A 144,179-nucleotide genomic window follows, 5' to 3' on the forward strand; every position below is an offset into this window, starting at 1 on the left:
CTTTGTCATTACGGACGGAAATCTCACTACTAGCAGAGAATTCCATGTTCTGAATGGATACAGCAAGGGACAGTGACTGCGCCTACACTTTTTGCGGTATTTGCCGGCGAATTGCTCAATTCTTTCGATTTTAATAAATTTTCTAAAAGGTCGTTGGTTGCCTTTGCTGACCATCTGATAGCCTACACGGCGCACAAGAAGGTAACTGAGGTGCAAGTTGAACTTCAGAAGATGTTCAATGATATTAAGTTCTTCACGAACAGTTGGCGGATGAAAATCAATGCGCAAAAGTGTGAAACGATTCTGTTTCGGAACTCCTTGGCGTATGCCAGTAGGAACTTGAAAAGGAATTGGAGAGATTTCCACATTGTCGCGAACGAGGATAGTTCTGAGCGCATTCTCATAAGAAGTGCGTTAGATACCTGGGTGTGCGTCTTGACGAGCGTCCAATTTAACGAGCACGTTAAAGTCGCGCTAGAAAGCGCTCGCAAGGCATTCATGTCTCTTCGAAGACTCTTTTATGCTCCACATCTTAGCCGGAAGGTTAAGATTATTTGCTATCTTACTTTGGTTAGACCGGTGCTCACCTACGGGTGTGCTATCTGGTTTAATTTGAGTGCTAGCCAAATGGAGAAAATAAGGATCTTTGAAAGGAAATGTCTGCGTGCTTGCACGGGGCTTAATAGGACTGCTTCGTCAAACTATGACCACTATATAACTAATGAAGTGATGTATGCAGCTGCTGCTGTGCCAAGAATCGACAGTTATCGTCAGATTGATTCGGAATCATATAGTACGATCTGCTTCGCATGGTGAGAACCCTTGGGTTTCGCAGCCGTTCTACCCAAATGATGGGTATTTCGAGAAAACTCTCACGGCAGGCTTCATTCATCCCGAAGCGTTCGTGTATCTTGACAGGAATGGTCTAATTCTTGATTCTGCCGGTGATCCGGTTATGTATCATATACATAGACGGGCCACGGACAAAAGGATAGAATACCCCCCGAATTTGACAGTGGGGCTGCGGGATTCGACTGGAGATACTCCAGAGCGAGAGCAATTGACATTAAGCGGGATGAAAAAGAGAAATCTTGGTACTGGTGGCTGCGGGATGCCGGTTAGCGGTGGCCGTGCTCAGTTCTGCCATTTGTTTCTTGGTGGGGCTTTGTAAATATGTACATATTGAACGGGTGCTGATTTTGTCTCCAGTTGTAACTTATAAATACATACGTTATTATTCTTTGTTTTTTTTTGTATGGATGTTATTGTAAAAAAGGAAAAAATGTATAATTTATTTTATATATAATTATGATAGTTTTAAGAACAATAATTTAAGTTAAAAGTATCTTTTGAAGCGATCAAATATTTGTTACTACTTTTATATTTCTTTATTTGCCACTAAGGCCAAGTGAATTCTGTCGGGTTTTTGACCATTTCCCGACAACTTATTGTAAAATTAGATTTTCATTTCTTACTGTTTCTCTTCTCTGTCTGTAAATCGTTATTCAAAAATTTTGAGAGCCCACAGTGGCCATTAGATTTAAGTTATTTTTGTTATTTTAAAAGATTGCTTTTTATTGTTCATTTTTCCAATCTATATACTATTGTTACCTATTTCTTAAAAATAAAAATGATTTTAAAAAACAAAAAACCTTATGAAAACTAGAAATTTAACCAATTTCACTGTGCACTGCTGTTTTAAATTACATCTACATTGACAGAGTACCGTCATAAATAAAAGCTTGAAACATATCCATTCAAATTGATCAACAAGTAAAAAAATATAGAAAACTTACGACCATCCTTAAACACAATCATAGAATGAAGGGAGCTGGAGATATCGTACCAAATGAGATCTCGAAAGGGTTGATCTCCTTTTAAGGGTGCTCATTTAAAAAGCTCAATTACATATTTCGATTCCATTCACATTACCTTCTGAAATTTTGTAAAGAAATTACCACTAGAAAAAAAGTTATAATTATATTAGTTACGACGCACAACCGCTTTCAATTCATGCGTTGAACGCGACGCTTCAGTTGCCCCTTTTCCTTTAGTATACATCTTGGGTATGTATGAGCGATATATTCGTGGGTGGTATACTGCTCGGTTGTTACTATTCTCAGAGCAAAAACCCGCTTTGTAAAAAATTGTAAAAAATGCTCAAATTGGTCATTTCACAGGTAGCCTAAGTAATCTCTGTTTTAAAAGAAAAAACAAGTTGGAATACCGGAAGCTGGACATTTCAGGTATAAAGGCCTTGTGTTCATCTTGTGTAGGAGTGTATTTCCAACCTTCAACTCCGCCGCTAATACGAGTTCACCTTAAATGCTGATGACATCATACACGTCTTAGAGTGCGATAAATTCACGTGAAATGTACAACTTTGACCTTCAATAACTTTGTTAATAGTAATAATCGTCGGCGCAACAATCCAATTGGATCCTTGGGCCTTGAAGTGTGGTAGAGCATTTCATTTAAGACCGTAACGGTACCCTACAGGACTGCAATACCCTCTAGCAGGCAACGTGGTTAGCATTGCGCTCGCCCAAGATTATTATTCTGATTTGACTCAGGTACTCATTCACAGCTGAGTGTCAAAGCACGGTACAAATTCCACAGCCACCAGTGAAATTTGAACCGCGGCCTTCTGGACGACAGCCTTGTGCTCTAATCACTCAGTTATCCGGACTATCCGTTGATAATAATTGAGTTTTTGTCAAACTTTCCAAGATTACGCATTATGTTATTACTTAAAACCATACCATTTTGTACTTCTAGCCTGAAATTGAGGAAGGTTTCGGGTAAATTTGTAAAATATAGTAAAATACTATTATTAACTTTATCTAAGCAACTTTATCTAATGAGATGTATTTTGAGACGTAAATTTCGTACAGATGCACCATTGTAATTTTTTTCAGATTTTTCGGCTGGATAGGTTCCGAGAACGAGACTTGTTACACTTTTTGGGGCACATGTTGAGCCTCCACTACCCTATGTTTCATCCATACTTCGTTTCGAAAAGTAGGAATCGAGTCTTTTCGATTGGTGCTCCACACGACCATATTCTGTGAAAAGAATTACACCCCGCTACCACATGTTAAAGTCAATAGAAAGTGGCTCTACTTGCTGTATGTAAACACTTGCTGTATGTGCCATATTTTCTCAGCAAGCGGGCTCCCGGCGGTCGATATACCCCGACGCAGTTCGTCGGTGGTGACCAACTTGTCATCTAATGATAGAAATGTTTAGATTTGGAGAAGGAGGTGTGCAAACGACTCTATCAAAAACATCAGTTAGAAAGGCAAAAAATGATGGGTTAGAAGACATAGCTGGCTTAAAAATGGGATTTCGACGATTGATCAAGAGGTACTTCAGCAGCAGAAAATAGATCCATTAATAAGAAGCTCATTAATTTTACTATCTCCTCCAATACCAAAGACGGCAAAAGAGAAAGCTCATGGGAGCTTAGCAATTGAAAAAGGTGAAGGAGTCTGTAAAAGTAATTCGGCCGAGACTCACCGAGAAGAGAGTCTTGACCCAGAAGAACTACCTTTCATGCGGCTTGGTTGTTTTCCCAGTAAGGGCAGGTGCTGACATCTTTCAGGCCTCTGAATATGACGCCAATTGTACCAGTCACCAGAGACAAGTTTCTAAAGATCGGCAGTCGAATAGGCCAAAGCAAAGTCCCGGGTCTGGACCCGAAATAATGCCCTCAAGCTTGCCGTCAAATATAAACCAGATATGTTTGCGGAGTTGTCCGAAGCGTGCATGTCCAAGGCTGCTATTCCGGCACCATGGAAGCGGCATTATCTGCTGCGCCTAAAACTGGCAAACATCCAGGGAAACCGTCTATTCTATAGATCCATATGTCTTTTAGACACTATGGGGAAAAGGTTGGAGTGGGTAATTTATAACAGATTACTCTCGGTTGTCGAGAACCACGGAGGCCTTTCAGATCGGCAGCATGGATTCGTAAAGCCAGATCAATCATTGATGCCATCAAAATGGTTACTGGCTTGGCTGAAAGTGCAATTCATGGAAAGGATTGTACCAGCAAATAATGCGTGGTGTTGACTATAGACGGCCAATTGGAACCTTATACGAAAGTCTCTGGCGACGATTGCTATTCCCACCGACCTCACCGCTATTAAAGATAGCGGACACTCTGGTATAATACCCATGATGGACCCAAAGAGTAGCTTGTCTCCGCGGATGCCCCACAGGGTTCTGTACTGGGGCCTAAACTATGAAACATCATGTATAATGGTACGCTTAACCTTCCAGTTTCGAAGGAGACCACGGTGGTGGGTAAGTGGGAAAAAATCCTACACTCTGCGTGTCCAGGCCAGAGTTTTTTGAAGTTTTCCGCCTCCTTACAAAAAACAAAAGCAAAAAAAGACGCCCAGACAGGCATCGAATCCATCCTAATAAGGTAGATGTACAGATAATCAGTTTACTGCTGAAAGTAATCCCGACTTACCAAGTTCCTCTTCGAAAAAGTTAAAATAGCCCATTCAACACTAAAAAAGTTATCAACGTTTTAATCAATAAAATTATAGCAAAATACTTTTAAACGAGTTTTTCTCGAAATTACCATTTTCAAACTGGTAGGACATTTTTCTCAGAGTCTAATTGCACGATTATAACAAACCAAGTTTTTTTTATTAGAAAAATTAGCCAATAAGCCTCTCAAACTTAAACAAAAATACCCCTCTTTTTTACATAAGGGCGAATCGTCTTAAAAAAGGGAGATTTTATGATTTTTTCTAGAAATATTCATATAAAAGCATCAAAATATAATATAAAAGAAATATTGTTAATAATTTTAATAGTTTCTTTTGAAAGAAATCTTAAGAAAGTGTCTTTTCTCAAAAAATTGTGACAGACTCCGCTTAAAAGAGCTTCATCAATATGCATATGAATGTGAGGTGAAAACAATTCAAAAATCGAAAACTGACCGTTTCAAGTATGAATGTTTTTGTATCTTTCTAATATTAGGGACTTTAGCTGTAGCACGGCTCCATTTATATGTATTCTATTGTATTTTTCTTGCCTCTTTCCCTGCCTCTCTCACTGTTTCCTATTATTAGAGACTAGGCTGGTTTCCCTACTGAATCCTACAGAAAACATCAGTATCATTCAGATTCAGATTATAAAGCAGCAGTTTGCGGACTTTAGAACTCAATATCTGCTCCTTAACGACTTCTAAAGACTTTCGATAGCGTAAACCGGGATATACTATTTGGATGTATGGATATTTCTATGTTGAATTCCAAAGAAACTAGTCGCCGTTAGCAGAAATACATATGTATAATGGCTCAAAATGTCGTGTGCTAGGATGAAGTACATTTTCGCAGGAAAAGCTTAAAACAAAACGCGGACTGCATTATATCTTCTTGTTGTTAGTGATGTTCTGCTCGTACTCGTACGCAGGAAACTTCAATATACCATATCTCTGCTCAAACTCATGGAATCTGCTGAAGACATTTGTTACTTTCTCCGGAAAATGTGGGAAGGAGATTCAAGTTGGTGAAAAATACCAACAAAGGGTTTTTATCCTAATTGGCTATCGCTCCATTCCTACTTGAATTAAAAGGTAGAATGGTGAGGAGATCCGTTAATTTAGGCACATGTGGCGAGGGACAAACCGTCTCAACGTGATTAAAAAGTGAGATCTGTCCAAGTCAACTTCCACTCTATACGGGAGTAGTGCATGGGAAGTAACTACCACTGTTACTTGCAAATTCTAGGTCGTCGTTAGGGTGTCCTGGTCTGACATATTTTCGAAGAAGAACTATGTCGGCGGACGGGCCAAATACTCGTTGGTTTGCTGACAAGAGGCAGAAAGTAGCAGCGTATAGATTACATTGCAAGAAATGGCTATGATATCCAATGGAATCCAATAACTGAGACGGGCCAATGAATAGTGGCCCTGGAACTACTGGTGCATATATATGGAGAAAGAACGACTTCTCGAACTTAAACAGAACTTTTGTCGCCAGTTCTGTTTCTGTTCGAGAAGCCATTCTTTCTCCATATTTAAACGCGTAAATGTGATGGAAATCATACAGGGTGCGGCAGCATAACTTCCTTTTTTAAAGTGCGCGCCACTCAGGTAGTTGATGTCATAGCGGGGCGCTAGTGGCCTCGTTCAAGAGGGGATACTGTAAAGTTTTGTCCCGACACGGTTCAGTCGTCATCATGCGTTGGATTAGTGAGGAGCGTGCCTTTGCGCTACTGCGCTGGGGGTTGACACCAACCCTCGAGAAGTGCATCAAAAGCCTTTGCATTCACCCAAAGTGACAGTGTGGTGTGCAATTTCCTCAGCTGGAATTATTGGTCTCTGGTTTTTTGAGGAAAATGAGGTTACAGTGACAGTGAATTCGGACCGGTATGTAAACATGCTACAGAATTTTTTTTCCCACGGCTAGAAAATTTGGATTTGGGGGACACTTGGTTCCAACAAGACGGTGCAACAGCACACACTTCAAGAGCATCGATGGCTGTTTTGAGGGAGCACTTTCCAGAGCGCCTTATCTCAATTAGAGGCAATTTGGAATGGCCGGCACACTCTCCCGATCTGTCCCCTTGTGATTTTTTTTCTATGGGTTTTTTTGAAATCCCGTGTTTATGTGAACCGTCCAAGAACCCTACAAGATTTGAAGACCAACATCTAAGAAGAAATTGCCAACATAACACCTGCTATGCTAACAAGAGTCATGACAAACGCCAGAAATCGGTTTACGCAATGTATGGAGAATGGGGGACGTCACCTAACAGATTTGATCTTCAAAACAATGTAAATAAAAACTTTAGACATGTACCTACATTACCGCAACCGCGGTAACTTCTCCCGGAAAAACAAGGAATACGTAAATTTTGTTGGAAAATGTTAATTTCGCAAATATTTCAAAAATTTATTACTATCTTAGAAAAATTGCAGAAATGACCAAATTTCACGAGAACCTCATCCAATGCGCTGCCAACACACGCCCAAGTTTCTGTAGATAACGTAGCTGTGCTAGTTGTTAATGGAGAGCTCAGAATGGCGTGTAGAAATAAACAACGAGAATATCTGGGCCTCGAAGGAAGTCAGGGGACATCATTGTCATGCTGGGTAAACAGAACTCGGGCACTGATTTCGGACACTAGGAGGCAACGATCACGAACGCCGGGAATTACAAATCCACAAACATGGAAGGTTTCAGGTACAGTCGACATATGATGCTCCACTTTTTTCTGGAAAAATTTAAATTTAATTATATTAGGAAACTGTAGAGAATCTTCGTTTTAAGGGGAGAAGAATGATTGTCCCAGACTCATACAAAAGAGATCAATCCGCAAGACTACGATCTTTTACGAGGAAAGATCCATAATACATCTGGTCGTCATATGGTACTCCGTGGTAATTCTGTGTGATGTCAGGAACTGAGAAATTTCCATTTCCTAAGTCACACCACTCTCTCTGTTGCAACTGAGTCGAATATTCGAAACTCCATCGCTCCATTGCCTTGCATTGTCTTCTATATGTACGTCTGGTAATTCAAAAAGGTGCTCCCCGGTTCAAAAATGTCCTAGAGTCAATGCGTTGAAATCGCGTGCCGCCTCATGCTCTTCACTGCTGCCTCCCAGATTTCTCCAAAATGAGGACTTCCTGGGGGAATGAACTTCCAATTGATGTTAATGGCAGCAATGGTTTCTTAAGCTTCTTCGATCATTTTCTTTGCAGCCATAATTTATCAGCCCTTCCAAAATTGGTGCCATTGTCACTTACGAACGTATAACACATAGCCCTCCTCGCTATGAACCGTCGGATTGCAGCAACACAAGTTTTGGCTGTTAGATTGCTAGCAAGTTCAAGATGTATCGCCTTTATCGATAAACTTTCATGGATTTTGCTCCTCTAACATTGCTCCATTTGATTGTAATAGGCCCGGCGTAATCAGTGCCGGTCCGAGCAAAGGGTTTTCCTGTCCGTACTCGCTCCTGAGGTAGTATTCTCATCAGTTGTTGACTCGATTTGGCGTTTATTCTGAAACAATGGATACTTTTCCTCTCAAATTGTTTCACGGCCGTGAGCCGGCCAATGATCCAGTACTTTGTACGAATTGTCAAGTGTACTAGCTGGGCAGGACCATAGAGCATCAGATGGTGGTAATGTCTTATCAGCAGATTAGCCATATATTCTCGGGGTGGTAGTATAGAGTGCTTTGTGTCGAAACCTGAATGAATGAATACGGCTCTATTGGCGATAAATACTTCCCATGTAGCGGCTGGACTTTGGAGCCATTGTCGAACGATCATCAAGTCTGTCCAATGATAAAGATTGACATCCTTCCAACTGTGGAATCGACTGGACCTTTAACGGTGCGAGTTTGGACTTCAACGTTATGAATTGAACAGTTCTGGAGCCGTCATATTCCTCAATGCGTACGTACATAACTGTCGCATATGCTGTTTCTGACGCATTACAAAATCCATGGATTTGAATATCTGCTGTATCACTACAATGTAGCTACCTCGGAATTTCCTGGAGAACTGACAACTGTGAGCGAAAATTTCGCATCAAGTTCTTCCGTGATTGGTTCATTCAGTTTATGTGTTGCAGCCACAATTGCTGCATCATTATTTTCCCTACGACTATATACGGCTGCAACCATCCCATTGGATCGAATAACTTTGCTACCTCAGAACGCAATTATCGTTTAGTCTCCTCTAGTGTAACCCTGAAGAAGAAGGAATCCCTTGCTGGATGCAAACACAGTCCTAGCGTCTTGACGTGATCTTCTTCGTTGATGCTCAACGGTGAGTTCGCGTCTCTATCGGGAACAGAAATGGACTCCAACAGACTATTGTGATTTGCTGCCCATTTCCATAATTTAAACCCTCCCTTTTGCAAATCTAGCATTCACTGCACAAGGGGATTCTTTTTTGAACCCTGTTAACCAATCTCATTGTAGGTGTTCGATCCTAGCAAAATGGCAATTGGGCATGGGGTTTCATATTGGGGTTCAGCTAATTTTTTGGTTGGTAATCCTGCTTGCAGCTTGACTGGGTTTCGATTGACGGGTGCAAGTTCGTTATGTTCGGTAGCATTAAAGTTGATACGTTGGTTGTGAAGTATCCATACTTTGCTGCGATCACTAACTCCACACCGCCTTTACTCTGCATTCTTTGACCCGCTCCCACTCGGTTTATATGAATTTTTGAGAATTGCCTCCATAAACCAAGTAATTGAGCCGCTAATTCCGTCATGAAACTCCTTTGCGGCCTAGTATGTATCAGAGCTCTCAAAGTCACAAATTCGCCCGAAATGCTCTGCACGCCAGAGTAGTACTGTTTGATCCTGAGTTCCATCCCCAGCCAGCTTGGGTAGTTGGGATAAACTGTTTAGCATCGATTGTCATTTTTTTCAACTACTTGTCATTCTACTGTTATATAGTAAAGAATATATCCAGTACCTGCCACTCGAGGGGCACTAGTTGACGCCATGTCCTTTCCTGAAACAGTTAAAACACAAGTTTTGTTTCTTTCCTTCATTTTTCGTTATTGTTTGTCCATCTTCGCGAACTTGTCACATTGATTCACGTGGTGGTCCCTGTCACAAATACTGCACGACTTTGTGGTTGCAGTCGTCAGTGTGCTTCGAGTGTTCCCAACCTACTCCATAATCGTCGAAATTGTTGATCCAATTTCTGAGTTGTTTCGAAAATGAACAACAAGTCCCAATGTTCAGCGTTGACACCGATACTGTTCATATTAGCGATGAACTCCCTTTGATAGAGGAATTGGAATCTTCCTTTACCATTGGCAAGTTTGTTGCCATACCGTTTTCGCTGCCATGTAACTTTTATTGTTCACATCGAGATGTTGAGTGACTCTAGCAGCATCACCTTGAACATGCGTTTTCAAGTACTGCATCTTTACCACTGCAGACAGCGTCTCGTTACAATGAATCAATGAATTGAACATGTCATTGAACATACGCCACTGACTGTACTTCCCATCAAATTCCTGAATAGCCAATCTTTTCAACTGCACCCGGTTCTTCGCTGCTGAACCTCTGCTGTTCACTTGAAACGAGTAAACAAATCCAAATACGTTTTTTCGAAGCTCTCGTACTCCTCCAAGTAGAACTTTTATTTACTGGAATTTCTTGAAAGCTCATCCAGGACTACTCCATGTCGTTCCTGGCAAGTCTCCAGTCGTTGGATTCTGGCTTGGAAATAGCCAAGGGAATACCTCTTCCTGCTGTCCTTCAGATGATTTCGGCTCAGTCTGTTCAGACTGCCGGAATCATCCCACTCTACTAAGATCACCTCCTTGGTCATCCGTGAAAAACTCACGGATTTGCAAAGATACTGACAAATAGATACTTTAAGCGCTCTAGCACCAGAGTCTTGCCACTCTTGCACCAAATTGATTTACACGGTGGAAAATATTGATCGCAAAGATTGCGATAAAGAACAATTTCTCCAACTCGTTCAGTATCCGGCTCGTTGGACCAAAAATGTTTGAGTTTAATATGCTAAACTCAGAACTGGCACAAAGGACCAATGAATGAAAATCAAGTGTTATGGCAGACTCACCGCTAGCTTCAAAATCAAAGTTTGAAGACATCTTTATTTTAAAGCTAGCGAAGTAAAAAATTAACGTTCGCTTTATTTCTCGTTCAAATTTACTTAAATATAGAAATTCTGCTTACGCAGTAAATTACTTATTTACCTAAGTAAATGTCCCACGCACAGTCAATTTCCCACGTAATGCATTATTTTTTATACATGTCAATTCTCATTTACTAGAAAATCGTTTGAATGCATATTTGTCATTTTTAGATTCATTAAATATCAGTTTGAGTATACCTTGCATGCAAAATATTATGAGTGTTAAGTTTTGAACATTCATAAGAGATTTCAAGTTTACAATATTAAATTTATCATTCCTCAATTATACACATTACATTAACCTCAATAGAATTATCGTAATTCTGTACAAACGCCTTCTCTCGACCTACAAATGCAATGTAAAGGGAGCAGTGCTTCTCATAGTATTTCTCCATGAGTAACTGCGCAATGTGTATTGCGTCAGTAGTTCCGCCAAATGTCGGCAGTGCTTGTAGAAGCGGAGGATTGACAAATTCTTGTCCTTAACCTAACAGAAGTTTTCGATATCCTGTGCGCGTTGGTGTCGGCTTTTGACAGGCCGATACAGATCTCTGTCACAGTCCAGAGTGTCCAGTTTATCGTAAAGACGCTTTTAATGGACCGCTTGAGTAACAGCGCTTTCTTTGTTTCCCGGTTGCTTTTTGTAAATTTGCCAATTCGCCAGGGTTTTATCGCCGAGAAACGTATAGTAGAGCCGTTTTTTTCACAGCCCTTCATTTGAACATCGTCATTCCAAAGCCAGATGTTTGGGACGATGAACCGCGTACCTGGCTTGGTGACACCAAAGGTTGACATAGACCGCTTTATGGGTCGTGTTTTTAAAGATTACACGATTTTTTGACATTCGTAATGGTTGGTAATCGCGTAAGTGAGATAATTTCTTCTTTCTTCGCAGCAAATCACCCGCAGTTAATACAGGTATGTTTTGATGCCGTCCATACATTAAGAAACCTTATCCTCCCCTCCCCGTCGCGACGGCTGAGGTGAAAGCCCTAGCTCCGAGGAATGGCATCTCTTAACACAGTCATTTTCTCATTTTGTCAAATGTCACAAAATCAGTTGAAAATACGGGGAAATCACAAGTACTTTTTAATCAATATTATATCTATTGGACCTGCACAGCCATTTCAAGGAAATTATTCAAAAAGTTCTCAGGAAGTTCAATTTTAAAAATATCGGAAGAAACCCTACTTGGTTATTCTCCCTCCAAAAGAATGAAAGAGATAGTAATTTATGTTGTACTTTTGTTCTCTTTCGGAAAAGTCAACTCGAATCATCCGACAAAATAGAAAGACCGCTGTTAGCAATAAAACTTTTCGATAGGTCTGTCGTCAAAATATCAATCGTATGTCTTTTTGGGATCAACAACATCTTGTCTACTACTGCGGCCACTTATTCAGCAGGCGAAGAGTTCTATTTCTAAAACGTTCAATTTAGAAATGAAAAACGCCGAGGCAAATTCGTCGGCATACCTCAGATTCTTTCGATAAAATACACCAAACATTTGTCCCTATAAATCATTCGTTCGTTGTACACGCCGTGGGGACGCGCCTCGTCCAAACATAGCCTCCCCAAAGACGAAAAAAATATTGTCAAACACTGACAACATGCAAAGGAACACGGTAAAGTGGAGCAAAACCACCTGTCGGCCAAATTATCATCAATTAGGCCTCCATTGGCTGTACATATTGTCCAAGCATCGCGTCGGTAAGTAGACAACTTAGTTCCCTGCTCCCAATCCTAGATACAACTATGCAAATTTTCATCTTGAGCAAACATAAACTTCCGTTTTTCATTTCATTTCTCTGATAGATGGCAACAATTTACAATTGCACACCAGATGAGGCCAGATCGATTTTTCATGAGATTCGCAGCCACACTCTCGAAGGATTCCTCCCCGACGTTGGATCGGAACATGCGTTTCTGCGAAAATGTTTCGAATGCGGATATTAATAGATCAACACCAGCTGCATTTAATTTATTCACTAGCACACACTGTATCAATCCGTCATGTGGATGGCCCGGTGATCGGAGCTGCCGGCTTTTTAGTCAGAGGTAGACAGCGAAATAATACTTGAAGGCATACCCGCTAACTAGCGATCCTCAGTGCCAAATATAAAGTATTGTAATATAATTCATAGCTACTAACTATTCTTCAAGATTGCCAGAATATATCCTAGGATGATCGGTGCACATACATATGTATGTAGCTAAACTGTGCTCCAACTGTTTGGGGTTTAAATCACCACTTTCTATGCATTTTCATCCCAAGTATTCCCCTGTGGGAGGCATTTTCTGAATTTTAATAACTCTCTTAAAGACTTTCTACTCAAACTGCTAATAGATAACTTCATTACCTCAAGGAGAATCTCAGTATAATTACGCGGTGTTTCTAGCAGTCGCTAGTGTTGACTTTTATTTTGCAAATACCGATATTTCGGAACTACTTGTTCCCTTCATCAGTGCTAGCAAGTCTACTCATCAGTGGGTTTATTAGCTATATTTATACTAATCTAAATCTATAATACTATTCTAATTATGGTTAAATTAGTTTTTAAAAACGTATATCTAAATCCTGAAAAAGAAGAATATTTAATTACATTTTAAGGACTTATCTGTCTATGCTGAAAGAAGGAGAGGTTTTTTTTTTAAAAGTTTTTGAAATAATGGTGAATAGCAATTGCCTAGATCGGAATTCAATCTATAAGCTTTCGTAGGCGTCCAGCTGGTTAATTTTCCTTACCTGTTTTAACACTTTCAAATCGTCGGCGCTTATTTTATGGCCGCATTCCACCCTAGGTTTCCGGGAGTACTTGATAGCCAACTCTGCCTCCTTCGTATGCTCCCTAAATCTAGTAGTTACCAGGTTTTTCGTTTGTCTGATATACACCTTCGGACAATCTGAGTAAGCGATTTCATATATACCGCTCATCTCTTCTATCATTTTTCGGTCCTCTTTTCTAGCCAGCTGAGATTTTAGCTGGTAGATACGACTTGATCCTACCAGTTGAATATCGAACCTTTTCCGTTTTATATGCTTGGACAGGTTTGAGAAACCGACACTTGATTTTTTAATGCGGTAGAAGTCGATTGTTGGGTGTATAATGTAGTGAAGTTACTACGTGTTATCCTTCGTGCGTGTCTCCTGATCATCGTGTCTATGGTGGCGCTGGTGTACCCATTCTTCCTTGCAATATCCTTAATGTAGAGTTTTTCGCTCTGGTAGTCTTCCTCTTTGAGTGGGGTTGTTAGAAGAGGGTGGATCATCATGCCATAAGCTGCCATTTTATTGCCCATCGCTACACCCGAGGTTGTCTTGAAGTATTTCCCCCTTAATGTGAACTGATTTTCACTCATGCAGAGGGAAGCCAACCTCACATATTGTTTTGTCTTTCTCCTCCATTCTGGTGTCGAACCAAACCGAAGTAGCCACTCCTCAAATTTTCTTATTGCCTCTTTTACAGTTGTACTGGGAAATAAAGCTTTGACATCAAATGACACTAGGCGTTCATTATCTCCCAAAGCCTCCACTACTACTCAGTCTTTCAATCAATTCTTTCGAATTTTTGACAGATTGTTCCCATTGGTAAACCCCGATTCCTCAGCCAACCACTTCGCAATGTTGTAAGTAGGGGAGTTAGAATCTCAAATAATCTCCGTCATCTCATTGCCTGATTTATGTACTTTTGGTGGGCATCGGATTCTGTGTAAAGAGGGGTTTGGCATCCGGAGCCGGGCTGGGTTATCAACCACTAGAGAGCATTCCGTTATGGCTTTCTCTACTCGTTTTATGGATCCTGGTAGCGGGTCATTCCTCAATTCAAAGCAGTTTCCTCCAGTCAACTTTTCCATTACTAGGTTGTCGTAATGTTGCTTATCCATAATTACAATCACATTACCTTTGTGTGCTTTTAGTTAGTATACCGGCTTCTTCTGCAGTTCTCGTACGATATCGGTCTCCCGCTGGTTAACAGACTTATGAATCTTAGTTTGGTAAGCGATGGCTTTAGATAGTGTTTGCCGGATTTCCTCCTTTGCTTCATTGCCCATGAATATTATGGCTTCTTCCACATTTACAACAACGTGTTCAAATGGTAGGTCGGTCTTTACGGCGTAAACCCACTGATAAGCAGACTTGTTACCACTGATGAAAGGAACAAGTAATTCCCGAAATATCGGTATTTGTAAAATAAAAGTTAACACTAGCCAATAAGAACGAACAATTATTAATTATTAATAATTGCCTTCCCCGAAGAATCTAAACTTTTACAGTACCGACCGAATGCTAGTGATGGTGAACGGAGTTTGATCCAATGCAATTGACTGTACACGGATACATACATATATCCCTTAATAATTTATAATTTATATTCAAAAAAAAAACTGTACACGGCCATGAGAGAATTCGTTATCCCGACGAAATTAATAAGACTGACTAGGCTGACCCTGACAATGTGCGAGGCCAGATAAAAGTAGCAGGATCACTCCCAAAACCATTCGACATCAACAACGGTCTACGATAAGGGGATGCCCTATCATGCGTCCTCTTTAACCTAGCCCTCGAGAAAGTGATCCGTGATGCTGAGGTAAATGCAAGAGGTACGATCCTCTTCAATTCCACCCAACTACTGGCCTATGCTGACGATATCGACACCATGGGAAGAACAACCCGAGACGTGCAAACTGCCTTCATCTAGATAGAACAGGCGGCGCGAGATCTTGGGCTGCACATCAATGAAGGCAAGACAAAATATATGGTGGCAACGTCAGCACCGAAGACGAATCAACCAACAACATCAAACTGCACTGGTCAAACACGAAGAAGAATAATGGTAGGAGAATACAACTTTGAGACCGTTGACAATTTCTCCTATCTAGGGTCGAAAATCACAACCGATAACAACTACGATGATGAAATCCGGGCACGGTTGTTGTCAGCCAACAGAGCCTATTTCAGCTTACAAAGACTGTTCCACTCGAAACGTCTCACCATAGGATCAAAGCTCTTACTGTACAAGACTATGATCTTGCCAGTCCTCATGTATTCCTCGGAAACTTGGGTTCTTAGCAAGAAAAATTGCGAACTCTTGGCCGCGTTCGAGAGAAGAATCCTCCGAAGAATTTTTGGTCCCCTACATGACGATGGACGATTCCGTAGCCTACTCAATGATGAAATCTATGAGCGATACCATGACCGTCCGGTTGTGGATAAAATCCGGCTCAATAGGTTAGGTGGGCGCGTCACTTAATCCGTATGGATGAGAATAATCCCACCCGGTAAGTCTATAAGGGCAATATCTATGGTAGAAAAAGAAGACGAGGCAGACCCTGCCTAAGATGGAACGATGGCGTGGGTCAGGTCGCCAGACAGCTTTTAGGGATGTCGAATTGGTAGACCTCGGCGCAAAACCGGGATGTCTGGAGTTCCTTATTAAGGCAGGCCTAGACCGGATACCGGTTGTTGCGCCGTTGATGATGATGATGATGAATTTATTTTCAAAGGAGTATGCATAGGTTACAAAATATCCAAATGTAAAGAGCAAAGGAAGGAACAAAAATCAATAATTGTGTTACTTTTACATTTTATCAATTTACTGCTTTGTAGTGAAATCGCTTTAAATCACTCTAATCTGTAGGAATGGGACCCGTTAGCTAATAAATGTATCTCCAAATGATTACTAGTCAACTCAGATGTTCATTCCAGACACTTCTACCGATCAGAGTCACTACGAAAAGGTTACCCGAAAGTGAAACTGTAGAAAGTAATACGAACCAAACTTCTTTTTTCGTCTGCTCGATAGAGACGACATCAGCCTTACAGCTTTACTTCCAACTAGGTTTCGTGAAACAATTACAATTTCAAGAGTGGCATATTCCTGTCCTATACCTATACCTTTTGTAAATGTTACTTCAAGTTCAAACTAGCATCTATCATCTCCCCAAGGTATTAGATTGTTGGTTTTGAATAGGTGATGAGGTTCACCGTTTATACGAATGACCCTTTCTTTACAACGCCTGCAGTTTTCAGCTACTGTTTCATACGAATACAACTCAATATTCATCAAATGTTTTTGTAATTACAATCACCGTTATATCGTTGGCGTAACTTACTGTCGCAGCCTTCCTAGCAAATGGAACGATAAGCATTTCATTTAGCATGATTTTTCACAATGGTAATCCCAGCACAGACACCAATGAAGCAGTTGTCTGGAAAAGCGAGTTGCTCCAGCCATGGTTCTACAAATGTCAATTGCTTTTGCAGACTAACCCGACAAGTTCCTCATGCTTGGATATACAGGTTTACAACCACTTAGCTTTCTCTCCAAGTCGGAGACGTTTGTCTGGCGGTCGCTATGGTGGTAGTGTTCACTAGCGTTCCAGGATATATTGTCGGCTAGTGTAGATCTCACAAAAATTTATCTTGTCTAGGTCCTAGCAGAATGCAGATTTTTTGAGTGTGAGCGCATACCTCGCCAATACCCTGAAATATAATATTTTATTTGCTCTGTTTTGGAAGCCTGAAGTTTTGACCTTCCAAAGCCATTTTAGCTCCAATACAGAATCATCTATTGTGATCCTCTGTACCCCGCTGACATTCCCCTTTTGTGCTAATGCGTCTGTTCGTAGCAAAGTATCGACTGCTCAAATTCAATACGAACCATCTCTGCAATCCAGCTGTCACGTGGTAATGGGAAAACTGTCTGCCTGCGTAAACAACAAAAACTTTAAACAGCCCGCCAGTGAAAATTGCTCAATATTTATACCGAAAGTGCCTTCAGTTCTTGTGCGTGTGAAAACGTGGGGGCAGAATGATGAACACAAGGAGCTGACACTAAACCGTTGCACCGACGGACAAAACAGAAGCTGCTGCAAATAGTAAGGTATTTAGCGAACATTTACCATATAACATCTTATAGGTTAAGTCCTTGGGGTTTTAACGTAGGGACCTGTCGTAGAGACTAATCCTACAGTCTTCTTAAGACACGGATTGATTTTGGGACCACAATTATAGCCCCGCTGTGACAAGCAACAACGGTACCAGTCTATACCAAGTGCATGGCTTGGCATCCATACTGGTGGATGCAAGACCTACCTAAATCTCTACCGAACTAAGGAGTACGGCACCCGTGTTGAAACGCAATACCACGCCGAGACCCGAAGATCTCTTCTCGCTTGAGCATCACCAACAACCCCCATGAAGCTCCCACTAGGGGGCCAACCGCAAACAACCGAACTGTACTCATATACGACAGGAATTCTCCCGAAGTATATGAGTCCAGGGGCTACCCCGGTTCCCATGGTACCAATATACCCCTGGTAAGGTTTCGTGGCCGAAGCCACTTCAGATGAGTCCCCGTGCAGACTCGGGTCTGATCACCCTAATTAAGCCTTGGAGCATTTGCCTACTGCATCACGGCCGGCAAGCCAATGCGATACAGCGTTTCCCGGTGACACCACGTGGAGGTTCTCCTCGGCCACTTGGTTTTGGTTCAGCTGACAGGGTTGCCGCCCCGCCTTTCTCCCCGCCACCTCAGAGCACCAACATCTTACAGGTGGTAAAATTTCGATAAACTTATGGAGGATAAGTTTCTCATCTAGGGTGATGAATAGTTAAAAGGGTACAAGGATCTGGATCATGTGCCACACTACTCATAACATGCGGAACAGAAGCGAAAGTTAGATACTTTTTTTTCCACGCAGAGCAGGCATTTAGGGTTCTCTTTAGAATCTGTAATAAATTGACCACGTTCTTCATGCGCCAAAACTCCTACATGTAAAGCACCATCACCATCATCCATCGGGCAACAATCGGTATCCGGTCTAGGCCTGCCTTAGTAAGGAAATCCGCCTGATATCTCTAATAACTGTCTAATGCCCTAGCCTACGCCATCGCTCGATATAAGCAGGGTCTGCCACACCTTCTTGCTCTAGATATTGCCCTTATAGAATCACTTATAGAATCCGCCTGCCGTGACACATTGTGCCGGATTTTATCCACAACCAGACGGTCGTTACATCGGTTATAAATTGCATCGTTATATAAGCACCCATTCATCCCCATGTGGGAGCCAAAAATTCTTTGGAGGACTCTTTAATCGAACGTCACATAGAGCTCGCAATTTTTCTTGCTAAGAACCCATCATCATCAACAACGACGCAACAACCGGTATCCGGTCTGGGCCTGCCTTAATAAGGAACTCCAGATATCACAGATTTTGCGCCGAGGTCCACCAATTCGATATCTCTACAAGCTGTCTGGCGTCCTGACCTATGCCATTGCTCCATCTTAGGCAGGGTCTGCCTCGTCTTCTTTTTATATTATACATGTAAATGTATTATGTAGATATCGCCCTGATAGACTTAATCCATACGGATTGGGTGACCCGCCCACCGTAACCTATTGAGCCGGATTTTATCCACAACCTGACGATCATGGTATCGCTCATAAATTTCGTCGTTATGTAAGCTATGGAATCGTTCATGCTCATGTAGGGGGCCAAAAATTCTTCGGAGGATTCTTCTCTCGAACGCGGCCAAGAGTTCGCAATTCTTCTTGTTCCCGAGTAATGCTAAGAACCGAGGTCTCCAAAAAATATATGAAGACTTGTACTTGTACAGTAGGAGCCATGACTATAGTTTCTGTAAACTGAAATAGGCCCTTTTAGCTGACAATTACCATGGGCGCACTTTCTCGTCATAGCTGTTATCGGTTGTGATTTTCGAACCCCAAGATCTTACGCCATCTGCTCGATCTGGATGGGTTGTTTTTTCGATAAGTCAATATATTCGGTATAGTCCAGTAGTTGGGTGGACTTGAAGAGGATAGTTCCTCCCGCATTTACAATAGTACGATGGATCGCTTTTCCCAGGTCAAAGACAATGTCCTACCTGGTATCCACTTGTCTTAGACCGCTGTTTATGTTGAATGGTCCCGAAAGTGATCCTGCGGAAAATGATAGTGCAACTGATGGCCATATTTAAACAGTTTTTATCATACATCCATCCAGGAAATCTGATCCGTTGATGAACAGTCCGGAGTGAGGCCTCTTTGATGAGGGTCTATGATATTCTGGGTATAGGGGACTATCCAGATTAGCAAAATCGGGGAGAATATCTTAAAGATGACACTCAGCAAAGTTAAACCTCTATAATTGCCACACTGTGTGCCTCGTTATCAATCATCTTTGATTCGCTGTTCCAAACCTTGACCATAAGTTGATGAAACGCTTCGTGTCGTTGGTCGCCTCCACATTATACCAGTTCGGCTGAAATTCGATCGGCTCCTGGTGACTTATGATTCTTAAGCCAGTGAACTGCGCGCCTGATGGAATTTGGTTGAAATTGGTCCGTCTGAAGAGACGAGAGATCACTTTCTGTGCAAACCAAGTATTTAGATCAATTTCGCGTGACACTGCTAGTTGGATAATTTATAGTTTATTGTCATTGGGACATTTGTGTAAGCTATGGAAGCTGACGTACGGCCTGGATACGGACCCCTTACATTAGAACAGGAATTCGGCTAGCTGCTAGGCAGCATTCGATTTGTACAGGGAGCGCGCATTCCATGGGAAAGTGCCATTAGTCAATTTTCGTTACCGGGTTCGTCATTGTGTAGCCAACCCAGTCCGAGTGTACTTTTTCGTCTCCCTAAATTTGGTTTCCCGTGTTAGGTTGTCAACCCTACCCAACCCCCGACCTGGAGGACCAGTTGTTACAATGTATGTCAGTTTTAGGCGCGGGAGCTTCACCTTTATCTTTCTCTGTCTGTAGTTTTTGATTAAGAAAGAACCACGTAGCGGTGGAGATAAGGTTTTGTAGTAGAGGTGTTGACATTCACTAGGCATTTCCCAGGTTTTATGTTCCATCGTGGGTACCAATCCACGTTTCGACCTAAGACACATACTATGCTTTGACCAACCGATAGCGACTACGGCGAAATCCACGCGGGATTGTTTACAGCCAATTGAGCCTATCTCACTTTACAAAAACTGTGTCGCTCGAAATGTGTTACCATAGGACCAAAGCATGTTCTGTGCAAGAACTTGAGCTCTTAACAAAAAACATAACAAACTCGCACCTAATTTCGAGAGGAGAATCCTCCTAAGAATTTTTGACCCCCACATGAGGATATATGATTCCGTAGCTTATATAACTAATATAGAATTTATAAGTCATATCACGACGGAACGATCGTTGGTAAAATTCGTCTTAATAGTTTGAAATGTGGTAGGTTTATCAAAACTGTTTCGTTCCTTTATCGGTGTTCATTAAGGAACTGATTTCTCACCACTTCTCTTTGTTCTTGTTCACAAATCCATCTTCCTACACTCTGCTCTATCTAGATAATATTTTCCTAGCGTATCAAAACGAGGAATTTGTCAAAAAGTGGAACGTTAAAACAGATTTTTCGACAATGTCTCAATGTCTCAATGTCTGAGTGTTGACCGCCAATAGAAGATAATGAATGGCGCCTCGTGATAATGGAGAAAAAAATGAAACGTTGAACCACTAGCGTAGCTCACTATGATAACATCCGAAACAAGAGCATCGACGATCAGTATCGCATTGAGAAACAACCAATTAGCCAACCGAAACAACCTTAGTTTGTTACGGCAGATGATGGTTTGAGCGGAACCAATCGAGGCGAGTCCACCTCCCTTCCGAAATGAACAAAGGATGAATAAAAAGGAAAACAAAGCTATAGTGGACGGGTCCCTTAATCTGCATTAGTAAGGATGAACCAACCCAGAAAGTCTATATGAGCAATATCTATCGAAAGCACAAAGATATTAAAAAACAATTAGTCAGAAAAACTAACTCAACCTTCAATTATCAATAAGGACAGGCTGATTGCTCACTACATCCACTGACTTTTCGCTGTTAAGATACTAAAGCTAAATAAGCCAATACGATTCGCCATTTGGATGAGGAAACGACAGCTGTTCAAGAATTGATACCAAAAAATGCTAAATATCTGTGAAAGGTATTTATGCTAGATGAAGGTAAGAGTTCAAGAAGTAGCCGTGGTTAAGAAGAACAAGTCGGGAAACCGGAAGCTGCGCGCTTCGGGTATGAAAGGTTTTGTTTGCTTCTCCTGTGAGTATATTTGAGTATATAACTATCCCATTTATAAGTAGCCCGTTCAGAATATGCATTTAGCATATCAGATTTAGTACTTCGGGTTGTAAATGTACACAGTAAAGACAAATTTGAGCTACTGTAACTTTGTTACTAATAGTATGGTCTTGATCAAATTTGGAGATAATATGCTTCATATTATATTTTATACTACTACTAACTTTTATAACTCTGAGATAAACTTAATGGGGCTTTTACTCAATTTTCCCAAAAATATGGTAATATACTAGTATTAACTTAATTTGAACAGCTATCGATATGGAGAGTATTTTGAGGCCTGGCCACCGTATAGAAGCAGCGTCATGATTTTTCGGTTGAGTAGTTTCTGAGAATGGCTCCGTTAAAGAAATCATCACTTTGCACCCCTCCCACTCCCCGCCTTTTTAACAAATCTCAAAACTAAGATCGGCTTCGAAAAGTATTAACCGAGACCTTTCATTTGACACCCCACATGACTATATTTGGTGAAAAAAAATTTTACACCCCCCTTTTACATGTATGGGGACCCCCCTAAATCTCAACGTAGGAGGATATCACTCACTGCCTGTCTGGGGGTCCACAGGTACCACATTCTCACCAAATTTCGTGTCAATGGGTATAGCCGTTTCTGAGAAAAGTGCCTGTGACAGACAGACAGACAGAAAAAAAACAAGTCGGGGAACCGGAAGCTGGACGCTTCAGGTACGAAAGGTTTTGTGTATTTCTTAGTATGTAGCACGTAATATATCCATATATTATGTGAGAGTATCCACTTTCGGGTGATGTTGACATTCATAGTCTTCAATTTGGAAAGAAGCAACAACTTTGACGTATTATAACATTGTTATTAATAGTGCGATTTCTACCAAACTTGGTAAGATCATGTTCTATATTGTAGCCTACATCGCTGCAAAATTCCGTGGTGCTATCATGAACTTAAGGGGGGTTTTGCAGCGAATTACTAAAAATTATAGTTATATACTTTATTTGAACAGATATCGGTATGGAAGGTATTTCGGAACCAAGGCACCATACAGTGGCAGCCTCCCGATTTTTTTCAGATTTTTCGGGTTGGTAGTTTCTGAGAATCGCAACCTTAAAGAAATGATCACTTTCAAGCCCCCGCGCTCCCCACCTTTCCAACAAATGTCAAAACTAGGACCGGCTTTGAAAAGTACCAATCAAGACATTTAATTTGATATCCCACGTTGCTATGTTCGATGAAAAAAAATTTTACACCCCCCTTTTGCATGTATGGGGACCCCCCTTTAAATTCGACGTAACAGGATGTAACTCACTGTATGCATGAGCCTTCACTGTTCCCACCTTTATACCAAATTTGGTGTCAATCGCTACAGCCATCTCCGAGAAAAATGCGTGTGACGGACAGACAGACAGACCTGTGAGGAGTTGCCAGATCTCCCATCAGGCGCGACCCCAGGTGGCGCATAGGGGCATACCTATTGATGTGTAAATATGTGTTCATGCACTTTTCTTTTCTGACTGTGTATGGGCTAGTGTTTGCTCATCTCTGGTGCGTGGACCAAAATGGCTATGGGAAGGATACCCAGAACATAAAACCACCATGCTCGGAACCCCAGTACCGGCGGCTTTTGGGAGTGAGCAAGCGGGCTCCCGGTCGTCGATATCCCTCGACCGCAATGCCTCGGTGGTGGACAACTTGGCCACCTTGGCATATAATGTTACAAGTGATTTGGATCTGGAGAAGGAAGTGTTTAAGCGACGTACGACCTTACCGAGAACACCAATAGCAAGAACAACCAAGGATGAACTGAAGATGGATCGTTGGACGACAAAAACTGTAACAACACCCTCAGCATATGTTCAAGATGCGCGACAGCAAGAGGTGCTCCAGGAACAAGATAAGGATCCATTCAAAAGAAGCTCATCAACTTTGAGATCTCCACCAATGCTAAAGGCGATGAAGGATAAAGTACAGGCAAGATCAAGGCGAAATAAAGGAGTACGGCGAAAAGAGGGGGATCCTTCAAATAATCAGCAGGCACCTAAGAGAAAAAAAGGCGAACAGGAAACTCTCAAAACCAGCACTAATAGCTCTGAAGGAGGAAAGCGTACAGCGAATGTAGGAAAGTCGACCAGCGTTGCGAAGCCCAAGACGAACGGAAACGATGGATGGACTAAGGTTACGAACAAAAAAGCGAAACGAAAAGCAAAATTGCGAACCCGTCCAGATGCGATTGTTATCTCCAGTAAGGGCAATCTGTCCTACGCGGAGATACTCAGAAAGGTCAAAGCGGATCCCGACCTAAAAGATCTGAGCGGAAATGTGAATCGAATCCGAAGAATCCAGAAAGGGGATCTCATGTTCGAGCTGAAAAGATCCAGCGTTGGCAAGGCTGATGACTTTCGCACTCGGGTGAAGGACTCACTTGGGGAGAATGCTGCAGTGCGTGCCCAAAAACATGAAATCTACATACAATGTAAGGATCTCGATGAAATAACATCAAAAGCAGAAATTTGTACTGCTCTGAAGGAGCAATTCAAATTGGAACAACTTACAGAGGAGTCTGTTATAAGTTTACGAAAAGCCTATGGTGGTACTCAAGCGGCCACAATACGAGTACCAGCGGAGGCAGCGCAGATGTTGTTGGCTGCCGGAAAAGTTCGGATTGGATGGGTTGTCTGCCGTTTAAGAGAACAAGGTATGCACCAGCAGCATTGATCGATCCGTTCGATGCAGAAGGTGTGGGGAGAAGGACCATATTACCAGGGAGTGCAATAGGGACCCCAAATGCCTATTGTGCGAGGTGAAAGAGGGGCAAGATAACCGGCATATATGCGTAAATATCCTGAATTTAGGAAGGCGCTTACTGCAATAAGAAAATATGGTTTATTCAGATAAACCTCAATCATTGCAGGGTCGCTTAGGATTTACTTGAGCAGACCACGTTCGAATCTGAGATGGAAATCACCATCATAAGTGAGCCGCACGGAAGCCGTCACGGTGGCATATGGGTCACAGATTCGACTGGTGGAGCGGCGATATGGGCTTGCGGTCGTCGGGCCATACAATGTGCTGCAGGTCGGGCAGCCAGTGGCTTTGTGTGGGCGAAAATAAGTGGTGTATATGTATACAGCTGCTACTCCGCACAAAGTTTGGCACTGTCTGAATTCGAGCAAATGCTTGATAATCTTGTTCTCGACGCAAGGGGACGAAGTCCAAAGGTGATTGCTGGTGATTTCAATGCTTGGGCCCTAGATTGGGGTGGCAGAGAATCAAATGCTAGGGGGCGCAGTTTAATAGAAGCTTTCGCGCAGATGAACACGGTTTTGGCTAACGAAGGTGCTGTAAACACCTTCCAGAAAGGGTGGTGGCTCAGTTGTAGACCTGACCTTTGTCAGTCCTTCGCTGGCGCGTGGTATGTCCTGGTGCGTCAGCGAACGCTACACCCACAGCGATCACCAGGCAGTTTTCTTTGAGACATGTGTTGAACCTCAGGGCAAAGAGCTATCATCCCCGAAACCGAAAAAGATTTCAGGCTGGTCTGCAAAATCTTTGGATGAGCAGAGCTTCTTAGAGGTGTGGTTAGATCAACCTGATAAAGCAGGCGCCTCTACGGAAAGAGCTGTCCATCTGGCTCAATGCATCGCCAAAGCATGTGACGCGTTCATGCCTAGGAGGTGTGCTTTCCCCCGTAGAAGACCAAACTGGTGGAATGATGAGCTGACCGGTCTTCGATCAGCCTGCCACCGAGCCAGAAGAGCCCTAGCGAAGATTGGTATTCCCGCCTATCTCGCCGCAATTGTCGATAGTTATTTAACTGAAAGGAGGCTCCGGTACGACACTGATGACGGACCGCAGGAGTACGTCGTTTTCGCGGGTGTCCCGAGTTCACCCGCAGGGCTCCGTATTGGGCCCACTACTGTGGAACATCATGTACAACGATGTACTTAATCTTCCCCTACCGGAGGAAGCCACAGTGGTGGGTTATGCTGACGACATAGCACTGGTTGTTGTCGCAAAGCATCTCGAAGATGCTGAGTTTATACTCAAGCGAGGCAATCAGTGCTGTCAAATTCTGGTTAGAGAGCTCTGGTCTGACGACTGCGGACGAAAAACGGAAGCGGTCCTCATCACGAAGCGCCGGAAGAGAAACTATGCCTGTGTTAGAGTCGGGAATCATATCATCACTTCCAAGCCGGCCATCAAATACTTGGGGGTGGTGATAGACAGGAAACTCAGCTATAAGCAACACGTACAGTATGTTTGTGATAAATCATCCAAAGCTAGTATGGCCCTGGCCAGGATGATGCCGAACGTGGGAAGGCCACGGCATACCTCTAGGTTGCTTATAGCCAGGGTGGTGACCTCAATCATGCTCTTTGCGACCCCAGTTGGGAGCGAGGCATTGCGGATGTCAGTTAACACTAGCAAACTGAATGCAGTCTACAGGAGGACAGCTCTGAGGGTATGCTCTGCCTTCAGGACTCAGATGATGCAGCATTCGTCATCTCTGGAATGATGCCGATTGACATCTTGGCAGATGAGATGGCGAATATATACCATGCGAAGCCAATCTCTCCCTTATTTCAGACGAAGAAGGCTGAGAGGGAGAGATCCATAAATAGATGGCAAGAGCGGTGGGAACGCTCGGGAAAGGGTCGGTGGACTCACAGGCTCATTCCTGCCATCAAGGAGTGGTTGGAGAAGCGACACGGTGAGATTAATTATAATCTCACCCAGTTTCTCACGGGACATGGAGGATATCTCCAATACCTTCACAGGTTTAAATTGGAGACCTCACCCGACTGTCCAAATTACGATGGAGTCCCAGAGGACCCAGAGCATGTATTCTTCCGCTGTCCGAGATTCGTGGAAGAAAGGAGGAACCTGTTTTTTTTTTGTGCGTACACGGAGGTGGAAAATCTTAGAAAGACACGTCCGCCGCCCTACACCAACTACAGCGGGCGCGTGTGGGATTCATACCCACTAAAAACCATCCCGGTTTCTCCAGCCCCAGCCCCGCGGGACCACCATTGAGGTATTACTTCGCGGGGTAGGTTTGCTCTTAGGCACTCATCCTTCTCCTATTTGCAGCTTTCCTCCTTTTTTGTTCCTTCAGCAACTCCTTCTGCATTTGGATGATTGCGGAGCCAACCACAAGCCACTTCTCCTCGGACTCCAGCATCTTAGTAACCAAGCTCTCCGGGGTCCCGCTCCTGCCCAGTATCTGGTTTAAGCTCCTTCTTTCCATCGCAAATCGTGGGCAGTGAAACATCACATGCTCTGGATCCTCCGGTACGCCATCGCATCTGGGACAGTTCGGAGAATCATCCAACCCAAAGCGGTGCAGATACTGCCCGTAGCAACCACCGTGCGCCGTGAGGAACTGGGTAATGTGGTATTGGCATCCCCATGTTTTCGCTCAACCCACACCCCAATGTTGGGAATGAGCCTGTGCGTCCACCGACCTTTCGCAGACTCGTCCCATCTGCGTTGCCAGAGATCAAGCGACTCTGACCTTGCCGCATTTCTACGCTGTGCATGCCCCTCCATACGTCTTGCATTGTACAGGACACTCATTTCTTTGGCCAGAATGTTAACCGGGATCATGCCTGCCACCACCAATACTGCCTCATCTGATGTGGTTCTAAAAGCACTGCAAACCCTCAAAGCCATCCGCCGGTAAACCGAGTTCACCTGCTTCCGTCTCTGAGTGCTTGCAAGCGCCTCTGCCCACACAGGCGACGAGTAGAGCAGGATGGAGCGCACCACTCCGGCTAGCACCAACCTCCGGCAATGTTTCGGCCCACCAATATTTGGCAACATTTTTGCAAGTGCCGTGGTGGCACTGGCTGCCTTTTGGCATGCATACTCTAGGTGTTCCCTAAAACTCAATTTGGCTTTGATACGACCGTATGTCCACCGACCTCCACTTTTACAGTGTTATTTTTCCTGCGTTTCGTTATTAAGACCGCTTCCGTTTTCGCGTCCGCCAAGGTCAGCCCGGCCTTTTCTAGCCAGGACTTTACCGCTTTCATTGTTTCTGTGGCGTAAACCTCCACATCTTCTGGGTGTTTTGCTGCAACAACCACAGCAACCACAGCAAAGCCGACAATCGTAGTCCCCTCTGGGACGGGAAGAGCAAGCACCCCATTATACATGATATTCCACAACAGGGGACCAAGTACCGATCCCTGTGGTACCCCGGCTGTGACAATGTACTCTTTTGGGCCCTCATCCGTCCCGTACCAGAGAGTCCTCTCTGAGAGGTAGTTTTCCACCAAATTCGCTAAGTATCCGGGGACACCTATGTCAGCCAACGCCCGTTTAATTCTATTCCAGTTGGCCGAGTTGAATGCGTTTTTGACATCCAACACCACCACGGCACAGCAGCCGCCAGAAATCAGTGCACCTTTTGCCAGGTTTACTACTATGCCAATTGCGTCCACCGTAGAGTGGGCGCGTCGGAAACCAAACTGGCGTTCCGACAAACCATTGCTGGCTTCGACGATGGGCAGGAGTCTGTTGTAGATGACTCTCTCCATCATCTTCCCCATTGTATCCAACAGGCAGATAGGACGATAAGACGCTGGGTTCCCAGGTGGCTTGCCAGGCTTCGGAATCAAAGCCAACTTTTGCTTTTTCCCTGGGCAGGGAATATTCCTTCTTTTAGGCACGCCTCGAAGGTGTTGGCGAAAAGTTCGGGCCTAGTCTTCACTGCCAGTTTCAAAGCTCGGTTGGGGATGCCATCCAAACCTGGGGCTTTGTTGTCACCGAACCTACCACATATTTCCCGCAGCTCCTCCACAGTTACGGGCGGTATTATGCCGTCATTTAGCTGGACAAAAATTTGCATTCCCCTATTTTCGTGGTGAGGGAACAGAGTGGTAACAATGTGTTTCAGGAGGCGCGGACAGGTCACCTGGGGTGATTTCCGCAGCCTATTCATCACCACTCTGTAAGCCTCGCCCCAAGGGTTTATGTCGGCATGGTCGCACAGCTGTTTGAAGCAGTTCTTTTTGCTCCTCCGAATGGCTTCCTTTAGGCGGCCACGCAATTGCTTGTGTGCCTCCTCTCGACCGTCGCCACCGGGTTTTCCCCTGAGCCTCTGGCAAAGCCTCCTTGCCCGAAAACATGCGGCTCGCAAACTTGCGATTTCGTTGTTCCACCAGTAGTTGGGTTGCCTACTGGGGAGCAATCGCCTTCTGGGCATAGTAGCATCGCATGCTTCCGTCCCCCTCGAGTGATTTGGGTGGCTTTCTCTCCAGCCGTATTTCTCCCTTATTGCAGACGAAGAAGGCTGAGAGGGAGAGATCCATAAATAGATGGCAAGAGCGGTGGGAACGCTCGGGAAAGGGTCGGTGGACTCACTGGTGAGATTAATTATAATCTCACCCAGTTTCTCACGGGACATGAAGGATATCTCCAATACCTTCACAGGTGCAAATTGGAGACCTCACCCGACTGTCCAAATTGCGATGGAGTCCCAGAGGACCCAGAGCATGTATTCTTCCACTGTCCGAGATTTATGGAAGAAAGGAGGAACCTAGAGGAGACTCTAGGGGAGGTGCTGGTACCAGAAAATCTGGTGCCGAAAATGCTAGCACATCAAGAGAATTGGGATGCGGTCAAATCCATGATCGCATCAATTGAAGATAAATTGCGAAAGGCAGAGGAAAGGAGAAAAACGCGGTCACGTGCGCCGCGTATAGAAGAAATGGGATTAAGCTAGAGTGAGCTGACTCCGCCCCGTGATGTAATACCTTATGGTGGTTCCGCGGGACAGGGAGGGAGTCGGGGGTGGTTTTAGTGGCTAAAAATCCCACACGCTGCTGTGTCCAGACCAGTGTCTTTTGAACATTTCCACCTCCTCAAAAAAAAAAAAGACAGACAGACAGACAGACGGTAAACCAATTTTAATAAGGTTTTGTGTTTACACAAAACCTTAAAAAGAGCGCGCCTATAAGGAAGCCCGCAAAACCCTCAAGCTCGCCATCCAACGGAGCAAGAGGGAATGCTCTGTTTAGAAGCGGACGTAAACCCGTGGGGGAGCGCCTATAGAATCGTGATGGGGCGATTCAGAGTCCGATCATCTCCGCAGATTACGTGCCCTTCACTCTTGTTAAAAATTATCCAGGGGTTTTTCCCTCAGCAAGAGGAGGGCGTAGACAGCTTCCAGCGACCCCTGAACGACACGGCAATACCGCCAGTCACCAGTGACGAGCTCCTGGAGATCTGCGCTGGGATAGGAGATAACAAAGCTCCGGGTCTAGATGGCTTGCCGAATAAGGCCCTTAAGCTTGCCGTGAAATCCAGACCGGATATGTTCGCTGAGTTGTTCGAAGCGTGCATGTCCGAGGGGATATTTCCTGCATCATGGAAACGACAGAAGTTGGTGCTACTGCCTAAGACTGGCAAACCTCCAGGTGAGTCAACCTCCTACAGACCTATTTGTCTTTTGGACACTGTGGGCGAAATGCTAGAACGAGTTACCTATAATAGATTACTCCCGGTTGTCAAGAGCCAGGGAGGTCTCTCAGATCGGCAGTATGGGTTCCGTAAAGCCAGATCAACCATTGATGCCATCAAAATGGTTACTGGCTTGACCGAAGATGCAATCCACGGAAAGGGCAGTACTAACGAATATTGCATAGTAGTGACCCTGGATGTGAGAAATGCGTTCAATTCGGCCAATTGGAACCTAATACGGGAATCTCTGGCGAAGATTGGTATTCCCGCTTATCTTGCAGCTATTGTCAAATTGGGAATCATATCATCACTTCCAAGCCTGCGATCAAATACTTGGGAGTAATGATAGATGGGAAGCTTAGCTATAAACCACACGTGCAGTATGTCTATGACAAAGCATCCACTGCGAGTGTGGCCCTGGCAAGAATGATGCCGAAAGTGGGAGGGCCACGGCATGCTTCCAGGTTGCTTATAGTTGGGGTAGTGAGTTCGATCCTACTTTATGCAGCTCCAGTTTGGGGAAAGGCATTGCAGGCTACATCTAACGCTAACAAACTGAGTTCAGTCTACAGAAGAACAGCCCTAAGGGTGTGCTCGGCATTGAGGACTGTCTCAGATGATGCAGCATTCGTCGTCTCAGGAATGATGCCCATTGACATCCTGGCAGATGAGATGACGAATATATATAGTGCGAAGTTTATCTCTCCTTCATCGCAGATGAAGAACGCCGAAAGGGAGAGATCTCTAAATAGATGGCAAGAGCGTTAGGAACGCTCGGGAAAGGGTCGGTGGACACACAGGCTCATCCCTGCCATCAAGGAGTGGTCGGGGAGACGGCACGGTGAGATTAACTATAACCTTACTCAGTTTCTCACGGGGCATGGAGGATATCACCAGTACCTGTTCAGTTTTAAACTAGATACCTCACCCGATTGTCCAAACTGGGATGGTGTCCCAGAGGACCCTGAGCATGTATTCTTCCACTACCCAAGGTTTGTGGAGGAAAGGAAGAACCTAGAGGAGACTCTAGGAGAGGTGCTCGTACCAGAGAATCTGGTGCGAAAAATGCTAGCATGTCAGGAAGACTGGGATGCGATCAACTCCATGGTCGTATCTATCCATAGCGAACTGCGAAAGGCAGAGGAGACCAGAAAAGCGCTGTTACGTACGCTGCGTAGAGACGAAAGGGGACCAAGCTAAAAAGACCTGATTCCGCCGCGTGATGTAATACCGTACGGTGGTTTTTGTGGGTAAGAATCCCATACGCTGGCGTGTCCAGGCCAGTGTCTTTTGGAGATTTCTACGTCCTCAAAAAAAAAAAAGACAGACAGACAGATAGACAGACATTGAACCGATTTTAATAAGGTTTTGATTTACAAACAAAACCTTAAAAAGGATACCAAATAGTGGGAAGGGTCAGACTCAAGTTGAATCCTTTAGGTTCGTAAATTTCTCTCTCTCAAAAATGTGATTTTATTTATAATGGAAAGCAAAGTGCAATCGAACAAGTTCATAGGACTGTCACCAATAAAAAAAGTGCACTGGAGAGTAGAAAGTAGTATTCATCTTTTTCTTACTGAAAGAAATTAACTTCCCACCCTAACCACTTAGACAAGGAGCTGCTTGAATAGTCTAGTATAAAAAAAACTGAACTTCCTGGAAAGTAGATAAAAGCCTAAAACCAAACATTATGTAGGCACACTATAATTTCAATTTACTTTACTATATTTCGTTTCAAGAAAGTACTCCAGAAAGATACAATGAAATAAATATGCCAAAAAATATACGGGAATCATCAGACGCTGAAGAAGTAGTTGCAAGGTGACTATGGGTTCCATTCAACACAAAAACCTCCTAGTTAATTCAGGCGTAAGCCAGTCGAAGCAGAACTAATTTTTTTGGGAGGTTAGTTTAGGTGAAGCAGCACATGATGGGTTGCTTCTGCACTGATTGAAACCGCAAGTCGTCTATTTTTGGGCGGCGGGAGCGTCTTTGCTTTCTAATTAATGCGGTCCTCCACCAAGTGGATCAGGCACTCAGTTCATTCTCAATCCTTAACCAAAAAATAAATATAGTATGTCAACTGCATGGACCAGAAGGCCAATCAATTCCAAATACGGAGGCAACGAGTTTTAATGCTGCTGGGCGGCATAGTAATTACACGTATGTATATACTTATTTAACGGAGAAACTCTATTAGATTCATGAAGGGATAATATTTTAACTGCCCAATCATTTAAAATCTATTAAAAAGTAGGCAATATTGTGAATATTATATTTAAGAGGGCAAATTGCTCTAAGCGCCTCGTGATAATTAGTTGTACAAAAATCAAGGGCGAATGAGACCAAAGAAATTAATTGATTATGACCATTTGGAATATATTGTGTGTGAAAAGAAGAAATACTCATGGCAGGAAGAGAGGTATATCCGGGTTATGAAACACCCGTAAAGATGGCAAGCCTAAAAAGCCAGAAAACTGGTATTTTTTTAGAAACGGAATCACAGTGCCAGGAGAATTATTTTCACAATTTAACAAATAATTAATATATATTTTGACAACAATTTTCCATAATAAGAGAAGATACTGTGAAAGCAATGCACCTGAAGTCTAAGACATCTAACGAGGCTGGCGGGCGAACAGACGCTCTTACCGCAATTTCTCACGTCGTGTAAACAACTTCAATATGTGCCTCCCAGAATAACTTGTTGAAAATGCTATAAAAGGCTGCATGATTAATGGGCCCATATGCAAGAGTGCGTGTGAAAAATTAATAATATTGACACGATCTCGATTTATTTGTGTGAAAATAAATGAGGTGATTTCATTTCTTGCTGATTAGAATTCCCTACATCGATTTCTTGTCGTCCAGTTTGAATGAAAACCATGAAATTTACATACGCTCTTTTCTTCTTTTTCAGATTGTTCAATAAAATATGTAGGAGCAATTATCTATGTAGTGATTTACACCTTGGTTACACAAGTGTTGACATCATCGCATGACTAGGAGTTGGCGGCCATAAATTAGAGGAATATGATTGGAGTAGCATTATGAATTTATAAAACGTGTCAAACGCCCCTGTCGACTACGCCTCAAGCATCGGGTTAAGGAAACACTGTCAATGCCTCCAGTTCGTGCCTAGTTTACAGCTGGATTAGTTGCAATTCCAGTGTCTTTCAAAACCGCCTATGATGAATAAAAAATGCTATCTTTGCTATGGTACATTTAAGGCCACTCTTGTGAGGTATGTCATGCTTCGTATTCTCAATAGATTCGATGTTTATATCCACATAATATTGAACATAAAATCTGTTTCAATGTTGTAGCTAGAATAAAATACCTATATTGCCAACTATTGCTTCTAGGTAAAAGGAAAGGCCTAAATATGACACTGATCTAACCCTTCCGCAAAAGATTTGCCTTATTTCTCTATTGATCAGGGATATGTTGACACTTTTTCATATACAGCCTAACCGCTACAATTTTTTTACCTATTAATCAATTTGTTTAAATATATTCAGAAAGCAAACCAGATTTTTTCATTATTCAAAACACGTTGGCGCTCGATAACTCCTTGGCCCTGTGTGACAAAATAATAGGAATGGAAACGTTTCAATATTTGATATCACTAGTTTACACGCGTTTCATACTTTCGCCAAAATGTGTATTTTTTATAGATTCTTGTCCACTGAATGCATAAAAAATATTTTAAAAAATCCATTACGTCCGGTTTAAAAAACATAACAAAAAGTAAAAAATCATCAAAAATCACAGAAAATACAGAAAAGAAAATAATAAAATTATTGTTTTTATCCACCTTCTTAGGATTTTTGTTGATCTGATTCTTTTAAAATACAATAGTCCCCTCAGTTACTTCCTTCCCAAAAGATTTTGAAAACGCACGCCCTGTTTGTAATTGCCGCCGCCCAAATTTTCAGGGAATAATATCAAGCGTGACTAGAAAAAATAGATTTTGATTGATTTTATTTTGTTGTTATTTTTTAATAAATCAACAATATTTTTTTCAAAATTTTTCCCGTAGTAGTTAAAAGTGTTTATGGACCTTCAATAATTGCCTTTTAAACAGAAACTTATTAAAATCGGCTTACTGTCTGCCTGTCCTACCGGCCTTTTTTCCAGCATGTGGGATTTTTACCTACTAAAATGACTCCCGACTCCCCTCATGCCTCGCGTAACCACCATAAGGTATTACATCACGGGGCAGAGTCAGTCAGTCACTCTAGCTTCGCCACCTTTCGTCTCTACGCGGTGTACGTAGCCGCCTCCGCGCAGCATACGTGACATGGCACCATTTTTTCCACCAGATTTTCTGAAACCAACACCTGTCCTAGAGTCTATTCTAGGTTCCACAAATTTTGAACAGTGGAAGAATACGTGCTCTGGGTCCTCTAGTTTGGACAATCGGGTGAGGTATCCAGTTTAATCCTGCACAGGTTCTGGCGGTATCCTCCACGCCCCGTGAGAAACTGTGTAAAATCGCAATTAATCTCACCGTGCGCTATATTTACAGATCTCTCCCTTTCAGCGTTCTTCGTCTGCGATAGTCCTGAAGACAGAGTACATCCTTAATGCTGTTCTTGCACAAATTGCACTCAGTTTCTTACCGTTAAGAGTGACGTCGTGATGTCTTCCCCAAACGGGAACTGCATATAATAGGGTCGAGCTCACCACTCAAGCTATAAGCATAACGTGGCTCTCCCAGGGCCATACTTACAGTGAATGCTTTGTCGCGAGCATACTGCGCGGGTTGCTTATAACTGAGCTTTGCGTCTATCATAACTCGCAAAATATTTGATGGCAGGCTTGGAAGTGATGATATAATTCCCAATTTGAATGCTTTACAACTACAACCAGCGCTATATAGTCGGTGTAACCCTTCCTTCGGAAGATTAGAAACATTGTATATGATGTTCCACAGTAATGGACCCACAAAGCCCTGTGGAACATTCGGAGAGGTAATTTTATCCTTCAGTCCATACCAATCTCCGCCAGAGATTACCGTATTTGGTTTCAATTGATTGAATCAAATGCATTTCTTTTAACTGAGTGTAATTACGCGGTTTCCAGCGATTAATTATTTGAAATAATAAACAAGTCGGAATACCGGAAGCTCACGCTTCGGGTATAAAGGTTTTGTGTTATGTAAGAGACGCACATTTCTCTGTCCGTATATAGCTACAAATCCAACATAATCCTTCATATTTTTCCAAACTACGAGACATACGTACATATTAGAGCCATAGATATCATGCTCACCCTAAACAAACAAACTGCCTATTACCTGCTGTACACATATATGCACATATCTAAATTTATCGTACCCATATTTCCGATTTACGTCTTATATCTATCTGAATTAGGCACTAGCCGCAAAGTTTATTAGCACGCATATATTATATACCTACATATACACATGTCTGGTTGACAAATAACTAAAAAACTAAAACAAAATAATTGTCTGCGACCCAATTCATAAAAATTCATTTCGTTGTGGTATTGACGAATTGATATGTGATGATGACGTCATGCGGGTTGTAGAGTGCACGAAATTCACAAGAAATTGTAAAGTTTCACCCCCAATAACTTTGTTAATAATAGTTGGATTTTCTTCAAACTTGACCAAACTGTGCATTATATTCTTCGTTACACTCATGCCAAATTTTGTATTTCTGGGATGAACATAAGGGGGGGTGCCGGGTAAATTTCTAAAATGTGGAAATATACTATTATTAACTTTATTTGTGCAGATATCGGAACCGGATATATTTTGAGGCCTAGATTTCGTAGAGATGCACCACTGTGATTTTTTCCAGATTTTTCGGTTGGATAGGTTCTGAGAACGAGACCTGTTACACTTTTTGTGGGTCATATTTTCAACCCTGACTCCCCTATGTTTCATCTAATATCAAATATTGAACCAGATTCGAAAAGTACTAATTGAGACCTTTCATTTGATACCCTACTTGGCTACATTCTGTGAAAAAAAAATTTGCACCCTCCATTCACATGTACGGAGAGCCCCCCCTTAAACTTAACGCAAGATGGCGCCACTTACTGCATGTAAAGGGATCACCAGATTACATACTCTCACCAATTTTCGTGACAATCGGTCTAGCCGTTTCCGAATAAATCGGGTGTGACAGACAGACAGACAGACAGACAGACAGACAGACAGACAGACGGACAGACGGACAGACAGACACCGTCACCATTCTAATAAGGTTTTGTTTCACACAAAACCTTAAAAAGACTTGTTTTTTCTTTTTCGCTGCTGTAGATATTTATTCTTGCAAAAACCGATATTTCGGGAACCACTTCCTCAGTACTAACAAGTTAGCACTGATGAAGGGAACACGTGGTTCCCGAAATATCGGTATTTGCAAGAAAAAATATCCACATCAGCGAAAAAGAAAAAACAAGCATTTCTCTTGTCCAAGGTCACCACTCCGCAATATTTTCCGGTGCTACCTTTTCCCTGAATTGTATCTTCGGCCAAGCCAGTTACCAGTGATGGCATCGATGGTTGATCCGGCTTTACGGAATCCGCACTGTCAATCTCAGCGGTGTCCTTAGCTTTCAACAAACAGGAGTAATCTATTCTAGATTTCTCGTTCTAGCATTTTCCCCACAGTGTCCAACAGACATATATAGGTATAGGGTTAGCTCACCTGGAAATTTACCAGCCTTAGGCAGTAGTACGCTTCTAAGAAATGAACGAAGATATCCGGTCTGGATTTTACGGCAAACTTAAACGCCCTATTCGATGTGCAATCCAGACCCGAATCTTTGCTGCCTCCTATTCTACCAAAGATTTCCAGCAGCTAGTCTCTGGTGATTGACGGAATCGCCGTGATATTTAGAGGTCGCGTGAAGCTGTCTGTTAGGCGAATAACTCTTGGATGATTTTTAACCAGAGGGGAGAGCATATGTAAATGAACCCCCATCACGATCCCATAGGCGCTGCCCCACGGGATTACATTAAGCATTTTGCGGGCTTCGTCGTACTCTTTTTTATCCTGATCGATTCTATTCGATTCTGAGCCGTTCGTCTGGGTCATTGACAAGCTGATCGAATGCTGGCTAGTTGAGTATTCCATCGGCAGTTAGGTCTTCTACAGGGGAATGTCTATCTCCTAGACATGAACGCGTCACATACATTGGGTCGCATGGATAGCTCCTTCTACAGAGGCACCTGCTTTATTAGGTTGGTCTAACTACACCTCTATGAAGGTCTGCTCATCGAAAGCTTTTGCACACCAGCCTGACGTCTTTCTTGGTTTCGAGCATGATGATTGTGATCGCTGTGGGTGTAGCATTCACTGACGAACCAAGACATACCACGCACCAGTGCAGGGCTGACAAAGGATAGGAACCTACGATTGAAGCAGAGCCCTTTTTCCGAAAGGTGTATTCATCACCTTGTACGACCATACATGTTTCTCTGCACACAGAAAGCCGCTGGCTATCTGACTCACAGCAGGCTTGTAAACTGCATGCCCGTATACCGCTCCACTATCTGTAACGCTAATCCTAGCTAGTTCCACTTCAGGTTCGTAGGTGGTTTCCTCTAGTAAATCTTGAGCGACCCTGCAAGGTTTATTTAAGTTTATTTGAATTAACATCATTTTCTCATTGAATTCAGCGTCTTCCTAAATTGCAGGCATTTAGCACTTCCGGCAATACGTCGATTATCCCGTCCTTCCTTTTCTTCGCCCAATAATCATTTGGGGTCCCTATTCCACTCTTTGCTAATAAGAACTTTCTCCCCACTTCTTCTACATCGATTAGACCAATCAATACCAATACCAATAATAATTCGCACATTTGCTTTCTTCATCGCATTTTTGTTAGCTATCTCGGTCCAACCACCATTTTCGTTCCCTTTGGGTTTTACCGATTCGATTGCCAGAGCTCATACTCATTGAAAGAACCAGCAACAACGAATCGTACTCTTCATTCGAGAACAATAAATACAGGAGACTACTACACTCGCAAATCACAACCGATAACAGCTATGACGATAAAACCCGCGCACGGTTGTTGGTTATCAACAGAGCCTATTTCAGCTTACAAAAAATGTTTCACTCGCAACGTCTTACCATAGGGTTAAAGCTCTTGCAATATAAGGCACTGATCTTGCCAGTCCTTATTTATTCCTCGAAGACCTGGGTTCTTCTCAAGAAAAATTGCGAACTCTTGGCCACATTCGCGAGAAAAACCCTCCGAAGAAATTTTGGTCGCCTACATTAGCATGGATGATTCCTCAGTCTCTACAACGATGAAATATAACTCGACCATCTGATTGTGGATAAAATCCGGCTCAACGAATTGCGGTAGGCGGGTCACTTAACCCGGAAAGTCTATGGTAAAAAAAGAAGGCAAGACAGACCCTACTTGAGATGGAGCAATGGCGTAAGTCAGAAAGCCACATAGCTATTAGGGATATGGAACTGGCGAATCTGGGCACAAAACAGGGATGTCTGGGGTTCCTTATTAAGGTAGGCCTAGACCGGATACCGATTGTTGCACCGTTGATGTTTATAATGCTTGGGAAACCTGCTTTCTCCCTTCCGCACTTTTAGTTCTGTTTTTCGGAATACTAGTATTCCTTTTACTTCGTAGGCGCCAGTTGATTTCCCAAAGGATCCATATCTTTTACCGCGCACTTGGATCACCTGTGACACTGTCGAGGCACGGGTTTCGCCTTATCCTTGGAATTTCATTCTTCTTGCTACGATTTGTTGCGGGGCACTCTAATAGCACTTACAGCATTTACAATCATTGGCATTGGCGAAGATCTCGGAGCTGACGAGTTTCTCTTAAATGGGTCTTCCTCACGGCCCTTCAGTACCTCCTGCTGTCGCTCCTCTTGACCATATACGGTAGGTGTTGTTACTGTTTTTTCGTGATCTTCTCGCTTTTGTTACCGGTGTTCTCGGAAAAGTGGCTTGAACATCTCTTTTTCCAAATACAAAACGGTTGTGTCCGGATAGCTGAGTGGTTAGAGCGCAAGGCTGTCGTACGGAAGGTCGCGGTTCAAATCTCGCTGGTGGCAGTGGTATTTGTATCGTGATTTGACGTCGGACACCAGTCGACTCAGCTGCGAATGAGTACCTGAGTCAAATCAGGGTAATAATCTCGGGCGAGCGCAATGCTGACCACATTGCCTCCTAGTGTACCGTTACGGTCTTGAATGAAGTGCTCTAACACACTTCAAGGCCCTGATCCAACATGGATTGTTGCGCCAACGATTATTATTATTATATTATTAAAACGGTTGTAATATTAGATGCGGTGGTGGCCAAGTTGTCCACTACCAAGTCACTGCGTTCCACAGATAGTGACGACCGGGAGCCCACTTGCTCACTCCCACAAGCCGCCGCGCTGCGTGTTCTTTCCAACAGGTTCATCTGTCTGTCTCAAGCATTTTTCTCAGAAATAGTTGTACCAATCGACACCAAATCTGGTGTGAAAGTTGGAAATGTGGACGGATACAATGAGTTACATTGTTCTGCATGGAATTTAAGAAAGATGCACAAGAGGGGTGCAACATTTTTCTTCTGAATGAAAAACCTCGATTAGTATTAAGCGCAAAGCTGGCCTCAGTTCTGACATTTAATACACAGTGGAGAGCTGCCATCATGCGATGCCTATTCTCCGAAATATCCTCCATACCGATATTTGTTCTAATAAAGTTAATAATACTATTCTACTATAAGTCATTGACTGCAAAACCCACTGGTGTCCCGACTTGTTTAATTTTGTGTCTGAAATATTTGGAATAATGTCCTCAAAATATGGTATCCGGATGGCTTAACTCAGTAAGCTGTTACTCCGGAGGTCGCGGTTCAAATCTCACTAGTGGCAGAGTAATTTATACCATGACTGGACATCGAGTACCAGTCGATTCAGCTGTGATTGTTTAGCTGAGTCAAATCAGGGCAGCGCAAAGTTAAACACTGGTGGTAAAATTATATTTTGCGGATCCACTAAAAATACATGTTTTACATTCACTTTTTCTGAAATAAATTGATTTCGGACAGGCAACTGGTGCTGCCAAGAGCAGAGTCCCGCCAGTTCTATGACCGGAAACCCAGAAGACGGTGGCTTTGAGCATGCAGCCCAGAATGTTCAGCGCGTCGCAGCACTGCCTCATCAGCCTGTAGTATGTCGTCACTGAGTATCAACAGCCACTTGGCTGTTGCTCAGCCATCGAGAGGCTTTCATTATTGTCAGTTTTTCCTATGCGAGAGTGCCACGCTGTCTTCGTCGATCTTCCACTCCGCTCCAGTTGGCAAGCCCACGACAAGATTTCTCATGAAACTTGGCTTGCTTACGACATAGCCCTTTGGGAACGCCAAAGATTCCTGAAGATGTTACTATGCTGTGGAACTTCGTTGTCCAATATCCAGTCTGAAAACACAACACGCTACAGTGTATTTAATGTAGTGGTTCAAGGCGAGGAGGTGCAGAAGTACATTGAGGGCATCTGGCGGGCAGGACTGCAGGGCCGCGGTAGGTAAAATTAGGGTACCCTTGCCTCGGTGCTGAATAGCATCAGTTTCGTTTTGGTGGGATTTATTCCGAGTCCGCATCTTTCTGTTCTCATGCGCATTTTTTGCAACGCGGCCGCTATGATATCATTCATAACGGAAGGGAATCGCCTGATACCAATATCGCTAAGTCATCGGCAAATGTCACTCCTTTCCTTTGTGTCCAATATGTGTAGAATTTCATCAATTACTATCAACCAAAGCACCGGAGAGATGGCGCCACTCTGGGGTGTACTTCTGCTCATAGCTCTGGTCGAGTCGCTACCTCCCACATCACACTGAATTATCCTAGGACTTTGTATAGACACTATCGAATGGGTAAAATAACCCTCCAATCCTATTGCGATTAGAGCTTTGTCGGTGGCTCTGGTATCTTGGGTAGGGGTGCCGTATCTTGGAGAAGTGCGTTGGCTTCATAATTGTTCTTAAATAGAAGTCCATGAGTCGCTCAAAGGTCTTCACCAAGAGAGAGGTGAGGCCCTTCGCGGAATCGCGTGGCCTTTCCTAAGAGTGAAAGAAAAGCTGCTCCGGGTAATCCCTACCAACGATGTACAATCCTTTCTTTCTGTTGGCATTCAATAATGAACGTTACGTCGCAACAGTACGCATGGTGCTGCAGTGATTTGAGAACAGAAGGGCAATGGCATCGGATTACCTACGCTACTTCGAAAAACTACCAGTTGCTAAGAAAGAATGCGATTCCTCCGTCAAGCAGCATCAAGCAACACAGAATTAATTGCTGAATAGCATCATCATTAATACAGATCACTAGGACTGACTGAGCGTCTATTAGACAAGCCAGAAGATCAAAAGTTGCGACGATTGTGGGAAACCTTGTTGGAGGCAAGCGCATACTTGTTCAATCCGAAAGCGTTTATACAGTCCATGACAAGTCAGTTCAATACGTTTGAGACATTACACAACCTGTTAAAATCAAAACGTTAACAGCGACGACAAAGACAACGTGCAACATTTGCGGAAGAAAAGACCACGATTTGGCTTACTGCGATAAATTCAAGGAAATTGATTCGTAGCAACGGAGAAACATAGCGACAAAGTAGAACTAATGCTATAACTGTTTAAATAAAGGACACGACATCAATCAGTAGCCATTGAGGCTATTAAGCGAATGAACCACGAGCCACTCAAAGAATTTTTGTTTGGAATATCTATTCAAAGGATTTGGCGACTGACGTCAAGCCATTCGTCCTAAAACTCAATTATTGCTGGCGGAGTGTAGAAGCAAGCCTCAGACGCAAGTAAAATGTAAAGAACATTTTGAGTGATTTTATCAGAATTAGGGCTCCATAATCAACAAATCAGCGTTAGTGCTACCTAATATTATCAACTTAAGTCCACCAGCCGCGACACTAATTAAACTTCCAGTGACACAGTCCAACGACTTAGCTGACCCTGCGGCAGAAACCCAGGACGAATTGATATTTTCCTAGGAGCTTGCCACTTACAATGACATCATATTGCCAGGAGGGGACCTTCTTGTGCGTGAACACCAAACTAGGATGGGGTTTGCTTGGCCAACCTTCTTCACACAACCGGAGATGTAACCATTGGTATCCACGGAAGACATTTTTGACCAAGTGGTTAAAAATATTAGGGGACTAGCGAAGCACTAAATGAACAGCCTCTAACTACCGACAAACAAACGGCCATGGCTAGTACTTATGTAGCAAATCGGACCCAACTGATAGATGACGGAAACCTGTGCTATTTTAAATCTTGTTGAGGGCTGGAATATTTTACGTAAATGATATCTTGACAGGTATAATTTCAAGGAAAGTTAGGCACTCTATCAGCTCCTCTTCAAAGTGCTACAGAAAGGAGGTTTTAACATAAGGAAATGAGTTGCGATTCACGATGACCTGCTGGGATCTATTTCTGCTTCTGACCGAGAAAAAAAGGTGCCATTTAACCGCTTTGAGGACAGGCACGTCAGGACATTAGAATTACGATGCTTCCAGCAAAGGATTCTTTCCTATTCAAAGTGTTGCCGAAACGACAGCTTCTTTCTAAAATCGCGAAATTGTTCGCTTCGATGGGATGGTTGCCATCATGCATCGTCGTAAGCAAAATACTTATCCAGCAGCTCTCGCTACAAGCGACAAATTAGATCGAACCAATAAGGAAGGAACTAGATGCGAAATGGTGAACATTCCGGGCAACAACGGCAATTCTGAAAGAAATAGCGATTCATAGGTACCAATTTAGACTACATGCATGCATGTTCGCGAGTTTCGTGATGCTTCGGAACCAGCGTAAGCAGCAGTCATCTAAGTGCGTATTGAAGAACCTGGTGATTCCACGACCATTAAACTGACATCAAGGGCAACGTGTGTGACTCGACTTGACTTAAATTAAAAGAAGTGCCTTATAAGAATTGGAGTGTCATCAAAAGCAATAAACTGTTTTCGTAAAAGGCCCTCCTATTATTTAAGCATTGGTTTACTGGCAGTCAGCCTCTCCGTCTGTCACACGCACTTTTCTCCACCCATTGAAACGAAATTTGATGCGCAAATGGAAATAATGAACTCCCATGCATACAGTGAGTGACATTAATGTTAATGTGGTGCAAAAGGTGGAGGTAAAATTTGTTTGTCCCAATATAGCCATGTGGGGTATCGAATGGAAGATCCCATTTAATACTTTCGAACAGATCTTAATTTTGACATCTTGGGAAATAGTGGAGGAAGGCATTAAAAAGGACAAACTTAAAGTGAGGCAGAACACATCCGAGACTATCTAGCCGAAAAATTAACGGTGACCCATCTATCTGAAGTGTAAACCTGAAAATACATCACATTCATATTTCGGCTCAAATAAACTTAATAATAGTATATTTCTAAATTTTTCAAAATTAACCAGAAAACCACCTTCAAATTCATCACAGAAGTGTCAATAGGACTAGCATCAAGAATACTATCACATAGATTACTAGAAGGTTTGACAAAATCCTGGTAGCAAAGTTTAAATTTCACGGGAATTTAATCCTCCACTTAAAGCCATGGAAATGTGATACCGATGCCATAATTAATGAGAATAATTGGAATTTCATACTAAATATATAAAGTAGCTGCTTTTGCCCCTTCCTTCTTAAAACTTTGTGTGAAACAAAACTTTATCAGAATCAATTCGATGTATGACTGTCCGTCTGTCTGTCTGGACCAATTCTCATGAAATTTGGTGAGAACATATGGTCTGTGAATCCCTTTACCTAGTGGCGCCATTTTGTATTGAGTTTAAAGCCGTTATGAATTGCTGCCACACCACCCGTATCCACCAAATCTGGTTTGTTGCCTAACATGAACACGAGGAAGTCATCGCAGAAACAGCGTTGTATTTTGGAAAGTTCGATCAATCCTATTTTTTGGAGAGGTTAAAAAAATGGCAGGAACGTTGGGAGAAGTGCATCTTTCAAAAGGGACTATGTTGAAAATTAAAAAAAAATTGAAAAAATAGTCTCTTTATTTCTACGCGGGTTCTTATGGAACCGCCCTCGTCTTCTTCTTCTTTTTCTTCAGCCTTTGTCCCGTTCACAAGCGGGGTCGGCTCGTCGTGATCGGCTTCGCCATTTGGCTCTATCGAATGCCTGATCTGGGTGCAATCTCGAGGCTTTCAAATCCCCATCCAGCGTATCAAGCCACCGTTGCTTAGGTCTGCCTTTTGGTCGTTTACCATCGACTTCGATGTTCAGACCAATCTTTGCAAGTGAATTCTCGTTTGCACGAATTGCGTGACCATACCATCGAAGACGCCTCTCTCGCAACTTTTCCACGATCGGTGCAACCCCATAACGATCGCGGATATCCTCATTTCGGATGTGATCTAAACGTGTGACGCCACTATTCCAACGCAGCATCTTCGTCTCCATTACCGCGAGACGCCGTTCATTGTCTTTTATGGTCGGCCAACACTCAGAACCATAGAGAGCGACTGGACGGACAACATTGCGGTAAATTTTAGATTTGAGACGTTCGTTGATTAATTTATATAGGTGCATGTATGTACATATATGTGCAGTATTCGGGAATATGCAATGTCTGTGGTGAGCATAATATCTACTTATGTCTGCAATGTGTAGTTTGAAGAAAAATATGAAGAAATATTTTGAGTTTTTAGCCTTATCTGAGTGGAAAAATGTGCAGAAAGCTTCTCACATAAGATAAACACAAAACCTTTATACCCAAAGCATCAGCTTCCGGTATTCCGACTTGTTTGTATTTGTTTCAAATCTATAATACTTCTGCAAAATAATGTTCAATTCTTACTGTCAAGCTAGATACTAACGAAAGTGAACTATTTTCGATATAGTGCTTTCCACAACAAATGAGTTATGTAAATGGTTCTTGAAAGATAATGAAGAATTGAATTTTATACTATGTAAATACAAAACCCTTCATACTTGAAGCGTCCAGTTTTCGGTTTTTCAAATTGTTCATACAAATTTTGTCTTAGTCTTTTAATTTTCATTCATCAAAATGTCCATTCTTTCCTTTTGTCCATTGTTTTTTTTTCGGGAGTTAAACAAGCTTTTCGTCTTTTGAGAGCGTATTACTCCTAGAGGTTGGCATAGTCATAAGAATGAAGCCTTAGCTGCGATTTAGCGTTTATTTTAATGGTTCACCTGTAATAGTTTTGAGTTATTACAATTTTAATTATAATAACAACAAAGAACGAACAATAGCGAATCGCATTGATCAAATGCGAACAATAAAGATAGGACAACACTGAAACCGTTGAAAATTTTTCCTATCTAGAGTCGAAAATTACAACCGATAACAGCTATGACGATGAAATTCGCGCACGGTTCTTGGCAGCCAACAGAGCCTATTTCGGCTTACAAAAACTATTCCGCTCGAAACGTTTCACCATAACGTCAAAGCTCTTGCTGCACAAGACAATGATCTTGCCAGTCCTCGTGTATTCCTCGGAGAATTGGGTTCTTAGGGAGAAAATTTGTGAACCCTTGGCCGCGTTTGAGGAACATCCTCCGAAAAATGTTTGGTCCCCTACATGAGGATGGCTGATTACGTAGCCTACATAACGATGAAATCTATGAGCGATACCACGACCGTCTGGTTGTGGATCAAATTCAGCTCAATATGTTGCTATGGGCAGACCACCTTATTCGTATGGGTGAGGATGATCCAGCCAAGAAAGTCTATAAGGACAATATCTGTGGTGGAAAAATAAGAGGAGGCAGACCCTGCCTTAGATGGAGCGAAGGCGTAGTTTAGGACGCCAGACACCTCGGTGTAAAACCGGGATGTCTCGAGTTCCTAACTAAAGCAGGCCTAGACTGGATAACAGTTGTTGCGTCGTTGATGATGATGATGAAGACAATCTTTTATTTATAAATTTATTATAATAAAAGCAAGGAAATATAAATATCTGGAGATCAAAATATTAATTTCGTCATCTCTTTTGCAGGCTTAATGTAGTTTGTGGAATTTTTCGCAAGGCAAGCAAATAAATGACAATAAAGTCATCATACTGCTGCAAAGACAAATTATTATTGCAAAGGAATTCGACGTTTTTATTAGGTTTGATACCTTAAACAGTACCTAGTCGCATATCCTTCCATTTTATCATACTTCACGTAATCGATTCGGCAAGGACTGTACGAATTTTGCTGTATAACCAGGGAAAACTTTACTCCACTCTGCCAGAAGACGACTTTTCATTTGTTCGTTGCCATTAATTACAGTGAAGCGCAATTTTTTTCTTCAGATGGTCCTAGAAATGTTTCATAGGGATAAAAACTGGGCTTTTTGGTGTTTTTCCCAACTGGTGTGGGGTGTTTTGCAATAAAAACGATTACGAATTAGTAGCAGTGTGTTTGGGGTCGTGATCTTGTTAGAAATAAGATTGGCCCCTAATACCAAACTTTTCCAAATTAGGCCTCAAATTTTGATTTAAAATATTAACATATCCATACTGATTTAATGTATCAGTTAAAATCTGCAAGTTGCCCACTCCATTGGCGTCCATGCACCTCCAGACCCATAGCACCACCTCCATTGCGTTTAATCATCTTAACGGTATATTTGGGATTGATGCGTTTCCCCCGTCTTGGCACCAGTTTTATATGTCCATCGTTTTCGAATATATTGTACTTACTCTAGTAAGGTAGACTTTATATCCGAATCATGTTTCCGCAAGTGCTGATGCGACTTCTCGAGCACTTATCGGCGGATTCGCCTTCACAATCCGCTTTCTAGTTCGCCGCATTCGAATTGTGGTCGAAACTTTTCGTCCTGCTCGCGATAAATTCTCCACTTGGACTTCATTTTTCCACCGTTAGATAAGACTCGCCACAGGATTCACTCCAAGCTGGTGAGCAATGTCAAAATAAGATTTGCCCCAGTACCGTGCCTCTTGATAATATACTCCATTTCTCAACAGATAATTCGCGCCTGATTATGTTTCATGGAACAATTTCCCGATATTTGCAAGGATGCAATAATAATTGCAAATATTGTCTATATGCATATGACTCAACTTTTCTGCGAAAAACAACACACACATAACACATATTCTCTTTACGGTGTGATGTCTTTTCTGCCATATATTTGCCTCAGTAGCTGAGAATTCCAGGAATTATGCCAAGCTGGCAAAAATCATGAGGAATTTCTCTTAATATTTGGAAACGGCTATATTGGAATAATCATATTTCCTTCTTTTCATTACATTAAATTCATAAATAAAATACTGAGAATCCATTTAATTGTTGGGGTCATCCCGTGTGGAAGCCGTTTCACTGGATAAAGATACAAATGCGAATTTTTTACCATAGATTTATTAATATCTTCAGCGTGCACAGTAATTCTTGCAGCCCCATCGCTTAGTTCGTCATTGAAATACAGAGCAATTTATACGTCGATCTCCAAAAAAGGGTGTTTTTCTGTTGCCACGCTAGAGGACGCTGTGATTATCTTAAGGAAAAAGAGTAAACGGCATCATAATGTGCAGACTTAACTACAGTCCGAAAACTAATTTATTAAAAAATATTAAAAGCTAAATTTTGTGTGCCCGTTAAACTTTTTTTTGTGAATTTTGGTGTTTTGTTCACAGATTTTTCAATGAATAAAAAAAAACTATCGCAATTATCCTAGCTTGCGGACCGTAGAAATATGTTCTGAATAAGTCGTGACAATTTCAAAGAATTTCGTTTGATAAATTTTGGGCTGTAGTGGCGCCGATTTTCAACATGCGGTTTCGATAAAAACGCATTTAAAAAGTAGAATGCGATTTTTAGCCATCAAACCTTAACTGACCATTAATCTGCTATCTTGTCCTCTTTGCGAAGTCATTCGAACGTCATTCGGACCGTTAAATCGTCATCATCATAACGGCGCAACAACCGGTATTCTGTCTAGGCCTGCCTTAATAAGAAACTCCAGACATCCCGGTTTTGCACCGAGGTCCACCAATTCGATATCCCTAAAAGCTGTCTGGCGTCCTGACCTGCAATCGCTCCATCTTAGGCAGGGTCTGCCTCGTCTTCCTTTTCTACCATAGATATTGCCCTTATAGACTTTCCGGGTTGGACCATCCTCATTCATACGGATTTAGTGGCCCGCCTACAGTAACCTATTCAGCCGGATTTTATCCACAACCGGATGGTCATGGTATCGCTAATAGATTTCGTCGTTATGTAGGCTACGGAATCGTCCATCCTCATGTAGGGGGCCAAAAATTCTTCGGAGGATTCGTCTCTCGAACGCGGCTAAGAGTTCGTAATTTTTCTTGCAAAGAACCCAAGTTTCCGAGGAATACATGAGGACTGGCAAGATCATAGTCTTGTACAGTAAGAGCTTTGACCCTGTGGTGAGACGTTTCGAGCGGAACAGTTTTTGTAAGCTGGAATAGGCTCTGGTGGCTGACAATAACCGTGCGCGGATTTCATCATCGTAGCTGTTATCGGTTGTGATTTTCGACCCGAGTTAGGAGAAATTGTGAACGGTTTCAAAGTTGTATTCTCCTATCCTTATTCTTCCTGTTTGACCAGTGCGGTTTGATGTTGTTGGTTGATTCGTCCTCGGTGCTGACATTGCCACCATATATTTTGTCTTGCCTTCATTGATGTGCAGCCCAAGATTTCGCGCCGCCTGCTCGATCTGGATGAAGGCAGTTTGTACGTCTCGGGTGGTTCTTCCCATGATATCGATATCGTCAGCATAGGCCAGTAGTTGGGTGGAATTGAAGAGGATCACACCTCTTGCATTTACATCAGCATCACGGATCACTTTCTCGAGGGCCAGGTTACAGAGGACGCATGATAGGTTAGCCTAGTCAGTCTTATTAATTTCGTCGGGATAACGAATTCTCTCATGGCCGTGTACAGTTTTACCCTGGCTATGCTATCATAGGCGGCTTTAAAGTTGATGAATAGATGGTGCAACTGTTATCCATATTCTAACAGTTTTTCCATCGCTTGCCGCAGAGAGAAAATCTGATCTGTTGCCGATTTGTCTGGAGTGAAGCGTCTCTGGTATGGGCGAATGATGTTCTGGGCGTATGGGGCTATCCGGCTTAGCAAGATAACGGAGGATATCTTATAGATGTTACTCAGCAACGTGATACCTCTATAATTGCTGCACTGTGTGATATCTCCCTTTTTATGTATGAGACAAACAATGCCTCGTTGCCAATCGTTAGGCATTGATTCGCTGTCCCATACCTTGAGCACAAGTTGATGAACCACTTGGTGTAACTGGTCGCCTCCATACTTCACCAGTTCGGCTGTAATTCCATCGGCTCCTGGCGACTTACGATTTTTTAGCCGATGAATTGCACGAACTGTTTCTCCTAAACTTGGTGGTGAACCGTTAAATACGAGCTTTATTACGGCGATCGACATAAACCCCGCATATGACTTATCATGTGTTTAACAATATAAATTCGGAACGACTCTGAATATTAAAAAATCACTTTACCCATATATTTTACACTATATATAGATACAATTGATGCAAAAAAAAATTCGATTCCGCTGATCCGACACACGGGATGACCCCTTTAATTGTTTTGTTTTTGTCTCTGCATAATGATTTAATTGGCTTAGTATAGTTTGTCCAATAATTTTTAAAATACCGTGTAACCGTTAAAAAGCGTCACATGATCGAAACTATATGTTCGGTCATAATTCAGTTCGTGCTAGAACACAACAGAATGACGTCTTGGGAGGTATTATTCAATAGACTTCGATATCGGTTGAGTGGTCAAAAGCTTTTCCCTCCACTGTATTTACGCTAACAATGATTTCATACCCAACGCCCTCAACATTCGATACCGACTTGACGTTATTCAGATACTATTATGCTTAAAAGTAAGCAAAAACCTCCAATTTGTAATACCAAAATATACTGTCTGCCTAAAAATAAAATAATTTTTGATGAATATATGTAAGTATATGTATCTGCATGCATTAATATTTACTGCAAACAAGTCACACCTTTTATTGTATCAGTACGTGCGTAAGCTGTTGCAGTCGTTCTGGGGCTCAAAAGATTTATGGCATGTAGCAACAAACCAATAGAATCATTTTGAGATTACTTATTGCTCTGGCAAATGGAACATGAACGATAGATTAAACAATTTACCCTATCATTGTTTTCAAACTATAGTCATCAGCGCTCTGCTTAGCGCTTATTGGTTTATGGGAAGTTTTATGAGCTCAACTTGTCACAATGTCACGAATCGTTCATGAAATATGAGTTTGCACTCAGAATGTTAAGACAAAATGGCTTATTTCAAACGACATTAAAAAGATATGAAAATAATTGGTAATATAAAAAAAGTAAGTTGTCTGCATATATATCTGGAAATAAACCTTGCTTAAATTAGTGTGAATCCATCTGGATTTGACGGAAATAGTTGATAGACATCAAACCGAATCGCATGTTTTTGGGGTTGCGACAGAGACTTTGAATAAGTACTTCCTTATGAGATGGTTAGTAGCTAGTATATATTCTTATATTTAGCTACAGTGATGACACACATATGGCTTACACCTACTAGGCTTAGCGAGTCCTGGTAACAATGGCAAAATGAAGTGAAATCCATATGACACAGTAACATTATGTACTAGTCAGTCAAGTCCAAATCCTAAAGCTGACCTTACGCGATCAGTATTTCATCAGTATCCCCATAAGTCAATCCATCAAAAATGGACATGACAAGCCGACAAAAAACCCACTTTTGTTGCATGCATTTAACGATCCGAAACCCTCGGAAGTCCTGTTTCGTTTAAAAACACAATGATAACTACGCTACACTCAACTTAGCATGAGTCCAGCCAATCTGACAGATTTTATTTAAAAGTTTAAATTTTCATCAGTCCATCACCCATTGCCTTAAAAATACACTAGATGATCAGCTTACCATAATTTTGTCATTCAGGCTGACGACAGGCTGATGAAATACTGTTTGTCTAAGGTCAGCCTAACAGTAACATCAGCCACCACGACAATTAATTACTCTTAGAAACTCCCCAAACGATAGTGATATTATTATTGGGAACGAATTTGTAGCCGGCGGAGCAGATTCTCTGACGATCTCCCTTTTTGTATCTGTGAGTTTCATTGGATGTAAATTTGAATTGATCGAAAAAATCTGGATCGCCCAGCTTTATATGCAAACCACCATTTTGCTGCATACTTCAAGTGGTTCTTTTAAAAACCGCAATACTTCTCCTTCTAAATTTTAAAAACGCCTCCCCAACACCTCACCTTTTAGGATGAAATGCATAACTAGAGACCGACATAAAATCAACTACAACATATAATAAAAAATCCGTTTTTCGTTTTGGATCTAATTTGAATTTTATTCGTCTACGATTCCAAACTGGTCATCATACAGTTAACGTTGGAGCCTTAGGCTCTAAAATTATATCCGGTACCAATCGGGCGATCATGTTCTGGGTTAGCTTCAGTAGAATCGAAAATGCAGGGATGACGGCTCTTAATATTTGGTCTTAATTCGATGATTGATTTTTTTTGACAAATTAGCTCGGGTGATAAAGGACATTGCTTAGCTTCTGGATAATAACACTTTCAGGTCCATAATCGGGTTTTCTGAGAACACCCTTGAGCCTGATCTGCCCTCGATAAATGACCGTCTATGAAGATTATCCAGTCGGTCATTTGTCGCTTTCACATTTGCTGCTTTCTGTAATTAGACAGAGTATGTCTTCTCACTGACAAATACAACAAGTCGGAATATCGGAAGCTCGCGCTTCGGGTGTAAAGGTTTTGTGTTCATTTTATGTAAGAAATTTCAACGCACATTTTTCTATCCGTATGTAGCTACAAATCAAACATATTCCTTCATATTTTTCCAAACTACGAGACATACGTATATATTACAGCCATAGATATTACGCGCACCCTAAACAAACAAACTGCCTATTTCCAAATACTGTACACATATATGCACGTATATCCCATGCCATTTTGTACTGTTTGGATGAACATAAGGGGGGTGCCGGGTAAATTTATAAAATGTGGAAATATACTATTATTAACCTTATTTATGCAGATATCGGAACCGGATATATTTTGAGGCCTAGATTTTGTAGAGATGCACTACCGTGATTTTTTTTCAGATTTTTCGGTTGGATAGGTTCTGAGAATGAAACCTGTTACACTTTTTGTGGGTCATATTTTGAGCCCTCACTCCCGCATGTTACACCCAATATCAAATATGGAACCAGTTTCAAAAAGTACTAATTCAGACCTTTCATTTGATACCCCACATGGCTACATTCTGCGAAAAAAAAAATTTGCACCCTTCATTCACATGTATGGGGAGCCCCCTTAAACTGAACATAAAATGGCGCCACTTACTGCATGTAAAGGGAACACCAGATTACATACTCTCATCAATTTTCATGATAATCGGTCTAGCCGTTTCCGAATAAATTGGGTGTGACAGACAGACAGACAGACAGAGTGGAGCTGCGTATCGCATAAGTGTACTCCGAACATGTTGCGCTTACAGAACTATTTCTAATGAAGCAGCTTGCGTGATAGCAGGAATGATCCCGATTGAGATTCTGGCGAAAGAAATACAACGACTTTACGATCGAACGTACCTCACCGAAGAATCTCCTGCCCGTCGGCAACAGTTCGCACGAGCTGAAACTGTCGCGGAATGGCAAGAGAAGTGGGACGAGTCAGAAAAAGGCCGTTGGACTCACAAAATCATATGGGATATCCGGAAATGGATCGAGCGACCTCACGGCGAAGTAGGCTTCGACCTAACTCAATTCTTAAGCGGACACGGAGGCTATCGAGCATATCTGTATCGATTTGGGCGTGATGATTCGCCATATTGCCCACAGTGTGCAAACATTCCAGAGGACGCAGAACACGTCTTTTTTCACTGCCCCAGATTCGAAACCCAAAGGGCTACATTAGAAGCTACAACCGAGGAGCACTTTACACCCGAAAATATCATGGAGCTTATGGTGAAAGCCAAGGGGATATGGACCGAAGTTGAAAAAGTGATTACAGCCATCGGAAAGAAGCTTAGGCAGGAGGAAGTCATCCGAAAGAATGAACGCGAGAGGAACACGAATGTTAACATGAGCGCAGAATAAATTCTGATCCAGCCCCGCGACGTAATACCAAATGGGAGTCCCGCGGGGAGAGTGGAAGGAGAAGGAGGTGGTTTTAGTGGGTAAGAGTCCAACATAACCGTGTGGCAGGAGCCTGCAGTAGCTTTTGAAGCTTTCGACCTTCCATCGGAACAAAACAAAAAAAACAAAAAAGACAGACAGACAGACAGACAGACATACAGACAGACGGACAGACGGACAGACGGACAGACGGACAGACGGACAGACGGACAGACGGACAGACGGACAGACGGACAGACGGACAGACGGACAGACGGACAGACGGACAGACGGACAGACAGACACCGTCTCGATCCTAATAAGGTTTTGTTTCACACAAAACCTTAAAAATTACATGATCGGTAGACATTGAAATCGCCTGATATTTACCAAGGGATTTTTAAATCAGCGCATGGCCATACGACCAGTAGTATGAAGCTTATATGTATCGTCAGCTGTATTCTCTTTAATTTCCAAATGAACAGGAGTTAGATTTTCAATAACTTCGAGTACTTCGGATGCCGTATCTCATATCACTCCAGTAATTCTGCTGTTAGAAAATTTCAGCCTTGGCTACCAAGCGAAGCATGCATACACCGAATGGGCGTCATGCAGTGAACCCGTTGTTATGATAGTCCCCATGTCCTACAACTTGGAATCGAGATACACTCCTCATACTTAACTGTTTGTTTCAGCTGCAATTTCAACAGTCATAAAGTAGATAGGATACTTAACGTCTATAGTGAACATAACCGGTCAGGTCTCTGACACCGTCTGTGGATCGCCTGTATAGTTGTACGCAAGCGTTCATTTACTGTGTCCCAGAATTGTCGATAATAAATACGGCTGCAGGATAATGGGCGAATGTTCGCACAAAGATTTTTGTGTCATCTAGGAGTCACAGCGAGGTCTCAACCTACCAGGATCCATTAGAAGGGAGGACATATGACCCTTCTGCGGGCAGTTACTAAGACATCTTGCCTCAATAGGCTCTTACCCGATTACAATATAATAAACTTTTATCTAATATTTCAGCAAATGAAGAATTCAACAAGTCTTTCCAATCCTTTAAGGACGAAGAAATTTCAGTCAGAAACTTTTGCGGCCATCTTGGTAGCTTTTCCTTTTTTGGAAATAAGTATCGCCCCCACATCACGGTTGGTAACAGGAATATACGCGTATGCTGGGCATGTAAAATATATATTTCGAATATAAGTCTATTCTCTCCATAAAAAGGGGAGTAATGATTCTGGTTAGAGCACAAGGCTGCCACACGGAAGGTGGCGGTTCAAATCTCACTGGTGGCAGTGGAATTTGTATCGTGATTTGACATCGGATCCCAGTCGACTCAGCTGTGAATGAGTACCTGAGTCAAATCAGGGTAATAATCTCAGGCCAGCGTAATGTTGACCACATTGCTGCCTATAAGTTTCTATAATCCTGTAGTGTATCGTTACGTTCTTGAATGAACTGCTCTAACACACTTTAAGGCCCTGACCCAATTGGATTGTTGAGCCAATGATTATTATTATTGTTAATGATTTTGGTCCGCAGATTCTTATCTACAAAATGAATTAAATATCCCATTGTCGCTCTAGAGATGCAAGCTAAAGTCAGCTCTCTCCGTTGCGGACTGTATATGGCTGTCGGCCTTGCCGTTTGCCGTTACCTCATCGCATTATGTTTACCTCCCGTTCTGTGAACGCATGTTACTCCGCGGTTAAACACGCTCATTGGAAAGGATCCACTTCCACTTTTAGGCCGGTGGATTTTATGCACCTCTTCGGAGCTTTCTGAGCCTCAGACTTCAGAACTTGTGTGAGGAGTATTTTGATCAGTCTCTTCTGCTTCGTCAAATCTGAGTTTCGTAGATAGCTCATTTTAAGGTTTTGTGTAAAACAGCAAACAAAATATTTATATATATAGTTCAAAAAGCCCACGGACCCTCTTCCCGCCCAACCGGACCGAGGCGCGACCAACCTAAGGATGGACTGAAGGCAACATCCGACGACCCGCAACACAGCGATGATGCGTTTCAAGGCAAAGTTTGTGCAACCATGCGAAAATATGTATTATAGCTACATCCCGATTGTCGCAAACATTTCAAGCAGTGACGCGGTGATTATAAACTTCAGAAACATATTGATGTTAATCGAAAACAGTACCAATTAAGACTGGAACCCACTAGGACAGTTTGTTACCGGACAGGACTCTTGGAATATAGCACAGATTGTAAGGATAACCGATTTTTGCATCTCCATGTATAGTCCAGTCCTAAGATCGAGCGTTTTCAGTGCTTTATGAAAAGTTTCCGGGACTAATCCCGTCGCTGAAATTACTACTGGGACTACTTCGATCTTTTGTAGTCTCGAAGACTGCTTCATATCGTCCGTCAAAGGGCCGTAGTTCCGGATTTTTTCCAGCTGTTTTTCAACAGTGTTCCGATCCAACGATACGGAACCACGTTCGTTTTTCTTTCAGAAGCAGAACTTGATCGGGTCTATTGTGATTAACACTGTGGTCGGTGGCAATAGTGTGATCCCGCAGTAGTTTAGCCCGATCATTTTCAAAGATTTTCTGTGGAATATGAATGTAGTAAGGATGGTAGGTTACCACTAAGTTATGTTTCAACGCAAGGTTTTGATGAAGAATCTTGCAGACGGAATTATGACGATTGGTGTACTCAGTACTGCTCAACATTCTGCACGCAGTTGTTATGTGCTGGGTGGTCTCCTCTTCACAGTTGCATAACCTACAACTGGAGTTAGTGATTGAGGAGTCGTGAAAAATGTACCGTTTATAATTTTTTGTTGAGAGCGAAGTATCCTAAATTGAAGTTAGGAATGCTTCAGTCTCATGGAATGGTGTAAGTCAACCATTTGTTGGAGGCTGATGTCACTGCCTGGCCACAAAAATTTTTTATACGGCCTCTCTTTCTCTTCTCTTTCTCTTTTCACATGTCGATCTGCTGTTGAACTGAAATAACATTCGACATGGGATCCCATTCTCTGCTTCTCATGTTCAAAGGAGATAATTTATTATCTGCCATGACGGTAACCTGATGTATTTGGCTAGAGGATTGTTTCTCGAAGAAAAACTCACAAAGAGAATGCACTTGATTGTAGTGCAATATTTTCAAATCAAGTACCCCCCTTCCACCCTGATGACGTGGGATAGTGATCCTCAATTTTTCCGAGCTCTATTGTGCATGTTGTTGTTTGCAAGAACTACCCTTACTCGTCTATTGACAGATTCTAAATTCGTATTACTCCACTGTATCACACCGAAAGTGTATAAAAGGACGGGAATGGTGAAAGTGTTGATCGCCATGGTTTGGTTTTACCCGAACAGCTCAGTTTTCAGGATAAGATCCAGACGCCATTCTAATTCCCCAAGCAACTTAGATTTCATTATTGCCACAGCAGGTGTTGTTGCTTGTAATATGCCGAGGTATTTGTAGACGTCGTCCGAGTCCATTGTTCTGTTAAGGGAAAGTCGCACCGCGTCCTTGGAGAACTATTGTGTCCGAGTCCATACCCTCAATTTGGATGTTATCTTGGCTGTGTTTTTCCCGAACAATTGTTTTTATGCCTGCTGAACTGGATAGTGATGCCCAGCAAGTAGCGAAGTTGGTTTTCGTCTTTGGCATACAATTTGATGTCGTCAATATGCATTAAATGACATAGTGTGCACCTCGGCAATATACCATATTTGACTTGAAACCCGTATTTGCTTTCATGAAAAAGATGGAATAGTGGATTTAAAGCCAGACAAAACAACAGTGGGCTTAGAGAGTCGCCTTGGAAAATGCCACGCCTGATAGGTATCTCTCCTGATGTTTGTGAGGATACCGATAGTTTCGTGCTCCAATTCATCACTGTTCTCAGTATTACAGTACACTTGTAGTAACCACGAATATGATATGGAGTCAGAAGCTGATTTATAAGCGATGTAGGTTGTCGAGATATTTCGTTTTTGACGGACAGCCTCCTTTGCAGCTACCGTATCGATTATAATCTGTTCTTTATAGCCTCGGGAGCCTTTTGCGCATTCCTCTTGCTCCTCAGCTATCAATTTGTGAACATTAAGATGTTTTGAGATGTTCGCGCGCAGAACTGAAGTGAAGACCTTGTAGATGGTACGAAGACCATGCCTTTTCAAGAACTTCTACGTCAGCTTCAGTTATCTCAAGCATGGTCATTTCGGAGAGGGCCTCGCGTGAACGCATAAAGTATGGCAGCCACGCTACTTCTAAATTGCAACGGCTGGCTTCACTCTAAACACTTCTGCAGAAGTCTTCTACCTGATCCAGACGGAGGTTATTTTTACAACCTGAGTTGGCAAGACTTTTATAGAATCAGCGTTGGTTTTGGAAGAACAAGGTGTTGTCTGTCCTTCGCTGAAAGCTTTTTTGATACCTACGTATGCGATTGGAGCATACCGCAAATTTTTGCTTCTGTACCTCCAAAATTTCTTCGATTGACATATCATTGGACAGATGGTAGTTTCCAATGATGTTGGTGACGCATCTGTGCACTTTTGGTGATGGATTTCCAAGAAGTCCTTGCGTGACACGAGCTACCTCCTTTCTCAACTTTTCAACTCTTTTGTTGAGTCAAAATACCCAGAACGGTAAATTCCTCCTGCGCGTATCTCTGTTATTCGCTCCAAGTTGTTGAATATGAAGGCGAATAACCGTGGCCGCTGCAACCTAGATCAGGCTGTAAACCTCTGTAACAGTAATTTCACTAGACGATCAGCCAAAATTCTGTCAACGGCAGCAATGATATTCGCAGTTACCGAAGTAAACTTTAGTTTTGAGATCCTTGGCCTAGCGTCTCGAAGAATATCAGCATATTCTGTGAATGTGACCTGGAATGCGATCAAAGCCGACATCCCCTGTCACTAAGCTTCTTCTGATTACTGGGTTCATGGAGTGCCTTACAGGTGGAGTATTCGAGTTGCTCTTTGGTTCAGTCCGGTAAGTTGATGACTCCAAACCGAACTCAAGTGAAACTTCGTGGAAAATTTGTTGCCTAGTTGGTAAGGCAAGTCGATTATCACTATCACCCGGTATTGATTGACGACGTACTGCTCCGGAACATGATTAAATTTCGGGAAGCCGATTATGAACGCATCATGTGGTCAGTGTCTGTACCATGATGGATTCCGTTCCAAATGCATGACTCGGTAATAGACGCGGGCGATAAAGTCGTTAAATTGGTTCCTCGAAACCATACGACGCCTAGGTTTTCCATTCCTGGTCGTTTACGGCATAACCGCCAAAGCATCCAATGGTGAATAGCCACTCTGGTGTTGTTTAGCGATTCTTAACCGTGTTCGGTACTGTCTTCGTGTCCCTGGGGTCCCATTGAAAGAATTTAAACAGATGTCTCAAATTTTATTCCCACGAGTAATAGTGAACCAGTCAGCACTGCAACAGAGCTCCAATGTTGCAATGCCCTATGGTTAATTCCAAAGGTAGAGAAGGTGTTTGGGGGGGAGCCGCTGAAATACAGTGTAATGTCATTGCAATTCATCCGATAAGCGCATCGATTCCTTCACCCTCGATTACAGATTTGTTAAGGAGGTTTCCTCCCCCAGAAAGGGAAGGATAGGTTTGGGAAGCCGAACACAAATGGAAACGTTCTGCTTATCCGCAGCTACTTATTTACAAGATCATCTTGCGACATTCGTAGTTGACCCGGTGGGTCATGTTATTATTCGCAACCCATGACACGCGCCTGGTGGCATGCAGCTCTGCATTTGCAACTCAGGTCGGAATTAACTTGGTACCCCAGGTATGTATATATACTATATGTTACTATAATTTTAAGTAATTGCTGCAGAACCTCCCTTAGGTCCACCCTATAAAATAAATACATAAAACTTTTCATGAACTGTTTAGCTTCTGCTTTCTTGACTTGTTGAAACCTACTGGCATATTAGCTGGGTTCATCCGGTATGATTTCACATTTTGACAAGGGAATCGTATCTCAGGCATACGACACTTGTACATATTTTGATTTGAAATAAGCGAACCACCAAAGAATTTCCTCTTCTCACTGTTGACTTTTTAAGGTTGATTAAAAAAAAAGTCAATAGGGAGATGAGGAGTGCACTGCTTATTTATCCTGTGGAGAGGACGTAGTTCTCAGTGGATCCTTCATAAGAGTTAATGCGCTTTTAAGGTTGACTTATTCCTTCTACGATTACCTATCTTATCGTGTTGAGGGGGTTCAGTAAGGAGGATCTTCCGGGAAACCAGGGGTAACACCTGAAGCTAAACCGAGGGATGAATGACCACAGGGGTTAAGACGTGACCATCAATGGTGAACTCCGGGTTCCAGGCAATCCCCAGTTTCAACTAGCCTTGTCTCGGCAAAAGGGGGCTCTGCCAAGATCGACCTCTATTCCCCGGTAAAACAAAGGCCATGATAGCCAACTGTGCAGAAATTAAAATCTTAAAAAACCAAAACAAAAGAATTCAACAGTTCTTTGATCATGGTGATCCAACCCTGAGTGAAGGGGCACCCCTGACCTCTTCCATGGAGAACCTGAATCTAGACTCAGATTCGCCACCTATTCAAGTCAACCAGTCCTTAACGGATGAGCCGAAGCATTGCCCTTCAGCCAGCATTCCTGACCCCGGGCTCTAATCGGCGCCATATGCTGGGACTACCTACGGGTAAGCATATGCTTTCGGGCAGCAGACAGCCTCTGGGTAAACAGCCTTCGCGCTCCCCATTTGTGTGAATGTTGAAGGGAAAAGATCGTCTGGGGAATCTGCGGCTAAGGGCAAACCAAAGCGGCAGTGGTCTTCCTACAATACCAACTTTTCGAAGGCTCGGCCGGCGACGGCTAAGTCAGCAATTCCAGCCACGGCTATCGAGGTCGACGGATGGGTCTTGTATTACGACACCAATCCTTCCGATTACGATACTGGGCAGTGTGAGCAGCTTATGAGGAAACTCCTCCTAACTGTGAGCACTGCATCCTTGCAAGGGATTACATTATGCTTTGTCGGTAGGTGCATAACGTAAAATGTTACGGATAAACTGTGCCGACGAAAGAATAAACGAGTGGCTTAGACAGTACTGCTCCTCCTTCAACGATGTGTGGCAGGATGCGCGACTGACCCGAAAGAGAGTTTCCGCTATTCCGCTTAAACTTCCGACATGTTGGCTTTTTGTATGCCAATGGAAGTGATAGACCCCGCCCCTGCATGGTGGTTTCAAAAGTCCTAAAATCTACCTTGGTTATCGACTTATGTGACGGCGACACCATAACAGTCAAATTGACAATAAAAAGCCAACAGGGAAATAAGGAGATACTACAGTGCTTATTTCCCTTATGACGTAGGCGAAGTGGAGCATTCATCAGAGCTAACCAATATGCCAAAAGTAAAGACATGGGAAGAATAGCAGGATGCGATGTTAACGCCCACCATATATGCTGAGAAAGTTCCAATATCAACGCGAGAGGATCGGTAGGAACCGAAATGCAGATCGTCAATTTGGGTAATGAACCCACTTTCTTCAACGTGGTCAGACAAAAGGTCATCGACATCACGGTGGCATCCCCTGACCCCACAAACCATGGATCCACCTCCACCTAGTCCATTTCGGAATCCACATCAGACAGCCTGGGCGACGTACAAAACAAAACTGAGCGCCCAAGTTACGATCCCTGGGAGACACATCAAATCCATTGCTGGAATTGAGAAAACAACCCAAATGATCCCTGCCAGCATGAAAGAAACTCTCGAAGAAGAAGAGCTGTCTACTCATAATACCAAAGAAGGGTAAAACACCATGCTGGAACTCAAGTTTGGCGAAAAAGAGGAAGACGACAAGGGTGCTCCTCAACCGAGCTCAAAAAGCTCTAAAGAAAGGCATAAGGTCGGCCAAATATCCTCATGAAAATGCCTTTGCGAAGAGACCAACTCTCTTGAGGCAACCTCAAAGTTTAAGCAGTTCGGTTATCTACGTTTACAGAGCTGGAGGTACACAGAAAGCGACGAGGAAACGGCAGACCATTTGCTTGAAGTGCAGTTCCTAGACAGCATCTAAAATCTCATCTCAAGGCCGACAGACGCATACAGCCCTCAACCGGAAGATTGGACTCTGGTAGGCAAAATAGTTTCACGGGAGCGAGTGAAATGGACATTTAACTCGTGCCATAGACAAAAGTCTGCATGTCCGGATAGCATGATTCCTGCTCTAGTAATATAGGGAATGGATGTCCTGGGCCTACTCATTCATCAATCATTCTAACTTCCTTTCTGCTAAAAGGACTGGAAAGACTAGTAGACCTTTTCCTAAGAAATACATATATCCTTAAGTGGCCACTTCACTCTAGGCCGCCTACCAGAATGGCAAATCCACGGAGTCAGTACTCCATGCACTAACGGCAAGAATTGAGAAGACAATCTCTGGTAAAAATTACGCCTTAGGCGCATTTATGGACAGCGAAAGCGCCTTTAATTATGTCACATTCCGATAACCGATATTACTATAAAATTTAAAGATTAAAGGGTAAACTAAAAGAAGGTTTCAAGTCTATTCCTAGAAAATATGCTTATAATAAATATGGTAACATTCTATTATTAACTTTATTTAAACCGACATCGATATGGAGAGCATTTTGAGGCCTAGATACCATGTGCATGAACCACTGCATTTCTTTTCTGATATTTGGATTAGCGAGTTTGTGAGAGCGGGTCCATTTTCGGACCCCCGCACTCCTCACATTTGCAATCAATGTCATAACCAATATGACTATACTCTGTGAAAAAAATTACACCCCTCTTGTGCATATTCATAGTACAGCCATAAATTCTGTCAGTCAAACAAATCTTTATTTCTCTCGAAGTAATAAACCAAATCAATTGAAAAGTACACTATTAAAATAAGGAAGCATAGAACTTTCAAACGAAAAAAAAAATTATTCAAAATGGCAGCCGCTAGCAGCTATAAAGGCCCAAAGTTTGTGAGGCCGTGCATCGATCGCTTCACGCACGTTATGAAGTGCCACGCACGAATCTGGCCTTCAAACTCTCCAAATCCAATCCGATCGCACGCAGTCTCTAACTTAGCTCAAAGGCTGTAGTCCAGATAATTCAAATCTGGGCTGCCTGAGGCCCATTCATCCGCGACTATGAAGTCAGGAACATGCGCCGCTAACCACTGCTGAATTATCTTGGCTTTATGAGCGGGGGCCGAGTCCTATCTCGAGCCATTGACTACATCCTCTAACATCTTTTCGTATACGCTCGCATTGGTTTTGACACCGGCTTCGCAGAATATCAATAACTCCGTGATATGAGACGCCCCACCATACCATAACAGAAGTCGGATGGTAACAACGTTCGACTCGCGTATATTCTCGATCATTTTGTCGGTTGAGTTTTTCTTCGGCGGTAAACATTTTTTCAAAAGAAAATAGAATTTGAATGGCGAGCTTGAGGGTTTTGCGGGTTGCGCGGGTGCGGTTGATGTTGCCTATCGCCCACCAGTAGTTTGGCCATCTACTAGGGAATAAGCACCCCCTAGGCATAGACGCGTCACATATTTTGTGCGATGCATTGGGATACATGGGCAGCTCTTTCCGTGGAGACGCCCGGTTTATTAGGTTGGTCTAGCCATTCCTCTATGAAGGTCTGCTCATTCAAGGCTTTCGCAGACCAGCCTGACATCTTCCTCGGTTTCCGGAATGATGGTCCTCTGCTCTGTGGCTCCTATCTACGATTGAGGCAGACCCCCCTTTCTGAAAGGTGTTTACATAACTTTCGTTGGCCAGAATTATATCCAGCTGTGCAAAAGCGTCTAATAGACTGCGGCGTTGCATCATTCTATGTCGAATTTAAGTCCCCATACATACAAAAGGTAGTGGAAATTTTGTTCACTAAATATAGTCATGTGGGGTATCATACGAAAAGTCGCGTTTAGTACTTTTCATCTTAGTTCTTAATGGGGAGTGCTGGGGGCTCGAAAATGATCATTTCTTTCACGGACCCATCAACCCAACCCAAAGGCTGCCACTATATGGTGCCTAAGCTCCAAAATACCCTCCATGCTGATATCGGTTCAAAAAAGTTAATAATAGTATATTACTACAATTTTTAGTAATTGTCTGCTCAGGTTCATCCTGGAATCATGAAACAGCAATATAGGCTGTCAGATAGAGCATGATCCTACTTTAATTTAGTGGAAATCGCGCTATTATTAACAAAGCTATAATTGGTCAAAGTTTTTGCTGCTGGGAAAATTCAAGATTTTGAATGTCAATATCACACGAAAGTAGATAAAATGTGCATACATTATATGCTAGGTACTAATGGGACAAATGTCCACTCAAATGTTTTTGTAAAAGAAATACACAAAACCTTTGATACCGGTTTTTTCTATTCTTTATTTTATTCTATTCTTTCGTACTCCGTTTGCAAATTTGAAGATTTTTTGGGCGTATGCCGTATGAACTGAGGTAGTGAACGCAGGGCTTAATCAAACGAAGCATTCAACGTTAAGCCTGTGAACCATATTGTTATTTATCTCACTGCCTATTTGACTGTCTGCCTGTCACGCGCCCCCTATTTGAAAAGGAGTGAACCCATAGTTACGAAATTCACTGAGCATATGGAAAATATGAAAGCTCCTGCATTATAGGAGAGTGGGAAAAAGTATGATATTTCCCACAATATAGATATTTAATGTCTCAAACAAAATCATCAGGTCTAATAAAAATTATTAAGCATTAAGATGAATTGGAAATTAGAAGAAACCTTGGAGTACTTAGAGACTACTATAGGATCGGCCCTGGCACCCAACTTTAAATTTACGCAACAGTTGGTTAATGCTCAGCAAACTATATGACCCACTATCTCTCCAGAAAAGGTGAGCCTTCAAACGACTCTCCAGACAAGTCGGGGTACCGAAAGCTGGGCGCTTCGGGTATAAAAGTTTTTGGTTCATCTTATGTTAGGAACTCTCCATGAACGTTTCTCCATTAGTACATAGCTAAGAATGCAAAATAGTATTGTATTCCACATTTTGCCCAACTCCAAGATAAATAAACATTCCCGCATGCCAATGCATACATATGTATGCATGTACGCATCTAAATTGACCTGACGCATCTCTACATATTTCCACCTTACCCCGTGCTCAAAAGCATCCACATATATACGTAAATTGAATGGCGCTAGTGAACGAGACAAAGGTTGAAGAAAAAGAAGCTAACGTACGCACATGTCTACCATATTCGATACTGCCCGCAAACTTTATTAGCAGATATATATACATACGCATGTCTGTCTTGAGTAATTGATACTTGTATATAAATAATTAAAAAAGAAAACTAAAATGGCACCATGGACCCCGCCATGTTAGTTCACTTTATATTATGATGACGTTATACACGGCTTAAAGTGTAATAAATTTACGTGAAATGCAAATCTTCTATAACTTCGTTAATAATGGTTGGATTTCTCTCAAATTTCCAAAGTAGTGTATTATATTATTACTTATAATGGTATCGAAACTTGTACTTCTAGAATGAACTTAAGGGAGTTTTCGGGTGAATTTCTAAAATATAGTAATATACTATTATTAACTTTATTTGAGCAGATATCGGAATGGGATGCGTTTTAAAACTTCGATTTTGTATAGATGCACCGTCGTATATTTTTTTAAAGATTTCTCGGTTGGTTCTTTGAACGAGACCTGTTTTACTTTTTGGGCGCTCACTTCTCTATGTTTTAGCACCAACAAGAACTTATTTCTTCTCTTTCGAGTTGATACCCCACATCACCATATGTAGAAAAAAAATGTACAACCCCTTTCCTATGTATGGGAGGCCCCCTTAAACTCAACACAAAAGATGCCACTTGCCATATGTAAGAAGATCCACAGTCCACACGTTCAAATGGAGAACAGCACATTGATTGATGATTGCTATCAGCTTTTCCAAAATATACCTCGTTCATGCTGTTAACTAACAAATTAAGAAACTTTAAAGTAAGCTGCCATCAAGTCTTAGATATTGGAATAAATACCAAAATATCATTCACAGTAAATTTGTCACATGGAGCGTCTTAAACTAGTAATAACTTAATATATGGTTGCCATAGCCCCCTATGTGAGACAAATTCCTCATTAGTTAGTGTCGTAGGCCCGAAGGTCCGAATGGCTCAGTGGTGAGAGCGCTAGGCTATCGAAACCTAAGGTCGCGATGCAAAGCTCATTGAGGCCAGGGGGATTTGTGTTGGTCGTTAAACACCAGCCAAACTAGGTCGGAGCGAAATTATTTTGTTTGAGGATTGAAAGAGTCTAAGTCCATATCCAGTTGATGTCGAACCCCCCTCAATCTTCAAACAAAATAATTTCGCTCCTGCATAGCATTTTAAAAATCATCCCATTCTTCCACTCTCTGGGAAACGTCTTGCATTCTCAAGATTACTGTTCGAGTGGAAGCAGCAGACCTGCAGTAACTACAGGTGCAAAAATATATTTATTTTTGCATCTGCGGGGAGACTGTCAAGCCCAGCGGCTTTACTTCGTTTGAGTGTATTGATGGGCCAAATAACTTCTCTTCTGCTTAAAGGGTCAGTTGGTATCAGCATGTTACAGTGATTAGCTATTTCATCCACCAGAGGTGGAACTCTACCGGCTGTGATACAGTTATCAACTGTAGTAAAGTATTCTTTCCACCTTTGCAGTTATTAATCATCGTTCATGGGAAGTTGACGGTTCATGTCCTCTACGGTACCATCGAAAGATTTGCGATCACATGCAAATAGTTCCGTGATGTTGTATACCCGTTATTTGCGTTTTGAGGTATTTCCCGCTTCCCTAACCAACACAATACCAAATTTTCTTTTGTCACAGCGCACACTATGCTGAACTTCTCGCGATTTCGCTTAGTATCGGAGTTCGAGTACGTCACGTCCGCCACCACGGGCAACCTTCAGCTGAACCTCCAACCCTTTCCGTTCATCAATCCGCTTCCACGATTGCGCTGTCAGCCAGATCTTATGACGCCCCTTAGGGGACCTGAGTAGCACCATAGAAATGAGCAGTCCAATGTTCATTGAGATTCTCAGGTGGGCTGCTAAGTGTATCAGCAAAATAGTTCTTCTACTGTCGACAGATAGTTGGATCATATAAGCGGTCGGTCTCTAACTCTGCGAGAGGTGGTGGATGCGGCACGCGAGCGTAAGCGGCCACCAGATAGTAATTCCTTTCAAGGTCGATGTCAGCGCCTCTCTTGTTAAGCAAACGTGAAAACTGTGAACGACCACAAGGGGGGAGGGGGGTCCCATTCATGCAAACGGGCGGTGTAAAGATAGTTATGTGGGCTATCAAATGCAAGGTCTCGACTAGTACTTTCCCTGTAATTAGTTTTAATCTTTGTTGAAAAGGTGAGGAGTGCGAGGGGTCGAAAGTGATCGTTTATTTCACGGATCCATTCTCAGAAGCTACCAACTGAAAAATCTGAAAAAAATTAAGGGACTGCCACTACATATATGGACCTTAGCCTCCGAAATACCCTCCATGACGATATCTGTTCAAACAAGATTAATAGTGGTATTATATTACTATAATTTTTAGTAATTGAATGCAAAACTCGCCTTAAGTTCACGCCACGAGGTGTTTGGTGGAAATCGCACTATCACTAACAAAGTTGTCGCCTCTGTGCAAATTCAAGCCTTTGAATGCCAATATTCTCACATAATATATGCATATATTACTTGCTAGGAACTAACTCATACCTGAGACGTCCGGCTTCCGGCTTTCCAACTGGTTTGCAGTTGCCAATTTTTCCGTTAGCAGCTTTCAAATTGTTAACCAAAAAACAAAAGATCATTATGGATCATTACAACCCCGGCCACCCTTAGCTTCACACCCAAACATCAATATTTTTTTCTTATTCCGGCCATCTTCTTCTACAGTTGTGCAAAAATTGACTTCTTAATCAATTATTTGTACTATTTTTTCCAGGATGCTTGCACTATAGGCAGATATTCGAAGTCAAAACTGGTAAGCTAGGCTTACAGTCCAAAGTAATTGAATAGAATTTCTATGGCAGCCAAGACCGGAAATCAATCTAGAATCTATATTACCTATTTACATGTTTCTTTCATCTATTTTTGAAGTTAGCGTATTTGTCCATTTACCTTAACCGAACAAGCTATTGAAACTTGTTGCGCTTGCGAATACGTCATATGTCTTGAAAAACAAATGAAATTTTTTGATAAGTGGAAATCCCCATATTATTCCATGACACTACAAATTGTCCCATCCCACTATCAATTTCGAAAGAGCCACTTCATTCTGCGAGAAATACTGACAGCTCCGCTACCATCCACGCTGATTCCATTCTTGAGATAAGAATTTCGATTCAGGTGTTTTGCACTTAGACAATTCTCACCTGCAAGCAATAGCGCGGCATTGTACTTATATACGCACTCGATCAGATTTGAGGACACTAACTTTACGCACATTAGATAAAATAGACTCAAGGCTATCGGAATAGTTCCCAAATTGGAATTGGGCAGGTGTTCAGCGAACCACCTGCTATCAAGTTTTAAGTGCAACACACTTGAAACAATCTTAGTACGAATTTTAAGTGCAAACAGTTGCCGTAGAAAGTAAGTACGAACGAGTACACTATACGTGTAGAGTACATCGGTGATAAGAAAGCTACGGACCCACCATATGTGAGCCTTTAAGGTACACATTTACGGTTTCTTTGCATTGTGATAAGAATTCGTGGACAAGTGTCTATGGGAATTATGTATGTCATCATTAGATCAAACTGCTTGCGCAAAGATAGTGGCAAGAGTACGATCTGATTAGTCAGGTGTAAGTAAACAGCAGATAATGACCGTGCGGACTATCGCTACGCTGGTGAGCACTGGTCTTGATATGTGGAGTGGAGAATGATTTCCAACATAAACAAGTAATTTAGATTAAGTTGGTTTTTGTGAGTATTCTCTGAACAAAGCATTCTGAATAAACTTAGCCAGCGATTCATTTCTGCTTTAAAGGCGCACGATAAGCGCTTTCGTACGATAAATGTTTTTCAGGAGCAACATCAGCATTTCCGTTCCCAGAAGGGCACTCGAAACATAGGAGGAATAGAATATAAATAAATACGATTAAACGCTGATGCAAAGTAGATACTCATCGTTTTTAAGTAGGACAAGACTGGTATATGCGATTCTCTTGATTGGCTGCATAAAGTTCTGCTTTATCAGATGTGTCTAAACTTTAATCAGATGAAAGTTGGCCCTCAAGAGATGTTCGTATCAAACGTGAACAATGACTACATTTCCCTATTTCATCGACACTTGGGCCGGCAGACTTATCTAATTGCCATGAAACACCCTAATTTCAACTCATTACCATAATATGTGTGCAGAAACATTTATAGAAATTGACACAGGTGTTCGACGATCAATCATTGCGTTACGATACGTGGTGCAATCCGCGCTAATCGAAACGGTTACATGCCGTCACACTGTTGCAATATAATGGTCCATTTATAAATAGTCAGGTGCAGCTTTGGTTCTGATTCAAAGAAAACGTGACCCCGAGTCTTTGCAAGCCCATCTGAAGTTGAGCTGGCGCTGAAACCTCTTTCAGCTCAAAACGCCATAATACGAGAGTGCAGCAGGCGATGTTTTAACATGCAAACACAACTAATTAATGGCCTAGAAAAACGTAACCGCGTACTGTGGACGCGCATGGAAAACAGCCACAAGTGCGAAATCTTTGAAAGACATGCTCAGGTGTTCGCAGAAGAGTGAAAATTACGACTAGAAGGTGAGCAGATGCAATCACGCAAGTCTACAGGCCAACGGCGAAAGTTTCAGATTTGCAAGCAAGGGTGTGTTTCTAACTCATAACTATCAGTTCATAATGGCAATAACTAATAATGAAACTCACAGCTTCACATTGTATCTTTCTAAACGCGGAGTGCGTGAATTGATACGGTTTGGAAGATATACGCATATTTCATTTTTAAGGTTTTGTTTGTAAAACAAAACCTTATTAAAATCGGTTCAATGTCTGTCTGTCTGGCTTTTTCTTTTTTGTGAGGAGGTGGAAATCTTCAAAAGACACTGGTCAGGACACACTAGCGTGTGGGATTTTTACCCACTAAAACCACCCGCGACTCCCTCCCTGTCCCGCGGAACCACCATAAGGTATTACATCACGGGGCGGAGTCAGCTCACTCTAGCTTAATCCCATTTCTTCTGTACGCGGCGCACGTGATCGCGCTTTTCTCCTTTCCTCTGCCTTTCGCAGTTTGGTTTGGATAGATGCGATCATGGAGCTGACCGCATCCCAATTCTCTTGATGTGCTAGCATTTTCGGCACCAGATTTTCTGGTACCAGCACCTCTCCTAGAGTCTCCTCTCGATTCCTCCTTTCTTCCACAAATCTCGGGCAGTGGAAGAATACATGCTCTGGGTCCTCTGGGACTCCCTCACAACTTGGACAGTCGGGTGAGGTCTCCAATTTAAACCTGTGAAGGTATTGAAGATATCCTCCATGTCCCGTGAGAAACTGAGTGAGATTATAATTAATCTCACCGTGTCGTCTGTCCAGCCACTCCTTGATGGCAGGAATAAGCCTGTGAGTCCACCGACCCTTTCCCGAGCATTCCCACCGCTCTTGCCATCTATTTATGGATCTCTCCCTCTCAGCGTTCTTCGGCTGCAATAAGGGAGAGATTGGCTTTCAATGGTATATACTCGCCATCTTATCTGCCAAGATGTCAATCGGCATTATTCCAGAGATGACGAATGCTGCGTCATCTGAGACAGTCCTGAAGGCAGAGCATACCCTCAGAGCTGTCCTCCTGTAGACTGCATTCAGTTTGCTAATGTTAACTGACATCCGCAATGCCTCGCTCCAAACTGGGGTCGCATAGAGCATGATTGAGGTCACCACTCCGGCTATAAGCAACCTAGAGGTATGCCGTGGCCCTCCCACGTTTGGCATCATCCTCGCCAGGGCCATACTGGCAGTGGATGATTTATCACAAACATACTGTACGTGTTGCTTATAGCTGAGTTTCCTGTCTATCACCACCCCCAAGTATTTGATGGTCGGCTTGGCAGTGATGATATGATTCCCGATTCTAACACAGGCGTAGTTTCTCTTCCGGCGCTTCGTGATGAGAACCGCTTCTGTTTTTTCCTCCGCAATCGTCAAACCAGAGCTCTCCAACCAGCATTTGACAGCACTGATTGCCTCGCTTGAATATATCTCAGCATCTTCGAGATGCTTTGCGACAACAACCAGTGCTATGTCGTCAGCGTAACCCACCACTGTTGCTTCCTCCGGAAGGGTGGGAGGGGGCAGGGGGGAAGATTAAGTACATCGTTGTACATGATGTTCCACAGTAATGGACCCAATACGGAACCCTGTGGGACACCCGCGGAAACAACGTACTCCTGCGATCCGTCATCAGTGTCATACCAGAGCCTCCTTTCAGTTAAATAACTATCGACGATAGCAGCGAGATAGGCGGGAATACCAATCTTCGCTAGGGATTTCCATATTAGATTAAGTACATCGTTGTACATGATGTTCCACAGTAGTGGGCCCAATACGGAGCCCTGTGGGACACCCGCGGAAGCAACGTACTCCTGCGGTCCGTCATCAGTGTCATACCAGAGCCTCCTTTCAGTTAAGTAACTATCGACGATAGCAGCGAGATAGGCGGGAATACCAATCTTCGCTAGGGATTTCCGTATTAGATTCCAATTGGCCGAATTGAATGCATTTTTCACATCCAGGGTTACTACCACGCAATATTTGCTGGTACTACCCTTTCTGTGAATTGTATCTTCGGCCAAGCCAGTAACCAATTTGATGGCATCAATGGTTGATCTGGCTTTTCGGAACTCATATTCGGTACTCCGTCCAGGCCCGGTACTTTATTGTCTCCTATTCTGCCGCAGATCTTCAGCAGCTCGTCTCTGGTAACTGGCAGGATTGCCGTCACATTCAGAGGTGGTTGGAATGTGTCGGTGCTCTCCCCTTGCTGGGGGAATAATCCCTGGATGATTTTTAGCGAGAGGGTGGGACACGTGATCTGCGGAGATGAACGGCCTTTGAATCGTCCCATCACGATTCCATAAGCTCTATCCCACGGGTTTACGTCCGCTTCTGAGCAGCGCTTCTTAAAGCATTTCCTCTTGCTACGCTGGATGTCGAGCTTGAGGATTTTCGGGCTGCCTTATAGGCGCACTCTTTCTGCCCCTGATCGACTCTACCTACCGCCTTGTGAGCCGCTCTTCTGGCTCGGTGGCAGGCTGATCGAAGACCGGTCAGTTCATCATTCCACCAGTAGTTTGGTCTTCTACTGGGGAATGAGCACCTCTTAGGCATGGACGCGTCACATACTTTGGCGATCCATTGAGCCAGATGGACGGCTCTTTCCGTAGAGGCGCCTGCTTTATCAGGTTGATCTAACCACACTTCAATAAAGGTCTGCCCATCAAACGATTTGGCAGACCAGCCTGAAATCTTTTTCGGTTTCGGGCATGATAGCTCTTTGGCATGAGGCTCGACACATGTCTCAAAGAAGATTGCCTGGTGATCGCTGTGGGTATAGCGTTCGCTGACGGACCAGGACATACCACGCGCCAGTGAAGGGCTGATAAAGGTCGGGTCTACAACTGAGCCTGACCCCCCTTTCTGGAAGGTGTTTACAGCACCTTCGTTAGCCAAAACCATGTCAATCTGCGCGAAAGTTTCTATTAAACTGCGCCCCCTAGCATTTGATTCTTTGCTGCCCCACTCTAGGGCCCAAGCATTGAAATCACCAGCAATCACCTTTGGACTTCATCCCCTTGCGTCGTGAACAAGATTATCAAGCATTTGCTCGAACTCAGACAGTGTCAAACATGGTGCGGCGTAGCAGCTGTATACTTCAACACCACTTATTTTCGCCCACACAAAGCCACTGGTTACCTGACTTGCAGTACATTGTATGGCCTGTCGTCCACAAGCCCATATCGCCGCTCCACCAGTAGAATCTGTGACCCATATGCCATCGTGACGGTTTCTATATGGTTCACTTATGATGGTAATTTCCATCTCAAATTCGAACGTGGTCTGCTCAAGTAAATCCTAAGCAACTCTGCAATGATTCACTTTAATTTGCATAAACCTCATTTTCTCATTGCAGTGAGCGCCTTCCTAAATTCCGGACATTTACCACTTCCGGCAATATGCCGGTGATCCTGCCCCTATTTTACCTCGCACATTAGGCATTTGGGGTCCCTATTGCACTCTCTGGCAATATGGCCTTTCTCCCCACACATTCTGCATCGATCAGATCGATCAATTTCTCCTTTCGATGTGACTTCATCGAGATCCTTACATTGTATATAGATCTCATGTTTTTGGGCACACACTGCGGCATTCTCCCCAAGTGAGTTTTTCACTTGAGTGCGAAAGTCATACTGCGGCATTCTCCCCAAGTGAGTTTTTCACTTGAGTGCGAAAGTCATCAGTTCTGCCTCCGCAGGATCTCTTCAGCTCGAACATGAGATCCCCTTTCTGGGTTCTTCGGATTCTGTTCACATTTCCGCTCAGATCAGATCTGTCTGTCTGTCTCTCTGTCTGTCACAGCCACTTTTCTCAGAAACGGCTATACAGATTGACACGAAATTTGGTGAGAAGGTGAGAACTGTGCACCCCCAGATATGCAGTGAGTGATATCCTCCTACGTTGAGATTTAGGGGGAGTCCCCATACATGTAAAAGGGGGGTGTAAAATTTTTTTTCGCCAAACATAGTCATGTGGGGTTATCAAATGAAAGGTCTCGATTAGTACTTTTCGAAGCCGGTCTTAGTTTTGAGATTTTTTAGAAAGGCGGGGAGTGAGAGGGGTGCAAAGTGATGATTTCATTAACGGAGCCATTCTCAGAAACTACCCAACCCAAAAATCTGAAAAAAATCATGAAGCTGCCTCTATACGATGCCCAGGCCTCAAAATACTCTCCATATCGATATCTCTTCAAATTAAGTTAATAATAGAAAATTGAGTAAAACCCCCCTTAAGTTTATCTCAGAGTTATAAAAGTTGGCAGTAGTATAAAATATAATATGAAGCATATTATCTCCAAGTTTGATCAAAATCATCCTATTAGCAACAAAGTTACAGTAACTCAAAATTGTAAATTTACAACCCAAAGTACTAAATCTGATATGCTAAATGCATATTCTTAACGGGCTACGTACAAATGGGATAGTTCTTCACTCAAATATACTCACAGGAGAAGCAAACAAAACCTGTCATACTTGAAGCGCCCAGCTTCCGGTTTCCCGACTTGTTTGTATAGATAAGCAGAGGGCCCAATTTTTAGGGCCTGTTAGAAACTAATTGTATCAAATAAGTTCTGAATAGAAGCTCTTTTTAAGGTTTTGTGTAAACACAAAACCTTATTAAAATCGGTTTACCGTCTGTCTGTCTGTCTGTCTGTCCGTCACACGCATTTTTCTCGGAGACGGTTATAGCGATTGACACCAAATTTGGTAGAAAGGTGGGAACTGTGAACGCTCACACATACAGTGAGTTACATCCTTTTACGTAGAATTTAAAGGGGGGGGGGTACCCATACATGCAAAAGGGGGGTATAAAATTTTTTTCATCAAATATAGTCATGTGGGGTATCAAATTACAGGTCTCGATTAGTACTTTTCGAAGCCGGTCTTAGTTTTGACATTTCTTGGAAACGTGGGGAGTGCGGGGGGTTGAAAGTGATCATTTCTTTAAGGGGGCCATTCTCAGAAACTACCGAGCCGAAAAATCTGAAAAAAATCAGCAGGCTGCCACTATATGGTGCCTACCGTTCATACTGATATCTGTTCAAAGAAAGTTAATAATAGTATATTACTATATTTTTTTCTAATTGGCTGGAAACCCCCCTTAAATTCATCCTAGCGGCACGAAATTCTGCAGTGATGTAGGCTATAATGTAGAGCATGATCATGCCAAGTTTCATGGAAATCGCGCTATTACTAACAAATTTATAATACGTCGAAGTTGTTGCTTCTTTGAAAATTGAAGACTATCAATGTCAATATCACCCGAAAGTGGACATATGCTTGTATTACGTGCTACGTACTAAGAAATACACAAAACCTTTCGTACCTGAAGCGTCCAGCTTCCGGTTTCCCGACTTGTTTTTGTGTTTCGAAGGGGACCATTCAAATATAATAGTATTCATGACGTCCTTTACTAAAGTTTTTAAAACAACCCTGCCACTCTCTACTTTGCCCTAAACTTTGCCGGTAAATCACTAAAACAGTTTAAGTTATCTTAACAATGCGAAAAAACGAGCATAGGGTTGGAGAGGGGGGAAAGTATTGGTTAGTATCTGTAGCATATTTAGCGCGACTTCCAGAAAAATTGGTCAGTCTTCCTTCGGCACACCTCACTGTTAACATTCTTGAGCCTCGTTATCTCTGGATTTTCTGTTTATACAACTCATTCATGCTATTAACATAGTATGCTGGTCCCAAGCCCAGGTAAAGGAGGAGGGTTTGAGGCAACGTACTCTGTACTATCCTCAGTAAAACAAAAAATAAAATGCTGAGATCAGGGAAAGAGATAAATAGAGTTTAGTTGGAGTTATTCCACTATGCTAAATCCTACCTGATCTCTCTTGGTGACAGGCCCCGCGACAGGTCGACCAAGAAAATGCATAGAATGTCGTTACAAACATGATGATCGGATTAAGTCACAGGCCTCGGAGAAATGCTAGGGCGTCCACCTCAGTCGACGCGGCAGGACGGGCCCCGGTCCTGTCGAGAAATGGGCAAGGGTTCTTGACGCATGGACGGCGTCAGGACGTAAGCAAGTTAGTCCGCACACAACGAACAAAACAAATACGTGTCTGCACGCTAAATGTTGGTACCCTAACTGGAAAGACCGAGGAACTCGCAAGAGCCCTTCGGAAAAGGTGCATTGACATCTGCGCACTGCAAGAAACCCGATGGTCTGGTTCCAAAAGCTGCGACATTGAACGCGAACGCGGTAAAAATGGCTACAAACTTCTCTATTTTGGTAACCCACACACTCAATATGGTGTTGGCATTGCCATCTCAGAGGGTTTCCGTGATGCCATTAAAGAAGTCGAACGATTTGATGATCGGCTGATGAAGCTCACCATTATATCAGCTGATCGCACTATTCACTTCTTCACCGCGTATGCACCACAGACAGGCCGACCTGATGCCGAGAAAAATGCCTTCTGGCAACTTCTCGATGAAAAGACTTGTCACGTGCCTGCTGACGATTACATAATCATTGCCGGCGACCTTAACGGTCATGTGGGTGAAAAGGCAGACGGTAACAGGTGCCATGGGGGAAGGGGTTCGGAGCGCGCAACGAAGGTGGCGAGCGTATAATCGATTTTGCGGACACCCATGACCTTGTACTTATGAATACATGGTTCATCAAACGATTGTCTCATCTTCCCACATTTTATAGTGGGAACAATAAAACGCAAATCGACTATATTCTCATAAGACGTCAACATTTTACCACTGTCACTGATTGCAAAGTCGTTCCCTATGAGACCATCGCACCTCAACATCGGCCGTTGATTGCTGTCCTGCGAATTAAGCCACCGATAAAACGGCGTGAGGAACGCACTGGCCCGCCGCGCATTAAATGGTGGCGATTTGGTGAGAAGAACGAAGAAGCGGTCTCACTCATGCGATTGCCAACCATTACGAATGTGGAAGAATCATGGAACCAAATGAAAGACACGATCCACAAAGCGGCCTCTGCAACCCTCGGGGTCACCAAGCCGGGTAAGCGGTACATCAACCGAGATACTTGGCTTTGGAATGATGATGTTGAAATGAAGGTCCGTGAAAAGAAACGCCTCTACCACAAATTTCTCGACGATAAAACGCCTGCTAATTGGCAAATTTATAAGAATGCCAACCGGGAAGCAAAGAAAGCGGTCGCTGTCACCCGAGCGAACCATTTCAAAAATCTTTACGATAAACTGGACACTCGGGATGGCGAGAGAGATCTGTATCGACTTGCTAAAAGCCGTGATAAACGCACACAAGATATCGAACACTTCTGTTGTGTTAATGACAAGAACGGTACTTTGCTTACTGATCGTCGAGCCGCGACGGATAGATGGCGAGAATACTTCGAGCAGATTTCAACTGAAGAATTTGCTCATCCTCCACTTCCACAATCATTGCCGACATTTGGAGCAGTTCCACCAGTCAGCGCAACTGAAGTCGAGGAGGCAATAAAACAAATGAAATCGGGGAAAGCAACAGGACCTGACGACATCGCATCTGAGCTCTGGAAAGCAAAGAGCTGGGACCCAACACCGTGGCTGAGTGAATTCTTTAACCGGGTTATTCAGGAAGGAAGAACACCATCTGACTGGCAAGAAAGTACCACTGTTCCAATATGGAAAAAGAAAGGTAGTCCAGCAGAATGTTCAAATTACCGTCCGATCCGGTTACTTTCCCATACCATGAAGATTTTTGAACGCATTCTTGACAACCGTATTCGCGAAATCGTTGAAATAACCGTGAATCAAGCTGGATTTGTCAAGAACTGCGGAACTACTGACGCAATACACGCTGCGCGGTTACTCATGGAGAAACACCGTGAGAAGCATCGCCCTCTTTACATTGCATTTCTGGATCTAGAGAAAGCGTTTGACCGTGTACCACACGAACTCATCTGGTATGCTTTACGACAACACTTCGTGCCAGAAGAACTCGTGCGCTGGGTTCAATTGCTCTACCACGATCCGAAAAGTAAAGTTCGAAGTATGGCGGGTGTATCAAAACCGCTTCGTGTCTCTGTTGGAGTTCATCAAGGAAGTGCCCTCTCACCACTCCTCTTTGTCCTTGTTATGGACACCGTCACACGGGATATCCAACGTCCAGCGCCCTACACACTGCTTTATGCAGATGATGTTTTCCTAGCATCTGATAGCAAAAATGATCTCGAGCAACTTGTTCAAAAATGGAATGATCGCCTCATGCAACACGGTCTCAGATTGAATTTAAACAAAACTGAATTTTTGACGACCGATCCCCATGAAACAGGCACAATCACTGTCAGCGGCAGTGATCTGCCCAGATCTGAGCGATTTAAATACCTCGGGTCAACGCTATCAGCCAATGGAGAGCTGCGTTATGAAATTGCTTCACGCATTAACGCAACCTGGATGAAGTGGCGTTCCACAACTGGTGTCCTTTGTGATCGACGTATCAACGAACGTCTCAAATCTAAAATTTACCGCAATGTTGTCCGTCCAGTCGCTCTCTATGGTTCTGAGTGTTGGCCGACCATAAAAGACAATGAACGGCGTCTCGCGGTAATGGAGACGAAGATGCTACGTTGGACTAGTGGCGTCACACGTTTAGATCACATCCGAAACGAGGATATCCGCGATCGTTATGGGGTTGCACCGATCGTGGAAAAGTTGCGAGAGAGGCGTCTTCGATGGTATGGTCACGCAATTCGTGCAAACGAGAATTCACTTGCAAAGATTGGTCTGAACATCGAAGTCGATGGTAAACGACCAAAAGGCAGACCTAAGCAACGGTGGCTTGATACGCTGGATGGGGATTTGAAAGCCTCGAGATTGCACCCAGATCAGGCATTCGATAGAGCCAAATGGCGAAGCCGATCACGACGAGCCGACCCCGCTTGTGAACGGGACAAAGGCTGAAGAAAAAGAAGAAGATTCAAGATACGCTTTTCTGGATGGTCCAGTTCTTACAAATTATTACTTCAGGAGGAAGATTGCAATTGAAGTAAATATGGTGATATCTTCTGCGTGGCGCCTTTCCAAATCCCGCCTGAATCTTGACTTCACCGTGCCCGTTCTGATCTGACTTTCACAAGCGCACCCCCATCAATATACTAAATACATCAACCAAACCACAGGAGGATTCGTCGCTAAACCCACTCCTTGGAACACGTGGTTCGTGTGAGGTGTGACCGCCCTTTCGCTAATTACCCTATCGTTGCTGCTGTAGATTGTAGATTCACTTTACAAATATATTAGCTATAAATATCGAAAAGTAACCCTCAACTAAGGGCATCGTAGATAGGAGATTATATGATGAGCTATAGCCGCCGTTTAAGACGTATCTTTCCTCTTTATGGCAGCATCGTTGGAGTGGACCAATCCCGATAACAAAAGCACAACGTGCTCGGAAGCATTGCGCCGAGCTAGTAAGGGTCCATAAATTATAACATATCGGTTCGCTTTTGACTAGGCTACGAAAATTAACTGTGATCAAAATGATTTTAGCTTGCGGACGTAGAATTCTGTTATCTTAGAAGGTATGTGTGATGTCATGTAGAAACGGCTTCCAGGGTAATGCCATAAAAGCAGAAAGCCCCAATGCAGTTACGCCAAAGTCTTAAGTGAGCTGAAAAGTAGGATTCAACCAGACGAGGCTGTAAAGACTAAGGTTATCAGAAAGATAAGAACTTGCATCCTGATTCTTGGTTTTGTGATAAGAAAAAATGGTAAACCCGAATTCTTTCAATAAGACAGCGGTGCGGGGAGCTAAAGGAAGGTAAAGCCAACGGCCACTGTTAAGATACAAGATCTGCATATAGTATATAGGAGAGCCTAGAAAATTCCCTGGATGAAATCATCGTTGAAAATTCAGCTGCAGTCTGCGGTTACTCGACGAGCTGCCATCACATTCATAGATTTTTGATAGGTTTCAGCGCCGCTCTCTGGCTGGGAGAATAGCCCTTAGGCAATTTCTGTAAGGATCTGAGTTCTGAGTTATCACAAATTTATAGGCGTCTCCCTGCTGGTTTTATTTTGCACCCGAGCATAGCTCCTTAGAACATTACCTCTTGGTCCGTTGAATAGCCAGCTTGAGATTTTTCCTAGCTTCCTGACATGCGTGGGCTTTAGTTGGATCTCCTGCTGGGGAATGTGCATATCTTAAGAACGGACGCGGTACATGTTGGCCTATATGCATTTCTATGATGATGTGCTTATTCAATGATTTTTTCACCAGCCATGTTCTGCCCGGCTTTGGGTGTGCTGTTTGCCTGCAGAGTGGCTCTCTGTATAGGTCGAAGGTAATTGCCTGGTGGTCGCTGTGGGTATAACCCTCGCCAACTTTCTAATTCATACCACGCAGCAAACCAAAACTGACAAATTTCAGATCTATGATTGAGCAAGACCACCGCCCCTTTTTGCTTAGTCTCTCTACTTCCCCATTAGAGGGCCCACGCACCAATGGACTCATTGTCCATTGTATAGCTTTGAGACCGCAAGCTCTTATCGCCGCTCGACCGGCCAATCTATAACCCATATTCCGCCTTGACGCTCCCTGTATCATTTTCTTATGATGTTAAAGCTATTTACAGCCAATATGCACCTTGGGGCCTCTTTCCCAAAGTGCAGCAGTATATTTAAGATTTTCGCTAGGTTCTCTAGTTTATATGATTGTACGGGTAGCCCTCAGTCTCATTTGGGTTTAACTCCGTAAGCTGCAGCTACTCTTAGATCAAGTAAAAGAAGAACATCTTTTTGGGCACACATTGCGTTATTCTCTGTCATTTTCGCTCAAGTTGGATTTTTTTAGCTCAAACATAACTTATCCCTTCCAGGCACTTCGAATCTCGTTGACATTTCAGCCTAGATCTTTTAGGGTCAACTTTAACTTTTGCAAGCGCCTTGAAGTGTGTTAGAGCACGTCATTCAAGACCGTAACGGTACACTAGGAGGCAATGTGGTCAGCATTGCGCTCGTCCTTGCTGAATGAAACAGTAGCCTCTGAGCTAATTGGCAGCTTTGTTTTCTTCTTCGTCATTTTCACGACCTTGCTCCATCCACCATTTTTGCTCCTCTAGATTGCCGACGATCTCACGTGGGAGATCATCTTTCTTTCTTTCTTACTTTTAGTTCCATTTCTTGCAACTGCTTGTCCGTTTTATCCTCTTGGGCGCCTGCTGGTTTTCTAGAAAATCCCCATTTTTCTGCCGTACCTTGGGTTGGTGGCAAGTCGATGCCACTTGTCACTTGGATCGCCTGTGACACTATTTAGATTGCAGAATAAAAAGATTTCAGTTTACGTTTCCTCCCATTCGACCTATTATAAAGGGCCCTAATGACTCTCACCATGTTTTCGATAGCTTCTTGCGCATTGTGATAGTCCTTGGTAAACTCAGACAACAAATCTATTTTTGCCTTCCTGAAAAAAGGTAGTTCTTTTTGTCTAAGCTCTCTTCTCTAGGAGTCTTGGCCGAATTCATCATTATCAACAATCGGTGCCCGTTTTAGGCCTGTTTTAATAAGGAACTCCAAACATCCCGGATCTGCCCCAAATTTCACCAATTCGGTATCCCTAAAAACTGTCCGACGGGAACATTGTATTGTAGAGTCAGAGCTTTTGTCCTCCCTTCATTAATGGGAAAGATATCGCGCCAATGGCCACCTGTTCAATCTATACGCCTAAGGTTGTTCTTCCCATGATATCGATATGATAAGCAATGTAGTTGGATGGAATTAAAGAGGATAGTGCCTCTCCAATTTACCTTAGCATCCCGGATTACTTTTTCCTGGGCCAGGTTAAAAAGGATGTATAATAGGGCATCCCCTTGTCCGTGAACTCTTTTTGGTGTAGAATGAGCTATCCGGCCTAGCAAGACTATTTTACAGATGGTACTCAGCAACGTGGTCCCTCTATACTGTACTGTGTGGTATCTTCCTTGACCTTCATTTTTAACATAAAATGTGATTGTCAGAGTTTTTTTAGGCACCTTCGACATTGATGCAGTTCGAGATCACCTTTGTCAGCCCGCGACCTCCTTTCAGCCTATCATTTTTGTCTTGTTGGTGTTTTTGGTAAGATAGTGAAGAGCAAGGGGCATATAAACCTTAATTACACATAGGTGAAAGAGATATAAATAACAAAAGCAAGACTAGCGAACGGGTACATACAGTGACAGAATAACAGTTCAGAGCGTATACTTCTGTTGAAAGATATGCTATAATCTCAAATCTGGGTAAATCCACCTTAGCCAGGATCCTTCTGAAAGATGCTATATCACAAATAGGTACATACTCTGTGAACCTAGTCGCCAGCAGTACAGAGTGGACGATTCAAAATCAGTCTTCTGATTGATTTTAAGTTGTGGTTTCCACGTAATTTCTTGGAAACCGTGGGATCGAAAGAACTCCCACATAATATAGTACCAGCTCGAAAATTGGAGAGAAAAGTTTTGGCTAATTCTAATCTCTTACAATTTCTAATTTCCAGTAGTTTTTAATAATGACAAAGAGAAAGATCCGCGACTATATTTCAAAAGAATTGACATTAATTGCTTGCCCATCCTTTTTTTTTCAAAAATAATGAGTATTGCAAAAATGCGGAAATGAAAAATAATTTATTTTAGATAGCCTTTCTCTCGCTTTTCCAGACAAGCTTACGGCTTTGTCTCTAATATTTTAATAATAATAATCGTTGGCGGAACAATCCATTTGGATCAGGGTCTTGAAGTGTGTTAAAGCACTTCATTCAAGACCGTAACGGTACACTACAGTACACTGTGGGAGGCAATGTGGTCAGAATTATGCTCGCCCAGATTATTACCTTGATTTGACTCAGGTACCCATTCACAGCTGAGCCGACTGGTATCCGACGTCAAATCACGATACAAACACCACTGCCACCCATGAGATTTGAATTGCGACCTTCCGTACGACAGCTTTGTGCTCTAACCACTCAGCTATCTGGACTACCTCTAATATTTTGTATGACAATAAATGTGGACCCTGATAGATAGTACTGATTAATCGAGCCAAGCAAACTATTATAATAGCAAAGCTAATTGCCCCTATATGGGGCGCCCCTATGTACAATCCCTCGTCCCCGGAATCGCAGCTACTCGGTGAATTTAACTTTTGATCAATATCGTCAATGTCGTCATTAAATTCTTCGATCCGCGCTCTAGTCACTTCCCACAAAAATTAAAAAATGCCATTCGAGAAACTCAGGATCTACTTGATTCACAAGTTGGAACTGTTCGGTGTTTCCTGACCACGCCTTAGAATAGCAAGTGAAATATTGTTTTCATCGCAAAAGTCACTATTTAACCATAATTCCGACCCAGCGTTTCATATCGATGATTATAGACTCAAAATCAACAGTTAAGTAGCTTGGATTGACGCTTCACTCCAAAATTAGCTTTGTCCAGTAAATCAAAATAGCAGCGTCCAGTCGGAGATTTGAGCTGATGCCCGTGGTCCTTGTTCAAGTACAGAGACGGGGAGTTTTGGAAGTGGCAGCTGTCTACCGCAGTGTCTTAAAACCAGCTATGGTGGTGATCAGCAACAGATCAGATTTTCCCTCTGCGGCAAGCGATGGAAAAACTGTTGGAATATGGACAACAGTTGCACCATCTGTTCATCGACTTTAAAGCCGCCTATGATAGCATAGCCAGGGTAAAACTGTACACGGCCATGAGAGAATTCGGTATCCCGACGAAATTAATAAGACTGACTAGGCTGACCATGACCAATGTGTGAGGCCAGATAAAAGCAGCAGGATCACTCTCAAGACCATTCGACATCAACAACGGTCTACGACAAGGGGATGCGCTATCATGCGTCCTCTTTAACCTGGCCCTCGAGAAAGAGATCCATGATGCTGATGTAAATGCAAGAGGTACGATCCTCTTCAAGTCCACCCAACTACTGGCCTATGCTGACGATATCGACATCATGGGAAGAACCACCCGAGATGTACAAATTGCCTTTATCCAGAGCGAGCAGGCGGTCAAAGCTCTTACTGTACAAGACTATGATCTTGCCAGTCCTCATGTATTCCTCGGAGAATTGGGTTCTTAGCAAGAAAAATTGCGAACTCTTGGCCGCGTTCGAGAGAAAAATCCTCCGAAGAATTTTTGGCCCCCTATATAGAGGATGGACGATTCCGTAGCCTACACAATGACGAAATCTATTAGCGATACCATGACCATCCGGTTGTGGATAAAATCCGGCTGAATAGGTTACGGTGGGCGGGTCACTTAATCCGTATGGATGAGGATGATCCCACCCGGAAAGTCTATAAGGGCAATATCTATGGTAGAAAAAGAAGACGAGGCAGACCCTGCCTAAGATGGAGCGACGGCGTGGGTCAGGACGCCAGACAGCTTTTAGGGATATCGAATTGGTGGACCTCGGCGCAAAACCGGGATGTCTGGAGTTCCTTATTAAGGCAGGCCTAGACCGGATACCGGTTGTTGCGCCGTTGATGATGATGATGATGGTGGTGATCGAGGAATAGATTCCCTTTGCCCACCTTACCAAAAAAATTGACAAGTGCAAAGAAGAAGAACAAAGGCGGGGGGCTTCTGAAGAAAGACGACGTACATTAAATGTCAGCAATCTATCTGAATTAGACACTACCCACAAACTTCATTATACTATACACCTACATACACACATGTCTGTTTGGAGTAATTGATTTTCATACACAAATAACTAAAAACTAAAACAAAGTAATTCTTTAGGAGCCCATTCATAAGAACTCATTTCGTTTTGGTATTGGCAAATTGATCTGTGATGATGACGTTATACACGTTGTAGAATGCACGAAATTCACAAAAAATGGCAAATTTTCACCTCCTTAACTTTGTTAATAACGGTTGGATTTTCTTCAAACTTGACCAAATTATGCATTATGTTATCTTTTACAGCCATGCCAATTTTGTACTTCTGGGATGGACATAAGGGGGATTGTCGGGTAAAATTCTAAAATGTAGAAATATTCTGTTATTAACTTTACAGATATCGGAACTGGATGTATTTTAAGGCCTAGATTTCGTAGAGATGCACCACTGTGATTTTTTTTCAAAATTTTCGGGATAGGTTCGGAGAACGAGACCTGTAACACTTTTTGGGGGTCATATTTTGAACCCTCACCCCCCTATGTTTCACCCAATATCAAATATGGAACCAGTTACGAAAAGTACTAATTGAGCCCTTTCATTTGACACTCCATATGGCTATTCACATGTATGGGGAACCCCCTTTAAACTTAACACAAAATGGGTCCACTTGCTATATGTAAAGGGAACAACAGATCCCACACTCTTCCCAATTTTTGTGACAATCGGTCCAGCCGTTTCCGAATAAATCGGGTGTGATAGATAGAGAGACAGACTGACACCGAATCGATTCTGATAAGGTCACACAAAACCTTAAAAATGAGAATATGGGAAAAATGGGAAGAAAAAAGAACAGAAAACTTAATTCTAACCTCGAAAATTAAAACCTCTTATTTTAATTTTAGAGTGGCGCATGTAAATAAATTTTCAATTTAGAAGCTTTTCTAATTTCTGCCGGTTCTAATTTTCGAGCGGTTACTGTATAAGAATTTGTAGAAAAGAAACTATTGAGTTGAGCTTCACACCCCCCAAGATTTTCCAAGAATCATCTTAAACTTCTTTGACTCAAATTTCCCTATCTGCAGACTTGATTTTTGATCTGACTTAAAAATCTTTCAATTAAAGTCACTTTGAGTGAGTAACTGCCGGTAAATTAATAAATTATGATTGAACTGATTACGAGAAAGCTCAACTTGGGTTCAGGTGCAGCCTCGGAATTATCAGACAAAATCTCAATCACATCTGCTATCGAATCCGTTTATGATCAGCGTCATAATCGCACGCCGCTAGCACTGACCACCCGTCCAGTCATGGGCGAGCTTACAGTCGACTATTTGTCATCAGATCGCAAAATAACAACAAACAATGAAAAACGAAAACAACAATGGCGACAATAAGAAATAACAACTGAGTACAAAGTATTATAATAAGCGCAACACAATAAATAACGCCGTTTGCTGGTTTTTCAAGACCACAGACCAGACCAAGTGCGAACACTTGCGTTTCGCGATAATGTAAGATGTAATTGCGAACTGCAAGACATTGGGACCCACTTATCTACACAGTTCTCGTTCCATTTGATAAATTGTCGGGAGGTTATCTCTACTTTGATGACTTCATTAGTGTAGATTGCCTACAGTCGAGCTGGGAAAAATTCTTGGAAGGAAAATTATGACTTTACGCCCTGAGCTCTTTGAAAATTTTCGGTTTACTCCAAATCTGGAACATTGTGTTTCCTGAATCTTTAGTGGTTGAATTGGCGATAAGAAGTGAGATTAAGCTTTCATTTGTACATGGCATACCAATGGTCTTATCGGTACAAGTAGGAGGGTCAAAATATTCATTTCTATTTGCCCTTGACATCCATTGCTTCTTACCTATTGCGGCCAGTTAAGAACAATTATGGAAGCAATGCAAGTAATAATAGATTTCCAGATATGTAGGTGTCATTTAAACTAACCTAGTCATTTTATCGATTCTCTCCAAATAAAATTTTGAAGATTGTCCCTTAAAAAAGGTCATCAATTTCATGTCTTCCTCATGACAGAAGTCTACTTCCCTGCAGCTAGTTAATATGGCCTAAGTCTAAAATATTGTATGCGGTGGATGTGGGAGCAATTTGTAACTATGATCACTGGCTAGGCACATGGTCGAACTAGTTCATAAGATAACATATAAAAATGCAGAAGTCACCATCGTTATCAACGCCGTATTAACCGATGTCCGATCTAGGGCCACCTAGATAAGGACCGGAACAGCTGGAGAGGTGTAAAGAGCATTTTACCACGATTATCATCCGGTGAAGTTCCAATTCTTGTCAATAATATGTCAGCCTTAAGGGGAGGGAGTCTCAAATCTTTCTCAATAAGGAGAGAAATGGGGTTATGTTTAAGATTTCAAAACAGGATACTCGATTTGAGAACGTCAACTGGAGGAATATGTGCTTGCTTCCGGATTGCTGTATTGAAGATATTGTTTAAAATCATCCAGAAAGGCTGCGCATAAACGCTTCCACTCGCCCACATTCATCATCATCATCATCAACGGCGCAACAACCGGTATCCGGTCTAGGCCTGCCTTAATAAGGAACTCCAGACATCCCGGTTTTGCGCCGAGGTCCACCAATTCGATATCCCTAAAAGCTGTCTGGCGTCCTGGCCCACGCCATCGCTCCATCTTAGGCAGGGTCTGCCTCGTCTTCTTTTCCTACCATAGATATTGCCCTTATAGACTTTCCGGGTGGGATCATCTTCATCCATACGGATTAAGTGACTCGCCCACATTGACACCACATATGATCTTGATGTTATACCTGGGAAAGGCTTCAGGGCTTGCTCGACTGCCCCGTAGAAGGTATCCTTTTTCGATTCTGCGACCTCCTCTCGCTTACGTTCTTAAACCGCCGGTTTAAATTTTTGACTCACTAGGAAACCTAATACCAGCACAGCTTACTTGATGACCGCTATAATGTATGGTATACTCACTTTTGTTCAAGAATCCGATCCCTGTGCAGCTCATTTCTTGCAAGGCGATGATATCAGCCTTATATTGTGACAGAGTATCGTCTAGTTGCTTAGGCAGTCCTTATTTTGCACAGAAAACACGCAGCTATAGCACGGCAGATTTCTGAACCCATACTCGTGGGAATCAAATGAACGAGCAATTTAAAAACAAGAAGAAAAATACTAGAACAATAATAAAGAAAAATAGTAAAACGCACACAAACCCACCACGTAGGAGCACATCTTGGAAACACTGAGAGCCAGGTGATTACACCCAAAAAGAGAAAAATCGGCGAATAAAGGTCAACATTGGCCTCCTACGAAGATCGCAAACAACAAGAGCCACTTCTCAAAAAGCAGGGCCAGGCAAAAGCTCGTCTGAGATCAATATACCGGACGATATGAAGGAGACAGAACTCAGTGGGGCAGTGGCTAAATTGTATCTGCGTTATCTGAAAGGAGGCCCGAAACCAGAAGAGGCCCTTATGAAGATTTGAGGCAGCTTTCATTATCGGAGTGAAGAAAGCGGGGAGCAGTAGACATCAGCCCACAGTAAGTTAGAGGTGAGGGCAGGAGTTAGGAGCTCCCGCATTAGCAATGCTGGTGCGGTCAAGGGCATTCAACTGGTAAGTAAATACTCACTCGTGAGGAGCAGAAAATGATCGGAAACCATCTGTATCATACGGCGAATGTACAAGGGTTGGAGTGCGAAGGTCGTGTTGACTGGCAAACGCTTTCAACCAGGTCACACACTGGTGGACTACACCGCGAAAGACTCCAAACGATCTTAGAATCATAGTAAATAAATTGCCTGGCTGGGAAGGAGCGAAATTGACGGCATATAATGGGGGTGTTATACTAACAGGATCTTATGGGCCTCCTATTTGATCAAAATTATGATGTGTATGCTATTAGGAAGAGCCTTCAGAACCATGGTGGAGAGTAAAGGTAAACTCGTCACGATCGAAGTAAATGACCGACCCCTAGAGGCAATTAAACGACATAACTGCCCAATCAACTATAGATTTGGTAACATACCTGAGCTAGTGCACAGAGAGAGCCCGAGGAAAGGTTCTTCGGAGGACAGACTGGGTGTAAAGCCCATCGAGGTCCCTGAAGAAATTCCGGAGGCCATAGGGGCTGAAAGGACATGATCAAGCGGGGAAGTAGACCTACCGTTCAGTGAGGAGAAGAAGCTGGACGACCTCCATCTGGAGAATAACATACAGGGACGCATCATGTCGACGGAGAAAAACATAAGGGTGGAGAAGGCCTCCAAATACTAACGGATCCAATGGTCAGTACTAATATAGCCAAGGTAAATCTTCACCATGCAAGAGTTGTATCTGCAGTAATTGCAAGAGCAATCTCCAAGAGCAATATTGGAATAGTGCTCGCACAAGAAGTTCGAGTGTACTTGGGACAAATTCGTGGTCTACAAGGAGGAAGAATGAAGGTAATTTGAGACTCCTCTCGCGAAACACCAAAAGCTTGCACCATTCTTCAACGTAATCGAAAATATATACGTCTTTCAAAGTTTCTCACTGGAAACTTTGCAGCTGTCGAACTTTCACAGGACGCCGTGAGGAGAACTGGAGAGACAGTCACGGCATCACGCTACATCCCCGGGGCACGACATCCGGATCCCACCGGAGTAGCTAGGCTGGTGCAGTTTTGTGAGATAAAGGCGCTACCACTTCTCCTAGGCTTCGGGACCAACGCCCATCACGCATCTTCTTGAATTTGTTGTTAGCAATAATTTAGAAATGTATGACACGCAGTTCGCTCCAATACTCGTGACCCTCGCCAGAGAAGGGGTACCAGACAAAATTATAGAGGATACTCTGATGGGGAGAACGAATTGGGATCTACATCTACATCCACAAAGGGGCGAAGGAGGGAAGGAAAACTTCAATAAAGTCATCATTGACTAATGTGACATCAGCAGCCGAGCTAGGATAATCAAGCCATCAAGGGATATACCCTCCTGGAACAGGAACCTAGGCAGAATGAGAACGGAGGTCCGAAAACTCTCCAATCCGGTAAAACGAATCGGAGACTGGCCGAGGTACAAAAATGCACTAACTGCGTATAGCAAAACGGAGAAGCCTTAGGGAATTTTATGAAGGGATAGAGCAAACCAAAGAAAAATCCAGACAACGCAATGTCTGAAGAAGATTGGACGTTTACTGAATATTAGGTGGACAGCGTTTGTCAGAACTCATTTCTTGGTATCCTATCCCACGGCGAAAGGTAACAACAATCTACTTGGCACTTCAAAAATGAAGGGGAAAGAAGAAGAACTGGAAACTAGCAAAAGAGGTATGTTCGGAAGCTAAGGTGAGGTGCGCAGAGGGAAACTTTAACATTTTATTAACAGTTTTATCTGTAGATTCTGTGGGGCAGTAATTAACCCGCCAAGTGGTTGATTAATGAATGCCAGACCCTTGGGACGACGAATAGTAAGTATACAGTTGCTAACTCCCATGAATTAATACAAAAGCTGCAACGCATTGAGAGGATGGGTGATGAGGAGGTGATGGTGTCGTTCGATGTGAAGGCATTGTTTCCCAACACGCCAGTGAAAGAGTCAATTTTCGAAATCGAGAGATGACTGAGCCAGTTGGATCTGGCCTGGAATAGAGAAGAAAAGTTCGTATCTATGCAAACCTTGCCAGACTGCATGAACGAAAACTATTTTACATTTCGAGATAGATTCTACAAAACTACTTCGGGAGTAGCGATGGGGAACCCCCTTTCGCCGTTACTCACTGAAACGTTCATATCACCAATCGAAAAAGAAATTGAATCGAGAGGAATAATGCCTAAAGTATGGTTTAGGTATGTAGACGACGTATTTTCCATTGTTAGAAGAGACGATATAGACATGGTCATCTCCTCTATAAACAAGATTCATCATAAAATCGAGTTTACACTTCAGGTAGAAAAGGATGCGGCTCTACCCTTTCTATTACGTTGTTACAAATGAAATGGCCGTTCTGGTACTAAAATTTGAAACGTCTGTAAAGCTTACAAAAATTTATTTATTTAGTCAAAATAGGTGCCAGTCGATTCAAAACACTTCCCCCAGCGAGATTCAAGTGCATGTATGCCAGTTTCGTAGAATTCCAACTGTCGAGTGTTGATAAATTCATCGAAAGCCTCTTCTTTCCTAAATTGTTTTTCCGCCAAAAAATGATACAAATACTTAAAAAAGTGGTAGTCGGTTGGCGAAAGGGCCGGTGAATATGGTGGATGAGGCAGAGTCTGATACTGTAATTGGTTCAACTTTTGAACCGTTGTTCTGGATACATGTGGTCGTGCGTTGTCGTGAAGGAGTATCACATCATCTCTGTTGACCAATCTCGCCCGTTGAATAATCAATTTTGGTGCATTTTCTCGAGTTGGGCGCAGTATTTCTGTGCATTTATCGTTACTCAAGGTGCCAAAAAAGAGTAGTGGATAACTCCAGCTGTAGACTACCAAACAGTCACCATTACCTTCTTCGGATGGAGGCTCGGTTTCGGCATATGCCTCAGTGGCTCATCAGCATCTAGCCATTGTGCTGATCGGTGACGATTGTCGTATCGTAATATCCACTTTTCATCACATGTCACTATTCTGTGCAAAAAGGGATCGGTTCTGTTGCGGATGAGTAAAGAACTGAAAATTTCCATTCGAAGAGGTATGTTTTCCTCTATAAGGGCTTGCGGAACACATTTTCCGAGCTTTTTCACCTTTCCAAGTTGTTGCAAGTGCCGGGAAACTATCTAATAGTGTACGTCCAGTTTCTCTGCAAAGTCTCTAACAGACTGACGTGCGTCGGATTCGACTAGCAAACGCAGCTCGGAATTTTTGGAACCACCGCCGTGTGGATCGCTCGCTTACTGTATCAGCTCTAAATGCGCTGTTAATGTTCCTGGTCGCCTCCGCTGATTTATGACCGAGTTTGAACTCATACAGAAAAGTGTACATTCTTGGCTCTTTTCCATTCTTTTTTCCTTTTTATTCACTGTCATCACAACGATGGTCAAAACGGAAACCACTCCTTGATTAAATGTAGGACGCAACGCGGAGAACGATACCAGCAACTTCCCACCGCACATTTTCCCAAAAAATGGCTGGCTATATTTGCATGATTCACCGACTGATCACATTCTTTCAGAATACGGTTTCAATAAGGAACGACAGCATATTACTCACACCGCTATTAAGAATGGGTATAATTCTCAGACTATTGAGAAATTGATTGGAAGGAAAATCAAGCAACACAATAGGCATGCCTATACAACACTATTTACGCAGCAGAAGGAGGTAACCACCAGACGGATACGTATCCCATATTGCTACCTATTTAACAACACCAGGAATTGGGTAAAAAAGCTCCAACTTAAAGTCGTAGGTTCGAGTCGTTCGTCCACCTTGCGAAATTTACTGGGAGTTTCAAGGATCCTTTGGCAGCGGAGGAAAAAAGAAGAAGTGTTCGGAAACAAAAGTCGTGCATAAGACCAGTGGCAGTGCAAATAGTCGAGGAAGCCCATACCATTCAACGCAAAAATCTTGAACTCTTGCGTCATACAAACCGAACGACAACCTTGGACCCTTGGGAAAATCTAGAAATTTTGAGGGAAGACGCGACGCAGTTATTTAACAGAGATTCCGGTAATTGCCCCTCAAAATTAATAAGACTCGCCGCGGTAATTAACAGGTAATTAGATTAATAATTTAAGGTTTTTTTTAAGTAATTTAGGTAATTAGTGTTTAAGTATAAATAGAACCGCATAATCGCAATTGTTTTCAGTAGCTTTGTACTGATGAAGAGGTAAGTTGCTCCCGAAATATATATATATATACACTGTAAAATAAAAATTATAGTTTGGTGGAAGCTACTGGTCTATTAATTTTAGTAATGAAACTTCCACACATGTCCGACCTTTTGAGCAAAGTAGATCGAGGCACCTGGGAAAATACTTAATTTCAGATGCCAGATTAAAACACAAGTAGGGAACATAATAAAGTTCCGGTCGACTAGGCGCTTAAACGACATACTATTGTTTATAGGTATACTATAGCCAGTAAAGGGCCACAATAATTCCTCGTTCCTTGACAATATGGGACACCTTCCTCCTCCTTGGAAAAATATTGTTTGCAAGAGTTCTGGCTTGTGCTATGTCTGTGAGGATCCGGAACCCCTGCCGTTGCATGGTATGAATTCTCTCATATTGTATTAAATGCAATTCTTTTCTCTTTTGCGCTATGTATCATATGAATAGAGTTTAACTCATTTCTCCACTTTATACCGTTCCTGTCAATTGTGGTATTCTTTGTTAATTATATCGTTCTGCTTCTTTCACCCAATGTAGTCATGTGGGGTATCAGATTAAAGGTCTTGGTTAGTACTTTTCGAAGCCAGGTCTAATTTTGACATTTGCTGGAAAGGTGGGATACGGGGGGTCGAAAGTTATCATTTCTTCTCTTCTTGACCCAGTTAAAAAAAATCTGTATGCAAGCTCAGAGTAATTGTCAAACATCCAAGATATGACGAGACAGTGACCTGAAACATAAAGCGTGAAAAACACGCAGTGTTCAGTTGGCCGAAGCTACCCCAAACCTCTCCAAAATCCTCGGACTGCAATAACCTGCGGGACGTCGTGTCGACGCCCTGAGATATGTTCTCAGGGTTAGTTAGCCGTAGTTTGGTAAAGTTTTCCCCTTATATATAAAGTGCTGTTTAAGGGGAATCTTACACACACAGGATGTGTTATGTGAAATTAAATACAGCTTTCCAAAAATACATTCTTCGAATGCAAAGAGAATTTGATATCAAGTTCCAAATGAATAAATGAATAAAAATGCATTCGCACGTACAGGAAACACCTGGTTCTGTGGTTTGTCCAAGCAAGAAAACAATACTATATTTTTGAAATTTGTAAAAGTTCTTACATAATGACGTCAACCCTCTTATATACAAAGAATACTAACAGTGCTTCTCAAGTAAATTCTTTTAATATATCCAATATTTACTTATCACCATATGGCGTTCAGATAAATTTCCAATTTATAGATAATCCGTAATACCATCTACCATCGAAAATCGGTAATATCGTTTAGAATCGAACCTATCGAGCCATTAAATAATCCAAACTCAATCTTGCCCTTGCCAAAAATACGAATTCATCTTTATACATTTTTCACTACCAATTCAACTTTTATATAATTCATGAAATGTTCTTCCATTTTCAATTTTCTATTCCATACGTGCTGTAATATTCCCCTGGAATGAACGGGTGCGTTCCTGAGGGAGTTATTTTTGCTATTTGAAAATTACTGGCAGATGTTTGGAAAACGCATCCCCTGAAATACTGGAAGGGGTATATGGAAATAAAAAACATAGACAAATATTTTTAAGTCAAATCATTTGCGATACAAAGTGAATGAACCTTTGTGGGTGTATACTGAAAGGCGGTGCCGTCCGAGCTTTTGAAGAGGTTCCTTCCTTCGTATGTACAGGGTGCGGCAGCATAACTTCCCTTTTTCAAAACTCGATAAAAACTATTGTATGCATCGGAAAATATTTATTTATTTTTTATAATGTAGGTACATGTCTGAAGTTTTTATTTACATTGTTTGAAGATCAAATCTGTTAGGTCTCCATACATTGCGTAAACCGATTTCTGGCGTTTGTCATGACTCTTGTTAGCATAGCAGGTGTTATGTTGGCAATTTCTTCTTGGATGTTGGTCTTCAAATCTAGTAGGGTTCTTGGACGGTTCACATAAACACGGGATTTCAAAAAAAAACCATGGAAAAAAATCACAAACGGTCAGATCGGGAGAGCGTGCCGGCCATTCCAAATTGCCTCTAATTGAGATAAGGCGCTATGGAAAGTGTTCCCTCAAAACAGCCATCGATGCTCTTGAAGTGTGTGCTGTTGCACCGTCTTGTTGGAATCAAGTGTCCCCCAAATCCAAATTTTCTAACCGTGGAAAAAAAATTCTGTAGCATGTTTACATACCGGTCGGAATTCACTGTCACTGTAACCTCATTTTCCTCAAAAAACCAGGGACCAATAATTCCAGCTGAGGAAATTGCACACCACAGTGTGACTTTGGGTGAATGAAAAGGCTTTTGATGCAATTCTCGAGGGTTGGTGTTAGCCCAGTAGCGCATGTTTTGTTTGTTAAGCGACCCACACAAATGAAAATGGTCTTCATCGCTAAAAAAAACAATAGCACCCTCGGGAACGACATCAAGAAGAAGCTCACACGTGTTTATCCGAGAATTGAAGTCACGTCCTGAAAGTTCCTGCACTATCGCCATCTTATAGGGATGAAAATAAAGATCATCACGAAGAATTCTTCTCACAGAACGATCGGATAGTCCAAGGGCAGATACGTGTTTGCGTGCAGAACGCCGTGGCGATCGCAACATTGACGCCCTCACTGCTTCAATGTTCTCAGGTGATCTAACGGGCCGAGGGACTCCAGTTCTTCCTTTTCTCGCACTTGAAGTTTGTCTGAATGTAGTGACCTATGTAACAATTGATTTGCGGTCTGGGACGGGAGCCAACGGGGCTAAATTAAAGCGATTCCGAAATGCACGCTGTGTTGCAATAACCGAACATCCGCTTGAAAAGTAAACCTCAACGGCAAAGGCACGCTCCTCACTATTCCAACGCATGATGGCGACTGAGCCGTGTCGGGACAAAACTTTACAGTATCCCCTCTTGAACGAGACCACTAGCGCTCCGCTATGACATCAACTAACTGAGTGGCGTGCATTTTAAAAAAGGAAGTTATGCTGCCGCACGCTTTATATTTGAAAACGCAATTTTTGCTTTGAATCATTGGAATATTTTCACGTTCTTCCTTCTTCGACGAAACGATGGCCTATCCTCTCCATAACGGTACATCCTCGTTTGTAGATTGGGTTCTCGCTTTTTGAAGGTTATGTGTGAAATAAACTCTTATTAAAATCGATTCGATATCTGTCCGAAGTTCTGTGATCTGCGAAACCCTTTTTATGTGATTTGGGTCTAAAAGGGTCTAAAAGGGTCTAAAAGGGGCTTCCTATATATGCCAATGCGAGAAGTAATTTTTTTTCTCAGAATATAGTCAAGTGGATGATGAAATGGAAAGGCTGCTTCTCGAAATCGATTTTTTTTCATAATATTGTATCAGATAAAACTTTCTGTGAACTCAAAATGTGTGCCCGGAAAGCACAATAGATCACGCTCTCAGAACCTCTCCATCGGAAAAATCTCAAAAAATCAAAATGAAGCAAAATACATGCCATTTCGATACCTGCTCAGACAAAGTTAATAATGATATATTACCATATCTTACAAATCTACACGAAACCCCGTAAGTTCATCGTAGAAATACCAAATTTGGCACCAATATAAGTAATAATATAAGGCATGAATTTTTGAAAGTTTGAAAGAAATTCAACTATTATTAAAAAATATTTTATTTCATGTGAATCGATTCCACTCTAAGAGGGGTATGATGTCATTATCAGATGTCAATACGTCAGCATCATAATAAAGCGATCTCATATGAACCGATTGTAACGTAGAACTATTGGTAAATTTTGCCTTGTTAGGGCCCCTTTGAGTTACCTCTCCCATATTCTACTTCATGTTCTGGTTCCTCTTTGACTACTTTGGTCACGTACTAATAATGCGTAAATGCCTGCTGAAATACATCTTTTCATAAAAGTGGGTAACTGCCTCTAACCAGCGTTTAAGGTATCTTTGATGAGGGACCTGGGCATTTGTTCAGGTTTTTGGCCATATATTTGCCATATATACTTTGTGGGGTTAGGTTATTAAAACTGGAAACCTAGGCGAATATAGTAAAAGATGTCATTTCACGTTAAATTTAAGATAAGAAGGCTGCTGATAATGGACGTAAACGCGGTACGCTTTAGTATTGAAGCCGGAGCTCAGTCTTCATCTTTTCCAATAGCCTGGCAGCATTAGTTTATTTCCGTTTTTGTTGAAAGTCCGCTTGAGATTTCTGGGCCAAATCTGTCTGAACTTCAGGTGCAACATAATGTCATGGGAGAATTAGTTGTATTGAAAACCATCAACTTTGACACACTGGTGACAACTGACAACTGGTGTAAACGAAAAATCCTACTGTGGTCACTATTCGCTATTGCAGCTGGTAATATGAGTATAATTTAAGTTCAGCTGCGAAGTGGTTGGACAGACCTGGTAGCGTCTTGCAAGATTTCACCTGAAAGGTTTGCCTGGTTTTATCAGACAGCAGAAATAGGCAAGGATGTATTGACTTGAGGGTCAGGTACGCTGGCGTGTAAGGGTCGTGGATCCACGTAAGCAATGTTTCCCCATTCTGATTATCAGCCGCGAATGTGTTTTGAGTTTGAGTAACCACTGAAGATGGGGTATTTGGATTCTAATTGTGAATTTCTCAAGACTTTTAAATGCTACTGAAATCCGCTTACTCTCAATGGCTTAAGCTATTGTCGTAGCAGCAGAATAAGTGAATCGGTTTTCGATGATGACTTCCTCAAGTCATTGCAGATAGCAGAAAGACTAAGGAACTCGTATGAGCCCTTCGAAAAAGCTGCATTGATATTTGGACCCTTCCATTTTTTCCATTTTATATTGGGAATAGTAAAATGCAAATCGAATATATTCTCATAAGACGCCGTCATTTTATAAAGTCGTTCCCTATGAAACCATTGTACTTTAACATCGACCGCTGATTGCCGTTTAGCGAACCAAGCCACACAAAACAAAGTTAGGTGACGATTTCATGAGAAAAAAGAAGACATGATCTCATGGAACTAAGTTAAAGACACGATCTACAAAGCGGGGTCAACAGGCCAGGTGAGCGGTACATCAAGTGAGATCCCTGGCTTTGGAATGACGATGTTCAACTGAAGCTCGGTGAAAAGAAACGCCTCTACCAAAGTTTCTCGATAATATTCGCAAATCTACAAGAATGCCAACCGGGAAGCAAAGAAAGCGATCGCTGTCACCCGAGCGGTCCATGACATTACGTTAAACTGACATTCGCGATGGCGAGAGAGATTTGTATCGACCTGTCAGAAAACCGACACCAACGCACACAGGAATACCTCTGTTGCATTAATGACAAGTATATTACTTTGCTTACCGACCGTCGAGCTGCAACGGATGGATGCCGAGAATATTTCGAGCAGATTTCAACTGAAGAATTTGTTCATCCATTTCTACCAGCATTACCGACATTTGAAGCAATTCCAACTATTACCGCTACTGTGCCGTCCCCACATACTAGAGGAATGCGATCAGACCAGAGTGTGCAAGGGACTCATCTGAAGTAGCTCTTGCTACGAAGCCTCACGGGAGGTTATCTAGTTCGATGGGAACCGGGGTGGCCCTCTGAGAGCATATACTCCAGGAGAATTCCTGGAGAATGTGCTCTCGGCCCGGTTATTTGCGGTTACCCCCTTGTGGGAGTTCAAGGTGGTTGTGGTTACGCATACATCGCGAGCGGAGCTTCTCGGGGCTCAAGCGTGGAGTTGCGCTGTATAGCGCGAGCATCGTACCCCTTAGTTGCGACAGACGTGTTAGATAGGCTTTGCATCCACTGGTATAAATGCTGAGCCTGCACTCTGTATAAACGAGTACCGTTGTGAGGTCTCCAAAACAATCCATGTCCGAAAAGGACCGTGGAGATATGCCTACACGGCAGGTACTCACGTTAACCCCCATGTTAGCACCATTGAAGTTAAAGACGCAATAAAACGAATCAAATTGGGGTAGGCTCAAGACCTGACAGCATCGCATTTGACCTCTTGAAACCGAAGCCCAGCACTGTGGCTCAGTAAATTCTTCAATCAGATTATTGAGGAAGGTTGAACACCACCTGCCTGGCAAGAAAGTACCACAGCTCCAATATGAAAAAAGAAAGGTAGTTCAGCAGAATGTTCAAATTACCGTTGGATCCCATTGCTGTCTCATACCGTGGAGACTTTTGAACGCATTCTTGAAAACTGGATTCGCGAAATCGTTCAAATAACCGTAAATCTAGCCGGGTTTGGCAAGAACTGCCCAAATACTTACGTAATACACACTACGCGGTTACTCATGGAAAGACACCGTGAGAAGCATCGCCCTCTTTACATTGCATTTCTGGATCCGTAGGAAACCTTTATAGTGTCCGACACGAACTCATCTGGTATGCTCTCCGACACCTAGTACCAGAAGAACTACCACGATCCGAAAAGTCAAGCTCGAAGTGTGGCGGGTGTATTAAAACGGCTTCGTGCCACTGTCGATGTTCACCAAGGAAGTGCTCTCTCACCACTACTTTTTGTTTTTGTAATAGACACTGTCACACAGGACAGCGTTTCATAGCAAAAATGATCTCGAGCAACTTGTCCAAAAATGGAATGATCGCCTCATACAACATCGTCTCAGACTGAAAATGAATAGAACTGAATTTTTGAAGACCGATCCCCGTGAAACATGCACTATTACTAGAGAAATTGCGAAAGAGGCGTCCTCGATGGTATGGCCACGTAGCGCTAACGAGATTTCGCTTGGTCCGAATTTCAAAGTTGATAGTAAGCGACCAAACGGCCGGTCGAAACAACGGTGGATGGTGATTTGAAGGCCGGCGGCTATATCCAGATCAAACCCTTGATAAAATAAAATGACGCAACCGATCACGACTAGCCGACCCCGCTTGTGGACGGGACAAAGGCTAAAGAAAAAGAGGTCCACGTTCTGACAAAATTCTTATAGTATCACGAGACCGTGCTCCGATAATAAGTCTCAAAAAGGTGTGGACGAAGGCTTGCAATTTGCTGATGACGGTGTTGGCGACTTCCCATGTGCTGCTTCCATATGGCATCACAAAAAGAACATTGGCACAAAAGAATCTCAATTTAATCTTAGTTGAGGTAATTGCATTTCCAGATTATGAACAAGGAAGCGAGAACGGATCTAGCGCTGCTAATGCATCGGGCAACATCCAGTTCGGTGCTACCGTAGGCAGAAATCATGCCTCCTAGATATACAAATTGATCGGCGCCTTCGAAGCTCTGCCTATTAATCCTCCCACCATTATCGGAGCGGTCACTAAAACAGTGCTTCTCCATCAAATCAGTCAGAGCCCACCTTGGCACTCAGATCATCCATTACGATCAAAATGTCACCTTTAGAAAGCCTCTTCTGATTTCCTTTGGTGCATAGCACAGTTCAATTATAATACTCCGGTCAAGAGAACGCGATTTGTCGTAGCCGTCAGAATCAGCCCAGAAGCGCCCACCATATAGCCAGTCGTGGTAAGAGGAGGAGTACCCTTCAAAGTCCCACTATCTTACTTCCCAGCTTACAAGGCACGTTAAATTAACCGTAACTATTAATAGCAGAAAGTCTAACTCAGTTTACCTATTCCTTAATTCCTTCCGAAAGTTACACTGTAATTTAGGCTAAAACAATTCCTTGGTGACGAGGAAAGCAATTACCAAAGATGCTTGGGGAATATCTGATCCATTTTAAGTCCCCCAAGAAGAGAAAGGGTAAATATTTTATGCAAATTTTCCACTCGACAATCCAAAAACTGCTTTCAAATAGGCTAAATTGCGTGATAGGCAATATTTTTTCTAAAAAATTGTTGAATTTAAAAACTCAAAGCCCATATGCGTGAAACTGATCTAATTATAACAATTGTAATAATAGCGAAAAAGAAGTCAAAAGCTCGGAAGATGGCAGTGATTTACCCACTTGTCCGGCTTTATTCATATGCGTGAATGTCGAAAGATCGCTCCAATCTTTCCTGGCACCAAAAATCCACTGAACCTTTCACACCACGTAGATTACATTCAATGTGCAAACGTAGATACATTTGATTCTTTTTTCAACAGACGTAACGTAAGAAGCTTACTGAAAGTCTCAAATGAATTGCGGTCAATTTAATTAAAAAGTACCAACTCAGTACGGTTTTATCTAGTTCAAAACTTAGAGCAGGTGCAGCGAAAAAAACCGTAATTGCTTTCTACATGCCCGTACATAGTGGCACCTGAAAAGCGGAGAAAAAACGCAATTGGCACAACAAATCGTCGAACCGCAATCAGGTGTTAAACCGGCGACCTACTTCCCGTTCAGGTGATCATATTGTTCATACGGTTGTCTGTTTGTCGATCAGCTGTACACCGGCTACCATGTGCTGTAATGCATTACAGAGCGTCTACGAACAAAGTTAGTGAGTATGCACGGCGTTCATACCTGGTTACATACTCGCACAGTGGTACAATGTCTTACGTAAGTATTTGTCCATCAAGAAGTCAAGAAAAGCTACCTCGAAAGGGCTTCCTTCATGCGTAATCAGGAATGAATTACAATTGAAAGTAAGCTAAATATGAGCTTGAGTAACTTCAACGGAGGGATTGATAGATTGATTGATGGATGTGGTACAATCTCCTTGCGTCAGACGCTAACTAACATTTGCCCACGATTCATTCACTCATTTGGTTTAACTGAGCCTTGAAGTCGTTACACCCAACAATATTATTCTTGAATCTAAGTTACTTTAGGCAATCTTTTTGTATGTGGTTTCAGCTTAATGTGAAACACAAACTAATAATTTTATAATAATTTTAAAGATAATAATTAGTTGCTCTTGATCATTAAAGTGGCGCCTACATTCATGGTAGGTCAGTCGAGTGCAACGACGTGAGATTTGACGCTTGAGTCAGTTATCGAACTTATGCAACTTCCGAAATATCTATGTATTTTCCTCCGATGGCTATTTATGATTTTTAAGTAAGTTTCTGGCTACGCAATTGGGCTTGGTTTGTAATTAGCTATCTTAGGTGACCTGTCTATCTCTCCCGTGTCGCAATAGGCTTTAGTCCAGGGGGATCCCCATACATGCAAAAGGGGGGTGTACATTTTTTTTCATCAAATGTAGTCATGTGGGGTATCAAATTAAAGGTCCCGTTTAGTACTCAGCCGCAGCCGGTCCTAGTTTTGACATCTATAAAAGAAATACACAAAACCTTTCATACCTGAAGCGTCTGGTTTCCGGTTTCCGACTTGTTTTTTATCTAAAATAACTAAACTGTGGCTTATGACAAACTTTAGTATAAACATTTTATCATAAGAGCGCATTGAGTACATCGGCCATCTGAAGATAGAAATTTCTTAGTGTCTCTTAACGTTTTACCAGTATCAGAGTCTTTAGTTTCGGTTAGTAGGTTTCGAAGCCAGTCTTAGTTTTGACATTTGTTGGAAAGGCTGGAAAGTGATGATTTCTTTAACAAATGAAAGGTTTTGCTTAGGACGATATCAATATTAGTTTTGACGTTTGTTGGAAAGGCCGGAATGCAAGGGGTAGAAAGGACCCATTCTCAGAAACTACCCAACCGAAAATTCTGAAAAAAATCATGAAGCTGCCTGTATACGGTGCCCAGGCCTCAAAATACTCTCCATATCGATATCAATTCAAATCAAGTAAATAATAGTATATTAATATGTTTTTGGGGAAATTGATTAGAAATCCCCTTAAGTTTATCTCGAAGTTACAAAATTTAAAATTGTAGTAATGTAGACTATAGTAGTTTGATCAAAATCGCACTATTACTAACAAACTTACAATGCTTCAAAGTTGTCTTTTCTGTAGAAATTATCTGCAACCCAAAATACTAAATATCACAATTGTGACCTGCTATAGCTTTGTCGATAATATTATAGTTGGATTTTTGTCAAACTTTCCAAAATGATGCATTATGTCATTACTTAGGATGAACTTAAAGGGACTTTTCGGGTAAACTACTAAAATATGCTACTATGCTATTATTAACTTTATTTGTACAGATATCTGAATGGGATATATTTTGAGACCTAGATTTCGTTTGAATACATTATTATGATTTTTTTCAGATTTTTTGGTTGAATAAGTTCTGTTACACTTTTTGGGGCACACATATTGAGCTCTCACTACCCTACGCTCCATACAGTATCAAAAATATCATCGATTTCAAAAAGTATTAATGGAGCCATTTTGTTCCCCGTACGGCTATATTTTGTGAAAAAAATGGGATTCATTAAATACCAATCAATACCTTTCATTCGATATCCAACATGACTATACTCCGTGAAAAAAAATATTGCACCTCCCTTTTAAGTGCATGAAGAAGTCTCTGGAGTTCACCATGCTGCAGTGTAATTCACTGGATGCGTGAGAGTTCACAAACTTTCCACACTTTCTGCCGATTTCCATATTAATACCTATAACCATTTACCACAAAAGTGGGTGTAACTGACAAACAGACAGACGGACAGACCCGTGATCAGCCGTCAGATCTCCCATCAGGTGCGACTCCAAGTGGCAGACAGGGGCATACCTATTATTGTGAAAATATCTGATTGTGCACTTCATTTTCAGACTATGCATTGGCTAGTGTTTGCCCATGCGTGAGCGAGTGGGAAGGATACCCAGAACATAAAACCTCCATGGAAGACGAAAGTAGGAGATCTGTGCAGGGGCTCAGAATCTCAGTACTGGCGTCTTTTGCGAATGAGTAAGCGGACTCCCGACTGTCGATACCTCTCGACCGCAGTGCCTCGGTGGTGGGCAACTTGGCCACCGTGGCATCCAATGCTATAAGTGCTTTAAATGCGGAGAAAGGAGTGTTCAAACATAGTACCATCTTAAGGAAAGCACCAGTAATAAAACCAGAAAAGCATATCGTTGGACTGCAAAAACAGTAAGAAAACCCAGCGCGTTTGTTCAAGAGGGGCCACGGCAGGAGGTACTCCAAGAACAAAAAAGACAGATTCAAAGGGATTTAGTCATATTTGAGAACTCCGCCAGTGCTAAAGACTATAAAAGAAAGAGTACAGGAAAGGTCTATACAAATCAAAGCTGAAGGAGCGTATAAAAGTAGTAATTGGGGCTCATAGAGAACAGAGCGCTGATCCAGAGGAATCACCCTCCATCCAAGCTTGGGGCAAAAATAGTTGAGTAGTCCGAGTTTATCAATGGTAAGCACAACGTATACCAAGCCATAAATAATTTGGTAAGGAGTATCAGAGCCGTCTACAATATACCGCAGGAGGACAAACGAAATTCCAAGGAAAAGCCGAAATCTGCTATCCCTAGAGTATCACAGGCCACTCAAGTGATGCCTACCCGTACTGCTATCAAATTACGGCCGAATAAGAGAGTATCGGAAAAGGATGGAGACCCCCAAAGGAATCAACAATCCGCTAAGCTAAAAAAAGGGGACAGGCATTTCCAAAAAGCGGAACTAACAGTCCAAAAGTAGGGGAACACATGACCAAAGTGCAAGTGCCGGCTAGTACAGCGAAACTCAAGCGGATCGAAAATACCGAAAGGATCCGAGCTTCCAACAAAAAGGCGAAAGGAAGCCGAAAGTGCGAATTCGCGTAGATGCCATAGTTCTCTCTAGCCAGGGCAATTTGCCCTATGCAGAGATACTTAGATCAAAGCTGGTCCCTAGTTAAAGAATCTGAGTGTAAAAGTCAACAGAATCCGAAGAACCCAGAAAGAAGGACTTCATGTTCGAGCTAAAACGATCAAGCGTGGGAATAATTGGTAGCTTTCGCACTCAAGTTAAAAACTCACTTAAAGAGAATGATTCAGTACGCGCCCAAAAACACGAGATTTCAATGAAATCACATCGAAAGGAGAAATTTTCACTGCCTTGAAGGACTCGGATCACTATCTCGTTGGCATGGTGCTCCGAGCTCGAATAACAATACCACCTAGAATCCCCTCTGACAATCAGGTGAGAGTGAACACTGAAGCCATCCACAACACAACCCTCCGCGACACCTATAAGAGGGAAATGGATGCCGCAATAACCGCAGTCAATAGAGGACCTGGAGATGAAGCATCAACTAATGATCTTCACAACCACCTGAAGAACGTTATCATGGATACGGCCACAAATATACTTGGCCCCAGCCGCAAAAGGAGTCGGAACAGCTGGTTTGACGATGAATGTAAGCTAGCAACGGAACGTAAGAATGCCGCATACCGAGTAATGTTGCATTCTCAAAGAACGCGGGCACGCGCAGAGACTTATCACGAACTCCGTCGAGCGGAGAAGCGACTTCACAGACGGAAAAAGGAAGCCTGGGAGAACCAACAAGTCTGTGAACTAGAAAAGTACAGGGAGCAACCGCACCAGGCGCGGAAGTTTTACCAACAAGTCAGCAGGATGAAGCCTTATACACCTCGATGCTCATCCTGCCGAGACAAAGAGGGAAATCTGATTTCCGACAGAATGGGCATATTAGAGCGATGGGTTGAGTACTTTGATGAGCTACTGAACAACCAGAACATCGGCGAGTTGGAGGTCCCGCCAACTGAAGACGACGGACAAATACTGCCACCACCAAGTTTAGGAGAAACAGTCCGTGCAATTCATCGGCTAAAAAATCATAAGTCGCCAGGAGCCGATGGAATTACAGCCGAATTGGTTAAATATGGAGGCGACCAGTTACACCAAGTGGTTCATCAACTTGTGCTCAAGGTATGGGACAGCGAATCAATGCCTGACGATTGGCAGCGAGGCATAATCTGTCTCATACATAAAAAGGGAGATATCACACAGTGCAGCAATTATAGAGGTATCACGTTGCTGAGTACCATCTATAAGATATTCTCCACTATCCTGCTAGGCCGGATAGCCCCATACGCCCAGAACATCATTGGCCCATACCAAAGAGGCTTCACTCCAGGCAAATCAGCAACAGATCAGATTTTCTCTCTGCGGCAAGCGATGGAAAAACTGTTGGAATATGGACAACAGTTGCACCATCTGTTCATCGACTTTAAAGCCGCCTATGATAGCATAGCCAGGGTAAAACTGTACACGGCCATGAGAGAATTCGGTATCCCGACGAAATTAATAAGACTGACTAGGCTGACCCTGACCAATGTGCGAGGCCAGATAAAAGCAGCAGGATTACTCTCAAGACCATTTGACATCAACAACGGTCTACGACAAGGGGATGCGCTATCATGCGTCCTCTTTAACCTGGCCCTCGAGAAGGTGATCCGTGATGCTGAGGTGAATGCAAGAGGTACGATCCTCTTCAAGTCCACCCAACTACTGGCCTATGCTGACGATATCGACATCATGGGAAGAACCACCCGAGACGTTCAAACTGCCTTCATCCAGATCGAGCAGGCGGCGCGAGATCTTGGGCTGCACATCAATGAAGGCAAGACAAAATACATGGTGGCAACGTCAGCACCGAAGACGAATCAACCAACAACATCAAACCGCACTGGTCAAACACAAGCACGAACAAGAATAAGGATAGGGGAATACAACTTTGAGACCGTTGACAATTTCTCCTATCTAGGGTCGAAAATCACAACCGATAACAACTACGATGATGAAATCCGCGCACGGTTGTTGTCAGGCAACAGAGCCTACTTCAGCTTACAAAGACTGTTCCGCTCGAAACGTCTCACCATAGGGTCAAAGCTCTTACTGTACAAGACTATGATCTTGCCAGTCCTCATGTATTCCTCGGAAACTTGGGTTCTTAGCAAGAAAAATTGCGAACTCTTGGCCGCGTTCGAGAGAAGAATCCTCCGAAGAATTTTTGGCCCCCTACATGAGGATGGACGATTCCGTAGCCTACACAATGACGAAATCTATGAGCGATACCATGACCGTCCGGTTGTGGATAAAATCCGGCTCAATAGGTTACGGTGGGCGGGTCACTTAATCCGTATGGATGAAGATGATCCCACCCGGAAAGTCTATAAGGGCAATATCTATGGTAGAAAAAGAAGACGAGGCAGACCCTGCCTAAGATGGAGCGATGGCGTGGGCCAGGACGCCAGACAGCTTTTAGGGATATCGAATTGGTGGACCTCGGCGCAAAACCGGGATGTCTGGAGTTCCTTATTAAGGCAGGCCTAGACCGGATACCGGTTGTTGCGCCGTTGATGATGATGATGATGAAGGACCAATTCAAGTTAGAAGAACTTGTTTAGGAGTCCATTGTCAGGTTGAGAAAAGCCCATGGCGGAAATCAGACGGCCATAATGCAATTACCAGTGGTGGCAGTACTGAAGTTGATTGCGGCCTTGAAAGTTCGAATTATATGCAAACTGCAATATCGGCTTGCGGTCAACAAGATACACAATGTATTATGAATCAGGCGACTAGTTGCTTCGTGCGGTGGGAAATAAGTGGTATATATATTTGCAATTACTACCTACCACCAAGCCTATCACTGTCTGAGTTCAAGGAAATGGTTCACAATCTTGTTCTCGACGCTTGAGGACGAAATCCAAAGGTTGTGGGCGGTAACTTTAACGCTTGGGCACTTTAGTTTGGTAGCAGTAGGGAATGTTTGAAAGAACTCTGCTCAGAGGCCGACGAAGACCCGTACAATCGTGATGGAACGGTTCAGCCCCCGTTCATCTCCACAGATCACGTGTCCTACCCTCTTGCTGAAAAGCATCAAAGAATTATTCCCCGAGCAAGAGAGGGACACCGGAAACTTCTAGTGACCTCTGAATGTGACGGTGATTCTAGCAATTACCGAAAAAGGGCTCCTAAAGTTTTGCGGTAGAATAGGCCTGGACGGAGTGCCCTTAAACTTGCTGTGAAATTCAGACCAAGGAGGCATTTTAGATAGACAGTATAGGTTCCGTAGAGCCATATCAACCATTGATACCATCAAATTGGTTACCGGCTTTTACGAATATTCAATTCATGGAAAGGACAGTGCCAGCAAATATGGCGTGGTGGTGACCCTGCGCTTGAGAAATGTGTTCAATTCGGAGGAGTATGTTCTCTCCGCGGAACTCCCACTGCTGTGGAACATCATGTACAAAGCACGGTGGTGGGTTAAGCCGACGACATGGTACTGGTTGTGCCGCAAAGCATCTCAAGGTGAGGAGTTAGACTCATGTGAAGCAATCAGCACTGACAAGGGTTGGCTAGAGAGTGCTGGTCATTACCATGCGCCGATAGACAGAAAGCTCAATTATAAGCAACATGTGCAGTATGTTTGCAACAAAGGATCCGCTACAAATATAGCCGCGGCAAGGATAATGCCGGACATGAAAGGACCAAGGCATACTTCTAGTTTGCTTATAGCCAAGATAGTGAGCTCAATTTTGCACTACGTAGCCGCAGTTTGAGGAAAGGTACTGCAGATATCAGATAACGCTCATAAACTCAGCGCAGTCTACAAGAGGTTAGCCCTCAGGGCGTGTTCTGCCTTCAGGACTATCTCAGATGATACAGCGTTCATCATCTCCGGAATGATGCTGAGCGACATTTTGGCAGATGAGATAACGAACATATACAATGCAAAGCCTATCTCTCCCTTATCGTAGACGACGAACGCCGAAACTGGGAGATTTGTAAATAGAGGCAAACGCGTTGGCAGAGCTTGGGAGGAGGTCGGTGACCATACAGGCTCATTCATGCCATCAAAGAGTAGTTGGAAAGACGGCACGATGATATTAATTATAATCTTACCCGGTTTCTCACGGGGCACGGAGTATATCGCTAGTACCTGTATAGGTTTAAACTGGATGCGTAACCCGATTATCCAAACCGCGATGGAGTCTCAACCCAATCTGATAGGAAGAAAACTATTGGGTAAGAAGGATTGGGATGCAATCAACTCCATGATCCCCCATTTATGTATATGTGAGAGCAAGCTGGGAAAGGCAGAGGAGATGAGACAAGGCTACGTACGCCGTGTAGAGAAAAAAGGTGACAAAGCTAGATTGAGCTGACTCCGTCCCCTGGTGTAATACCTTATGGTAGTTCTTCACCTTGATGCCGCGAAATATGCCTTCTGGCAAGTTCTCGATACAAAGACCTGTAGCTTACCTAATGAAAAGGCTGACGGCAACAGATGCCATTGGCGAAAAAGAGCACAAAATGCAGGTAGTGGGCGTATAGTCGATTTTGCCGGCAAATGTTTTTTTTCGCAATAATTACAGAAATCGATTAAATGATTGATTCTAAGCAAAAAATGTTTAGTGAAAATTTTTCGTACAGGTAGTAGTTTTTGAATATTTTTTTTTGTTCAAGCATGACGTTTCTTCATGGAAAAAATGCTTGTTTTTCAAGCGTTTATCCCAAATAACTCGAAAACAAGAGAGATATGAAGCAGAAACAACAACAACAACAAATAACGAAAGGAATTATTTTTTTTTCATTTTTCGCAAGTGCAATGTGGACTGAGGAATGGACGTCAAACGTAAATTCTTAATGTTTAAAAATAATTTATATTTTTCACGGTTAAATAATACAAAACCTGTAGCTTTTCGTGTAGATTGATTTAAATCTCTTTAGAAAAGGCCTTTAAAATGAAGTATGATAGAAGTTAGTGCGGCGTAATAACGAAGCTATGATCAAAATAATGTAATCACCTGAACTTTTGATATTAAAATCAATTCAAAACAAGTCGGGAAACCGGAAGCTGGACGCTTCAGGTACGAAAAGTTTTGTGTATTTCTTAGTACGTAGCACGTAATACATCCATATATTATGTGAGAGTATCCACTTTCGGGTGATATTGACATTCATAGTCTTCAATTTTCAAAGAAACAACAAATTTGAGGTATTATAACTTTGTTAGTAATAGTGCGATTGGTAAGATCATGCTCTATATTATAGCCTATATCACTGCAAAAATTCATGGTAGTAGGATGAACTTAAGGGGGGTTTCTAACCAATTACAAAAAATTGTAGTAATATACTATTATTAATTTTATTTAAACAGATATCGGCATGGAAGGTATTTCGGAGCCCAGGTTTGGTAGTTTCTGAGAATGGCCTTCTTAAAGAAGTGATCACTTTCAACCCCCCGCGCTCCCCACCCTTCCAACGAATGTCAAAACTAAGACCGGCTTTGAAAAGTACTAATCGAGACCTTTAATTTGATACCCGACATGACTATATTTGATGAAAAAAAATTTTACACCCCCCTTTTGCATGTACGGAATTCACTGTATGCGTGAGCGTTCACAGTTCCCACCTTTCTACCAAATTTGGTGTCAATCGCTATAACCGTCTCCGAGAAAAATGCGTGTGACGGATAGACAGACATACAGTAAACCGATTTTAATAAGGTTTTGTGTTTACACAAAACCTTAAAAACTCGGCTTTCTCATATAAATTAAAGTAAGCGGAATCGCTTGAGAAGCGTAGTTTCAGAGAACAACAGAAACAGTAGCGAAGACAGCGTACTACGCAAAGTTATCTTCCAGTTGGGCATCCCAGTAAAAATATTTCCTTCCACTAAAATAACCATGACGAACTCAACTTCGGAGCTGCGAACTCTTGAAGACACAACCAGAAAAATCCTTGTTGATTCGTCACGCACGCTCCTCCTTAAAAGGGAGAAACCACATTAGAAGGCTGAGTTTCACATACTTTTGGAGTTTTTTAATGGCAAGAATTAATTAGAATTCACTAAGTGGATATACTGATCATATTTCGCAAAGCTTTTGAGATTTTCTTTTTAAAAATAATTGAAGCCAAATGTAACAAAGTTATGCAGGTCACAACTAGAGTTCTCCAATTGCGGGACGAAACCAGAAAGGTTTTGATTTTATTTTCTAAGAATATGAATCCATGTGAAAATAGAAAAAGAAATATTTTAATTTTCACCATTTTCTTCACCAATTATGCAAAAAAAAACCATTCTTAAGAATCTGACATCATTCCAAATGTTGGTTCATATTCTTTCTAATTCTGTAAAGAACCATACCTCAGCATTGATGATCGGTTCATTACTTGTTGCTTATAATAATAATAATCGTTGGCGCAACAATCCATATTGAAACAGGGCCTTGAAGTGTGTTAGAGCTCTTCATTCAAGACCGTAACGGTACACTGCAATAACACTGTAAGAGGCAATGTAGTCCGCATTGCACTCGCCCAAGATTATTACCCTGATTTGAGCCAGGTCCACATTCACAGCAGAGTTGACTGGTATCCGACGTCAAATCACGATACAAAATCCACTGTCACCAGTGAGATTTGAACCGCGACCTTCCGTAGGACACTCACGCACAGAAACAAACAATTTGATCTGATTTGAAAGCACTATATTGACAGCAGTCAGCTTCTCTCAGTCAACCGCTTCACACCAGGAGTTCAATATTATTAACAAATGTGAAGAAGACAACCTGCAACAGATACAAACAAATTGGGAAGCCGGAAGCTCGGCCCATCAGGTCTGAAAACCTGTTTGCTTGTTTGCTTCTTCTGTGAGTATATTTGAGTGTAGAACTATCCCATTTGTACGTACCCCGTTATGTATTTTCAGCATGTCAGACTACTCACTTTAGTGTGATGTTGTTATCTAGTTGCAGTAAATTTACATGGTAAAGTCAACTTTGAACTACTGTAACTTTGTTAGTAATAGCATGATTTTGAGGGCAGGGTTTTTACTCAATCTCCCCAAAAATATGGTAATATACTATTATTAACTTTATTTGAGCAGATATCGATATGGAGAGTATTTTGAGGCCTGGACACCATATAGAGGCAACTCCATGATTTTTTTCAGATTTTTCGGTTGGGTAGTTTATGAGAATGGGTCCATTAAAGAAATCATCACTTTGCACCCCTCCCACTCCCCGCCTTTTTAACAAATCTCAAACTAAGACCAGCTTAGAAAAGTACTAATCGAGACCTTTCATTTGATATCCAACATGATTATATTTGGTGAAAAAAATTTTAAACCCCCCTTTTACATGTATGGGGACCCCCCTAAATCTCAACGTAGGAGGATATCACTCACTGCATGTATGGGGTCCACATGTCCCACCTTCTCACCAAATTTCGTGTCAATGGGTATAGCCGTTTCTGAGAAAAGTGCCTGTAACAGACAGACAGACGGACAGACAGACAGAGATCGAACCGATTTTAATAAGGTTTTGTTTCACAAACAAAACCTTAAAAAGCGAAACAAAAAGCAACAATGCGAACTCGTCCAGATGCGATTGTTATTTCCAGTAAGGGCAATCTGTGCTATGCGGAGACACTCAGAAAGGCCAAAGCTGATCCCGACCTAAAAGATCTGCGCGGAACTATGAACAGAATACGCAGAACCCAGAAAGGGGATATCATGTTCGTGATGAAAAGATGCAGAGTAGGCAAAACTGGTGACTTTCGTACTCAAGTCAAAAACTCACTTGGGGAGAATGCCGCAGTGCGTGCCCAAAAACATGAGATCTAAATGCAATGTAAGGATCTCGATGAAGTGACATCGAAAGGAGAAATTTGTACTGCTCTGAAGGAGCAATTCAAGGTAAAAGAACTTACCGAGGAGTCTGTTGTGGGCTTGCGAAAAGCTCATCGTGGTACTCAAACGGCCAGAATACAAATACCAGCGGAGGAAGCGAGGATGTTGATGGCTGCCGGAAGAGTTCGGATTCGATTAGTTCGTTTAACAGAACAAATTTCACTAAAGAGGTGCTTTAAATACCTCATAATGGGGAACTTCGCAAAGGCATGCACCAGCAGTCGATGCAGAAGGTGTGGGGAGAACGGCCATATTGCCAGAGAGTTCAATAGGGACCCCAAATATCTCTTGTGCGAAGTAAAAGAGGGACAGGATAACCGGCATATTGCCGCAAGTGGAAAATGTCCGGAATTTAGAAAGGCGCTGACTGCAATGAGAAAATTAAGTTTATTCAAACAAACCTTAATCATTGCAGTGTCCGGATAGCTCAGTGGTTAGACCACAAGGCTGTCATAAAGAATGTCGCGATTCAAATCTCGCTGGTGGCAGTGGAATTTGTATCGTGACTTGACGTCGGATACCAGTCGACTCAGCTGTGAATGAGTACCCGAGTCAAATCAGGGTAATAATCTCGGGCGAGCGCAATGCTGACCACATTGTCTCCTACAGTGTTCTGTAGTGTACCGTTACGGTCTTGCATGAAGTGCTCTAACACACTTCAAGGCCCTGATCCAACATGGATTGTTGCGCCAACGATTTTTATTATTATTATTATTGCAGGATCGCTCACGATTTACTCGGGCAGACCACGTTTGAATCTGAGATGGACATTGTCATCATAAGTGTAGAAACCGTCACGGTGGCATATGGGTCACAGATTCGACTGGTGGAGCGACGATATGGGCTTGCCATACAATGTACTGCAAGTCAGGCAGCCAGTGGCTTTTTGTGGGCGAAAATAAGTGGTGTATATGTATACGGCTGCTACGCCCCACCAAGTTTGACACTGTCTGAATTCGAGCAAATGCTTGATAATCTTGTTCACGACGCAAGGGGACGAAGTCCAAAGGTGATTGCTGGTGATTTCAATGCTTGGGCCCTAGATTGGGGTAGCAGAGAATCAAATGCTAGGGGGCACAGTTCAATAGAAGCTTTCGCGCAGATGGACATGGTTTTGGCTAACGGAGGTGCTGTATACACCTTCCAGAAAGGGGGTCAGGCTCAGTTGTAGGCCTGACCTTTGTCAGCCCTTCGCTGGAGCGTGGTATGTCCTGGTGCCTCAGCGAACGCTACACCCACAGCGATCACCAGGCAATCTTCTTTGAGACATGTGTCGAGCCACAGGGCAAAGAGCTATCATGCCCGAAACCGAAAAAGATTTCAGGCTGGTCTGCAAAATCGTTTGATGGACAGACCTTCACAGAGGTGTGGTTAGATCAACCTGATAAAGCAGGCGCCTCTACGGAAAGCGCTGTCCATCTGCCTCAAGGCATCGCCAAAGCATGTGTCGCGTCCATGCCCAGGAGGTGCCCATTCCCCAGTAGAAGGCCAAACTACTGGTGGAATGATGACTTCGATCAGCCTGCCACCGAGCCAGAATGGCGGCTCGCAAAACCCCCAAGCTCGCCATCCAGCGAAGTAAGAGAAAATGCTTTGAGGAGCTCTGCTCAGAAGCAGACGTAAACCCGCGGAGAGTGCTTATGGAATCGTGATGGGACGATTCAGAGGCCGTTCCTCTCCGCAGATCACGTGTCCCACCCTCTTGCTGAAAATCATCCAGGAGTTATTCCCCCAGCAAGAGGAGAGCACCGATACATTTCAACCACCTCTGAATGTGACGGCAATTCCGCCAGTCACCAGAGACGAGCTACTCGAGATCTGCGGTAGAATAGGAGACAATAAAGCGCCGGACCTGGACGGAGTACCTTAAGTTTGTCGTGAAATCCAGGCCGGACATGTTCGCTGAGTTGTTCGAAGCGTGCATATCCGAGGGGATATTTCCAGCGGCATGGAAGTGGTAGAAGTTGGTAGTTCTGCCTAAGCCTGTTAATCCTCCAGGTGAGGCATCCTCATACCGACCCATATGTCTTTTGGACACTGTGAGGAAATTGTAAGAGCGGGTAATCTATAATAGATTACTCCCGGTTGTTGAGAGCCAAGGCGGCCTTTCATATCGGCAGTATCGGTTCCGTAAAGCCAGATCAACCGTTGATGCCATCAAATTGGTTATTGGCTTCGTCGAGATGCAATCCACGGAAAGGGTAGTACCAGCAAATACTGCGTTGTAGTAACCCTGGAAATAAAAATGCTTTCAATTGGAACATCATGTACAACGATGTATAATACTTAATCTTCCCCTTCCGAGGGAGGCCACAGTGGTGGGTTACGCAGACGACATAGCGCTAGTTCTTGTCGCAAAGCATTTCGAAAATACTGAGTTATACTCAAGCGTGGGAATCAGCGCTGTTAAAAGTTGACTAGAGAGCTCTGGTCTGACATTTGCGGGGGAAAAAACAAAAGCGGTCTTCATCACCAAGCGCCAGAAGATAAATTACGCCTGTATTAGAATCGGGAATCATATCATCACTTCCAAGCCGACCATCATCAAGTATAGCTCTGGCGAGGATGATTCCGAACCTGAAAGGGCCACGGCATGCCTCTAGGTTGCTTATAGCCAGGGTGGTGACCTCAATCATGCTCTATGCGACCCCCTTTCCATGTTCTTTTTTCAGATTTTTGAGTTGAGTCCTGCCTAAGTTTTACACAGTAATTTTGAGACGAATTTGGGCATGGACGCAACGAACACAATTGAACATGTATAAGGAAGTGACGCCAAATATTTAGAAATACGCTTTTTACATAGCGCTACAAGATTACATAAGGATAAATGGCCGCTACCTTTTGGGGGTTTAAACCTGAGCCTGTACCCGATAATCACTCGATTCTTCGCTCATAGGATCTGAAGAAAGAAAAATTCCGCTTTCAAATTTCTGAAGCATATTCTGAGATTGATAAGTTAACAAGGGGCTCAATAAAACAAAATCGATTCTAAAAACTTCCTAATGTGGCTACCGCCCTTAAGTTAATGCAAGTGGTACCGCAAGCCTATAACATCAAGATTTTGTCGCGCACCCTCTTCGATGCCAAAGAAACCTTGGCGAGGCTCGACGATGCAGCGAAGGAGGTTGGATTACGGGCCAATGAACAAAAAACGAAGATCATACCCCAAGCTAGAAAGCAGATGCTAGCTAGACAAAATGTCATAAATGGCAAATATAACTTGGAAAATGCTGATAACTTTACAAATTTCTTATTCTTTCTCTATAGGTGTTCGCCATCGACAAACTTCAAGCTTTGCCAGTACTTCCACTTGGAATACACTGGCGAATTCTGGGAGGCTGTACGACTCGACTATGCTATGAGAATCCGAGAAAATTCTCACACTAACACCAGAGACTATCTTTGATCCTTCAGTGAAGAATACTGTGTTATAACTTTGGAACATCAAAGTTCCTGTGAAGCTCGGCTTGCGTGTGGCGTAGTCCATTGGGAATGCGCAGGGCGCCTGAGGTGCTTTGTCTGGGATGTTCTTATGGTCATAGGACTTCCGGATCGATTCGATTCGATTGTACGCGACGACATTGGACTTATCTTTTTACCAGATATTCAACTACAAAGTAAATGAAATATTTCGGTGATTATTCAGTAGCGTCGCCCTCTGTAGATTGCATTTCTGGATATAGAGAAGAGCGAACACATCTGGTATGCTCTATGAGACCACCTAGTACCGAAGAGCTCGTGCACTTGGTTATAAAAAGTCATCTTCGGAGTGTGGCCTGCTTCGTGTCTCTGCCGAAGTTCATCAAGGAAATGCCCTCTGAGTACTCCTCTTTGTTCTTGTTATGGGCACTGTCACATGGAGCATATAATGTCCAGCGCCCTATATACATCTCTTTACAGATGACGTTCTCTTAGCGTCTCATAACAAAACTGATCAGATTGAATCTGTATGAAACAGAACTTTTATCGGTCGATCCCCATGAAACAGGCACTATCACTGTTAGTAGCAATTACCTACCCAGAATTGAGCGATTTAATCTCGGGTCAATGCTGTCAAGCATGTTTGACGTATAAACATAACCTGGATGAAATGGCGTGGTACAATTAGTGTTCTTTGTGATCGACCTATAAACGAAAGTCTCAAATCTATAATTTGGCGTAGGGTTGTCCGAACTCTATGCTTCTGAATTTTGACTAACTCTAAAAAATGGAGAAGGAGATGTGGCGTTGTATTTGTAGTGTAACACGCCATGATCACATCCAAAATGAGGATATCCGCGATCGATATGGGGATCGTGGAAAAAATGAGAGAGGGCTGTCTTCAATAGTACCGTCACATAATTCCCGCTTGCGAATATTGACTTACCAAGATTCGTCTAAACATCGAAGTCGATGGTGTTTGACAGAGGAAAATGGTGCAACCGATCACGACAAGATGACCCTGCTTCTAAACGGGACAAAGACTAAAGAAGAAGTAGCATTTGTGAAGCTATCCTTTATATTCGTTATTCTAATTATCACAGCGCAAGAACCGCTTCATTAAAAAAAACTCTTGTTCAATCATTTGGAAGGAAAGCAAAACAAGGCAGTGTCCCTGCAAAATTTGCACTACATTCTTTGGCAATAAAAGGAGTCTAAACGCACGAACAGGTAAAGGTAATAATAAAGATTGCAACAAATGTCCCATTCGTTCTATTTTATGAAATTTCGAAGATCGAGACGGCTCTGCCCCCAGTTGTTGTTTTTGCAATCTTCAGTGAAATACTAAAAACACAAAGCTCATTCTGAAGTAAATGGGATTCCTCTATTTTCACTCACTTATGAAAATAAACTCATGTGAGGCAGTGTATACCTGGCGTTAAATCTAGCGATGATGTTTTCTCGTTTCCATTACAGTTCCATGTAATATCACAACTGGCAGCCGTAGACCGCCTTAACTCGAATGCTTCAGGTCTACTCGATGGCTTATTGCTTACTGCTCTTGAAAACGCTAATTACTGGAACACCGTTTGAAGTAGTGCTTGAAGCACGGAGGACTTATTACCCGCTATGCCGGTCGCATATGTTATATGTTCGGATACAACTTTTCACACAACAAATGCCATCATGCGAGCTTATGTGATTTAAAACATCGCAATGTACACTTTCACATGATTTCTATCGTGGAACTTGTAAATTGGCTTAGCAGGTGGTAGAATTTATTTCTTCATTACGTTCATTATGCGAAAATTCGCAATCGCACCTGAAACCTGCATATGTAAGTAATTTTTATTCCACATTGCTCTCGGAACATACAAAGACATCAAAATGGATGCCGGAGCAGGAATGTATGTGAATATGCGGAAAGAATTGAACTATGCGTGTGGTTTGCCAAGGAATTCCTTTTTCAGTGCTTCAGTTCCTCGTTAACAGTGAAAGCTTGGATGGCTGCGGAGTGAATGCCTCCTACGTACTGGCCTGATCCATCGAACCACCCTGACAAACCACTTTGGAAGGAAAGGAGCAATCTCTGTTCTTACTGATGACTCACAATTTCAGCACAATACAGGGGCTTGGAGTAGAATGCTTCATTGACAATTCTTAAATGTCTGATTCAGAACTTCAGAATGCGCACAATCTTACACACCCAACGCCCCACGTCAACCAGCTGCACTCCCTACTGAATCCTATATTGGCTCAAGACCCAAGGCGACAGGTCTTGTTACTGATCCCATGTGTAGCTGGACGATATGTTGCGTGATGTTCACGAAGGCAAATATCTCACCAATTTACTTGGGTAAATAGCGGGGTCGAGTTTACGCGAAATTTCTGAAAAGGTGCGAGACAAGAGGTGCTAATTGTATTTGACTTTGAAGCAAGATCAATCGTTCTGTGACCACTAAAATGTCTGGCTCGCTGCACACCTGATCATATATTTGTCCGCCTGCCTTGTTTGCATTTCAATTTAGCTGATTTCATGGATATGAGAACTTGACATGTGGTTTTATTGGAAAAAAATACTTCGTACCTTTCGGAATGGTCTTCAAGTGAACTTAACTGGAAACAAATAAAATGTTGGTTATTAAGTAGTACAAAGAAAAATCAGTAATAACTAAACATATCATATGTGTAAGATCAATAAATGCACAGACAGAAATATGTTACCCATCAGCATCAACTCCATCTTAGTATATTTATCTGATCCTGTCAAAATACTCCAAACAACCGACTACCATGAAAACCATGACAGATGAAAACTTCCGTGATGACTTAATGTAAACAACTTAGAAGAAGAAGATTTAAAGTAATGCCCACCGACATAGGACTAAAGATATGCGTTTTTTCCATGGAATATGCACTCTCGGTGTGGAACAGGAGGTGCCAATAGCTGGCCAAAATCTTCTCCCAATACAAGGCTTGAATCAACCCATTACAAAAAAATCGTTTGGCAAGGGTCAGCTTCTTGCCGTCCACAGAAGCGAAGCTTCATGGATATCGACGCCTTCGATGTTCTGCCCATTATCGTACATGGGAAGGGTGAGCGACCAGCCACACTTAGGACCTTGCTTTTGCTGGTTTTCATTTCTAATCCAATTCTCCAAATTCAGAGACAGGGAGAAAGTAGGTGTCATCAGATCAGTTGAGGTACTTGAGTGAAGATATATGCATTGCAGTCCTTCAGGTTATCCGGACAAGGCAGCATGAAAAAGTCACCGATAATGAGATGCGTATCAGTGACAACATGCGACATCGGCAGGCTCCTGTTTGCATTTCGAGTTCCTCTGAAATCTTATGTCATTGCAATACTCCTCAGTATAGAATCCCAGATGCATACCTTCTTCACTGTGTTCTAAGAATTGTTAAAATTGATGAAGAGTAGGTAAAGTGCACACTTAAACTCTGGGCATTGCTCCACAATGAAGACAGGCGACAACAACGGCGACGGCGCGGTGGTTGGGGGATGAGAGCGCTGGCCTTTTAGTCCCGTGGCCTTAGGTTCGACTCTCAGTCGTCGTCGATGTTTTTGGTCATCTTCTCTTTGTCGTGCTGGTGTGAACTTATCACTTGCACAACGTTAAGTATGATACTGCTGCACTGAAACATAGTTTGCCTGTGTGGATACCCTATTCTTCCTGGTAGCAGGGCTGCGTTAAAGAAATCATCACTTTCCACCCTTCCCACTCCCCACCTTTTTAACAAATCTCAAAACTAAGATCGGCTTCGAAAAGTACTAATCGAGACCCACATGGCTATATTTGGTGGAAAAAAATTTTACACCCCTCTTTTACATGTATGGGGACCCCCCCCCCTAAATCTCAACGTAGGAAGATATCACTCACTGCATGTCTGGGGGTCCATAGGTCCCACCTTCTCACCAAATTTCGTGTCAATAGGTATAGCCGTTTCTGAGAAAAGTGCCTGTGGCAGACAGACAGACAGACTGACAGACAGACGGACAGACGGACAGACGGACAGATGGACAGACGGACAGACCTGTGAGGAGTTGCCAGATCTCCCATCAGGCGCGACCCCAGGTGGCGGATAGGGGCATACCTATTGATGTGTAAATATGTGTTCATGCACTTTTCTTTTCTGACTGTGTATGGGCTAGTGTTTGCTCATCTCTGATGCGTGGACCAAAATGGCTATGGGAAGGATACCCAGAACATAAAACCACCATGGAAGACGAGAGAAGGAGTAAACTTATGGTGCAGGGGCTCGGAACCCCAGTACCGGCGGCTTTTGGGAGTGAGCAAGCGGGCTCCCGGCCGTCGATATCCCTCGACCGCAGTGCCTCGGTGGTGGACAACTTGGCCACCGTGGCATCTAATGCTACAAGTGTTTTAGATTTGGAAAAGGATGTGTTCAAGCGAAGTACCACTCTACCAAGGACACCAGTAACAAAACCGCAGAAGGGTGAATTGAAAGCAGATCGTTGGACAACAAAAACAGCAACAACATCGACCGCACATATTCAAAAGGAGCAGCAACAGGAGGTACTCCAGGACCAGGAAAAGGACCCATTCAGAAGAAGTTCGTCAACTTTGAGATCTCCGCCAATGCCAAACATCCAAAGAGATAAAACGGAGGGAAGGTCAATGAATGCCAAATGTGAAGGAGTATTTAAAAGTAGTATTCTGGTTAGGAATCATCATGGAGAGCAGAGCCCTGAAGCAGAGGAATTATCCTTCACACAGCTTGGTGCAAAAATAGTGGAGCTGTCTGAGTTCATCAAGGACAAGCACAACGTCCACCAAGCCATAAATCCAAATCTGTTGCCCCAACAGTGTGACAAGCGACCCAAGTGACAGCTAATCGTGTTGCAATCGGCCTGCCACCAAACAAGAGTGCGGGAAGGAGATGTGGATCCTCTGGGAAGTCAACAGGCGCCTAAGAGGAAAAAAGCCATGCAAACAGTTCCGACGAAATCCAAGGGGAATGGAAAAGGTGGTTGGACCAAAGTAGTTAGGAAAAAGGCGAAGAAAAAGGCAAAAGTGCGGATTCGCCCAGAAACGATTGTAATCTCCAGCAATGGAAGTCTGTCTTACGCTGAGATACTGAAAAAGGTCAAAGCTGACCCCGACCTAAAAGATCTAGGCGGGAATGTCAGCAAGATTCGAAGGACCCAAAAGGGTGACCTCATGTTTGAACTGAAAAAAAACAGCTTGGGGAAAACTGATGGCTTCCGAGCTCAGGTTAAGAGCTCACTTGGGGAGAATGTCACAGTACGGACCCAAAAACATGAGGTCTATATACAGTGCAAGGATCTCGATGAAGTGACATCCAAAAGAGAAATTTGCACTGCCTTGATGGAACAATTCAAGTTGGAGGAACTTGCCGAAGAGTCCATTGTGAGTTTGCGGAAAGCCTATGGCAATACTCAGACGGCCACATTGCGATTGCCAGTGGACGCCGCGCAGAAGTTATTGGCGGCCGGGAAGGTTCGAATCGGGTGGGTTGTTTGCCGTCTGAGAGAGCAGATTTCTCTAAAGAGGTGCTTCAAGTGCCTCGCGTTTGGTCATTTTGCGAAGGCATGCATCACCGGTCCGATCGATGCAGAAGGTGTGGGGAGAAAGGCCATATTGCCAAAGCGTGCAATAGGGACCCCAAATGCTTATTATGCGAAGGAAGTGAGGGACGGGATTACCGGCATATTGCCGGAAGTGCTAAATGCCCGGAATTTATGAAGGCGCTGACTTCAATGAAAAAATGAGGTTTATTCAAATAAACCTCAATCATTGTAGGGTCGCTCAAGATTTACTCGAGCAGACCATCTACGAATCCGAGGTGGAAATTGCCATCATTAGCGAACCCTATAAAAACCGCCACGGTGGCGTGTGGGTTATAGATTCGTCTGGTGGAGCGGCGATATGGGCATGCGGTCGACAAACCATCCAATGTACTGGGAATCAGACATACAGCGGCTTTGTGTGGGCGAAAATAAACGGGGTATATGTGTACAGCTGTTACGCCCCACCAAGCCTCACACTGCCCGAATTCGAGGAAATGCTTGACAGCCTTGTTCTCGACGCAAGAGGTCGTAGTCCAAGGGTGATAGCTGGTGACTTCAATGCTTGGGCCCGTGAGTGGGGTAGCAGAGAGACAAATGCAAGGGGCCACAGTCTATTAGACACTTTCGCACAGTTGGATGTCGTTCTGGCCAACGAAGGATGTGTAAACACCTTGCAGAAAGGGGGGTCTACCTCAATCGTAAACCTAACTTTTGTCAGCCCTGCACTGGCACGTGGTATGTTTTGGTGTGTCAGCAACCACTACACCCACAGCGATCACCAGGCAATCTTCTTTGGGCTATGGGTGGAGTCACCGGGCATAAGATCATCATGCCCGAAACCGAGAAAGATGTCAGGCTGGTCCGCTAAAGCTCTGGATGAGCAGACCTTTACGGAGGTGTGGTTAGACCAACCTAATAAAGCAGGCGCCTCTATGGAACGAGATGTCCATGTGGCCGAATGCATCGCCAAAGCGTGTGACGCGTCCATGCCGAGGAGGTGCTCATTCCCCAGTAGAAGACCAAACTACTGGTGGAATGCTGAACTGGCCAGCCTTCGATCGGCCTGTCACCGAGCCAGAAGAGCGCCTCAAAGAGCGGTAGGCAGAATTGATCAAGGGCAAAAAAAGCGCGCCTATAAGGAAGCTCGCAAAACCTTCAAGCTCGCCATCCAACGGAGCAAGAGGAAATGCTTTAAGGAGCTCTGTTTAGAAGCAGACGTAAACCCGTGGGGGAGCGCCTATAGAATCGTGATGGGGCGATTCAGAGGCCGATCCTCTCCGCAGATCACGTGTCCTACACTCTTGTTAGAAATCATCCATGGGTTATTCCCTCAGCAAGAGGAGGGCGTAGTCAGCTTCCAGCGACCTCTGAACGACACGGCAATACCGCTAGTCACCAGTGACGAGCTGCTGGAGATCTGCACTAGGATAGGAGATAATAAAGCTCCGGGTCTGGATGGCCTGCCGAATAAGGCCCTTAAGCTTGCCGTGAAATCCAGACCGGACATGTTCGCTGAGTTGTTCGAAGCGTGCATGTCCGAGGGGATATTTCCTACATCATGGAAACGACAGAAGCTGGTGCTACTGCCTAAGGCTGGCAAACCACCAGGTGAGCCAACCTCTTACAGACCTATTTGTCTTTTGGACACTGTGGGCAAAATGCTAGAGCGAGTAATCTATAATAGATTACTCCCGGTTGTTGAGAGCCAGGGAGGTCTCTCAGATCGGCAGTATGGGTTCCGTAAAGCCAGATCAACCATTGATGCCATCAAAATGGTTACTGGCTTGGCCGAAAATGCAATCCACGGAAGGGGCAGTACTAGCAAATACTGCATAGTGGTGACCCTGGATGTGAGAAATGCATTCAATTCGGCCAATTGGAACCTAATACGGGAATCTCTGGCGAAGATGGGTGTTCCCGCTTATCTTAAAGCTATTATCAACAGCTATTTACAAGAACGGAGGCTTTGGTATGACACCGATGACGGACCCTAAGAGTACGTTGTCTCCGCGGGTGTCCCACAGGGCTCCGTACTGGGCCCACTGCTGTGGAACATCATGTACAACGATGTTCTTAATCTTCCCCTTCCGGAGGAAGCCACGGTGGTGGGCCACGCCGATGATATAGCGCTGGTTGTTGTCGCAAAGCATCTCGAAGATGCTGAGTTATACTCATGCGAAGCGATCAGCGCTGTTAAGGGCTGGCTTGAGAGTTCTGGTCTGACACTTGCGGAGGAAAAAACGGAAGCGGTCCTTATCACCAAGCGCCGTAGAAGTAATTTTGCCCGTATTCAAATTGGGAATCATATCATCACTTCTAAGTCTGCGATCAAATACTTGGGAGTGATGATAGATGGGAAGCTTAGCTATAAAGTACATGTGCAGTATGTCTATGACAAAGCATCCACTGCGAGTGTGGCCCTGGCAAGAATGATGCCGAACGTGGGAGGGCCACGGCATGCTTCCAGGTTGCTTATAGCGAGGATAGTGAGTTCGATCCTCTATGCAGCTCCAGTTTGGGGAAAGGCATTGCAGGTTACATTTAACGGTAACAAACTGAGTTCAGTCTACAGAAGAACAGCCCTAAGAGTGTGCTCGGCATTCAGGACTGTCTCAGATGATGCAGCATTCGTCATTTCTGGAATGATGCCCATTGACATCTTGGCAGACGAGATGACGAATATATATAATGCGAAGTCTACCTTTCCTTTATCGCAGACGAAGAACGCCGAAAGGGAGAGATCGTTAAATAGATGGCAAGAGCATTGGGAACGCTCGGAAAAGGGTCGGTGGACACACAGGCTCATCCCTGCCATCAAGGAGTGGTTGGAGAGACGGCACGGTGAGATTAATTATAATCTTACTCAGTTTCTCACGGGGCATGGAGGATATCGCCAGTACCTGTTCAGGTTTAAACTGGATACCTCACCCCATTGTCCAAACTGCGATGGAGTCCCAGAGGACCCAGAGCATGTATTCTTCCACTGCCCAAGGTTTGTGGAGGAAAGGAAGAGCCTAGAGGAGACTCTAGGAGAGGTGCTTGTGCCAGAGAATCTGGTGCGAAGAATGCTAACATGTCAGGAAGACTGGGATGCGATCAACTCCATGGTCGTATCTATCCAGAGCAAACTGCGAAAGGCAGAGGAGATCAGAAAAGCGCGGTTACGTACGCCGCGTAGAGAGCTGACTCCGCCCTGTGATGTAATACCGTACGGTGGTTCCACGGGGCTTGGAGGGAGTCGGAGGTGGTTTTAGTGGGTAAGAATCCCACACGCTGGCGTGTCCAGGCCAGTGTCTTTTGAAGATTTCCACCTCCTCAAAAAAAAAAAAAGACAGACGACAGACGGACAGACGGACAGACGGACAGATGGACTGACGGACAAACGGACAGACGGACAAACGGACAGACGGACAGACGGACAGACGGACAGATGGACAGACGGACAGACGGACAGACAGATAGACATTAAACCGATTTTAATAAGGTTCTTTTTTACAAACAAAACCTTAAACAAGTCGGGAAACCGGAAGCTAGATGCTTCAGGTATGAAAGGTTTTGTGTATTTCTTTTATAAAGAGATTTGAGTGTGTATTTGCCTCATAAGCATATAGCACGTAAAATATGCATATATTATGTGAAAATAGCCACTTTCAAGTGATATTGATATCCATAGTCTTGAATTTGCAGAGGAGCGACAGTTTTGACCTAGTATAACTTTGTTAGTAATAGTGCGATTTTCACCAAGTTTGGCAGGATCATGCTCTATACTGTAGCCTAGATTGCTGACAGACAGACAGACAGACAGACGGTAAACCGATTTTAATAAGGTTTTGTTTACACAAAACCTTAAAAAGAGGGATACATCCAGTGTTGTCAGAAGCGGGAAAATTATAGTATTAAACAATGTGATAAAAAGGTACCTTTCTATGAGCGTACTTAGATTCAAGCAAAAACAAAAGATTTCCACCTCTGCTGTTGTTGTATTTTGTGTCTACTTATGTGGCTGCCAATATTACTATTACACAGCGAAAATTTGGTTTAGGAGAAAGGAGGTCGAGAAGCGCATTTCTCGTGCTAAGAGGTAAGTGTACTTGAGGTTGTTGTTCTGCTGGAAGACGTAAAGCACAGCACATTAGAATATACTTCCTTTTCATAAATAAGTAACATTCTGGTCGCTTTGGAATTCCAATTTAGCTGATTGGCTGCAGACCACTGAAGTTTAAGGTTTTCATAGTATGGTTTTCCACAAATGCAGGCTACTTTCTGGGTTATTTTCAGGGATAGACGGTTTTCTTCTGGTCTGGTGAAACTGCATTTGGCGACATCTTCCAATGTTGTGGCATTTTCGAACTGACTTTTATGTGAACTGCGATTAACTTCGGATTGTTTTCGAATTATCAGTTTCCACAGTGAGTCGTCCCACTTTATGTCAAATTTAGTGTATTATTCTGTACCTTCCTTGGTGTGGTGGACTGCACTCACCGAATGTTGTTTTTACGATTTTGCAAAAAAGTACTGAAAAATGGAAAAAAGTACTTAGGTAGGTTCAAATGGTACTAACATTTAATCCCTTTGGCACTAAAAAGACAACACTAGATGAATCCATTTAATCGACATGTTTTTACCGAAGCTGATTCCGTATGTAATTATGTAACTGATCGGCCACCTGCTGGCACTATGAATGATCAAGCTTTTCCCCTTCCTGAAGATTTTCGTGGTTACCCAAAAGCAGGAGAATGAAAAGCTGATCGAAAATCGAGGGAAGAAGCCGATTCCACTTTAAAGGAATAAGGCAGCCAAATGGAAGTTGTTTGGGCAAAAGAATAATAAATCTGCACAAACAAGGGTGGCGATGAAAATGTTCCATATGCAGACGGACATGAATGAGGATTTGTTTTTTCTTGCTGTGCTTTGCAGAATTATTCCGTAGGGAGACTTCAAGTTCGAATTCCTACGATACCGAAGATGCAACACCTTCGTGGAGCCTTTTGTAGATGACATTGCCTCCATTAATTGTTCAGACATAAAGATGGTGTTGGGAAATCCATCGATGCTCAGGGTACACAAAGGCAAAAAGGTTTAATTTCATTCGGGATCGATTTCAGCGATTTGAATATGGGCTAAATGTAAATTTATTGCGTGTTTGTGCCTCAATAAAGCCAGTTGAATTTATTTTTTACTCCAGATGCCTTTTCTTACAACTTAAAGTTAATTAATCGTTGTCTTTTCGTCAGTCGTTTCAAGGCATCCCTTGTGCTGTTTCATTGTACCCCGCTCTGATGTCTGATGCGTCCAGAGGCGGGACACTCACGTAAAAAATGTTAAGAGTGAAGAGCAGACTCACAGGACTTTCCACATTGGTAAGCATGGTGGTTTTCATTTAGTCGCTGCGACCTTAGCGCCTTCTCGCGAATGTGACGCTGAACCAATCTTTCCAGACATTTAAGCGAAAATTATGTTAAGCTAATTTATCTGAAGTTCTTTGGATTTGAATAGCCATCTTTTCCTGGCTCAGGTTTGAATACCACCTGAACCTTCTGCCAAGAATAAAGTACGTAGCCCACAGCAAAACATCCACGAAAAATATATCTCAGAAGTGGCTCTAAGTGCTCTATACCCTCCTTTACCATCGCTGGGTAGATGCCACCTATGCCAGGTGCTGAGTGTGCCCCTACAGTGTCTCAATTCTCTTGCAACATCTTTATGTTAAACGGTTTACAGAAACCGCCAATTTTCTTGTTCCCACTTGTGACACCTGTTCTACCGGGTGGCGTACTTCCAAGAGTATAGACTCAACTCTGGAGCTCGTGAAAGCACCACCCGGTTTCCAATCCAGCTTGGCCGACTCATCCTTATTAAGGACTCTGCAAAGTCAAGTCAAGTCTCCCTCTCATCTTCCTCTTCCTCACAATATGCTCTAAAAGAGTCTCGTTTCGAACGTTTTACGAGCCTCTTATATTTACACTGCCAGTTCCGGAAATTTAACCAGTCTTTATCGTCAAGACTCAGGTATTCATTCACAGTTGAGTAGACTAGTATCCGACATCAAATCACGATACAAATTCTACTGCCACCAGTGAGATTTAAACCGTTACCTTCCGTACGAATTCCTTGTGCTCCAAACACTCAGCAATCCGGACACCGCCTCTTCAAAGCGCTCTCTCTAGAAGTATGCGATTCGAATTTCCAATTTATCTTATATCGGCAAAGGTATCCTTACCAGCCTAAGAAGCTCAACTTTGTCTCCAAAAAGTTCATTGAGCTTTGTCCAATCCAGTTTCCAGCGCCTGCAATAGTCAGACTAAATTCTAAGTAACGGTGATGTGAGAGTGAGACTTCATCTAGCACTTGCCAGTTTCTAGTCAACTCTAACAACTTTGAAGTGTAGATTAATTTGTAAATTACTTCACTTCTTCTTGGCGCGATGAACGTGGGAGGGCACCCTAAGTTCGCGGTCATCGGACCAGGTTAAGTGACAAAATCAAACAACTTCTCTCCTCTAGGATTGCATTTGCTACTGCCCCAACAATTATGCGGAGCGTTCGCATCACAACCTATTAAAAGTTAAATGCCACTTGATTCAGTATACATTACCAGATCCCTTAGTTCTTACGGCGGCGGAGAACACAAGGAATAAAAGGGTAAGTAAGCAGAGGCAACTACAATGTTTCTCCTCTTACCATTAACCTGGTATTGTAAGTTGACCGGAACAAAGTCCTGGGAACAGAATTGTCTCAGCATGGTTGTCTCGAACCATTTTGACAACAGAACGCAGGCCCTTGATCTCGAGGATCTTTCATCGCAGAAGATCCTAGTCCCCTTGACTGATCCAATACCACAGATGCTGTTAAAATGAACCCAAGACCCTTGACCAAGAAATATATAAGGACAGTTCTGCAACTTTGCCAGTCTTGCCGCCAGTAGGTAGGAAGAAGCTTTGGTATGCTGCAGGTTAGCTTAACTAACTCTTATATTGGTAGCCATAATAATAATACTCGTTGGCACAACAATCTATATTGGATCAGGGCATTGAAGTATGTTAGAGCACCTTCATTCAAGACCGTAACGGTACACTACAGTACACTGTAGGAGGCAATGTGGTCAGCATTGCGCTCGCCCGAGATTATTACCCTGATTTGACTCAGGTACTCATTCCCAGCTGAGTCGACTGGTATCCGGCAGGGTTACCAGCTCTCTGGATATCGTCACACTTGGTGGTGTAGCAGCGTTCATGTCTTTATTTCCAAGAAATGTTGTCTTCTTTCGCAGTGCTTTCCGTTGTCGTCGTCTGGGAGCCTTCCCAGGTTCACGGTGTCCGGGCTGCATGAATCTGTTGCCATACACCGGAATTAGATCAGGTGCATCCACATCACCAGCTTCCATTTCTTCTGTTTTTCCGGGTACGGGCGGGGGAGAAGGTTCTGACAGGCAAACCTGTAGCCCTTTCTCCTTTGTGATTAAAGTTTCCTTCTGCCAAGCTTTCCCCTCCCATACTTAGGAAGAATTAGGCAACAACGTCCCCGACAGGCCAGTCGTAGTTAGGTTTCCAGTTCCACTCATTAAGGGAGTTGCTGTACTATCCTTTCTGGCTGACCACGCCGTAGACAGCGGGTGTAGGTTTTCCATTGAAGTGGAAAGCTTGTCTTGCGGAGCTTAAAATAGAAAGTAAACTACGTAAAAACATTCAATTGTGGTTACACTGCTATCATTACTTTGAGCAAGAAGTTCAAAAGAAAACTACAAAGCCAATCTTCGTGGCTTCCAATTTGGGAATACCTGAATGTGTGCAATAAAACACAAATCCATTAAAATCGCAACTGACATTTTTATTCCTATATAAAATTATTGAGTGCTCATTTGCCTGCGCTAATAATTTCTATCCGTTTTAGCTACCGTTAATGATCAAAAGGGAAAGGATAAGAGAAAGCCTACTTTTCTAGAAAAATCAAAATATGGTCACTTTAATTATCTTTCGAGATAAATAAATAAATTTGATTTTATATCTGCATTTTGTGAGAATATGTTCGTTGAAAACGTTTGGACAACCTAACTCTTCCAAAATATATGAGAAATTTAATTCAAGCAGTTCTTTTAATTTAATCCGCCATTAATGACCCCCACTCGCCAAGGGTGCTCTCTAATAACTAGATTGAAACAGAAAAGTTAAGATACTTCACCTCCGAACCATCATAAGTATCCAGTCCTAATCGCGTTAAAATGCGCGGTATCGTCTCAACCGGCTTAAATGCGATAATGACGGAAATTGTGACAAAAAATGCATTGAACTGATATTGCCAAGGTTATTGTTGTCCGACCCGATTCAAACGAAAAAAGGAACATAAGCATCTCATACTCAGGTGTGGCCGCTTGTAGAAGATTAACGAAGCCCGTTCTGCCAGAGCGGATTCTCAGGCGGCCAAGTGTCGTCCTGGATTTGCTTTCAAGTCGCACCGGCTTCAGCTTGGAAATGCACACGTGCAGCATCGCAACCAATTCACTGTAGGCCGAGATGAATCGTTTCTCGGAATTTCTGATTCTTCTCATGGTGGTTTGTTTACCAGTCGCCTGTACTGCAATATCTTTTCATTCACTTTTCCACGGCTGCCTCCGTACCTTTTGTACCTGGCTGGCTGGTTATGTTCAACGACGAGGCGAGCGATCGAGCTCGACTTAGCCCAGCCAGCCTCTGCCTGCCCACAGATGTACCAGACCGGATGAGAGCCAACAGATAACAACTGAATTAGTCGAAAATTGATGACCGCAGGCATTAAATAACAACACGTCGAAAGAAATTCCTAAGGTGCAATAAACGGAATTTGGACCCACAGGACCAACCGTGAACCATTCAGGTGCATTAATCTGCATTACAAGGCATTACCGTAGTCAAAATATTTGCTGCGGCCGGCATTATGCCTGCCCATGGATGCAAGAGTCAAGAACTGTTTTTAATGCTTCTAGAAAGTCGTTAAATAGTCATAAGAATGTGCTGTAAAAGAGAGATGAGTCTGAATCAACGCGTATGGGATCTTATTGCCAATTGTTTAGGGAGCCGCCTTGGGAAAGTGTTGCAGATTCTGCATCCCGGAAAGAAGTAGAGCAGATAACGCTAGTTTGTTCGAACGTATGTCCAGATGACTAGAAAAGCGCCCTCACCGCCTCGGAAGCTTTTATATCTACGCCTACCAGCAAATCGATCACGTTACATCCAATTACTTCCTAATTACACCTTTTACATTTTGACGGATGTGATTTCGCTGAGGTGCTCGGCAAAAACGCAAGAGATCATAAACGCGGTAGTGTAACTGAACACCCGGACTGTCGGCGGTAGTAACAGCCAAAGCAAAAACAGTACAAGAATATAATTACATGTTTATTAGCGAAGAGGTCGGGTATGTGCTTAGTCATGAAATGACTTTGATCTGTGGAGTCCGCGGAGCTTGTGAGGTCTCCCGTAATCAGCATCTGTCCGGAAAATTGTGGACGTACATACGTTCATATGTACACGCAAGTGTACTCATGCATATATTTGTATGTCCCACGTAAGTACTTCAGGGGCTTTTTCTACATATTCATTCTTATCACTTAACTGGGGCTTGTTTTTACTAGATGGCACATAACTAAAAATAAATGCTAACCGCGAACAGCGGACTTTCCCATACAAACGTAAACGCGTCTCATATTAGAAATCGCTTCAGATGGTGAAAATGTGGAAAATCATGACCTCGAACAGTTCACTGCGCCAAATGATAATTTCCATAGTTTATTTTTAATAACACTGATAACATACGCGACATAATTTATCAATAATAGACTTCATTGAATTATAATTAGATACCACGATTTGCAAGAGTGCCACCACAGGCGTGTTCAGAAGCAACGTACGCGACCAACCCACGAACCCGAACAGAGCGTCCAGACAACACAGTTTTCTGTAAAGGAAGTAAAAGAGATTTGGGGTTTATCCATCCAGTATGCTATCCATACTGCGGCGATTACCGCTGAAGCCACCCGCACACAGTGATGTGCGGGCATGAATTTTGCAAATTTTATCTAAGAGGAGGCGCGACGAGCCATAAACAGCTCGAAAAACTGGAGGGGTCCTGGTCTGAATCGGGTGCGGAATTTCTGGTATATAATTTTTACCCATATATGCAGATTGGCACAAGGCATAAATCAGGTCATTAGTCGGCTGGGGGAATTTCCATCCTTCCTTACTGCGCGAGTTACCTACCTTGTCCTTTTTAGGGAAACAAGACCGATTACTTGCTTACCAACCCTCTACAAGTTCATAACGTCTATCATTAGTGGAAGGGGTCAATGCGAGCCTCGAGACCCAAAACAGTTTGTTCGAGGAGCAGAAAGACTGCCAACTTGGATCAAGGCGCTGCCAAGAACAATTCATCATAGACTCGGTAGATGTAGAACAAGCAACTAAAGACCTAAGAAACCTCCTAGATGCTGTATCGATTATGCCGAAGCATTCGATAGCGCCGGCTGGTTTGACGGTGAATGTAACCAACGGAATGGAAGAATGCTGCATACCGAGTAATATTGTATTCTCAAAGAACGCGGGCACACGCAGAGACTTATCACGAACTCCGTCGAGCGGAGAAGCGACTTCACAGACGGAAAAAGGAAGCCTCGGAGAACCAACAAGTCTGTGAACCAGAAAAGTACAGGGAGCAACCGCACCAGGCCCGGAACTTTTACCAACAAGTCAGCAGAATGAAGCCTTATACACTACGATGCTCATCCTGCCGAGACAAAGAGTGAAATCTGATTTCCGACAGAATCGGCATATTGGAGAGATGGGTTGAGTACTTTGATGAGTTACTGACCAACCAGAATCTCGGCGAGTTGGAGGTCCCGCCAACTGAAGACGATGGACAAATACTGCCACCACCAAGTATAGGAGAAACAGTCCATGCAATTCATCGGCTTAAAAATCATAAGTCGCCAGGAGCCGATGGAATTACAGCCGAATTAGTTAAATATGGAGGCGACCAGTTACACCAAGTGGTTCATCAACTTGTGCTCAGGATATGGGACAGCGAATCAATGCCTGACGATTAGCAACGAAGCATTATCTATTTCATACATAGAAAGGGAGATATCACACAGTGCAGGAATTATACGGTATTACGTTGCTGAGTACCCTCTATAAGATATTCTCCGCTATCTTCCTAGGCCGGATAGCCCCATACGCCCAGAACACCATTGACCCATACCAAAGAGGCTTCACTCCAGGCAAATCAGCAACAGATCAGAGTTTTTCTCTGTGGTAAGCGATGGAAAAACTGTTGGAATATGGACAACAGTTGCACCATCTATTCATCGACTTTAAAGCCGCCTATGATAGCATAGCCAGGGTAAAACTGAACACGGCCATGAGAGAATTCGGTATCCCGCCGAAATTTATAAGACTGACTACGCTGACCCTCACCAATGTGCGAGGCCAGATAAAAGCAGCAGGACCACTCTCAAGACCATTCGACATCAACAACGGTCCACGACAAGGGGATGCCCTATCATGCGTCCTCTTCAACCTGGCCCTCGACAAAATGATCCGTGATGCCGAGGTACAAGCAACAGGTACGATCCTCTTTAGGTCCGCCCAACGACTGGCCTATGCTGACGATATCGACATCATGGGAAGAACCACCCGAGCCGTACAAACTGCCTTCATCCGGATCGAACAGGCGGCGTGAGATCGCGAGATCTTTGGCTTCATATCAATGAAGGCAAGACAAAGTACCAAACAACATCAAACCGCACTGGTCAAAGAGGAAGAATAAGGAAAGGAGAATACACCTTTGAGACCGCTGATAATTTCTCCTATCTAGGATCGAAAATCACAACCGATAACAACTACGATGAGGAAATCCGCGCACGGTTGTTGTCAGCCAACAGAGCTTATTTCAGCTTACGAAAACTGTTCCAATCGAAACGTCTCACCATAGGATCAAAGCTCTTACTGTACAAGACTACGGTCTTGCCAGTTCTCATGTATTCCTCCGAGGTTCTTGGCAAGAAGAATTGCGAACTCTTGGCCGCGTTCGAGAGAAAATTCCTCCGAAGAATTTTTTGCCCCCTACATGAGGATGGACGATTCTGTAGCCTACATAACGACGAAATCTATGAGCGATACCATGACCGTCAGGTTGTGGATAAAATCCGACTCAATAGGTTACGGTGGAATAGAATTAAAGGGGCGTTGGCTGACATAGGTGTCCCCGGATACTTAGCGAATTTGGTGGAAAACTACCTCTCAGAGAGGACTCTCTGGTACGGGACGGATGAGGGCCCCAAAGAGTACATTGTCACAGCCGGGGTACCACAGGGATCGGTACTTGGTCCCCTGTTGTGGAATATCATGTATAATGGGGTGCTTGCTCTTCCCGTCCCAGAGGGGACTACGATTGTCGGCTTTGCTGATGACCTAGCTGTGGTTGTTGCAGCAAAACACCCAGAAGATGTGGAGGTTTACGCAACGGAAACAGTGAGAGCGGTAAAGTCCTGGCTAGAAAAGGCCGGGCTGACCTTGGCGGACGCGAAAACGGAAGCGGTCTTGATAACGAAACGCAGGAAAAATAATACTGTAAAAGTGGAGGTCGGTGGACATACGGTCGTATCAAAGCCGGCTATCAAATACCTGGGGGTAATAATTGACACAAAATTGAGTTTTAGGGACCACCTAGAGTATGTATGCCAAAAGGCAGCCAGTGCCACCACGGCACTTGCAAAAATGTTGCCAAATATTGGTGGGCCGAAACATTGCCGGAGGTTGGTGCTAGCCGGAGTGGTGCGCTCCATCCTGCTCTACTCGTCGCCTGTGTGGGCGGAGGCGCTTGCAAACTTTCAGAGACGGAAGCAGGTGAACTCGGTTTACCGGCGGATGGCTTTGAGGGTTTGCAGTGCTTTTAGAACCACATCAGATGAGGCAGTGTTGGTGGTGGCAGGCATGATCCCGGTTGACATTCTGGCCAAAGAAATGAGTGTCCTGTACAATGCAAGACGTATGGAGGGGCATGCACAGCGTAGAAATGCGGCAAGGTCAGAGTCGCTTGATCTCTGGCAACGCAGATGGGACGAGTCTGCGAAAGGTCGGTGGACGCACAGGCTCATTCCCAACATTAGGGTGTGGCTTGAGCGAAAACATGGGGAGACCAACTACCACATTACCCAGTTCCTCACGGGACACGGTGGTTGCTACAGGCAGTATCTGCACCGCTTTGGGTTGGATGATTCTCCGAACTGTCCCAGATGCGATGGCATACCGGAGGATCCAGAGCATGTGATGTTTCACTGCCCACGATTTGCGATGGAGAGAAGGAGCTTAAACCAGGTGCTGGGCAGGAGCGGGACCCCGGAGAGCTTAGTTACTGAGATGCTGGAGTCCGAGGAGAAGTGGCTTGCGGTTAGCTCCGCAATCATCCAAATGCAGGAGGAGTTGCTGAAAGAACAAAGAAGGAGGAAAGCTGCAAATAGGAGAAGGATGAGTGCCTAAGAGCAAACCTACCCCGCGAAGTAATACCTCAATGGTGGTCCCGCGGGGCTGGGGCTGGAGAGACCGGGGGTGGTTTTTAGTGGGTGTGAATCCCACACGCGCCCGCTGTTGTTCCGCCGTTCGGGCGGCGGAGCTGCGGCGGACGTGTCTTTCTAAGATTTTCCACCTCCGTGTACGCACAAAAAAAAAAAAAAAAAAAAGGTTACGGTGGGCGGGTTACTTAATCCGTATGGATGAGGATGATCCCACCCGGAAAGTCTATAAGGGCAATATCTATGGTAAAAAAAATAAGACGAGGCAGACCCTGCCTAAGATGGAGCGATGGCATAGGGCAGACAGCTTTTAGGGATATCGAATTGGTGGACCTCGGCGCAAACCGGGATGTCTGGAGTTCCTTATTAAGGCAGGCCTAGACCGGATACCGGTTGTTGCGCTATTGATGATGATTCGATAGCGTCCCGCATACCTGGCTAATCAATGTCCTTCATCTGTATCGCATTGACCCCAAACTAATAAAGCTTTTGCCGACAGTCGTTGAAGCGTATTCATTTGAGGGTACCAACACCTCAGGACCTATCCATATTTGGAGGAGCATCTTCCAGGGGGATTCATTGAGTCGTCTTTGGTTTTGCATGGCGCCGAACCCCCTTTCATAGCTACTGAATGATGCTAGAGAGCATCGTTGTCCAATCAAACATGACCTACGTGCTAAGTGCGAGCTGACACAATTGATGTAGTTAGTTAACATAAAATTGTATGCTGGTACTGTTGACCATCTCAGAATTCTGTTGCGAATAGTAGACATGTTTGGCCGTAATATTCGGATGGAATTTGGATTAGATAAGTGTCGAATCCACCCGCAGAGCTCATTACGAGCCGGACTCCGGAAATAGCATTGGTGACCTCCACATCCAAGCTATGACCGAGACGGACTTCTACAAATTCCCAGGATTTCTACAAGGAACTCATGCCCGAGTTGGTGGTCTGCTGTCCGAATTCTAATGAGGCGTGTAGTGGGTGCTGAAATCGCATCTCTCGGGGAAGAATAAAGTAAACGCACTGAACATATTCGCTATCCATTCACTAGCATATAAATAATAATCATTGGCGCAACAACCCATGTTGGATCAGGGCCTTGAAGTGTGTTAGAGCACTTCATTCAAGACCGTAACGGTACACTAGAAGGCAATGTGGTCAGCATTGCGCTCGCCGAGATTATTACCCTGATTTGACTCAGGTACTCATTCACAGCTGAGTCGACTTGTGTTCGACGTCAAATCACGATACAAATTCCAGTGCCACCAGTGCGATTTGAACCGCGACCTTCCCTACAACAGCCTTGCGCTCTAACCCCTCAGGTATCTGGACCAGCGTCACCGGAAGCTGGACGCTTCAGGTACGAAAGGTTTTGTGTATTTCTTTGTACGTAGCACGTAATATATGCATATATTATATGAGAATATCCACTTTCGGATGACATTGACATTCATAGTCTTGAATTTATAAGGAAGTGACAACTTTGACGTATTATAACTTTGTAAGTAATAGTGGCATTTCGACCAAACTTGGTGAGATCGTGCTCTATGTTATACCCTATATTATTGCGTTATGACGTCAGCAACCCATTTGCATTGCTTCTGATGCAGTAAATTCACTTTGGCATTAATTTGCATGAAACTTAGCATGCATATGCGAGACAATGTGTGCAAAATTTGGTATTCCTTAGATGAACTTAAGGGGGCTTTTCTGTCAATTTCTAAAAGTTGATAATATGCTATTAGTAAGTTTATTTGAGCAGATATCAGAATAGGACATATTTTGAGGCCTACATTACATATAAGGGCACTTTCCTGACTTTTTTCGGATTTTTAAGGTTGAGTAGTTTCCGAAAATGAGTCCTGTCTCACTTTAAGTGTGTTCATTTTGACTCCTTACTCGCGCACTCTAAAATTCATGTCAAAACTAATATCAAATTTAGAAAGTACTAATCGCGACCTTTCATTTAATACGCCACATGACTATATGCGATGAAAAATATTTTACATCCGCCCTTTGCATACATGTGGAGCCTCCCTTCAAACTGCGCATACATTTATGTCACTCACTGCATGCTTTGGATTTCAGAGTTCCCATATGTCTACCAAATTTGATTCGGCCATTTTGGAGAAAACAAAATTTACACAAAACCTTCAAAAAGTCAATTACTTATCATCCCTTCCCAAATCTGCTACCAGGTCAAAAATATGCGAAGGAAACGCGACACCGAAGTGATATCGAGTAGCAGACCGGATCAACAGAAAACACGATTAGGAATCGTCAAGGACCCCAAGGATGATGACACCGATTGCGAAAAATCATATATAGGGCAAACTAGGAGACTATTAACAAGGGGGTTCAATGAACATTGGCAAGCAAATCTGGCGAAAGCGAAAAACAGACCAGCACATACCCTCAAATCATTAGTAGCCAGACAAATATTCAAGGAGAAGCATACTTATTGTATGCGGAGGATAACTGAAGGGTAATTAAGGAGGTTAATGACTTCCGTAAATTAGATGCATTAGAAAGTTTATCCAGGAAATATGTGTGGATCAAAGGATTAATAGTGATCTAGGAAATATCAACTGTTGGCTTTTTGGGTTAATATGTAAATAAATTAAGTAACAATTAGGGACTAGATTTAGGTATTTAAAGAACAAGCTTGTTCCTAAGCAGTTCAGACTTAAACTCCTTCGGCATTTAAGGAGCAATTTAGCCTAGTTTTTGTTTTTTCGCTAAAAGAATGGCTGAAAAATGTACATATATAACAGCAGAATGCATTAGATCATCCTAGCCTAAATACTTGGTACTTAATGCTTATATTAGGTAAAATCGGGCATCTGCGAGATTGTGACAACTCAAAAGAAATAGTACTGTCAAGGAAAGTCGCGCTGCGTCATAGAAGAACTATTGTGGCCATTTACTGGTTACAGTGTATCTATTAAGTGCAGTATGTCGTCCAAGCTTACAATTAACAGGAACTTTTTATACCTGGCATCTGGCAATAAGTATTCTCCCAGGCCTCTCAACCTACTTTACATATATGACGGACACTGTCCAAGAACATGTGTAAATGTTTGGATACTCTCTCCACAAAATCCGAGGGCAATGACCGTAGACATGCCTAGCTTCTTCAAATGATCCTTTAGTCTGCCGTGATCAGTAAGTATTCCTACTATGATCCCGAAGCTTCCTGACGAAGTTTAACAAATCTTTCGAGCAGTTTGGTTTGTATCCCATGGGCACCCTACACTGTTCCATTCATGGTAGGTTCGCCCAAAACATATCCGCCAACCGTTCCTCTTCGACTTTCCGTCTCGTAGCCAAGAACAAATTTCCGACTCCACAGAAGAGTTCCGGTCCGTGTAGCTGCGTCCCGGCCTCTCTTCCGACCAGTTCGTCATGTTTGATTGTGGCTTATAACCCAGAGTATTCATACCTTATTGAAAGAGCGGAGCATGTTCAATGTGCTAAGGTATTACTATACAAGTTAGGAATTCACCTGGTGGGACCTAAGTACTTTAATGGCCACTTAGCTATCGGTTAAAATAGCAATGTTCTACTCCCTATAGTTCTCTTTGAGTTTGAACGGGATACATCTATGTATGGTGAATATTTCCATGCTCTCCTTGTTTGCCTTGTTGCTCCAACGTGTTTCAGACTTTGCATCGATATGAAACCTCGTTGCAATGTTATCTTTTTTACCAGTGGCTAGAAAAAAATATCAATCTACCCTCGATTTAGATAGATTCCCAGCTTGATGACAATCCCAAACATTCTGAAGATCACTCTCCTTGTGTACATCTGTATATTCAGATAGAAAGGAGTCAATCCCAGAGGGATGCCGTTGGGCATGTTCTCATTGCCTCACTGATACATACGCAAATCAGTCTTCGAAATTTGTGTAATAACTTGGCTGCTGTGCTGAATTCACTTCTTCCTGCCCCGTTTACCACCCCATAGTTAATCATTGGTCTTACTAATACTATGTATATCCAGTGCAGCACTTTTGGGGTGCATCCCCATTTTTTCTCTGCTTAGAACCTACAAGCCATCAAAGCCTTTGTAGCTATCCGTGTTAAGTTTTCAAGAGTTGTTTTTGGTCCAGTGATCTTCCTTGACATGTACCCTCATATTCGCCCCATAGTTTGAAACAATGTCATGCCCATAACCCTGGCCTAGTATTTCAGTATTTTTAACTCTGCTAACAACTCGCCAAATTCCATACACCATATTAGAGGTGTTAATAACACGCCTTGTGAACAACCTTGAGTTGTCTTTGCAGACCACGGATCTATCTGTGACACCCCTAAGATTCTTGAGGCAGCACTATTCCAATGTTATCCTTTAATGTTCGACTATCATCCTCCTCCGATATGGCATTCCTGCGATTCGCTGTCCGCCGTGAGCCCTAAAAGTCTAGGTGCACTGTTCTGCTCAATCCTACCATTTCAGCCTATAGGCCTCCACGAGTCCTTCGAATATCTTTTCAGACTTTCCACTCGTTGCCTCCTCCAATACGGCAGTTACGACGTTTAATTGCTTCCAGGGATCGGTCATCTACCCCGATTTTTGGGAGGTTGGCTTTGCCCTTCTTCTTGCTTCTACAAATTGTCGAATCTTAGAAGTTAGACTTTCATCATGGGTGCCCCTGGTATATGATCGGCGACAGTTCTGCTTCTATTCAACTTAGCAATATGGGGGCTCTAGCCCTAAGTCAGTCCGTCCAAATACCAGGAACATATTTTGACAGTCCACCTTCCCAAATTCCGCAATTTGTAGAAGCTACCAATATAAGGCCTGATCGAAGGCGTATGCTGGTGAACAGGAACTCCTTACTCTATTCCCCGCACATCGGCATGACGATGACGATGATTTCGTATTCCGGAAATTATGTCGGCAGTATGGCCAGTCGAATGCTCTTCACTGCACGAGCCTCCTGCCTCCTACCTTCACTTCTGACCTAGTCGAGATTTCCTCCCTCTTGGGTTCGGATTTTTTGGGTTTCTTGGAAGCATTCCCCTCTTGTGGGTTGATCTCTGAGGTCTGTCCTAGGCCTTGTTAATGGTCTCTTCTTATTTGAAATCTTCCTTCAGACAGCGCAGATTACATTTGCCACCTGCGCCTTTTGAGACTTACATCCTTTTAAGCAATGTCTTCTCTGCAAACCAATGCTTAAATAAGAAACCGTATAGACCAGATGTAGCTGAACAAGGTACTCTACCGAAATAAAGAAGAATTAGTACAAGCGGAAAAACATAGACCTAGACCTCCTACTCGGAAATAGGTCGACCTCAGCGTTCCATCAGTAGACTGGTCGCTTACTATGAGCCACCAGGTCAACATGGAACATTGCAAGCTTCAGTTACATATCATATCAATCAACTTCATTCCTGCGAATTGCGCTGCTATGAACAGTTGAAAAGTATATAGTGTAGATGAAAAGTCTTGAGAAAGTATAAATCATTTCGTGTGTCTAGGTTGCATATCATGCTGTACATTTATATTTTGTACCTGAAAAATACTCCAAACGCATTTAGGAAATTGATTCCTTCGAAGTCGAGAAGTTCGGGATAATACCAGCTAAGCGATAGAAGCAGCGAAACAAGTGGGTTCCGTGGCTGGTGGAGACCTATCAAAACTGATTTGCTCCCAGGTTCTTACCATACACCTAGAGACGTGTACGAATAGTTTTCATAACGGAACCGAGCAGACCATGAGCCCGCGCCTTCCTCATCAATCGGACCGATATATATGCATGCCTTCGAAAAGTTACCAAGCATGAAATAGAGGCAGCGCAGAAGCTATTTGCAGCCAGAAAAGTTCGAATCGGGTGGGCTGTATGCCGTCTGACAGAGAAGATTTCTTGAATAAGATTCTTCAAGTGCATCTTTAAAGAAATCTTCTCTCTCAGACGGCAGACAACCCATCCGACTTGAATCTTTCCGGCCTGAAATAGCTTCTGCGCTGCCTCCACTGGAAGCCGCATTGTGGCCGTTTGGGTATAGGCTTTTCACAAAGTCACAATAGACTCCTCGCCATGTTGCTCCAACTTGAACTGCTTCTTCAAGGCAATGTAAATTTCTTTTTTGGATGTCATTTAATCAAGATCCTTGCACTGCGTATAAACCTCATGTTTTTGGGTCCGAACTTTGACATTTTCATCAAGTGAATTCTTAACTTGGCTTCGAAAGCCATCAGTTTTTCTCAAGCTGAATTTTTTCAACTCAAATATAAGGTTATCATTCCTTCTTTTTCGAATCTTGCTGACATTTCCACCTAGATATTTTAGGTCAGGGTCCACTTTGACCTTATTATATATATTATATAATATCTTCACGTAAAACAAATTACCGCTGGGCGAATTCGCAACCTGGCCCTCTTCAACCTGACAGTCATGGTATTGCTCATAGAGTTCGTCATTATATAGGCTACAGAATCGTCCATCCTCATGTAGGGAGCCAAAAATTCTTTGGAGGATTCTTCTCTTGAAGCGGCCAAGAGTTCACAGTTTTTCTTGCTAAGAACCTATGAACCTTTGAACCTATGGTGAAAAGTTTCGAGCGGAACAGTTTTTGTAAGCTGAAATAGGCTCTGTTGTCTGCCAACAACCGTACACGGATTTCATCTTCATAGCTGCTATCGGTTCGATTCTAGATAGGAGAAATTATTAACGATCTCAAAGTTGTAGTTTTCTATATTTATTCTTCTCGTGCGATTTGATGTCGTTGGTTGGTTGGTTTATGGTCCTGAAGTTGCCACCATATAAATCGTCTTGCCTTCATTGAAGTGCAATCCAAGATCTCGCGCCACGTGCTCGATTTGGATGAAGATAGTTTGTACATCTCGGGTTCTTCTCATGATGTCGATATCGTCAGCATACACCAGTAGTTGGGTGAACTTAAAGAGGATCGTGCGCCTCGCATATAGCTCAGTATCACGTATCACTTTTTCCGCATGATAGGGCATCCCCTTGTTTAAGACCGTTGTTAATGTTGAATGGCCTCGAGGGTGATCCTACTGCTTTTATTTGGCATCGCACATTGGTCAGGGTCAGCCTAGTCAATCTTTTCAATTTCGCCGGGGCACCGAATTCTCTCCTAGCCGTGTACAATTTTACCCCGGCTATGCTACCATAGGCGGCTTTAAAATCGATAAAAAGATGCAACTGATGTCCATATTCCAACAGTTTTTCTATTGCTTGCCGCGCAGAAAAAATTTGATCTATTGCTGATTTGCTTGGAGTGAAACCTCTTTGGTATGGGCCCATAATGTTCTGGGAGTATCCGGCCTAGCACGATAGCGGAGAATAACTTATAGATGATACCCAGTAACGTGATACCTCCATAATTGCTCCACTGTGTGATATCCTCCCTTTTATGTATGGGACAGATAATGCTCGTTGCCATTCGTCAGACATTGATCCGCTGTCCTACACTTTGAGCACAAGTTGATGAACCGCTTGGTGTGGTTGATGGCCTCCATATTTAACTAATTTGGCTCCTGGCAACTTATGATTTTTGAGCCAGTCGATTGCACCGACTGTTTCTCCTATACTTAATTGTGGCAGTATTTGTCCATCGTCTTCAGTTGGCGGTATCTCTAACTCGTCGATCTTCTGGTTGTTCAGCAGTTCATCAAAATACTCAACCCATCGCTTCAATATGCTCAGTCTGTCAGAAATCAGAAATATTTGAAAAAAAAACACAGTGGTGCTTCTCTACGAAATTTATATATTTCCACATTTTAGAAATTTTCCCGACAACCTACCCTTAGGCACAACACACCCCCCTAGAATCAGAAAATTTAAAATTGGTGCAAGGGATAATATAAGAGAGAATTTGTTCAAGTTTCAAGGAAATCCAACTATTATTAACAAAGTTATCGAGGTTAAAATTTTTCCATATTTTGTGAATTTCGTGCATTCTACATCGTGTATGATGTCATCATTATATGTCAATTCATCAATACAGTGAGCGCAATTTCTATAGGCACACCCAATTTTTTTCAATTTTGAGATGAAATTCATGTTAAAACAAAATATTATATTCAAAGTAAAGTGGACACATTTATTTTAAATTATAATACAAACAAAAAATAACGAAATAAATATTATTCTTAAAAAAATTAACAAAAAATAGCATTTCAGTGCGCAATTTCCATAGGTGCACTTTCATTGTAACACTTTTACCAATCGAATAAAAGACATCAATCAAACTTTAGTATTTTGTTTTTGCACCATTATTTCTTATTATTTGAAATATTCTGTTTGGCATTGAATTAATAAGGGTTTTTAGTACATTATCATCGATTTCCCCCCAGCACTCTAATATTTTCTTTTTTAATTCAGCGACTGAGCTAAACTGCCGCCCATTTGCCTAAACCCTTCTGGATAGTATTCCCCAAAGGTTTTCGATTGGGTTTATGTCGGGACTACGGGAGGGCCACTCCATTATTTTTATGTTTTTAGAATCTAGGTAAGATTTTGTGAATCGGGAAGCATGGACGGCGGCGTTATCTTGTTGGAAAATAAAATCTATGTTATTTTTCTCGTCTAAATATGGGACAAGAATAACCTCTAACAAATCGGTGTAAATGTCTGAGTTCATTTTTGTGGGTACTATCCCAAGACGAAGTTTTCCATGATAGGAGAAAGCACCCCAAATCATTAAACTTCCACCACCAAAGTTTCTGCTCATACGCAGAGGGTTATCTTTTCGTAGGTCGTGCCAGTAACAACTAAACCCATCGGGGCCATTTAAATTGAATTTCTTTTTATCAGAAAAGATAACTGTTTTCCATTCATCTTCCCATTTCATATGTTTCCGTGCTAAATCTAACCGGGCGGTTTTATGGCACTGTGTTAGGTGCGGAGCTTTCGCGGGTTTCTTGTATTTTAAATTGATATCGGCCTGCAAAATTTGCTGAACACGCCTCTTTTTGATGGGAAGATTCAGTTTGGAAACAATTTCAGCCGGACTGAATTTATTTTTCGTCGCTTCATCCTTAATTTGTGTGATGAGCCTGTTTCCAACTTTTTTGTTTCCTTTCGGGTGCTTTCGGGCGGCGTATTTTTCCCCTAATTTGAAAAAATTTCGGATAACATTTAATGATCTGCCGATTTCCTTTGCTATAGCTCGCATACTGCATCCCAGATTCTTCATAGTGGCTTCTTTTACTCGTTCTGTTTCAGTTAATACTTTTCCACGTGGCATACTGTTGTTGCTATATAAAACAATAATATAAGACTATGGATTTTAACCTATATAACATTAAACAATACTATTACTAATAACACACCGTTTTTTGTACGAAAAGCCCCCTCTAAACAACACACTATAAATTTTTTTTCGTATGCACTTATAGAAATTGCGCAGTTGAAAACGGATTTTCACCATAAAAACATAGAAATTAGCACAACTAATCAGCTGATCACATTGCAAATGTCAAAACGCCTTCCCAGCAAACCCGAGAACAGATATTAATGCAAGTGGTCATGATACAGCAAGCGTTCTTTGTGCCTTCCTTGAAAATTATTAAAAATGCCATAGCACCTATAGAAATTGCGCTCACTGTACAATACCAAAGTGAGCTCATGTGAATGGGAGGTCGTGAGGAAACACTTCGTTTTCGTTTTTTAGTCATTTGTATATCAATATCAGCATATGTGCGCAGGTAGATGTATATACCTGGTAGCGAAGTTTTCGGGTAGTGTCTAATTCTGATAGATATATTTGTACATTAAAACAGCGGTATTCAATATACGTACTGTATATGCGCATATGTATGCTTTCGTGCACGAGGTATATTGAAAATATGGGTACAATCAATTTACATGCATCTTTTTCCCGTACTCGCTTGTTTGGTGGCAGATTGATGGCAATATGACTGGGTGCACCCGGGCCACCTGTGGCAGTAGTAGCTCTCACCATATTTTTCACGTCGTGCTTGTCCTTGATAAACTCGGACAGCTCAACTATTTTTGCACCAAGCTCCGTGAAGAGTAACTTCTTCGGCTCTATGAATCCCAACCAAATTACTGTTTTTAAATAGCCCTTTGGCATTCATTGACCTTCTCTCCCCTTTATTTATTACGATTTTTGACATTAGCGGGAATCTCAGAGTTGACGAGATTCTCTTGAATGGATCCTTTTCTTGGTGCTTACGTACCTCCTGCTGTCGTTGTTGTTTGGTTTGAACACCTCCTTTTCCACATTTAAAACACTTGTAGCATTAGATGCCACGGTGGCCAAGTTGTAAACCACCGAGGCACTGCAGTCGAGGGATATCGACGACCGCAGCCGCCGGCATTGGTGTTCCAAGTCCCTGCACCCTAAGTTTTCTCCTTCTCACGTCCTTCATAGCGGCTTTATGTTCTGGGTATCCTTTCCATAGCCATTTCGATCCACACACCAGAGATGAAGAAACACTAGCCCATGCACAG

This window comes from Hermetia illucens, chromosome 2 (assembly GCF_905115235.1).
Source record: "Hermetia illucens chromosome 2, iHerIll2.2.curated.20191125, whole genome shotgun sequence".
Lineage (NCBI taxonomy): Eukaryota > Metazoa > Arthropoda > Insecta > Diptera > Stratiomyidae > Hermetia > Hermetia illucens.